The sequence below is a fragment of the Nicrophorus vespilloides genome, unplaced genomic scaffold (assembly GCF_001412225.1).
Source record: "Nicrophorus vespilloides isolate i.1.1-1 unplaced genomic scaffold, Nicve_v1.0, whole genome shotgun sequence".
Lineage (NCBI taxonomy): Eukaryota > Metazoa > Arthropoda > Insecta > Coleoptera > Silphidae > Nicrophorus > Nicrophorus vespilloides.
In genome coordinates, this window is record NW_017096093.1 from 1 (window position 1) to 130125 (window position 130125).

The window sequence follows — 130125 nt, forward strand, 5'->3', positions numbered from 1 at the left end:
TTTAGCTCGGGGGTGAGATAAACACGTCCGCTCTGCTCCACTGCATAGGGTGAACGGTCTCCCGCGTGACAGGCGGGGATACTGACCACTATACTACCGAGGACTTATAATACCTTTATAAACTATATTTTGAATTTTCGGAAATACTATTAAATAGTGATAATAAAAGTTTATCCTTCCCGGCGGTCAATCAAACCCCGTTCTTCTGCGTGACCAGTTTGCTAGGACTATTTATTTAATTTAGTGCAATAGTTGTAATATCAGGACTATATAGTAATGTGGTGCGCCCCACTCCAGCCCATAGCCGGTATTCCGGGAAGGTCCGATAAGGGTACTACCTGGTTAGGGTATTTAAGCTGCAATATATCTGTACCCGGCCTCCAATGCCGAAAGAGCTAAGGCTTACAGGGGCATGCACCTTTAAATGCATGCATGCACATTGTAATATATCTCAATCCAAATAAATAAACTGAAATACTACTACCCGGCCTCTTCTCTTATTTCCTGTCTTCACTTCCGCTTCGCCTGTGTAGTAATAACATGTAAGGTTCCCTGTATTATCTCGTGAGTATTCTCTGTGTTGGCTCTCGAGCCTCAGACTCATTACACTGTAAGAAACCTTTATATCCTATGCATCACACTATAATGTAACTAGCCATGATTTATTCTAATAAACATTATACTACAAGCATCTCCAAAGTACTAAAGTAACTTACCGATGCATGGTTACTGGATATGTATATTTTTATAATTAAATAAACAAATAAGTGGTACTAAAGTAACTAAAAGTTCATTCCGGTGGTCTTACAAATAACAAGAAAGGACTTACAATATAACTGTGTACTATACATAAATAACTAAAATATTTTCTCCCTGACGGGTTGTCGAAGCCCAAAAACTCATAGTAGTACTTTCCACTATATTATTAATATACTATAGTACTGAAGATATTACTAAAATGTATGCGACGTGACAAGCGGAAGATAATACTGAAAATATATTCGTTACAATTTGTATTTTTGACTTAGTCATTTTTTATAGTTCTGATGTATTCATTTGAAGTACAGTATAAAATATAATTATCAATAAACTAATGTTTAATAAAATAATAACTAAAAAAAAAACTATAAATATATTTTTGCACTTTGTTTAAGAGTAAAATTTATTTTCAAATTTTTCAAACATCGCATAAAGTGTGTGATTTTCTATGTATATACAACCATAGTATACATACATGGAACGAAAGTCTATACTTTGGAGCTATCAAAAGAACTCTCATTCTTCAGCAAAGCTTCTATTCCGTTTTACGAGTTTCAATAGGAAGGACAGCGAAATGCTACGAGATGTCAGAAGCATCTGTTTGCATTGTCACATTTATGACTGAGGGGCATTAAGAGATATGTGCAAATGCCGCGCGTTTATAAGGGCGGATGGACGAGATGTATGAGCTTGGGGGTGAGGAAATCCCCTGGCTTAAAGCATCCTATGAACTTCAAGACACAGATGCAACTGATTCTGATTAAAATAAGGAACATAAAAAGTGAGGGACGACTGTTTAGACTGGGATGTTCATTTAATATTCGACAGTCTCCTATAAATAGAAAACAATTGAATATAATATGTACATATAAACAACTATGTTTGTACTAATAATAGTCTACTATTAGTAGATTTTCATTGCTATAAACTTATATAGTAATAATTTCTTATATAACACGTGTTTCCTACTTAATTGTTACTATATAAATTTTTAGTAAAGAAACTTAATATTACTACAAAAGTTATATTATTAAGATTAGTATTAGCAAAATAAAAAATATTGAAGATCAATAAAAAAAATCCTCATGGTAACAACAAAATCAACAACCAACAAATACTTGAAAACTGATTGAATAGATTCGTGGTCTGCGTTGGTGGTTGTTATCCCACTCTATTTTCGCTTCCTTTTTGGGAGGGTGAACGGTATCAGGGAAACTGCTGATAATCTGAGCACGTGGCAGTGCAACCCCCAGAGAGGCACTCGCATTGTGCTATGGAAAATCAACGGCTTTTCATATTTTCCTGTTTCCGAATTTCGAAAAGACAATAAAAAGCAGGAGCCAACAGCGATAACACTAGATTAGTTTTTGTTTTATTTTTGTTTTCTCATCACTTGATTCTGCTATCGTTTGAGTAGTGTGTATGTAAAATATTTGCAAGCACTCCACATTCCATTATCTGTTAATAGGATCGATCCGGAATTTATCGAGTCATCCAGATCCTCATAGATGGGATAATTCTCGTACGCCTCTTCGTTTCTTCTTTTCGATGCGTTTCCTACGACGGTATAATTGAATGTCGCTGAACTTGAAACAAAGACATTACTTGCGGTCCTTTGGACACCCCTGCTTGGGCCACGTGACCCCTCGGATTACCGGGATAATCTCTTAAACTCGAAACTCACATACTGCGCAAAACCCTCCTCTCGCAAACGTCAATCCATCTAAGCCACCCAATTAATATAAAATAAAATCCGCATCTGGTAATAGTATATTCACTGGAGAATATAATAGACAACAGCTTTATTATGGTAACAAATCAATCACACTCCCGTTTGCTTCAATTTCAAATATATTTTATCATTTTTATCTGTATTGATGAAAAAGTTTTGTATATAAAAATATTCTAATAATATTTATAATTTTCGACCAAAATATTTGACAATAAGGCAGTACAGAAATATAGATAAATATCACTTATTTATAACCGATGTGCCGCTTAGAAATACATCAGTTTTCTTAACAACAACAGAATGATTTACAAATTAAACAAAAAAATAATATAATATTAAACGATATCAAGAAGATAGGCAAGAAATAGTCCATTAAAAACTATTAAAGATAATTAATATTATAAATAATTACATATTTGGTATACACCAAAATAATTACTTTATACTAAAATAATTAAGAACATGTCAATGTTATATATGCAAGAACATTAATAATAGCTTTATGAGAAAAATATCAGTATTATACTTGTTTGTCATTAGCTATTTTACAAGCATAGCTTAGTGCGTGATTTGGTTCTGCTAATATTTTAGACTAATTGATGAACTAAATACATACAAAAATATACCGCATAAAATAAAACACGGCTGTATACAAATAATTTAGTAGAAGAAATAATAATAAAAAAATATTAATATTGAAAGCAACTTATAAATCAATAAAATATAAATATATACCGTTAAAATATCAATATTCAATGAAACTTTGAACTTGTTTTTAGCATGGAAGTTTTTGTTTGTTAGATTCTAAGTACGAGTTTGAAGGGAATTGTGTTTTTCGAAGAGGATGTAAGGGATGAAAAGCGTGTGACGTGAGTTTGATGTAAGACTGGCAGAGGCGATGTAATAGCTGAGAGCGGTATGGCGATTAGAGGGGAAGGATTTTGAGTGGCAGGAATCGCGCGCCACTGCTGCACTAATCTGTGTCTGAATGCGGCAGGAATCAGGTCCATCGGATCGGAAAATAACACACACACACATCTATACACGCATAGGGAACACAAAAAGGGAATGTATTGAAAGGGGAGTATGGATTCGTTTCAATGGATGTGTAGGCTTACTACGAATTTTGAAAGAAAGCAAATATTCAGCACAATGAAGGATAGAAAATTAACAACATTGCAGTAAAAACAATAATGCTTTGGTAAAATATAATTTAAAGTATTTGTATTAAAATTATAAAAAAAACTATTTTAATAATAATAATAATGTTTATTGCATCAGTCGTACAAAAAAACATATACAGAAATAAAAAGAACAAAATAAATATATAAATTAAAACTGTTGGGTAAAGACAAGAAAACATTCCGTTCGCACTTAGAAAAATGGACTCAATTTTTGAATTTCAATAAATCGTCTCTAAATTTGAGGTGCGTCTTATAGTCCAAAAATAGGTATATATTAATAAATTTTACTCGTATAGTGAAATATTCGAATAAATGTAAAATACGATAATGCGGTCCATGCCAGAATAAAAAGTATAACTTCGTCTCGATTTTTAACGATTTTGATTTTCATATATATGGTTATTACTTTTGTTTGGCTTTTTAGTTAGAGACATGCAAATGTTATTCAATTTTGGATAAAAATTACAAATATCATGTCTGAACACAAGTTTGGGAATATGTGCTATTTATATAATAATGGTTGCTCACAATATATTTGTGTTTTTCATTTATAGCAAACACAAATTATATTTGCAAAGTATAGTCTGCTATAAACAAAGATGACAAAAAAAAATCAAAGATGGTTAATATATTTAAAAATACACATAATATCATATTGTCACTCATGCGAAACGTCGCTCGTTAAGCGCGTCATTTTAGTTATGCGAGGTTTCACAGTATATATACAACTATGGTTACAGTATAATTACATATTTATATATTATTAATACAGTAATAAGTAATGTACTTTAAAATAATATGAAATAACAAAAACTTCGCAATAAATTAAAGTATTTAGAATGAACATATATTGGAATTATGCTTTATATAAGAAGATCTTTATAAATCTCTTTCATACTTTAAATATTGTCAATATATTTTTTAGCTATAAACTTGAATTTAATAACGATCAAAGGCAATTTATATTTTCCTCTTTGTCTGGTTTTATGGCACGCAGACCCGAAGTTTAGGTCGTGCGTTAGAGTGGTGTAATTAAGGGGCACTCGAAGGGCGCCCTCACGATCCAAGCCAATGGACGGATTAAACTCATCCCTCGCCCTCTGGAATTTGTTGCGCCGCAGTAAATGCTTTCAAACAGATTTTTCGTTCTTTTTTTTTTAATACCCTATTTTCCGACAGGGGGATAAAAGTGGATAAAACTTTGGCCGAAAAAAAGAGCAAAAAAAAACAGAATTACTAACACTTTTTCCACAATATGTTGCTTTTAAACAATACATTTTTATTTGTTGGTTTTATTATCACAAATAGTCAACCATATTAATTGTTTTCAACGCTTATAATAACATATAAGATTATTATTAATTTATATACAGAAATACTGCGGGAAACAGCTTCCCAACAATTTTCTTCATTATTATTAGTTTACAATGGTTCTTTAGATAATTGATGTTTAGTCAAACTATAACTTTTATACAGTTATTTAAATGAAATAAATTATAAGACAATATTTATAGATATTTCATTGTTATTTTAAATATATTATATATTATTACAATAATTTTCATTATCAAATTTATATTTAGAATATTAAAATATGATAAAATAAGTGTATTCTATACATTTCAGAATATAAATTAAACAAAAATCCTGCTAGAATAGGACTGATACTAGGTTACGACGATAACATCTTGATTTTGTTCACTTTCTTATTATTTTGATACCGGATAATTTAGAATGATGATTATCTAAAAATATTTTGCCAGAATGCCGTGACCAGGATTCGAACCTGGGTTACTACGGCCACAACGTAGGGTCCTAACCACTAGACGATCACGGCTTGTTCGGTAGCATTTGCCATCGATTTATCCTAACTTTCTCTATTGACAGGTGTTTAATTATTAACCAAAATCGAGCTGTATATTATAATTATGTTTAACCGCAACCGATAATAAAGCAAATCTAATTAATGAAAACGTTTGCAATTCCAGGTCATCCTCACTTTTTCAATCAACTCTCGTGCGGCCTGGACATCATTTCGATGGCCGGGGAATGGCTGACAGCCACCGCCAATACAAATATGTTCACCTACGAAATCGCACCGGTGTTCATCCTGATGGAAAATGTGGTTATGACCCACATGAGGGAAATCATCGGCAGCAATTGGAAAAATGGCGATTCCATTCTCGCTCCAGGTAAATTTAATTTAATTTCAATTGAAATCGATTTGCAAATACAAATCTGATTTAGATTGTAATTAATAATGAATGTACGGTTCTTTTCGTTTTCCAGGCGGTTCCATCTCGAACCTGTACGCCTTCCTCGCGGCTCGCCACAAGATGTTCCCCAACTACAAGGAGAAGGGAATTGCAACCATTCAAGGGCAGCTGGTCATGTACACCTCAGACCAGAGTCATTACTCCGTGAAATCCTGCTCTTCCGTCTGCGGCTTGGGCACAGATAACTGTTTGATGGTTCCATCAGACATCCACGGCCGAATGATACCTGCCGAACTGGAACGTCTCATCTTGGACAGGAAGGGCAAGGGCCACATCCCGTTCTTCGTTGCGTGCACTTCCGGCACTACGGTGCTCGGCTCCTTTGATCCAATCAACGAGATTGCCGATATCTGCCAGAAATATGGAATGTGGCTTCACGTTGACGTAAGTTTATCGCGACAAACGCTTACAAAAAAAATACAATTTCCTGATTCCATTTTTTTTCTCCCTCTTCCGCGCAGGCTGCATGGGGTGGCGGCCTTCTCCTCTCCAAGAAGTACAGGCATCCTCGTCTCACTGGAATCGAAAGGTAACTGAACATTTCATACCATCACTAAATAATTTGGACGTTTTCGAACCGTTCGTATTTTCCCCCCATGGCATCAGCGACATGTAATCGCTTTTAAAGAGCAAAAGCTTGTCAGAAGTCGTGCTCTAATCCCTGATTACATGGGAATCGAACAGATGTTCTCGCGCACCCGGGCAAATATCCACCAGGATTAAACGTTCCTTTAATTGAACCAAATTGCAACGAAAAATCCCAGATATTTGCACGAACGAATGAAAAATGGTTGTTGCAGTATTCGCTTCATAACTGACGTAGCAATTAATCTAAATCCCATGAGCCGGCGGCGGTGGTTGTGTAACTCCATTTTAGGCGGCTGCCGTTCAGAATAGGTGGTTTAATGAATAGGCTAATGCAACCGCTCCGACACGTCCTCCGTTAATTAATGGGATCTTGCATTAATCAAATCCGCCGTTGGCTTTTGTAATCGCGTTTTAGGCCATTGCGTAAATGGGGGCGGTATTTTGAAACGGCGTTGGATGCCTGCATTAACGTGATATACGGTCTTTTTTTGATCCGACTTTCAATTAAAATTTAAGCTTATTTTTACTCAATTCAATTTGAGTAATTCAACTTCAACAGCTACCAAAAATAAATTCAAAAATAATTTTTGCCCTAACGATTTTTTTTGCCTAACAAATGCATCCAGAAAAGTAATTCGTTATCAATCAATTTGTTCTATAAAAACAATAACTTTTAATGTGTCTTTATCTATATTTTTCTTTTTAACATCTTTGAATTTAAATGAAATTATTATTAAATCTATATAAAAACGTTCTTCTTCACAAATTAAATTAAATCTAAAAAGCTAGTAACGTTATAAACGTTACATGATTTATTGTTTTGCAAGTTGATTTTTCAAGTTATTTGATACTTTAATTTTTATCCTTGTATATATATTTTTGTATACATAATTTAAATGTAAACTAACTAATGTTAAAACTAAATTAATATTATTATTTTCAAATGCATAAATTATATTATGCGTTGAACAAAAATGCTGAAAGGATTAAACATTTTTTTAATAAAATAATTAAAGTTTAATTAATTCTTACAACCTTATGTAAGTATTAGTAATGATTGAAGATATTCGAATGATAACTTTAAAACATTTAATCTAACATATACCTACAGATAAATTATATGATTTGATGATTCTTCAAAAATATAGTAATCGGTTCATTGACTGATAAAAAAAAGTAAATCACATCAGATATTGATTTACGATATTTTTAGTAACAATTTATCGCCGTCAAGTAACACCTGTTGTTACAAATTTATAAACTTTCATTGATCTACATTATAATGATAAAACTCATTATAAACAACACATACAATAATATAATACGTACAATAAAACGAATATATCATATTTTTCTATGGGTAAATATTCATGTCACAAATTAGTTTGAAATTCATTTTGTGAAGATAATTTATTAAAAACAAATAATTTTCATCTTTTATCTTTATTCAACATTTAGGTAATATACTTAAAGTAATACTTTGATAACATAAATATTTATACGGAACTTTCATTATATTTGTGTGTGTGTTATTGTTTGTATTATATGTATTTATTTTCTTATTAGTCAATTTATTTATCTTGTATTCATCTAATATCAAATTATATAAAATGTATGTATTTAAAAAGCATGCATATTATATGATGAAAAAGGAGAAAAAATTGTTACATTTTCTTAAAATGAATCTGATGCAAAACTTTTAAAAATTAATTTCTTTAATTTGCAACATAATAATAACTTATTTCAGTAAACAGTATTTTTAAGAGACTTTAATTAATTCTTTAGTTAGAAACAATATATTTAGAATAATTATATAATTGCAAATAAAGAAGTTACTAATTAAATTTGGTGTGTAATAAACGGTTACAGATGTTCTGTATCTAAACGGAAATCCGGTTAAAATGCGGTAGCCTCGTCGGATTCGCGGGCCACAGCGTCCGGAAATTAATCCTCGCGATAAATGGGATGCCTCTTATCGGCCGCACACTCTCACCACCATTTAATTTGCATAATCCAATGTTTTTCCTCGAGGCGTCAACCCCTCAAATAAAATCAATATGGTCCATCATCATCCCCCCGCTGTGTACATAAAAAGGACGGAGATAAGCACAGCCCGATTTGCATCTCGGCCTGCATTTAGTGCCTTTCGAAAACACTCAACACTTCGGTGCTGAAGGCGAGAGAAAGCCACTTCGTCACTCTAAATCTATCCTCTATGAAGTGAGGATGGAGAGAAAAAAAAGCGAGAAATAATCCCTCTATACGTGGGGAAGGCTGGGATTCGAGTAGCCTGTCAATTGCTTTTAATATCAATCAAATCTTTATGTACTCCCTTTACCTTCCAGGGCCGATTCCGTCACTTGGAATCCGCACAAGCTGATGGGAACCTTGCTGCAATGCTCCACCATTCACTTCAAAGAGAACGTAAGTTAAAAACATTTACATTACATTTATTATTTAACGTTAATTTTTATATTTACAATCAATTTTAGATTAATTATTACCTATTGTATTTGTTAGAATATTAACCTTTCTCTCACCTTGTAATTATGTATATTGAGTTTATAGTCTACTTTGTCTATTCACACATCTTGTATACGAATACAAACTTTTTGACTCGACAAATAAAAGTATTAAAAGTTACTACCGACTTCAAGAGTTACTTCATGTATTTAATATCTTATGGTGTCTATAAACTAGTTGAAGAGTATTTGTCAAGTAACAGTAAAGTATTTGAATACGACTACTTCTAAAAATACAAATTCCATAAGACTTAAAAATATTTATTTTAATTTACATTTTAAAATTTCTTTAATTAGTTAACAATTTTGTCTATAAATTCTAAAAGTATCTTTTTTATTAAATTGTTATTTTTATCATTGATTTTTTAATACACATATTTTTTTGAAGTACATATACATATATACTTGATGATCTTGAAAACTTGAATTAATTTTCCAATGATTTCATTTTTCAAATAAGTAAATTTTCTAGAATATATGATAACATTTCTTGAATATGCATAAATTATTTGCAAAAAAAAAAAAATTCTACATATTTGTTGTTTTCAAACTTGATTTTTTGGTCCTCGCTTAGTGCGAATATTCTGTTACGTCAATAATCCGGACAGTTTGAAACCGAACTAATTGAAGACTTTAAAATCATATGAGAAATAACTGCACAAAAAGAGAGAGTACATGTTTATGTACAAAAATAACAAAAAATAATTTAGAACTTATTTTAATTTTCTCAATTAAAGTTTAGTTTGTCTTGAAATTTTCAAGCTGAGGGTATTACTGCATATTACTGTATATTTATATAATCAAATCCTTGTGGCTATTACTAATTTAATTTGTGGTATCAATATAATTTAAGTAAATTAATTTCGTGGATTAAACAAACAGAATTAACCAAAGTGTTCGCATTTGCATCATAAAGTTTAATTTCGAGCACGATCGGCGCATTTGAACTACCACTATTTATTACTTTGGAATAGCAATATAGAATTAATTGAAAATGGAAACAACGAAAGCTGACGCGTTACGCAATAGTTAGCAATTTCTGCTGAAGCGAGGGCGCATTATTTAATCCTGCCTCCTGCTAACATCCCGTCCGGAATAACAGTGGAACATATTGGAATGCTGTAAGGGTGGAGGAGGAAAGGTGGGGGACGACGTGGAAGCAGCTGTGGAATTTTCAATTTAGAATTCCAGGCCAACCCCTCCAGCAATAACCCTAGTGCTCGTAAAGAAGAGAATGAAAAAAATACGAGTAATAACAAACGAGGAAAATACGCAGTGTGCATTGAACACGACGTTCATCATTTGTCTTTCGGGCTATTCAAAATATGCAAATAATTAGATTGGATAGAATGTTTGTATTTTTTTTATTTGCAATTCCAGGGTCTTCTCATGAGCTGCAACCAAATGGCAGCCGATTATCTCTTCATGCAAGATAAACTTTATGACGTGGAATTTGATACCGGAGACAAGGTCATCCAGTGCGGCAGACACAACGATATCTTCAAGTTGTGGCTTCAATGGAGAGCTAAGGTACATTTATTTTAAAATGCATTACGAATTATAAATATACGCTTTTCAAATTAATATAACTTGAATTATTTTTTTAACGTTGAATTAAGTTTGTAAATTTCGTAATCTTCTCGTAAACAAAATTGTTATGTTATAATCTCCTTTCAATTCAAAGTAAATATAGCGATTTTTGGTAAACAAATCCATGTTTTTCATAATCGGGATTATAAGATGAAACGGACGGATTACGTTAATCAATGGTGTACATCGATTAAAGAATATCTATATCAATTTTTTTTACGTGAATCTGATGCAAACTAATTCTATTCTGCCAATTATATAAGTAGAATCAAAGTAAATTAACTCTTTTTTGTTAATTATATACGTACTGTTCAATGTTATAAAATAAATTATGTGTATATTTATTCAATTTCTTCGTCTACTTTAACAATATTAACTAACTTTGTTCAATTTGAATGAAATTAACAAAAAATTTAAAAAATCAGTTTCAAGCTAAGGTCAATTTTTTTATAAAAAAAAATAAGATTTTAACTAACATTACGAATATTTCACATTACATTAAGAAGTAGTTTAATAAAACAAATAATTTATATAGAAAATAACTTGTTCTATTGTTGTAAAATATAAAAAAATAAGTGTTATAAATAAGACCTGATTGAATGAACTTTTATCATGACATAGACAATTGTTATTTAAAAAAAGTATAATTGTAAACATAATAGAATGATTGAAATTTAATAGTCTTCTTTAAATATACTCTAAGAATGTGTATGCAATTACGATAATTATATTTTCAAGAGGGTAAAAAGTAATTCCCCAGGTGAGGCTCGAACTCACAACCCCGGCATGGCTCACGACTACTGTCTTATAAGTACCGTGCGCTAACCAATTGCGCCACTGGGGATATATATATTAAACACAAAACTGTGCTATACTAAATCCACGATAAAATAAAAGCAAAAAATTATCAATTGTTGAAATAATTAAGCGATAAGCGTCGATAACACTACCATATTTGCCAAAGCGAATATTTGGCACTCACTTGAGTTAGGTAAACCTCATTAATCAATATTTGTGTATGCATATTGACGTGCGTTTGGTTGCATGCATAACAATACACAATATTAATTTAATACTGTTGCTATGGTAAATTAAACACATATTAAGTAAAAATATTATAGAATATGAATCTTGTAGAAAGAGATTTTTGTCGTAATTATTTTACATAGAACAAACAATTGATAACTACAATATTTTTGGAAAGAAAAATGTAATTATAAAACAAGACAAAAGTCGTCATTATTGTATTAGCAATTTTGGATATTGTAGAAGTTATTTGAGAAATCTTAGTAAAATACCAGACTAGAATGAACAAGCTAAAACTAAGAACAATAACAGTAACATTAGAACCAGTTCAAAACAACTTGTTTTTAAAGTTTGTCGATTTTAGTCAACTAATTCCTGAATTATTGAGGCTCATATCCATTATGGATAAGCCGCCCCTAACTATAAATCTACATGTCTTATGCTAAGAATAGTTTTCAAAGATTAAATTCTTACCAATTATGAATCAAACTTAAAAATATCGTGATTAACTAAGTAATCAATAGGTTTTTAATTCAATAGTATGGAAAATAACATGATATAAATTATTAATGAATGTAATAATTAATATTAATTTAACTGAATAAATACATTGTTAATTAATTTATATGATTTGTATTTATCTCATGGAAAAATATTAGGAAATAGATAAACTTGAATAAAGTTATTGATTTTCTCGATTATTTTATCGTTAAGTTTAGAAGAAAACGGTATTAATTGTTAATGTCTTGTGTTTAGGGAGATGAAGGATTTGAGAAGCACATGGACAAGTTAATGGAACTTTCCGAGTACATGGTGAAACGCATCAAGGAACAACCGGAAAAGTTCTACTTGATCCTGGAGCCGGAGATGGTCAACGTCAGCTTCTGGTACATTCCCAGCCGTTTGCGCAACGTAGCCCATTCCGCCGCACGAGAGGCAGAACTTGGAAAGGTGATAAATTACAACAAAATATTCTACTATTCAGCATAGAAACGACTTTGGATTAGCATAAATACAAGCCGATCACGCCACATACCAGTTTACAGTTAACGATATTTCTATACTCATTATTTTCTACTCTTAGATCTGCCCGATTTTGAAAGGAAGAATGATGCAGTCCGGCACATTGATGGTCGGTTATCAACCGGACGACAGAAGACCGAACTTCTTCAGGAACATCATCTCATCTGCTGCAGTCACCGAGAAGGACGTCGACTTCTTGCTTTCCGAGCTCGACAAACTTGGAAACGATTTGTAAACAATTCCCTAACAGAAGATAAAACAAACAAAAAAGACAACCTTTACTAACTTTAAATAATATATATATATATGTGTGTAATAATCGTATTTCCTCAATTCAATCACAAAATTCCATTAAAAAAAAATGTACACATTTCGTCGTAGAAAATAATCTAAACGTACAACAACGACAGCAACATCTTTAGACGAGAGAGGAAAAAAGGCAAGAAACCAGTTTCGAGGAATGTCACTGGATTTGCATATATTCAACCAATATTATCAAGTGGAAAAACATATCATATGGAAATCTGCATAAGGTTTTCATTTAAATTCGCGTACTTCCACAGTGGCGATTCGAGAATGAGAGAATAGAAAATTTTGTGATTGGAATTCATCTTCTTCTTATAATATATATCCAAAAAAAACAAAAAATAATAAAGGGAAATGGGATTCCCCTGACAATTAAATAAATATATATATTATATTTAACTCGTTCTGTATCTGTACTGTTGTTATATCACCGAAATGAAATTATGAGGAGAGTTGTTATCGCTGTCAAATATATTATAAATGTATAAAAAAAATATATGTGGATATGATACGTTATATAAATGTTAGTTAAATGGGGGCCCCTGTGGTAATGGGCCCGTCTGTACGTAGCGTAAATTTCTAATAATGTAAATGTACTCGAAGTCATAAACTAAAATGTGTAGCTGACGCAATAATGTTGTATATTAGATGAAATTATCTAATTATTATCTTCTTATAACTTCTGAACGGAAACAGAAGCGGGCCAAATTGCTGCGATTTTCATTTTCGAAATTTCGCCTGCTTTTCATTTCTTTAACGAAATACTTATGCTTGTTTATCGTGGATAATAATAAAAAACAATTTGATATTACGTTGACAACTGTAAATTTAGTTATTGTTTTTTGTTTGCAAAGTTTATTCATTTAGGGGAAATTATTTAAGGACTGCCCGACGATGTATTGAATATTTAAGGGATGTGTTATAATGAATCATGTATAGTTATGATTGTTTAATGTTTTATGTTAGTATTTAAAAAAATGCATATATGTACAAAAATTGAAACAACAAAATTCACAAAGTCTTCCAAAAAAAACCTATATATACATATATAAATAAATAAATATATAATCACTTTAAATTAAATTGAATAAAATTTTGTCACATGCGATAAACTTTTACTCAATTTATTTGATGTATTTCATTGTAACTTCAGTGTATAAAATATATATATATAATTATACAGGATGAAAAGAAATAGTGTTTAGGTCAAATTTAGTTAATGTTAGACGCTTACACTCATTGTCTGCAATTAATGTACTGGTCGAATATACCAATAAAATGCATATACCAAAAATCTCTTTGCATTTCTATCGTTGCGTAATGAATACTATTTATTTATTTAAAACTGTTTACTCATATAACCTGTATGATAATGAATGCGCATAATTAATTTTGTACCATGAGATAAAGCTTGCTTAGAGGCCTTGAATTCAGTTTTTTCGTGGCCAGGCTGAGAAGATGAAGTGCTTCGTGGATTATCCGGCATCCTGCCATTTCCCCATCGAAAACCTCCCTTATGGAGTGTTCTCGACTGTCCAAGACGTAAGCATTTCATTCAATCAACTCATAACATTTATTTATATAGATTTATCTCTTATAAACAATATACAAAATGGTATCTCATATGCAGGATATCATAAATTAATAGTAATTAAATAAATACCAATAAATATCCAAAATAATGCATAATGGCAAAAGTAATAATATTTAAATTTGATTTTGTTAAAAAAAAACAATGCTAATTGAATAATTTCGAAGTATACCAATTAAACATATGTTTAACATAGGCAACCAACGTTTCATTTAAATGCTTACTTTGTAAGTTATTTAATAGTCCAAAAGGATGTTTAAAGCTTAAAAATATTGTATTAACAGTTGGAATTGGAATTAACAGTAATGAGTGATTACATACATAACAGGAGGTTTATATTTACCAGTTATAGTAATTCAACTTTTATAATTACATATTTAATTAATTTATAAAGTATTCATTCAATGAAAAAATCTAAACTTATTTCACTTAATTATTTCACTCTGGCTCTAGCCGTCGCAAAAAAACACCCTAAAAAAGTGATCTACACATCTGTGCACCACATATCCAACATACAAATTAAACAGAAACTCCATGGTTCATCAGGAATAAACAAACACACGAAAATCTACATATAGATATGGTCGAGGATACAATAGCAACATTTAGTAATAGATACCAAGATAGACTGGAGTCACATACTTATGTTCTGGCTATTGGCCTACTCGACAATAGTGAAACAGGCTGAAGCGTTGCAAACCACTAAATTTAGTATATATATTTAAGTAATTATTAATGTTCAAATCATAATGCTAACTATCCACCAGGAAATACCTACCTAATGTCAACGGCGATCTTAAATTTACTCAATGTTCACATTGATGAACAGATTGTGAATAAAATTATACGACATAAAAAAATCTTAATTATTTATTTAAAGATATTCATGTTGATCCAAACTTCTTTGACACAATTATTTGATTAATATTTTATGTAATGTGAAATATAATTATTTATAAAGTAATCTAAATGTTATCATTATGTTTCTATAAGTATTATACCTACAAATCAATTTTTACTTCAGTAATACGACGTTCTTGAATACACAACGCATATTGTGAAAAGACCCAAAATGAAAGTTTAACAAATTTTACGAAATGCGCAATTGTATAAATAAAACCAAAGTTTTTACGTAATTGTTTTACCAGTCAATTTTGTATATCTTTAAACTCATTAAGGATTTTTTAATACTTCAAATATATAAAAAATATTTATATAAAAATATTTTAGAAAGTTCTAAAAATATATATTTCAGTTCGTTATTATTTGAATATGTATTTTCCACATATTACTGCTCATCAATAAATTGTTCATTGACCTACTTAGAAAATTTGAATATTTCTATATCAGGTATACAAAAAAACCTTCAGTTAAACGATTTATTTAAGTATACAGTAAGCAATTCAGTAGATGATTTCGTAACATTACTGAAAATATTCCACAATTGATATTCTTTAATATAATGAATTATTTTACAGCCGATTCATCGTATTGGTGTAGCCATTGGTGATCTCGTTTTGGATTTAAAAGAGATCAGTCATCTATTTGATGGACCTCACCTGAAAACCGTTCAACATGTCTTTAAAGAGGTAATAAATTTTACAATTTAAGTAATTTGATCGTATACAAAACAACTTATCAATTCCAGACAACTCTGAACAGTTTTATGGGTTTAAACTGCGCAGCATGGAAAGAAGCTAGAGATAAATTGCAAAGCTTACTGAGCGCCGACAATCCAACACTCGCAAACAATGCAGCCCTTAGGACAAAGTAATGCTAACTAGATTTAGTTATTTTCAATTATAATTTAATTGTTTTTTAGGGCGTTCGTGCCTCAATCTCAAGCTACCATGCATTTACCAGCAAGAATCGGCGATTACACAGATTTCTACTCATCCATTCATCACGCAATGAACGTCGGAATTATGTTCAGGAGCAAAGAAAATGCCCTCATGCCAAATTGGTAATATTAAAAAAAACTATATATTAATTAAAAAACAGAATTAACTAATTAAATTTATTTATGAACAGGAAATATTTACCGGTTGGTTACCATGGTAGAGCCTCGTCCGTTGTTGTTTCTGGAACTCCAATTAAAAGACCAAATGGACAAACGTTACCAGTCGAAGGTTAGTTATAAACTTGAGAATTTTGTAGTTTTAATAACTACCATAGTTTTATAATTATTAATTATTGCATTATAAACTATTGTTAAAAATGTTACTAATTAATAAATAAATAATGAATCTCCATGACAAGTATTTATACTAGTTACTTGGCAAGTATCGCGTTTAATTATTATCATTATTTTAATAGGTCAAGCTCCAGTTTATGGTTCTTGCAAACTGATGGACTTCGAATTGGAGATGGCTTTCTTTGTTGGTGGACCTCCTACGCAACTGGGTGAACCTGTCGATATAAAAAAGGCTCAAGAGAGGATTTTCGGATTCGTCGTAATGAACGATTGGAGTGGTAAATGGCATTTTTTCTTATTTTCTCGTGGTTGTATTAATTTCTTTGTAGCTAGGGATATTCAAAAGTGGGAATACGTTCCACTGGGACCATTCACTGCTAAGAATCTGGGAACAACCATTTCTCCATGGGTTGTAACCACTTTTGCTTTGGAACCGTTCAAGGTGAATAACTTCCAGCAAGAGCCAAAACCCTTCGAATACTTGGTACACGACGATCCATTCAACTTCGACATAAAATTGCAAGTCGACATCGCACGTAAGAAAAAGAATGAATAATTGAATTCCAATGTATCTAACGTCTATTTTTAGCGAAAAACGCCAATACTTCGACGACCGTTTGCAGATCGAATTACAGATACTTGTATTGGACGGCAAAGCAGCAATTGGCTCATCACACTGTCACCGGATGCAACGTGAATCCTGGAGATCTCTTGGCCAGCGGCACCATCAGCGGAGACGTGATTAATTTCAAAGATAATTGAGAACAAAATATTTATGCAATTATTTCAGACTTCTGATTCGTTCGGGTCAATGTTGGAATTGTCGTGGAAGGGAAGCAAAACCGTCGATTTGATGAACGGAGAGCAGAGGAAATTCTTGCAGGATGGAGACACCGTCGTTATGAAAGGATTCTGCGAAGGGAACGGATTTACCGTTGGATTCGGAGATTGTGTCGGTACAATCTTACCAGCAAATAAGATGTAAACTCATTATGATTCTGTTAGACTGTTTGAAAAAAAATATACGTTAATTAAAAAAAAATAATCAACTGGGAAAATCTTTGTATTATTGGGCTGAAAAAAAATGGGACAAGCGAATGCAATTGGGTCGAAAGTAAATGCGTGCGTGAGAAATATTACGTAATTGGAGTAAAGAGATGCATGCATTATTGTAACGGAATAAATATTGATCCTCTGGTCAGAATATATGTAAATGATACGACCCAGTCGATGTCCCTATTGTCGAGGAATCATAAGGTTCAAGTTCGAAGATATTCTGGGTTCCTCGTTGGGCAGTATATGAGTATTAATAGCAAATACCGTCCATTCGAGTTTTGACCATACTTGCAGCTAGATCAGTGTACATAAAAATAAATAAATGAATAGTACCTGGGGTTTACGTTTGATGAGCGTCGCTTTCAGTGATAATTTATGAATGCGGGAATCGATTTATTTTTATTCCGTACAAGTTTTTTCAAGGATAATAACAAACCCATCGATTCGCGCATTTGTCGTGCGCTCCTCGAAACAGTCGTTTACTTTCACCGAAAGCAACGACATTATGGCATTAAGCGGTAGTTTGGCACACGCAAACTCTCATGAGAGAAGCGATCTCGTTGCCTATTGGAGTGTACCACTGTGCGATGGCGTTCATACTGTCGAATTTGAGCACGGATCAACAAGTGGTAAGAGAGTTCTTCGAGTGGATGGAAAAGTAAAGTGGATAAACTTAAATAAAAAACAATCCGAAGATTGAAATTTCATTTTTTCAGGAGATTCTCAGACGCGAATGGATGTTTAAATTGGTCGGTGACGAGAAATTCACCATCGGAAGCCATAAAACCAAATGCGAGCTTCGAGTCGATCCTCTTCCTCATTTCACTTTTAGTTACAGCCTTGTTGTGGACGGAAAACCATTAGAGAAGTTTTTGGAAAAGCAAAACAAATCATTGAGGACCTGGGCAGTCTTATCGAACGGCAAGAGATATAGAGTAGTTTTTGGTAATAGATATTTTGTATCCAAAAGCAAAACGTTGTTACAAATCCAATTGCAGAGAAGCAGACTTTAAATATTTGGGTGAACGGTAACATCATCGATGCTGAAAATGTTTTCGTGCAAAACGGAACTGAAATGCGCTTCAAGTTGGGAGAAGTCGACGCTTTGCTACGTTCTTCAGCAATCGAAAAGCAAGGAATATTACATCATCTCTATTTACAAGGAAACAGAGTAGAAGAGGATGGAGAATTACCGCATTGGAAGAGATAATATAAATTATATATAATTTCTATTACCAGTACTTCTAAATATATTGTTATTAAATAAAAATGAATCAGTAAAGAAAAAAAAATATTCCGGTACCGGGAATCGAACCCGAGCCTCCTGGGTGAGAGCCAGGTATCCTAGCCACTAGACCATACCGGATTATATTAGTTGTTATTGGATGTCCATATTTGCCTAATAATTTATTATTACAAATTCTATAATAAATTAAATATCGTTAATTTTAATTCATTATCAACATTTCCTAGCAAAGTTAAAATGATTAAAATAGACAAACATACCAGATACTTGAATAAACATACAAATAACTACGTTAACCTAACCTTTAAAGAAGAAGTAAACAACATTTGTTTCTTGAACTAAACATGATTTACAATTGCATATTAATTGTATTAACTTTAATACCTCAATTTCATGCTTCTCTTGAAGGTGTTTGTGATAAAGATGTGAAAGGCTGTGAACTTAAAACAAGGTTTGCATACCAATTTCTGTTGACTTTGTTGATAAACAATTGTTTTCAGATATATATTATATGACGTTAATCCTCCTGAAGGATTCAATTTACGTCGTGATGTTTACCTTAGGTATGGAATATTCGTTCATAAACTTGTACAAAACAATGACATCAATGTAAAACTTGTACTCCCACCATGGTCGAGGATGTTTCATTGGAAGAGATCAGAAGAGCCAGAGCATTTACCTTGGGGCTTGTTCTTTGATATTGACAGCATGCAGAAGTTTGCCCCAGTCATTGAATTGTACACATTCTTCAATGGTGGAATTTAGTTGAAATAAAGTGGTTGAACTTACCTTGAAGATGTTCTGTTTTAGAATTAAAACCCACTTATGGAGATGTTATTATTGATGAGGTTTACATCTTGCAGCATTATCAAGATATGTTCACAAGTGGGAATTTTGAAGATAAAATGTCCATTGAAGATTGCAATGAGCAAATTAGCACCAACTTCTTCCATTATGACAATATTACTTCACACAATATCAAGTGTTTATCATTCCATGGATTTACATCACAATTGAGTTCTCTTGTTCACAAATCTGAAGCTCAGTGAGTTAAATTAAAGTACCTGGTCATTGTTTAATGAAAGTTTATAATTTAAACGTATTTTCAGGACCATTCTCTTCGATCACGCTGAAGTACCTTTACATGATAGATTCGGTGATAGAACTTATTGGGAATGCAGACGAAGCATGCGATTCAATAAAGAACTGATCTTCATAGCTAACGAATTTAGGAGACAATTCCTTAACTCGATGGATGAAAAAGACGGAACTATATTACCTGATGATTGGCGGAATGAAAAATTGAGGAGAAATGCATTGGGAGGTCCTTATTTGAGTGTGCATTTGAGAAGACGTGATTTTGTTTGGGGAAGACCGAAGCATGTTCCAAATATAAAAAATGCGGCGAATCAAATTCAAGAGAAATTACATCATTTACAATTGGATAATGTTTTCATAGCCACTGACGCTTCAAATAAAGGTTCAAGTATGCATTTAAAATAGTATCTGTACTGAACCACCTTTCATTTTCAGAATATGAAGAATTGAAAGAACATCTTTCTAACTTCAACGTCTTCAAATATAATCCAAACAAAGAAGTTAAAAAGAAATATAAGGATGGAGGTGTTGCTATAATTGAGCAAATAATTTGTTCATATGCAAGATACTTTATGGGAACGTACGAAAGCACGTTTTCCTTTAGAATCCAGGAGGAACGTGAAATTTTGGGTTTTCCCGAATCGACAACGTTCAATCGGCTTTGCGGAAATGAAGAGCCCAATTGCGAGAAGACCTCGATGTGGAGAATCGAGTATTAACTCAAAATAACTGAACACGTATTAACAGTACCATAAAATTCTTATTTATTAAATATATCATGTAATAAAATATATGTAGGAAAATAAATATGTATTAGTTTGGTGGTTTGCTGCCAATTAAATCTTGTTCCCTCTTTAAGTCCATTTGCTTTTGCTGTGTCTCCAAATATTCAGCCTTTTCTTTATGATGTTGCAACCTTAGGGCCCTCTTCTTCAGCTTTATACTCTTATCATGCAAACCCCTCATTTCCTTTTTAATATTCGATAATTTCATGTGGCAAGTGCTGATTGTATCAAACATCTTTTGCAGATCAACAGAATTCTGTGTCCAAGAGACTTTTAAATTTTCATCATGAATCTGCTCAACCAACACAGTCTGTTTCTCTCTAGAAAATATTATTACTAAAAAATTCTTTAAAACTACTAAAATTCACTTACAGCAACTCAGATAGTAATATTTTTGTTATATCCAATTGTGGTTTATATCTGTTTACTATACCATTTGATAAATTTGCAATAGTCTCAGGTGTGTAAATATTTGTACCATTTTCAACTGTTGAAGCACTAGAAGAAATATATTGTAAAAAATAATTTCAATAATTGGAAAATAATAATTACGTTTCAGAAGACTGTTGCACTGCTTCTGTATCCATTTCAAAAAATTCAAATAAAAACAAATTAACACATCAAACTCATAGTACAAATATGAATATACCATGCAATATAGAAGTATATTTGTACCATTCATAAAACTAATGACGTTTAATGAAAAAATAAATAAACAATGGAACTATCATGTGACAGTAGTTCTAATATTAAACAAACATTTATCAATTTTATTGAAAATATTTTGTTGATAATACAATAATACCTAATGAAGATATTTTAAAATTAATTTTGTTATTTTAATCAATACTCGATAGTTTTTATAGACAGTAAATTGAATTAACCTAACAATAATAGTTCTAATCCTTCAGTTTGTTTTGATTCCACAAGAAAATTGTTTGTCATTTTCCCGATTATCATCTTGAGAATATGGATAAAAATTTACGACAGCAGGTTCTAACTTTGATTGAGGAGAAGGAAGCTTTGGAGAATGAGATTCGTGAACTGAATCAGATTTTGGTGAAGGTAAATCTTAACTATTAATGTTATATTTCCACCTATTTATATTATATGTTTTGCAGAATAATGTTGGAATGGATGATCCCTTAGTTGATGCTGAGGGTTTTCCTCTAAGTCATGTGGATATTAATCAGGTTCGGCATGCCAGACATCTAATAATCCGTAAATATCTAATCAGAATATAATACATTGGAGTAATGTTATTATTTATATTTATTATAGACAAGCAGAATGATCATAAGGCTCTGATGAATCAAATTGAGCAAGGAATCAGTGAATACTATGCAGAGCCACATGAGAATATGCCAGAAGAAGAAAAAATTGAGGCACAATTCACAGAACCATTTGCTCGTATCACAATTGTGAATCCTGGATCTCCAGCTTACTGTGCTGTAAGATTTGTTTGCATATAACAGATAAATTATTCGATTGTTTACATTAATTGTGTTGTAGGGTATAGTTGATGGAGATTTGTTAGTACAATTTGGATCTGTGAACTCGACCAATTTCCGCAATGTAAGGGATATTGGCACTGTGGTGCAGCATTCCGAAGGACATGCAATTCGAGTTTCAATCCTGAGAAACAATCGCCTGATGTGCGTACAATTGACTCCGAAAAAATGGTCGGGCATTGGTCTTCTTGGTTGCACTGTAAATCCATGCTAAACCTATTTGAATAATATTTATATTTGTTGCATTTTTTTTTAAATCTAAATAAAAAATATATGTCTATTATTGATTGCAGTATGTTGATTTCATTATGAATTTTGTAAACAAAAATGGTTTGACGTATTTGCAGTCATTTGCATTTCAAAATTCAAAATATGAAAAAGATCTTACAAAAAACATCCTTATTATTTTTGGCAATTACTGTAAATTACTTGTTACATTTCCTTTCATATTTGATCTTCTGTGGCGACAAAAACAGGGAGTGCCTCTTATATTGAGAGTCAATGATAAATTGGTTTTGGGACGGCAACGATTGGATGATTATGGAGGAGTTACTGGTGAGCGCGGATGTGGAGCACATCGTCGATCTGGTCATGGATAAACTGTATTTCGCCGTTACCTATTCCGATAAAACAGAGCTGATCAAGAACACGAGGGATATTTTCTATTTCAACGTCGACGAGGAGCTCATTTACATGAACTATTATTTGGATTTCGGGCCTTTAAATATCTCCTGTTTGTACAAATTCTGCATGAAACTTAACTCTTACATGCAATGCAGCCAAATTAATAAGATTGTCCATTACACCTCGAGCGATCCTAATAAGCGTGTGAATGCTGCTTATTTAATCGGTGCTTATTGTATTATATACTTGAACATGGATCCACGTTTTGTTTATAGAAAACTTTTGGATTCTGGTGGTTCTTTCAGGTAAAGTAAATCACCTTTACATTAACATAATTGAAACTAATAAAATTTATTTCCAAAGGCAATTCGTTGACGCTTCTCAAGGCATTTCACGTTACACTTTAAAACTAATCGAATGTTTGAACGGTGTACAGAAGGCTAAGTTCTTCAACTTCTTCGATTTTAACGACTTCAATGTTGCCGAATACGATTTATACGATAAAATCCAAAACGGTGACTTCAATTGGTTACTGCCCAGAAAATTTCTTGCTTTGATCGGACCAATAGACAAGGAGATTTCTCCAAATGGACACGCCCCTAGTTTTTATATTAAATATTTCTTGAAGAATGACGTCCGCACCGTCGTTAGGCTTAACAACAAACTTTACGATCCTTATGTGTAAGAAATCAATTGTAAAGTGAAACATAAAAATTATTTATAAATTCGCAGATTTTCAAAAGCAGGAATTGATCATTACGATTTGTTCTTCCCGGATGGAACCACGCCCCCAAAGCAAATACTCATGCGCTTTTTGCAAATTGCTGAAAAAACTTCAGGAGCCATAGCGGTCCATTGTAAGGTACAACTCGTAAACTATATTTAATTTATTGACTTTTGTAATTGCATCACATTTCAGGCAGGATTAGGAAGGACCGGCTCATTAATTGGTGCTTACATAATCAAGCATTATCATTTGTCGGCGAAGGAGGCAATTGCTTGGATGAGGATATGCAGGCCCGGATCTGTGATTGGTCAGCAGCAGGGTTGGCTTGAGAAAATCGAACCTTGGTTATGGAAACAAGGTATATTATACAGGTAGGATTTATTCATTTATGATGGTGACAAAATGTATATAATACGTTCACAGATTGGAACATTATGGTGAAGGTGATAAGTTGCCGCACCACAAGTATGGAATTTACAGTAAAATGTGGCAAATAGAACGGAAGAAAATGATTCTAATGGCTCATAAACGAACTCTGATGGAGGAATCAAAGAATCCGCAGAAGAATTTCACTCAGTACGAGATTTACAGGGTGAAACAGCGTGAGAAGGAGCTCCAGAATCTTTTTAAGAAGATCAAAGAGAACGAGCAAAAACCACCTGCTACCATTAACGAAGCTTGCTATGCGAAGAAATTCACTACCCGTTTATCGACTGAAAAGACCCAAGGGGATCGATTGAATGAAATTAAAATGAGGAAATATTTTAATAATATATCGCATAACGATTCGAATGCCTGCACGGTTTCAGGAGAAAACAATAACGCTCGATACAAAGCCAATCTGAGGATCCAAGGACTGGATGAGTTCCAGGATGAATACGATCCTTCTAAATACAGTCGCGTCTCTGCAAAAGCGAAGGAAAAGTACTACGATATCGACTAACTACTGTAGAGATAAATAAAATATTCTACTTTTAATGAACCAATTGTGATAAGTACTCTAATTATTTTAGAAAGTTTGTTCTCATTAAAAAATTGTAGAATGCGGTTATTAAACTTGAACTTTATTAACATTTTATTTGCATTTCGTTGGTTTGTCTTTAAATTTTTAGGAACAGGATAATGAAATACAATTTAATTTAGGGGAATTCCCTTGTCATTTAATGTTCCCTTATAAATGCTAGCTAGTTATACTCAAATAAAGCAAATTTGAAGTGAAAGTGCTTGTAATTTTGTTACATAATGTAGCACGACTCCTATGTGATAAGTGTAATATTTATATTTATTATCAGAAAGATAAAAATGCATTTCTGATACAAGACCTGAGAGGAGTGACGGCTGGTGACGGCAACAAATTGATGACAGCAATTAATATTATTAAGTTGGCAGTTGTGTGTTAAATAAAAACAGTGTTTGACATCTTAAAATGGTAAGTACGAATTTTAATGTTTTTAACGCGTACAACGTCATTAGTCGAGTATATACTCATGGAAAATGAGTTCGTATCAAGTTGGATTGGGCTGGAATAAGCATTATTCGAAAATATTTAACGGGGGAATGGTAAAAATACGCCCAGAATTCGCTTTAACCTCAACCCAAACTGACATTTGTTGATTAATAAAAGATAATATAATGTTAAATATTTACAGCCCACTACTCCACAACAACTATCACCTGTCGAGGAGCAGGAGAAGCTCCTTGACGAAGCACTGGCAACTGTTAAGAATGAAGCATTTAAAATGAAGAGGTGCCTCGATAAAAACAAGTTGATGGATGCCCTGAAATCTGCCAGCGTAATGTTAGGGGAGTTAAGGACTTCTCTTTTATCTCCAAAAAGTTATTATGAACTATGTGAGTAGCAAATTTATTTTAATCTGTATACTTTTGTTACAAATCTCAATTTTCAGATATGTCAATAACAGATGAATTAAGACACATGGAATTGTTTTTGATTGATGAATTTCAAAAAGGCAGGAAAGTGTCTGATTTATATGAACTCGTACAGTATGCTGGAAATATTGTACCTAGACTGTATCTTCTCATCACAGTTGGCCTGGTGTACATAAAATCAAATCAAATGTTTAGAAGAGATTTACTAAAAGATTTAGTAGAGATGTGCAGAGGTATGCTTATCATTAAATATTTCAGTTGTTTTTGTATTTGAAATATTCTATATTGATCAGGTGTGCAACATCCTCTTCGTGGTCTCTTCTTACGTAATTACTTGCTGCAATGTACTCGCAATGTTTTGCCCGATGTACCCGATTCCGATTCGGATAATCCCGAGGGTACCGTGAAGGATTCCATTGATTTCGTTCTGATGAATTTCGCGGAGATGAATAAGCTGTGGGTACGCATGCAACACCAAGGACACTCCAGGGAAAGACAGCACAGAGAGAGGGAAAGAGAGGAATTGAGAATTTTGGTTGGTACAAATTTGGTACGGCTCAGCCAGCTGGAATCTGTAACACTAGAGAAGTACCAAAAGTCAGTTTTACCGGGAATACTTGAACAGGTAAGACATTGTTATAAAGATTAGTCATTGGTAAAATCAATTTCAGTTATTTGATAACATCATTTTTCAAATTCGCGATTTATAATATTAAATTTTCTTTGATTTTTCTTATAAAATGTGCATCATAGCTATAATTATATTTAATTTATAAATAGTTATGCAATTAAGCAATTTAATTCAAATTCACCTTGTAATATTGTTTTATGGAAATTATTGATACAGTCACTGAAAACTTTGCTGTTTGTGTTTTGTTTGTTCGTTTTAATTAGATACGCGTTAATTGATATCCAACATGACATTTGATACCAAAAATAGCATGGTTGCATATTTTTAAGTAAATATGTTCAGGGAACTAAAGCAATTATTGCAATACCCGTACTTCATTATAGCGCAATTTAATTTTATTTGTAATTACACTGATTTTATATTGTTTGTGATTATTTTGATTAGATATTTCGATACTAAATAGTTAAAAATATACTGATCGTTATTAATAAATAGTAATAGATTTAATTGAAATACCAATTTTATCACTATAACAATTGTGTTTTTCAATGATGATAGAAATTGTACATGACTTAAATTTTAGTAAGTTTCTTTATTATCACGTATTGTATTTCTTAAAAATAATTGATGATTTTACAGCTTTGATGTTTAAAATGTTATTTTCCAGGTGGTTAGTTGTAGAGATGCCATAGCACAGGAATATTTGATGGAATGCATCATTCAAGTATTCCCGGACGAGTTTCACATTCAGACGTTGAATCCCTTCTTGAAATCATGCGCAGAATTAGAGTCCGGTGTGAATGTAAAGAACATAGTAATTAGTTTGATGGAGCGCCTGGCAACTTACAGCCAGAGGACTGATGGTATGTCCATGGCGAACGATTCAGGAAGTCCGATGGGTGTCCCGATGGATGTTCAGCTTTTTGAGGTATTTTCCGAGCAAGTAGCTTCGATAATTGCAACCAGACAATATTTACCTTCCGAAGACATGGTGGCCCTTCAAGTGGCTCTAGTGAATTTAGCTTTGAAATGTTATCCAGATCGCGTCGACTACATCGATAAGGTGATGCTAGGTAGTGTAGAAGTGTTCCAGCGACTAGGGTTGGAGCGCATCGAGTATAACGAGTTAGTTGCGAAAGAGCTTTCCAAATTATTGAAAATCCCTGTGGATCATTATAGCAATATTTTAACTGTGTTACAATTGAAACATTACGCTGCGTTGATGCAACATTTAGATTACTACGGCCGTAAATCGTTGAGTATGTATATCTTAACGAATGCGCTCGACAGTGAGACTGTAATTCCCAGTCAAGAGGAGGTTGAGCAAGCGCTCAGTTTGGTCTCGACGTTGGTCACAGATCAGAGTGACCAACCTGCGGGAGAAGTCGACATGGAAGAGTTAGCCGAAGAACAAAGTCTCTTAGCTCGCCTCATCCACCAATTTAAAAGTGAATCCGCTGATCAGCAATATCTCATCCTAAATTCTGCCAGAAAGATCTTAGGATCCGGTGGACAGCAGCGCATAAAACATACATTACCACCGTTAGTATTCCAGGCGTATCAATTAGCATTCAAGTATAGGGATTTGAAAGCTGAGGACGATATATGGGAGAAGAAATGCCAGAAGATTTTCCAATTTTGCCATTCGACAATCACGGCGTTAGTGAAGGCAGAATTGGCTGAATTGCCGTTGCGGCTTTTCCTTCAAGGAGCTCTTGCGATCGATCAAATCGCTTTCGATAACCATGAGACTGTCGCCTACGAGTTCCTATCTCAAGCCTTCAGTCTGTATGAAGACGAAATCTCGGATTCGAAGGCTCAGCTAGCCGCGATTACTTTAATAGTCGGAACTTTGGAGAAGATCAGTTGCTTCTCGGAAGAGAATGCCGAACCTTTGATTACGCAGTGCGCTTTAGCAGCAAGTAAACTGCTGAAGAAACCTGACCAGTGTCGAGGTGTTGCCACCTGTTCTCATCTACTCTGGAGCGGGAAAACGTTGGCGAGCAACAAACAAGAGATGCACGACGGGAAGAGAGTGGTGGAATGCCTCAAAAAGGGTGTTAGAATAGCCAATCAATGCATGGACATTAGTGTTCAAGTACAGTTGTTCGTTGAGCTGTTGAACCATTACGTTTACTTCTACGAGAATGGCAACGATCAGGTCACTGTGCAAATGCTCAATCAGCTGATAGGAAAGATACGCGAGGAGAGTCCGAACCTTGAGAGCTCGGAGGAAACCGAGCAAATAACCAAACATTTCAACAATACTCTGGATCATCTTCGGGCGCGCATCGAAAATCCCGAAACCGATGGCGTGTCGTACGAGGGAATAGAAATCTGAAGAACCAAAAAATAACTAAAATTACAAATTTACAAACAGCAAATTAAGAAGAAACATACCGGATTTCTTTTATTATTTCCTAATGACATATTCTGTGTTGGTGTATTTTTAAAATTTATTTATTGGAATACGCTATAAAAGCTATATTCACTCACGATCGGTTCTCGCTTTCAAGTATATGCAAGACACAAAGTATAAATATATAATATGTATATAATGAAGTTATTTAATGATGAAATTAATAATAATGGAAAGGGATGTTTTTTTGCAAAAGACTGTATACTGAGACGGAACACTTGCGTTATATACTTTGTAGGTACAATAAACTGCTTTCCGATTTATATATTGGAGAAGTGAATTAGATTAGAAAACTGTTTGGTTTTATTTTCTTTTTATGTTCTTTTTTGTAACTACCAAAAAAAAACTTTCAATTATTTCGAATAACACGTTACAACTGCAATCGTCCCAGTGCACTCCTCAAAGCAATAGAATATTAGTTTCATAATCAAAGGAACAATCATATGGAAAAGCTGCTAAGTGTTCAAACAATATTCATTTCTCTCCACTGTTAATTAATTATGTTTTATTATGTAAGTAGATGAAAGAGTAAATATTTTTTTTAATGTAATCTTTGTATAATTTAGATGTAGACAATTATCCAAGTGTAAACAAAATTATACAATTAATTAATACTATACTATTGTTTTTAAGGATTTTAGCCTATTGTTGTTAAATTTATATTATATGTATATTGTGAACACGATTATATAAAATATTATAATTATATCTATATCAGTGCACTAAATCATTTGTCTTTTACCTAAATGTCATGTGCTATAACATGATTATTTAAACTTATTCATGTTGAATGCAATGTATTTGATGGTTTCTATGAAATTAATGTTATTAATTAAGCTGTAAACTGACTTGACTTCATTGAACAAATATGACATTAAAAATATAAAGCATTAGAGTGGTAAAATTCAGTTGATTAAATAAATGCAATAAATACAGGTTCTGCTCATACATTTGTAGCATGGGTTCTAATTTTATCAAAGTTTATTTGTTTTAATTAAATTAGGAGGTTTTAGAAAGGTGCAATTGAAGTTAAGTATCCATTAACTTCATATAAGATTTAGTTAACTAAATCATTTGCATCTAGATCAGTTTATATAAAACAAAAATAAGTTTAAAATTCTTATTTAAGTAATTCTAAGACTTAATCTACTTGAAGTGATACTTAAAGTTTTATAAGTATATTTTTATATTCTTTAGTAAATAACATAATTTGTTAAAAGTCATCCTCATATATGGGTGTTATTAATAAATTACTTACTCATAATTAGAATCTGCGCCACTTTAAAAGTTAAAACAATTGTGTAGGGATGTAACCAATGACTGATTCATTTTATTTATGATATAGACAAGGCTGATATAAATATTTTATATTTTGCTTCACATTTTCATACGAGATAAAACGCCAAACTGACGGATCTGCTATAAATAACTGAAATTATCATAAAAACATAATTTTACTTGAGTATGAAAATACTAGGTTTTGATATTAATAATAATACCCGTTAGATAAACTACAAATAATATATTTGTGATAATAATTTACATTTGTTCTATTTAAAATCACATTTCTTTGTCTGTTTTTTCGGATTTCGCGGTGACCATAAGCTCGTAGAGTTGATGGAGTTGCTCATCCCTAAATAGTTCCAATTCGCATTCATTGAGTGGTTTTCCGAGTTTCTTCGTGCCAGTTTTTGGACCTTTAAGTCCCAATTGTTCCGCTATCGTAATTGCGTAATTCTGTAAGTCAATCAGTAGCAGTCAAAAGTTCTTTCTTCTTCGCATCATTTACTCACGGTCCATTCCGACATAAATACGGCTGCTTCCTCATTTGTGCATTTTTTGTGCCTCTTAAACTCGTCCCTTGTATAACTGTTACCTAAAATCTGCAACTCCTCTGGAAGTCCTTTGTGCAGTTTGAATATAGTTTTGTACAGGAATCGAACCTTCTGTATATGCGTTTGACTAGTCATTACTAAAACAATGTATATAATTCAAGATGTTAAAATCAATTTTTATGTGTATTCAACTTTCCAAGTATAAAATACAATATAAATTATTAGTATCTGTAGAGAAAAATAATATAAAGTAAAACTATTGAAATTAATATAATTTTCAATTTAAAGAAAGGTAATAAGTAATTTAATGTAATGTAACTTTCTAAATTTTAAAAAAATATCTTATATATATACAACCAATGGTACAATCATTATTATAAACAAATTTTGAAAAGAATTAAAATATAGTTTTGAGAATATAAAAAAAATGTTATAATATAATTGCGGTAAAAATAATATCCAATTAATTAATAATTGTACTACAAAAGGATTAATATAACCTAAAAATTTTACTTCATTAATTGAAAAAATGAGATTTTTATATTAACTCGTTGCTTTTGAACATACAAAAATGAATAAAAACTAATTTGAGATGTATGGTATACTTCTGTTACTTAAATAATTTAATTTTATTAAATTAAAATGAATATTACATAATTTTAACATAATAATTTGAATATAAAATTAAAACTATATTTAAAATTAACTGTAATTATCAGATCATGACTTACTGTATTTAATATATTATTTGTACTAATTAAAAATAGTTTCTTCAATGAAAATCACATGTACACTGAGATTATATACAAGCTCCAAACATCTGTAGTTTAGTAACCTGTCAAACGTCCACTTCTTAGTAGAATTAGTAAACACAAACTGCACAAACATCTTACCTTTATTGTTATGAGATTTCATCCATTAAGTAACAATCAAGATGAGTGAAAAATCTTTTCGTTGCACCAAGAAAGGATGTCAAATGAGCTTCACTAATGAGGATAATTTTACTATCCATCAGAGGCAACACACAGTGTTCCTTAATTTAGGCCTAATTACACAAAATGAAACATCAGGTAATAAATCTATAAATTGCTTGCATTTCAGAAACTTATGATATGATTTCAGACCAAACTCCAACTCCCACCAGATTTATAAGAAACTGTGAAGAGGTGGGCCTATTCCAAGATCTGCAGAATGTGAACCCATTTGAAGAGACATTCAAAAAGGCTGTGGAACTATCAAAGAATGGCATTCAGCATAAGCCTGCAGAAAAATCAGAAGACACCACTTTACACACACCTCACATATTACCTCATATCCCAAAAGCACCTTCTCCTAGTTCAGTGAGTGACATGAGCGATGACACTGAATTCACAATGCCTGATAATGTGCTGAAAATTAAAATCTCAGAATATGAACCATCAGAGCAAAAGCAAACCTGTGACATTGTTCTACCAGCAAAAACGACGCAAAAAAATAACACTTTAAAGATTAAAAGCAATCATAATAAGATGAGAACTGAGTCAAAGATAAATATTTATGATACAAATATTCCTCAGAATGTGAGGAGAAGGGAAATGAATAGGATGGCTCAAGTACGGAGCAGGCTCAGGAAGAAACAGTTGAATGAAGTGTTTGAGAATGAGGTGAGGGAGCTGAAAAATAAGAATGCAAATCTGGAATTGGAAAATGCTAATCTGAAAATTGAAGTAGGCATTTTGAGGAGGCAACTTACACAGCAGACAAGTCAACACTTGAAAGGGAAAAAGGAGTCAAGCAAAATGGTGAACATTGTTCCTGCCATTAAATTAATACCAATTTCATCGGTTGTTGTGGCAACTAACGTTAATTTGCAACAGGTGAATGGCATAAAGATTGAGACTGCTGAAGATTGAAATAAAAAGTTTTTTTTATTATTGTTGGATAGGTATTTTCGTTAACGAAAATATCCAGAAGTTAATATATATTTTTTTTAAATGTTAAATTTGTGATACAAATATATTAGATATAAGATAAATGTTATACTATTTATAAGAAGAAAAAACAATTTATTTTTTTTATATTGTTACTCATAAATATATGGATGTCTAGAAATGTTTTTGGTATTGAATGCTCTTAGGAAACTTAATTTTGGAAACCTCGCTTAACGAGTTTAACCCTTCGAACATTTCCGGATTTTTACTCGTATACTGAAACATATTAAAAAAATACATAATGTGTTCTGTTCTGATTCCTCCACTCTATAATAGAGTGGAGGTGTGCACTTAGCTCATACCTCACAGTGTATGTAGTCAACTAAAAGAGTATATAAACAAGCAAAAAATTAAAAATATAACAATATAAAGATGAATAGACTATTAAAGACATTTACACAGAATCACCCTGCTAATGTATAAATATACAGTAAATTTATAAAAAATAACAAAAAATAATTCAACATTTATACAAACTCTTTACGAGCAGGGACCTATCAACTCTTATCACAGTGTGGGAAGGCTTCGGATCGGTAAATAAAAAGTGTTAGAACAGATTAATAATGGGTAACAAAGCATAAAAAGACAACAGAATAAACACATATATAATAAATATTCAAACAACACATCCAGAGTTTTTGACAAAATTTAAAATCAGTCTATATATCTTGATATCCTTCATCCTTAACAGGACTTCTATTGATGTTGGAAGGTAAACTTTTTGAGTGATTAGTCCACTTATGAGCACTTTTGTAGCAGCACTGTTGTTTTCACATTCAAAAAAATGTGATTAGTGGTGAATATCATCCCACAGTCACAGTGCGGTGAATCCACCAAATTCATCCTAAAAAGATGAGCTGCAGATCTGTTATGGCCCGTTCGTAATCTGCACAGAGCTGAAATTTCAGATTTCTTTATGAACTTTAACTCTTGAAACTATGGTATCATTCCCACTCTCGGATTGCCCTCGAAATAATATTTTCCTTTGTTCTCTGATCTGATTTCATATAGGTACTGCCATTTTTCCCTTTCTTCCTTGTTAATTATTTCACTGATATCCGAGAACGGAACAAGTAGGTCAGTGATATTGGCCATATGACCCTCACTCGCCAACGCATCCGCCCTTTCGTTCACAGGGATCCCAGCATGTTCCGGTATCCAGCACAGCGAGACCTCTGACCCAATACTTTCCAAGAAACTCAACCTGTCCTTGATTTGGAGAACAATATAATTTATTTTGGCTGAATATTGCGAGGAATGAATAGCGTCTAACGCACTTTTAGAGTCAGAAAAAATCACACTCTTACTCCATTCGTTTCTCTCAATTAGTTTTAGTGCCCTGCAAATTGCATATAACTCAGCTGTGAATATCGAGGAAACCTCTGGAATCCTTCCGCTCTCAGATAGGCCTTCGCCATCAATATAAATCCCATAGGCAGAAGATTTGGGGTCATGTATCACTGAACCATCTGTGTAGATATGTACATGACCAGACCACACCACATTTATGAAAAACAGGAAGCTTTGTATAAGCTGCTGCACTGGAACTTCCACATTGCACTTGTTCATAAAATCTACCCTATTCCACTTTTTGGACCGAATATTTACAGGTAGGCCAAAAAAGTCTTTGATCGTATGCTTATATATGCGGTACTCCCATTGGCTCATCATGTTAAAAATTTAAATTAAAAGGGGCATTCCCTTGCTCGGCCAGAAGGGTTTAGCTCCAAACAAAAAAGATGCCCGACGTATCGCATTTATCACAGGTGTATTCTGGATGGACATTAATTTACACATATATTTCTTAGTACTGCTCTCCCGTCTGATACTCTGGGGAACAACACCAGCTTCAACGTGTAGAGAGTCAATTGGACAGGTACGGAGGATGCCAAGTGCTATTCTCAGAGCTTTATTTTGTATTCAACATAACGTTTGGAAATCACTGATTTAAACCTTTTATTTTCAAGAACTTTTCTACATGTGAGCGTGAGAGCCACGGGGATCAATGGCATTTTGCTTAGTAGCCCTTTTTAATTTGAAACTTAAAAAAAGGCAAAAGGAACTCCTTAAAGCCGCATTTCTGGTATTGTAACGTTAGCCAATGCAAAACAAATAATCCATAATCTTAACAGCTTTAACTGTTCCAGTAAGGCTTTGCAAATTCGGCAAATATTCGCTATGTAAAACCATTTACAAAAAATTCCTACTAATATTTATGTTTTTTATCTTTCTCCTTGAAATCTATGTATTTATGTATTAATATAATAATATATGCTACATCCACAGTTGCATTAATGCAGTTTTTAACTAAATGTTTTAGTTGATTTAGGTTGATATAGAGTCTTATTAAATTGACCAATTTCTTTGAACAAAGATTGAGTAGTTGCGAAACTTTATGCTAATATAGACTTTATGTCTATAATATAGACACGTTTTATTTATTTTTAGATATTATGGTATACAAATTAATTTATTTAAAAAAAATGGCGCCTCCCCTGGTGAGCCATTCAGCTTGGAAACCGCTGGTTTAAAATAACCATAGATATGAAAAGCAAAATCATTAATAATCGAAACCAAGTTATAATTTTCTTCCGTCATAGAACGCATTATCGTATTTTACATTAGTTTATATGGGGAAAACTGTTTCACTTTACGCGTAAAAATCTTGAAATTTTTGAACGAATTATCCGAACTATCAACAAATGATGTCTGTTGGTGGCAGTTTTAAATTTGACAGATAACAGGGAACAGTAACAAATGATAGTAAACAGCGAATTTCATTTTCCGTTTTTTATTTATTGTGATTTCCTAAGTTCCTACAAAAGTTAAGTGAAACATCGGCCACGTGTATAAAAATTTGCAGCATTTGTATGGTATGAAGAATATGAATCATTCTAACATTGATATAATATTTAGGTAACTGGCATAACTGCAAGAGATGTTTTTCTTTTTCTTCCGCCTGCTTCTTTCCTCCAGGAAGAGCCTCTTCCATTTAGCTGCTTCTGTCGACGCATTATGTCAATCGCAATTTTACACTGTTGAATCTGTTGCATATGTGACCAAAAAACAGTTAGTAGCTATCAATGGAATATCTGAGGCAAAGGCTGAGAAGATCATCACAGCAGCAACAAAATTGATTCCCATGGGCTTCACCACTGCAACAGATGTTATAAAAAAACGCTCTGAAATGATACAACTGACAACTGGCTCAAATGAATTAGATATACTTTTAGGTGGAGTCATTGAAACTGGTTCAACCACAGAAGTTTTTGGAGAATTTCGAACAGGAAAGACACAATTGTGTCATACAATAGCTGTTACATGCCAGGTATACTAAAAAAAAAATATTGACAAATTCTGTTACTGTATCTCTTTTTTTTAGTTGCCTATCACTTTTAATGGTGGTGAAGGTAAATGCATTTATGTAGACACTGAAGGCACTTTCAGACCAGAAAGCAGTGGTAGCAGTAGCACAAAGATACTAATTGTGAGAACAAGCGTTTTTGATAATGTAGCACATGCAAGACCTTACAACACTGAACACTGAACAAGCATGTGCTATAATGTTTGAATTTAGGTAAATATTATTTTTAATTTGTTTGTGTTATAGAACAGATTATTCAGGAAGAGCGGAATTATCTGCTAGGCAAATGCATTTGGCCAAGTTTTTGAGGATGTTGCTTAGATTAGTTGATGAGGCAAGTTCATTTTATTTGTAGAATAAATAATTGTGTAACATGTTTTTTTTCTTGTAGTATGGCGTTGCTGTGTTAATAACAAATCAAATGGTTGCTCAAGTTGATGGAGCAGCAATGTTCAATGCAGACCCAAAGAAACCAATTGGTGGTAATATATTGGCATACGCGAGCACAACTAGATTATATATGAGGAATTTTGAATACCAAAATACATGCCTGGATACTGTGCCTGGAGTCAATACATTCAAATTTGTTTTATTGAAGTTATTATTTGTAAATTTATATAAATAAAATAGATTTAATGTATTTTTGAAACTGATGTTTCTTATCTGATGTTTTCTATTTAAGTAAAAGAGTTTAAATATTAATGATTTATGATATATTAGATCATTACAGATTTTGATATATTGAATTTAACTCATTTAATAAATCAAAGAACGAATAATTTGTTTTTATCTCTATCGAATGATGACTCATGTGTTAGGCGTAATACATAATATCAGTCTCAGTCACTAGATGGTAGCGTTTAGAACGCTACTGGAAATCTACACCGCCACGCCCTGGAGCCCAGCCAAAAAGAAATAAAAACTACTAACAACATAAAGTTCGCCCTGAGATAGACCAATGTTTTGACTTGGGGCGTCGAGGAAAAATTCTGATGAATTATATGCGCCGTAAACCGAAGAAGTTTAGAAGATAAAGAAGGATTCATGACAAAATTAAATGACGAAATAGGGGAATCCCCTGCATTTATCTACTTTCCTGTTATCTATATAAAGCAAATATATACGACGGTTTTAGAGTTGTTCCAGAATATCGTTCAGACAATATTTGTCGACAGAATGACAATGGAGTTAAGGAAATTTGTTCCATTAAATTGGAATTATGAGAGTAAAACCATTGTTCCAAGCTATGCAAGTGAATATAATACATTACGTGAAGAATTTAGAAATTTCCATGTTCAAAAAATATATCGTGTGCAAAATGTTCATAGATATAATATGTTTCTTGTTAGACAGCAACACTTGCTAGCTTTAACACCAGAAAATAAATGCTATGTGGTAAGTGATCAACTTTAAATATGTAATGCAATTATATTAAAATATGTAATTTTATAGGTTCGGAGATACGTTGGACTTACCGCGGGCCAGTTAGAGTCTGCTTTACAGCATAATCTGGATAAAAGGATCAATGGTGCATCCACTGCGTATCCTTCATTTAAAAAAGATCTTACTTATTTAACACACGACAAAGTAATCCTCGCTGTTAACGTGGTGACTACTAATGTAGATGTTGAAGATTTTATTCCAACACGGGATTCCGATTTCTACATAGAATATATTATCGAAATGCAATGAATCTAAAATTTATAAAATCATAATAATGTATTAATATTTTTTTTAATAAATAAAATTATAGTTATTTTGTGACCATATTAATCCCATGTCCCAAGTCCAGACATCCCATGTCCATAAGATTCATTATTACATCAGTAAAATTGATTGTTTACATAAACAAAACATGGAACATTATCTTCATAATTTATCTCTTAATAGAAATAAAAAAAAAACAGAATCTTGATATTTGCATTGTTTTCGTTGAAATTAATCATGTTAGCAGATGTATGAATATAGTTTTATATAATTAGATATCAAAAGCAATACAGAAATACGAATATTTGTGGCAGGGATTCCCCTAACTTTATGTACAGCAGTATATTAATGTGAAACGCAACGTAAGTAATATATATTTATGTGTGGAAAAGAATTTGATACGGCGACAGGTTCGAATTTTACAAACAATAATACAGTCAGTCCTCGACTTAAGAGATTTTAGTTTAGTTTCCAAAAGGCGGAAACCACGTGATAGTATGGTGGCCTATATTGAAAAATAGCCAGATCAGTCATACATGGTACCGTACAAACCAGAACAGCGATAAAAAACAACACGACAAAAAAGAATAAATGACAAAACAGAACATCGTAAAAATATATTAAAGTTATATAGATAACACATCTAGGGCTAAATAAGCTCAAGCTCACATATACGTCACCCATTTGTAACAAATACCTGTATCTGCACTTACAAATAATAAAACATTTAAAAAAAAACACATCTAGGTCTACCATCATTCATGATAATTAGATTATGCTGGTCTTTGGTCTGGTCTTCAGTTCTCTACCATTTCTATTTGAATTATTGTGTCCAGACGGTGGTGTCAGAATAGCCGACCAATGCGACTCCAGCATTAAAGTATCCGGGAGGATGTAGCCCGATACTACGGTTATACCTCCGAATTCACTTATCATAAATTGAATACTGGGCGGAAGTGTTTCGGAGATCTACTTTTTCGTTGTTCTAATATTCCAACTAAGGATTTTGAGATTCTTATAAAAAAACATTTTGAGTTACTCAGAACAGGCTGGGCATCTTATCCCTATTTTTTTTGCATATATTGAACATAACTCATGTACTCATGGCACTGAATCTCGCTTAACGAGCTCCTCGCATAACGAGAATTTCGCTTTACGAATGAAATGAATTGTAAGAAAAATGACTCGCTTAACGAGCGAAGTTTCGCACAACCAGTGACGATAAGTCCCGAATTGCTCGCCTGCTACATATGTGTATTTTTGAATATGTTTCACTATACTAGTAAAAATCCGGAAATTTTGGAACGAATTAAACTCGTTAAGCGAGGTTCCACCAGGTTCCACTTTAAGGTTGTGAAAACCTGTGATTATGAAACAGGGTAAATGTTTTGGGTAGATGTCGGTCCCGGACACTGTTTGCTCGAGACGAACTGGCATAACTTAATTTATGCTTCCTAAGTTTGTACTTTTATATTAACAACAATTTAACCCTGACTTAACCTGCATCTAGTTTGGATATTAGCATGGGTCCTAAGAAAAAACCAAAAAATAACCATAATAGCAAGTTATACTTTTTTTCCGCTTTCCATTATCATATTTTACATTAGGGGAAAACATATTTTGGAACGGATTATGCTCGTTAAGCGAGGTTCCTCTGTATATAATTTTCAAGTATGTAAAGTAGTCTATCTTCACCATCAACAGATGTCTGTTGGCAGCAGTTTTGAATTTGACAGATAACATGAATAACGGGACAGTAACAAATGGTAGTAAACAGCGAATTTCATTTTTTATTTTTTGTTTATTGTGATTTCCCAAGTTCTTATAAAAGATGAGTGAAATAGTATCAGGTGCTTCAACATCATCAATAATCTCTGAAGATCAAGAAGATGAAGGACAATGTGGACCCATGCCAATTTCTAAATTAGAGGCAGGTTAACTTTTATGTTTTGTCTTAACACTTTACAGGCGCATTTATGCGTTATTTATGAAACAAACTTTAATGGCTGGTTAAAAAATTACATTATTTTCTTAAAAAAAACAGCTGCCACATTTATAAAAATTCGCAGCATTTGCTACATATAGTATGAAGAATATGAATCATTCTAACATTGATATAATATTTAGGTAACTGGCATAACTGCAGGAGATGTTAAAAAACTGAATGATGCTGGATTTTACACTGTCGAATCTGTTGCATATGTGACAAAAAAACAGTTGGTAGCTATCAATGGAATATCTGAGGCAAAGGCTGAGAAGATCATCGCAGCAGCAACAAAATTGATTCCCATGGGCTTCACCACTGCAACAGATGTTTTAAAAAAACGCTCTGAAATGATACAATTGACAACTGGCTCAAATGAATTAGATAGACTTTTAGGTGGAGGCATTGAAACTGGTTCAATCACAGAAGTCTTTGGAGAATTTCGAACAGGAAAGACACAATTGTGTCATACATTAGCTGTTACATGCCAGGTATACTAAAAAAAAAATATTGACAAATTCTGTTACTGTATCTCTTTTTTTTAGTTGCCTATCACTTTTAATGGTGGTGAAGGTAAATGCATTTATGTAGACACTGAAGGCACTTTCAGACCAGAAAGACTGGTAGCAGTAGCACAAAGATACAAATTGTCAGAACAAGAAGTTTTGGATAATGTAGCACATGCAAGAGCTTACAACACTGAACATCAAACACAACTGTTAATACAAGCATGTGCTATAATGTCTGAATCTAGGTAAATATTTTTAATTTGTGGTGAGTAATTTTATTAATGTTTTTTTGTTTTAGATATGCCCTATTAATTGTTGACAGTGCCACAGCTCTTTATAGAACAGATTATTCAGGAAGAGCAGAATTATCTGCTAGACAAATGCATTTGGCCAGGTTTTTGAGGATGTTGCTAAGATTAGCTGATGAGGTAAATTCATTTAATTTTGGAATTAATAGTTGTGTAACATATTTTTTCTTGTAGTATGGCGTTGCTGTGTTAATAACAAATCAAATGGTTGCTCAAGTTGATGGAGCAGCAATGTTCAATGCTGACCCAAAGAAACCAATTGGTGGTAATATATTGGCACACGCGAGCACAACTCGATTATATTTGAGGAAAGGACGAGGTGAAACGAGGGTGTGCAAAATATACGATTCTCCTTGTCTTCCAGAAAGTGAGGCGATCTTTGCCATTAATGCTGATGGCATTGGTGATGCTAAAGAATAGTTTAAAACTTAAGATATTGTAATAATTATTGTAATATAAGTCATAATAAAATATTCAGTTAATAATATTTGTATATATTGTATTGTATATACCAAAAGTAATATATGCTACAATATTTTGAAGCAAATTTACATATGTCAATTCATTTCTTCACTATTGACTCAAATTGAGTACTTCATATCCAAACTTGCTTTGGGTTATTTTTCATTTTTTTTTATTGAACTGATGTTTCTTATCTGATGTCATCTTTTCATGCGTAAGCAAAAGAGTTTAAATATTACTGATATATTAGATCATTACAGATTTTGATTGTTATATTGAATATAACTTATTCAATAAATCAAAGAACGAATTATTTGTTTTTTATCTCTATTAAATGATAACTCATGTGTTAGACGTAGTACATAATATCAGACTCAGTCACTAGATGGTAGCGTTTAGAACAGGGGTTCTCAAACTGTGCGCCGCGACGCCCTGGTGCGCCGCGAAAATGAAAAAAACTACTATTAACATAAAGTCCGCCCTGAGATAGACTAATGTATTGACTTGGAGGGGCGCGGAAAAGTTCTGATGAATTAAATGCGCCGTAAACCGAAAAAAATTAGAAGATAAGTAAAATGACGAAATAGGGGAATCTATACGACGGTTCTGTTCAAATCGAATGCGAAAGAGCTAAGGCTTATAGTTAGATATCAACACTTGATAGCTTTAACACTAGAAAGAAAATACTATGTGGTAAGTGATCAACTTTAAATATTTTAAATATGTAGTTTTATAGGTTCGGAGATACGTACCAATTACTGCAGGCGAATTAGAGTGTAATCAATGGTGCATTTACTGCGTATCCTGCATTTAAAAAAAGATCTTAATTATTTAACACCCTACAAAATAATCCTCGCTGTTAACGTGGTGACTAGTAACAAAGTTGTAGAAGATTTTATTCCAACACGAGATTCCGATTTCTACATAGAACATATCATTTAAAATTTAAAAAATCATAATAATGTATTAATATATTTTTAATAAATAAAATCATTGTTACTTTATGATAAGTGATTATTAATAGTAAAAGTGTTTTTTTTTTACAAAGTCCAGACATAAGATTCATTATTACATCAGTAAAATTGATTCTTTACATAAAAAAATATATGAAACATTATTGTTTTCATAATTTATAGAAATACAATAACAGAATCTTCATATTGGCACATGTATGAATATAGTTTTATAGAATTAGATATTACAAGCAATAGAGAAATACGAATATTTGTGGTAGGGTTTCCCCTAACTGTATGTACAGCAGTATATTTAATGTGCAATGTAAGTAAAATACTAGAGCGAAGAAGCAGGAGGAAGAAAAAAAAGTAATATACATATATGTGTGGAATAGAATTTGATACGGCGACAGGTTCGAATTTGACAAACAATAATACTGTCAATCCTCAACTTACGCGATTTTAGTTTAGTTTCCAGGCGGAAACTACATGTAGTGTGATGGCCTATATTGAAAAAAAAAGCCAGATCGTTCATACATGGTGACCAAAGAAATCAGAACAGCGATCAAAAAGAACATGACAAAAAAATTAAATTATATAGATAACACATTTAAAAACATAAATTTATAATTAATGTTATATTTAATCTTTGTTATTTGTTTATTTCTATTTTGCTTGAACTTTAATATTTTTTTCCGACGATCATTGACTAAACAATCATCTTTTTATGTCGTGTTTTGTTTTATCGCTGTTTTAGTTTATCATGACACTGTCCAATACGAAAAACATTTGCCGGGATTTAAGGTCTCTAGAGATAGGCTAAAACTTTTACTTGGTACAAATGCTACTGGAGATTGCAAAATCAAACCATTTCTAATATACCACAGCGAAATTTTGTGTTTTCCTCGACTTACGTGATTTTTAGAATTACGCGAAAACTATTGATGGTTTTTTGCTTTTTTGCCCGCTTCGTAAAAGTAACTGTTGATTTAGAAAGCAGTCAGAACTCGACATTTGAAGACTTCTTCACACAACTACCGACTTGAGTTTCCTAGTCACATAATATTCACAGACGGTTCTCTGCTGGAATCTCCTCGCTCTATGGCTTTCTGCTGGACTATCCCGAGCCTCTTTATTATTATAGCCTGTCCTGTTGTATTCTTTTCAGATCAAAATCCCGACAACCATGATGCCGACAGTGTTAAAATCCCGATTAAAAATCATGACAGTATCAAAATATAGACAATATCAAAATCCCGACAGTAACAAAATTAAATTAGAAATTAATTACATTTTTTTAATAAAAAAGTGAAAATAAATGTTGATTTGATTTTGACAGATATATTGGTTCGTGTTGCAAATACTTGTGAATGTGAATTGCAGGCAATTGCATCACGCTAATAATGATAACGATCTTTTCATTATTCCCAAAGCTTGGAAACAATTAATCGTTGAAGTGGTGATTAACTTTATAATGAACAAAACCAATTACATTATTTCAATATTTACAATAATAAGCAAATCATATTTAAAATGTTAAACAAAAATGGCTAAATGTGACTTTTCACTAATAGTATTAATTATATTTTGTCAGTATTAAAGCATTTCATATCTTAAACTGGTTGACATAATAAAAAATAAATTAAATAATATAGTGTCATGCAAATCATTTTTAGTTTTTGTATCATGTATATGTTTTTTAGTGGCGAATTTTGCATGTAAACTATATAATTTATAATGTATTTATTTTCTTCTTTTTTGTTGTGTTTTGTGTGCGTTTTAAAGGGCAACAATGATCATTTTATACGATTACCAGAACGTGAACTGGTACGAAAGATCGCGTGTGTCCTTGCTACTAAATATATTGTTGCGAATTTCAATATCATGTCAACTAAATAGTGTGTAGAAATGTTAGTGCAGTAAAACCCGTCGCAATAGGAGTTTCGTTCGGATTGCATTTTGTCTTCAGCGTACACGGTTCAACCCAGGTGCAAATGGTCTGTGCACGGGCAGGTGGGGGTGCTCCGGTTGCCATACATGTGCTTCAATTGATACAAATATAGTGGCACTCGTTGGGAACGCGTGATTGTGAATTGCATTGCGCCAAACATGATTGGAATCTTTCTATTATTCGCATTGCCTGGAAACAATTAATCGTTTTTATTTTACTAGAGGGTGCTTAGCTTGCATTTGTTACTCAGGTTGAAGTACAACATGACATTTCGTCAAGGAGCTGAAGAGTATTACCAGAAGTTCATAGAGCTGCAAGAGAAGCTTCGAAGCAGGTAACTCGATATATTCTTGAAACTTAATTGGAATGTATTTAAAAATGTAATATTTCAGCGAAGAGGAACGTCTGAAATTAGAGATGAAGTTCAACGAAATGGTTCAAGTTACTAGGGACGAGTAAGTTATTACTATTAATTGCTTATAATGAATTATATTAGTATTTGCGTTTAGGGAGCAAATGTATTATAGGCGATTGCGTTCTCAATACAAACATTTCTTGGAAGAGAACAGTAGACGACAGGAGAGGAATGACAGGATTCTACGTTTGATGGAGCGCATCGAAAGTCGTGCTGCGATTTTGGAAGCCAAGACACGCAGGATTCAATTACTTAGGACGCAGTATCGAGCGATCCTAGAAAGGATTTCTAAAGGCGTCGAAGGCGGCAAACCGAAAGTTCAAACTAAAGATGATTACAAGGAGGATATTTTGAAGAAATATTTGGAAATGCAGAAGCAAATCCAATCTTCTCAAATTGCTGATCAAATTATGCAGTCTATACAATCCAGAAAATCAACGAAAGACTTCATACCAGAAACAAGTAACAATCGGGATAAATTAGGGTTTCAGAAATTAAATAAACTACAAAATTATAATACTACAAAAGCAATGAATAATAATCGATTCGATGATTTATTAGACGTATGTTCCGACCTCAAAAATCTTCCTATGGAAAATGATAACACTACAGTTTTGAGTAAACATATTGAAAATCTCGAGAAGCAAAATGAGTTGCCTAAAATTCCACCTACACTCGAAGCGGAAAACTTAAAGGAAAAATCAAATGACATACAAATAGAAAATCCAATTTGTGATTTATCAAAAACCGATGAAAAAGTTGAAAAAGAATATTATCAAAATGATTCAAATTCTGTTTTCAATCAGAGCGATAAGTTAAATATTGGTATTTCTGAAATAATTAATCTCAATGTTGAAAATAATGAAACTGAACTCGAAGAAAATAAAAAGTTGCAGGAGAATATTGAAGTAGTTGAAGCAATTGAACAAGATGTGCAAACATTGAATGAAGATAAGACAGTAACTAAAGTTGTTTATGAAATTTCCAAAAATGAGCTTCCACCTACTCAAATAATTAGCGAAGAAAAGCATTTGGAAGATTTTAAAGATTCTACAAATAAAAACGAAGAACAAATGAATGGATCTGATGTTATGCAGGGAATTGAAGAAAATGTACAAGAAAACATTGCTTCCGGAATTAATGATGATGTTATTGAAGAGTTGGTTGGATATATTGATAAGATTGAAACACAAGAATTGAGGAATGAAGAAAATATTATGAAAGCACAAATAATCTTAGATAGTGTGATTATAGATAACAAGAATGAATTGGACACTGAAGAGAATCAAAGAGAAATTAATGATATTATTGGTGATGGTGAAGGTACAATAGTACAAAAAATTGCAAATCATAATAGTGCAAAAATTGATTTGGTTGAGGCTAAAGAAGAGATTGAAGCAATTGTAGATGGAAATGTTGTATCTGAAGATTTAAATATTGAAGCTAAAGAAGAGATTGAAGCAATTGAAGATCAAAATGAAATGGTTGTATCTAAAGATGTTAAAGAAGTCTTAATGGAAGAAGTTGCTAAAGATCAAGTAGTGCCGATTGAGCAAACTGATTTACTTCAGTCTGATGAAAACGGTCAAGCTTATGATGCATCTGGAGAGCAATATCAGAATAATGTCAATCAAATAGAATATGGAGAAATTGAAGATCAAGATGGAAAGGTTATTTCTGAAGATACGAAAGAATTGTTAAATGAGGCTGCAGATCATATGCACTCTGATTTAGTCCAGCCTGATGTTTTGTATGACGAAAACGGTCAAGCTTATGATGAATCTGGAAACCAATATCAGTACGATAACAATTTTGGTAATTATGATCCTAGTCAGGTACAATACGACGAGAACGGCCAACCCATGGTTTACGATGAGAGTGCTTATTACGATGAGAATGGTCAACCCATTTATTATGACGAAAATGGTCAACGCGTCCAGTACGATGAGACGATGCAATATGATGAGAACGGTCAGCCGGTGCAACAAGAATATGGATATGAGAATGGAGGTGATCAGGAGGAATTCGCGGAAGGTCCAGAGTCAAGTGACATTCAGAATGTGAGCGATGTTGCGAAGGGCGCAGATTTAGACGAGAAGAAGAGGGTCAATGTGATCGATCTGCTAGAAACGGATTCGGAGAGCAGCAAGCAAGAGACGAAAGCTTCGAACGGCAGTGATTTCGACTTCAGTAACGCGTAGACGCTTTTACACCTGTATCCTTCTTAATGTTAATGAAATAAATGCGATTTACCAATAATTACGATTAGATGTTTTAATTGAAACCACACCATTCGTTGCGCAATGCATGGGTAGTAAATCAATGGTAAAGTTTCAGCAGCAGCTGGAATATTCGTGCGAGAAAAGCGAGTGCCAAAATCAATATTTTCCACAGTTTGATGCCGCGCCTCAAACACACTCACTCCCATAAAGCACTTGGGCACTACGTGCGAGCGAGTGCAGTCTGGAGAAGGAGTAGTGAATTGGAAACGAATGGTTCGCATTCGTATCCATCATTCGCATATGCAGTTCGTTTTCGGGTTTGGACTTCTGGAGGTGGTGAACGGCTACTGCGAAACCGGAAATTCAACCTCGCATCGTTCCATTCCACGCACGGTGTTTGTGGCGAACACGTCTATGGTGTTTGGAACATCCGTAGAAGTAGCTGCTGGACTTTGGTAGGACATTTCGTCGGAGGTGCTACAAGGAAAACAGCGATGGCCGATAAATACTTCAACGGAATCGGGAAGCAGAAGTATCCGATGAGCTTCTACTCGGACGACGGTGACGCCGACAAGGATCTGAGCGAATCTCATGCAGGTAGGTCAAGAACAATTGTACATTCTTCACAAGTTATTAGCATTTTGTTATTACTGCTAAGTGAAAGAAGCGTGCTTTAATCGCTTCCTCTTTTGAGGCCACTTCAGATTGCGGAACATAAACACAGCTAAATATAACAGCCGGTTCAGAGTAAACAAGATTTTCTGGAGAAGGCTTTTGGAGAATTCATACAAACATAACAATATTTTTGTTGATATTTTAAATGTTTTTTTATACAGTAAACGATATGAGCTCTAAATTATATACAAGGAAGGTCTTGTCTTTGTATGATGTACGGCAATTTAAAGAAGGTTTTGGATCGTTTAATCTTGTTAGTCAATTCAATATAATTACTTTCAAGTGAACGGAACTTTTAGTTTGTTGCCTCTCCTACAGCGAACATCGTAAATGTAACACGCATTATCGTGTTTTCCTTTATCATTATGCCTTCAATCCAATAATAATTACCAATTAACATCTTATGTTTTCGAAACTTAAACATATTACGAAACTTTATAATTTATATTGGCAATAAATAAAATCACGAGCGGTCATATCTCTTACCCGATTATTGATTATTAAAAAAAAGCATTTAAAGAACCCATTTGTTTTTTATTAAACCACAACTATTTAAATAAATACAGTAAAGGGAAAATAATTGTATAATTTTCATATTCTTGAAATATTTCTAAAAATTATCTACTAATAAAACATAAATATTTTGAAGATGATTCATGGTTTTTTGTTGTTGTAAAAAATAATCCATTCTAAATAGATTCTAAATAGACAATTACCAAATAATAAATAATTTAGTAATAAATATCCATGAATTTTATCTTATATTATAATAAACAATAGTAATTATATGTAATTTATAATAATATTTTACAAATAATTATTATTAGTAAAATTACATAGGTTGATTATATTTTGTTTAATTAATTGCAATTATGTGATTGAAATAATAATAAACATAATTTATTATATACATACATATAAAGGGCTAGTGACCATTGATTGTTGTTTTTCAGTATTTTATTTCTTTAAGGTTTTGTGTATGTTGCAAATCCAGTCGTTTCAAATTTTCCACCCCAGTGATATTTTCAGTATTTGGTACTTTTATTTAGTTAATTATAAGCTGACACGTATATTATATATTCAATGCAGCTTTTCTAGTGAATCGCGTTTTGTCTGTCAATCTAGGTTAATCTTCTATTTAAAATCACCGACGTTAGGCATTTTTCGTTTTAAATAGTGACTGAAGGATAAAAATAGCATATTATATCGTAATATACGTTTATTTTGTCCAGTATTTCTTGGAGATACTAGTGCAGAAATTATTGAATATTCGTGAAAACTTTGCAATATATTTTCCATATTTTGTAATTGTATTTGTTTTATCTTGTACAAAATATGACAGAAGATATACTTTGTTTGTTCGTATTTTAGTAAACATTTTTTTATTAATATATATTTATAGAATTTAGCAATAAATAATTCTTCTTTTTAATTAAGTTTAAATTTAAGTTAATTTTAAATTTTCAGATATATTTATTTATATGCAAGATTTTTACAATAATTATATTATGCAATTGCTTGAATTATTCGTATGCTAGAAGAATTAATTTATTCTGTTGAAAAATATTTTTCATTATTAAAACAGAGCTCACGAGAAATTTTAGGGGCTACGATAATTTTTCGTGCCCACAAAATAAATATTGAAATTCGAATTCCAGAATATATATTTTGTTGTTAAAATAAGTAAACGAAGCGAAATGAAGCCCCTTTTAATAAACTAGTGTTTATGGCCCATGACAACCCTAATAATGCCATGATAACAGTAATAACACTGTGAATAACATAGCTTATAGCTATGTCATCAGTTAAATTTATTGAATATAATTTACACAAAACATACATTAATTGTTTTTATATAGCAAAGTAAATAATTCTTTATTTAATTATTTAAATAATATATATTGTTACACATTATCAAATAAAAGTAATTAAAAAATATTTATATAATCTTAATAATAAAATAAAAAGCTTGAACTATTAAAAACGTTTGTTGATAGGTCTTTTCTGTTTTATAATATTTAATTACGTAATCATATCATTTTACGTAATCATATTTTTTTTTATAATTTAAGAAAAGTTTTTGTTCTGAAAAATCTTCTAAAATAGTATCAATATCCAACTGGCTTACTTCTTGACTCTCAATCGACATAATTGCTAAACTGTTTAATCTATCTTGAGTTATTGTCGATCTTAAATAGTTTTTTTTATAAGTTTTAATCTAGAAAATGACCTTTCTCCAGAAGCAACGCTCTCTGGAATTATTAAATACATTCGAAGGGCAATAAATAAGTTTGAAAATGTTGTAGCTCTGTCCTTTTCAGATAAAAATTCAAACATTTTAAATGGTCGTTGAAAATATTTTGATGAAGGAATAGATTTTAGAGCTTCCATTTCTTCGATTAACCATGTAAATCTGCTTCCTTTACAATATCAATAGATGTATCATTAATTTTAGAATCTGTCAGAGCAATTTCTAAATGCAGCAATGTTTTTTAGTTCTTCTTTTTTCATATTTATAAACCTTGTGCTGTTGATATTTTAAAATATATACATTTTGATGTTCCGCGGGGCCATACAAGCGCGGGGCCTCCCTTTAAAATAAAATTTATCGATGTCCACCTACAGGTTAAGGATGTTATGATTATCTAAATCTAACTGAAATAAACAAACCCAACCTAATTGAAATGACCAAACCTAACCCATTTGAAATAAATTGACCTAATATAACTAAAATAAGTTGATCTCACCTATGTGAAATAACTAAACCTAATCAAACTTAAATAACATAACTGAAATTTCCAAACCCGGAAAATCGAATAGTCTAACTCAGCGTTTCCCAAACTTTTTCAGTGTGCGCCCTTAATATATCAGAATTTTTCCGCATCGCTCCAACTCAAAACACTGGTCTATTGAACTTTATGTTAATAGTAGGGTTTCTTCAATATACGTGTCTTAGAGTTTGGGAATCCCTGATCTAACCTAACCTTTACCATGAAAGCTAGTATATTTTTTATTGTTTTATTTCCGTCTCTTTTTTTTTCGATATAATGAATTTTTACATTTAAGGTTAATTATTTTACCTAATTATAACTTAATCTAATTATTTAATTTCTAAATATACAAAATGAAGAAATCAAGGTTTTGGTTTGTAATTTATAAATGCTTTAAAATTAAATTAAATATAAATGTAGATTTTATGGAAACTTCTATAATATTGTAATTGATATAATACAAACATTGTAAAGTTTAGTAGTATTAAAAACTTTTTAAAATAGCAGCTTTATTTCTTTAGATTCTTGAACTTTAGTTCTTATTCTAGTTTAATTTAAATATTGACAGTATTGTAAATGTATATGTGGATTTTATTAGTGCCAAATTGGCATTCATGGTACTTCAAAATGATTTATGAAATTTGCAATATTTAATAATTGTATTGCAATTAGTAGTCATGGACTTGCAAATCGAGTGGAAATACCCATACAACATAAATTCTGAGTTTGTCTTCTTTGAATTGAGCGGAATTCTCAAAAGATCAGACCAATAAATAGTAAAAAAAAACTTATGTGAAATAACTAAGCCTAACCAAACTACAATAACATAAATTAAATATCTAAACCCAATATATAAAAACTGAAATAGTCTAATCTAACCTTTACCATGAAAGCTAGTATATTTTTTATCGTTACGGTCCTAATTTCGTCTCCTTTTTTTTATTGACATAATGTTTTTTTACATTTGACAAGGTTAATTATTTTACCTAATTATAACCTAACCTAATTATTTAATTACTAACTATACAAAATAAAAAAATCAAGGTTTTGGTTTTACTCTCGGTTTGTATTTTAGATACTTTAAAAGTAAATGAAACATAAATGTAGATTTTATGAAAAATTGTAATAACATTGTAATTCATATAATATAGATATTATAATGTTTTGTCGTGTCCCAAGGATGGAATTCTGGACACAGTGGAATATTGTCTGGTGTTGTCGTTGTGGAGTCTCATTTGTAGGAATTAAATAGTTCAATTGGTTTTAAACAAGTTTATTATAATAATTGGTACTCTTGGGGTCCTTTCCAAGACAATCTAGATACTTTAAAAGATTGACTAAAACTAATTCTAAATACTTATTCTACTTACAAAGTTAATTCTGGATATCTGTAGTTCGTTAATACACTATATTAACAATAACAATTATAATAATAATGGTTGGACACAACAGTTTAGTAGTATTAAAAACTTTTTAAAATAGCAGCTTTTATTCTTTAGTTTCTTATTTTAGTTTCTATTCTACTTTAATTTCAATAATATAACAGTATTTTATAGTTTATTGAGAATTGCACAATATTGGCATTCATATAATGGATATATGGTACTTCAAAATCATCTATGAATTTCGTAATATTTAATAATGGCATTGCAATTAATAGATGAGTCACGGACTTGCAAATCGAGTGGAAATAACCGTACAACATAAATTCCGAGTTTGCCTTCGTCGGATTGAGCGGAATTCTCAAAGGATCAGACAAATAAATAGTAAAAGTGCGATCAATACATGCAGTGTATAGCTGACAGGAGTCGTTGACTTTTATCGATGACAGTGAATTGGATTATCGTTGCGTCTCATTTCAAAACAGTGATCAAATTCGTCGTGTGCATTTCGAGCGCGATTATTAGTATTTTCTTGTAGTTTTGTTTTGTTTCGGAATACGATATACGTAGGTTCGAACCCGCGACGCAAGAGTTCCGACCGTCCTTGACGGATCCGTGTAACAGGCAATCGGTTATACAACGAATGTGTATTGTACATCGGACGAAACAAACGGCGCATAATCATGTGATAAAAAACATAATGTAAACAGAATCGCGAAACCAAATTCCTCCTTGAGTAGTATAGAATAAGCATTACTTTGTATCTGGATGCACGAGATTACACACCTGGTTATTGGTATATTCACCTAGTGTCGAGCGTATAATGAGCCAACGCGGCGTGCAGCCGGGGAAATCACCCAAACACATCCCGTACAATGATGAAGAAGACGAAGGTACTTTATATAACCATTTATAGTAATTGCTTTTTGCCATGATAAACGACCCCCTATTAACTCTGAAAGCATTATTTAATGGACAATTAGTCCATTAAATCTGGTCACATAAACGTACATCCATAATATATACATAGCGTTTGAACACATTGAAATAATTCAGCATTAATATTATTTCTTTTTTACTTTTATATAGAACTTTGCACTCTCAGTCTATAAATATTTCATTCTAAATAATAATTGTAAAAAATACTAACATTTACATCAATTTAAGTTTTAATTCATTATTAAATATATTAAATAATTAATTTCAAAACAATATTGTTATATTAGTAAGTATAATATATTATTGAATAAAACCAAGATTTACTACATAACAAATAATAACAATGTTCATTGTTTAAATTAATTAATATAAGTATTTTTTATATTAATAATTATTATATTTTGCATTGGAAAATTGACCTTCACTTAATTTATTGCTTATTAAATGGAAGCAAATCTGAGAATAATATTTTTGTTTTTACATAAGTATTCCAATTATTGAGACATGAAATTATTTTTAAATAATATTTTAATTTAAACATTGTTCTTGTGCCTTAGTTCTTCTATGAATATTTTATAAATATAGATGTATATTCGATGATATAATTCGAATTAATAATACATTTTATATATTTATAATCTACAATATTATATAATATCATTAATGTTTTTATTTATCAATATTATCTTGCTATTTTATAACTTTTCATAACATATAACATGCTTTTTCATAATTAATCTATTCGTGGTTAATAAATGATTTACTTAAGTTTAACTCAAGCGATTTCATTTTTAATGGTTTATATTAATATTTCACACCAAAAAAACATTTTTTTACAATTATATATATATATATTAAAAAAACTATTACTTTCCTTATAACAACAACAGTGAATTTCTTAATCACCAATTGTGTAGTTATTATATTGTTAAAACTTATTTTCGTCTATCGTTGTTTTTTTTTATTATAAATAAATACAACTTATTTTTGGTTTTGATAGAAACTGCATATATATTTTGAAGAAGGAAATAGTACAAATCGTGTATTTTACATATTAAAGAAATTAAGTTTTTTTTTCTGTTTATCACAATAATTTGATGACATATATTTTTTGTTGCGTAATTGTGCTTGGTTTTGACTATGGAAAGTGCATAGAGATTATCGTAACACATATTTCAAGGACTCTACTGATAGTAATAACTGCTGACACTGTAGATTATCCATTTCATGTTTTTATTTAATGTATCTAGTTGATATTCAAAGAATTTCTTGTAAACGAACCTTCCAACACTGTAATGTATACCTTCTTTTCTAAAAAATGTAAATATTTATAAAAAATTACCTTTCCCAAAGAAACAAAGTGAAGTTTTATAAACTATTGATAACTTTTATTCATATATTGATTATAAGAAAAGAAAACCAATGTATAATGGCAATAATATATATACTATTTGTTACTACGAAACCGATTATAAGCACTATGCAAGGTATTTCTGTATACAGTCAACCCTTCTATAAGGCGGTACACTTACAGCGCGGTTTCCGTTCAACAGCAACCCATAAGTTCCTTCCGTGCAGCCTATGAATGACTCTAGTAACTAGATATTTTAAAAGATTTTAATATAAGTTTTATTTTCGACGCAAAAATGTACTACACACGCCAACTTTTCCAAACCATTTTTGACAGATTAGAAAACAGTGAAAATACAACCCTTACTCAAGTGTGGATGGAATTTTCTATTTTAGATTGTATTAGAACCGTGACCTCGGCTTGCGCGGAAATTAAACCATCAACGTTTAATTCGTGTTGAAAACCTCTTTTACCTCAAATGCTTCAAGCAATACAAGATGATTCTACAATTTCACTCCCAGTTACAGAAATAGTAAACATTGCTTCTCGTTTAAGCGATGAAGAATTTGCAGTAAACCATCAAGATGTAAGAGAACTAGTACTCGGGGAAGAAACTTTAGATAAGGAAGAACTGATGGAATTAATTGATGCATCCACCTCAAATGCATTGGTAAACAAAAATAAGGAAAACGAATGGGTGCCAAATCTCGATTTACAAGATGTGAAAAAGGGCTAAATTTGGCTAAAGAATTAGAACTTCATTTCATTCAAACTGATTGTTCAACGGTGCGCAGCGATGCGAGAGGTTGTGGTGGAGTTAGAAAAAAAAGCTACAACCGAAAACTAATGTGAAGATGAACTAAGTGATGAAGACATTTTGCCAATTAAAAGAAGACGAGTTAGGCGACTCATATCTGACAGTGAGGATGAGTGTTGAAAGATTACATAATTTTACAAAAGTCTTCATTGTTTTTGTTGAAAAACTTTTGTATTTATTGGTCTCCATATAACGCGGTACGAATGATGTGTACTAATTCCGAGTTTCTTATAGCGCGGTTTCCATACAACGCGGTAGACGGTTTCCATAGAACACGCTACGAATTAGCCTGGTTTGTTCGGTTAAATCCTAGTTTCTTATAGCGCGATTTCCATATAACGCGGTACGCACTCACCGCGTTATAGGAGGGTTGACTTAAAATATGAAAATAAACAGGAATGATTATTAGTTTAAATATAGAATCCAGATGTAAAGTAATTTTTCGTGTAGAGATAAAACAATAATCTTATCAGCACTTATGATTTGTTTAACGAATTTTGTTTGCTGATAACAGCATAAACGCTGTTGTGTTTTTACTCCGTGAAGAAAAATTCAAGTATTTCAAATTATTTATAGTTATATATATATTTATAGTTAATTCTCAAAATATTAACAATAATATTTATCGTTAATTATTGAACGAAATGATCAATACGTTATAACCGGTCATATAATATACATTTTCGATATTGTTTATTCTCTTTACTATACAGTAAAAGCTCCTGATTCAAATTTGGTGACAAATAAAGTTTATAAAGTTTGTAGGTTTCTTATATATTGTAACACGATAGCGCTCGTGTACATAAAAAACACCAGATATACCAATCTTCAGCCGGCTAGGGCGTGAGTCTGTGACGTGGGAAGGTTCAGGGCGCCACTTCTTCTCCGACGGTGGGCCTTAGCTCCTCTAGAGCACCTACACCGTCCTCTTGGAGATTACAAATATATTTGAATATCTTCTCAAACTGGAGACCTCAACCGTCTTCTTTCGCGGTTCGCTGCGGTCTCCTCGAATTTTGGAAACATAGTTGCAACGTGGAGCGCACTTGCAGCGTTGTCGATTTTACCACGTTACAATATATTCAGTTGTAATGAAGATAATTTGAAATTATTATAAAATTTAATCTAAAATTTGGGAAATGATCAATGTCTTCAGTCTTTTGCCTAAAGATGCATAGAAAAATATTAAATGCATTTAATTTTAAACCTTAAATTAATGATAATTTAAGGTATTATTAAAACAGTTTAATAGCTGAGAATAGTGTATTGATCTAAAAGAAGACTATGTTGAGATATAAAGATATTTATTTCCATTTTTTTGTGTGTGTTTCCTTTGTAAGGTCGGGTACTTCTGGGAATACTCTCGTACTATTGCGTGATTACCAGTTGATTGAAATTTGTACAGTAACGGAAAAAGCGCAACTATAAAGATTACCGCGAAATTTAAATTTAATAAAGTAAAAAGGTCAATTTGACCGGCTAGTACTAGTTATTTTTTTTTCATAATTTGTTATTTAGGATATCTTGTCGAATGTGATACTTACTAAAAACAATATAAATTGATGCTTTTCCGGGTACTTCTTTATTGTAAATTGTATAAATTGTTTCATAAAGTACTTGTTCGTCGTATTAGGTACACTTTTTGTCTGTCATTTATTTTTCTAAGGTTAGTAAAAAAATATTTACGTTTATTTTAAGAAAATATTGTTATCTTTGAGAATTTATACAGCAAAGTTCGAAGATGATCTTAATTGTTAATCCATAATTAATATTATGTCGTATTTATATCTTACTAGAATGTTAAACTGCTTTTCAGCGTATTTTCAAGTGTAACATTGTAATAATCGATGATTCGTGAATAAATGTTTTACTTTTCCTTAATGAATTGAATTTTCTTTGTAATGCATTTGCCAAGTATCGTTTGTAAACGACGCAGAATGGCTTTTGTTGTCGTGAATATGCACAAAAGAAAACCGACAATTCTCACGTTCGTTCTTCGCCAATTCGAGCAGCAATAAAACCGATTTTCATGTTCTCGTTAATTTGCAAATCGCGAAAACTTTTCGCAGTTACTCCACGATTCCAACTAGTAGACTCCGACGTTTCGTGCAGTTCGTGCGATAAATATACGTGTATAAATTAAATTTCAAAATAAAAAAAATATCGAAGGATACACACAGGAAATTTACGAATCAAAATGTACGAAGGATACGAATCAGCAGTTTGTCGCAGCAACTAAATAAAACTACAGTATATTGAAACTCGGGCAATGAGTTTCATTTTGGGATCGATGTAGTGCGGCATATAAATATAGCGGCGCAATGGAATTGGAAAACCTATTTTTGGCTAATCCTTTCTCCGTATGTGTGATGTATATATATTCTGGCTGACATACAAATATTATAGTTGAGATGTTTGGCAGAGAGAACAGTGGAACAACGAATATTGTATAAACCAGTCGCATCCGCATCCTCTGTAAAATTATTCTTTACAATTTTTGAAAAATAAAAACCAAGAGAAACATGGACTTTGATTGATAAACACTCTGTGCAAAAGTTATTTTGTTAATCCAATTAGAACAGACTATTGTGATTCAGGATGTCGGCCAGAGGGTTGGTTCTGTGTCGCCAGGACACTGATAATGATACCATCGATATTCACTCGCCTACTCCCAGTTACAAACGAATGAATTCCTTCCTCGATGGATATGGTAATACGAATAGCAAATATACTTACTGATATGTTGTTTCATTGCATTCTCTCCAAGGAATCATATTTTTGTATTTTAAGTAATTGCTTTGTTTGTCTCGAATCGATATTATTATTTGTACGATAAATGGTATTAATTTATTTCTAGATACACAACTCTATTGATTTATTTAATTGTTTTGATATTAGAAGTCAAATTGCCACGAGTACATTCAATTTACTTTCAGTAGTAATTACAATTCTGGACGCTTCTTGTTAAAACCAACGTTTTGCTGTTGCATTTGATACTGTATTCGGTCCATAAACAACACATTTTTTTGGGCAGCCTGCTCCGCTTTTTTCCTTGGTCGTAGTGGTACTGAAGAATGTATCGAATTTTCTCTTTTTTACCTCCATTTTGGAACGCTCTAACACACAACTGGATTCACTAAAAACAAAACTATCAAAAAACAAAAAGTTTAAGCGTTATATCGTCTTTAAGTCGCAGTATAGAATGACAAGTTGCAACGTATACATCGTGAGATATGTCTCACTAAAGCCATCTACAGAAAAAGGCTCAGAACTTTTTACTCCATCCAATATATCGTATATTTTGGATTATAAGACGTATCGAAGTATAAGACCCACTATGAGAGAATTATTAGAAACAAATTCTAACATAAATAAAATGGTCTGAAAAATACGGTTAATTAAGATACTTAAATATAAATTAACAATTGGTAAATTTTGAGTTGTTTGTACTTTAATAGATACAAAAAATATTGATTTATTCTAAATTTAGGAATTACAAATAGTAAAGTCCAATGATTTAAGCTTAAAATAAAATTATTGTAAAATGATATATGTGTGTGTTTGAGGAAACTAATGCATGAATGTGTGTTACATATGCTAACATTTTGCAATTAACATGTATAATATAATAGTTTATGCAAACTTTTTGATGTATACAAGAAACATACCAAAATCTGACAAAATTCCAAGAAACTAGCAGTTTATATCTCTTTATTTATAGATTTTTAGAATAATTCTCGAAATAGAATCTATTTCCATGTTAGTCTCATGTGGCAGATGATCACTAAATTGTCGTTCTGTAAACAAACAAATTAATTAAATAAATTAAGACCAATATAGATAGTAGAAAATAAATAGTTTAATGTTATAAAATTATATTTCTTGAAAATAATATAAAATTTCTGTGGAACATAGGTTGAGGAACACTGATCTAAAGAATAAAAAAACCAAAAATATATATTTTATAAATATGGATGTTATTATTGAATTTAATTATTTGTTAGATTGTAAGTTTTTTTTTGCTTTTTCACACCAAAATTATTTATATCACAAATCCTAGGATTTAAAACTCTCAATAATCGAAAGTCCAATGTAATTTCATATCTGATATTTAACTATGTGATTATGTCTTCAAACTGTATTTAAATCAAAATATTAATGATTGTTATTGCTTTCAACATTGCAATCTTTCATTATTATTTGAATGTAAGTTGCTTCAAATAAATATTAGTATCATTATGTTAGTAATTTGATTTTCATTGAATGCTAATATTCAAATCCAAGAATAAACATATTCTAGTATATTTAATTAATGGATTTTCATCCAATTAAAATAAATGATATATCATAGTCCAAGGGTCGGCAAACTGCGGCTCGCGGTTCACATGGCTACTTACATTGAGATTTTTACTGAAATTTAAATGAAAATAAAACTACAATTTTGAACATTTTTAATGCTAAAATATATTTGTTGTTCTCAAATAATTTTTAAATTGTTGTGATGTTTGGCTCTTCATTCTCAAAAGTTGCCAATTCCAGTCATAGTCAAAGCTTGTAATTTCAGCATTATTAATTTTAGAAAATTACAGTAAATAAACTAAGAAATTTTTATATGGTAAAACTTTATTTATTGAAAGTAATTTACCGTTTTATTCTTTTTTTCAACATTTTGTTGAAAATTATATTATATGTTTTGTATAAATTTTAATTATTCAATTTAACTTTGTATTGTGAAAACTGTTTCATTTTTTTTTCAAGTCATGGTTTTCCAGGTATAACTATAAATATAAATGTTTCGAGTAGAAATTGAATTAGTGAGAATTTAAACGGAACAACAAAGCGACTTACAGTTGGCAAATACCAGTCGCATTCCATTACCAGTTTTATTTATAGAGCTTTTAATTGCGAACAATTTATTGCGGCCATACAACAATATATTATTTGTTTTCAGAATTACTTTCTTAAATAAGTTTATAGATTCACATATCGAATAGTATCATGATTTACAAAATGTATTAAGTTTTGTTTTTACTTTAAATATGTTTGGGAAAAACAACAATTTATAATTCGTTTTTTAGAATTCTTACTATACTTTTCAATTTAAAATGAATTCCATTTTTTGTTCTTTAAACAAGTTTTGTGAAATGCCATAATATATGATTCGTGTTTATAATTATATTTTGAATATCATCATGAGTTCAGCAATAACTCGCATAGTCCGGGTAATCGGTTCTGCCGGCGTACTGTTTGAATCCGGACTAAATTAAAACAGTAGGACCATGAATTTAATTATTTAAAATATTATGTTGTTAAATTTTTCATTTTAATAAGTTTAAGTAATTCAAAAAATACATACTTCGTTTTTAGAATAATTTTATTTTTGAAACTTATAATTAAAGTATCAAAAATTTAAAATATGTTCAATTTTTGCTTCAATTTAAGAAATGCAAATAGAAACTATGAACTTTGCCTGAAATTACGATTTTGAACTTTGTTTCGTCAGAGTTCAAACATAATCAATCAGTGTTGAGATAATTACTTTCGTATGGCGTAAATGTCTTGAGAGATAACAAAAAAAATAAATATAAGTATGTTTGGAAGTATTGTTTTTGTTTATTTTTTCATAGCATATTGGGTTAGCTGCGATCTGCGGATTTCGGTTGTTCGTATTTCATACAGCCTTGTCATATTGGTCGTATGTATTACATGAATTGTTCGAAGTGCGTGCAACATATGGTTGGTTACAAATGTTTCAGTACGAAACACTACTTCCCAGAAAGTGTCCATTTATATCGACTATTTGTAGCTTCAAGTATGTGTGTCTCTGAATTTAGTGGAAGCGTTCTGCAGAACCACGGAAATGGACATTACCACCAGCAACGGCTGGATGGATCAGAACTGGACGAAGGACGATACCAGTTCAAATTTTGCCTCCTCGCGTAGACAATCCGAATGTAAGAGATTTCATCTAAACTTAAGAACCAAATAATGTTCATACACATACGAATTATTTTTTTAGCTACAATAATTCAATGATTATTTTAAAACATTACATTATACCATCAAAATATATATAATTATTTAAAATATATTGAGTAAATTAAAAACATGAAATTATTCTTTATTTAACCTACTACAAATGCTCTAACAAATTATTTTTTTTTTAAATTATTAATAATTTCAAATTAAGTATAAAAAAATGTACTACATTGTTCAGTGAAAATTATAAAAAAATAATAATTAAAATTTTTATATTTTTTTTTTAAATTACTTTGAAAAATATTTCAATGAGATTAACTCAGTTTATGATTATTCAGTGATGTTATTTGTTGAGCTTATTCTGTTATCGTCAATATAAATAATTATCAAACTTCCGATAATTATAATAAATATTTATGGATGAAATATTTCCTCAATTGTTATTAATAATACTCAATAAAATAAATCAATGTTTATCATCAAGCAGATGGACTTTGGTCGAAACCTTTTTGTACATAGTTCAATGAATATTATTAACTCTTCCAATAATATGAAATTATCAAATTTCATACGATTTATTTAATTTAATCTATAAATAAGAGATTGAAAGTATTTCGAGTTGATTTCTTTATTGTAAATGTTTCACTAAAAATTTTATATATAGTTTATTTTATAGTTTGATTATTTAATATAATCTTTTGTATTGTCTAAATTATTGTAATTACACATTTATATCAATAAAATTGTTATGAAAAATCTATGCTTGATATATTTTACATAAGAAAAATCTATTTTCTTTTTATTTTTATATATTCACATTCATTACAATTATTCGAATAATTATAATGAAAGGTAAATTTAAGTGAATAATAATAATAATAACAAAAAGTCTTAATTTTATTTTTAATAATACTGTAGACTAATTAGACTCTAATGTGAAAATATAACAGAGAAAGTTTATTGGAAAGAATTCTGAATTATTGCTCAAATCATATTTAGCTTCTGGTCGAAGCCGGACTATGCGAGGTATTTTTGTATAAATAATGTTGGATTTTTTTTTTCAATAATAATTAATATTAACTAACAAATCATCTTTATTTCTTATTCTGTCTATATTATTACACCTGTTACATTTATTTTAAACATATTGGCATTGACCTTTGCGAAATAGTCGTTCTAAAAAAAATGTTACTTGTTTATTTTAGATGCGGGAAAGCTATTTTTGCATGGTCAGAGGAAAAGCCAAGATGCGTGAATCAACATCAACTAAAAAAAATATAGCAATTTGGCAACTGCATTGATACCACTTCCTTGAAATTCAATACGAGGAAAATTTGATACTTTGCATGCATTTAAACGCTTCATTTACGAACGGTGAAAGTAATTAGTGTTATGCGCATATGAAACATAATGCAAATTGCAACAGCAAATACTAATAACATACAAACAAACAGAAAAATATAGCATCGCGCACTTTTCTAGCCTTTAAAAATAGACGTTGTTTTCGCTGCACTGTTTATGTCTGAATAACTCTGCGTTTCGGTTCCTCATTTATTTATAATTTGTTTATTTCATTTAATTTTGTTTTTGAAATAAACGACGTCTAAATAAAGGTTTTTTGTTGTTGGGAACGTTGTTGATCAAAACTTTGGTTTGTTTTCATTTTTTTTTAAATACTTAGAGAATAGTTTATTCAGTTTGCAGGAATTATGATGTTTACAGGATAATTAGGTTTTTAATAATGTCTTTTATCAATTTGTTTTTATATTATCCGTTTATTATTACACATTATAATACAGTTTTCGTCAAATGGGGGCATTTGCCAAATTAAAGGTGAAATAGCTTCTTCGGATGAAAGCAGATTGTTCAACAAAGTTGACAAACCGTGGTAAAAATATGGTTAAATAATAGAGTATGTTTGTGCTTCTTCTGATCTGCTGGAAGAAAATCATAGTTATGATGACGAAGAGACTCAAATCAACTATTCCGATAATTGGAAAAACATTTGCTTCTACATAATCCATTCATTGAAAAAGCTACGTAGTTTTAATGCGAATTGACATCTTGGCCAATGTTTATATTAAATATACTTTTTTTACGATTTTCTCTACACGGATTACGAACCAATATACCATGTAAAAACAGGTTTGAGTGTATTGTACAATACATTTGTTGAGTCTACTTTTTTGATTAAATAATTAAATAAAATATAATTTAATTATCAAAAGGATTGTTCTTATTATTATTTGGGTAGTATTCTTTAACTCTTTGAGGAGCCAGAAATTTCTAGACCCAACAAATTTCTAGACAACTGAATCAGACAGCTACGTCAACTGAATCAACATCAGAAGATATGGCCTATCAAGATTCATCCTTTGATATACCAACCAAATTAAAGGATAATTCCTCTTTCCTGGACATTTGCTAGAATATTATAATAATGCCCCATATGACATGTTCAAAAGGTGGGATAAAGTGTGTCTCACCGCCCCTCAAAGAGTTAAAACGTAAATATAGTTTTTTTTTTTAATATATTTTTGATGCTGCGTTTTCATTGTTTGTTTGGTTTAAATAATTATAGAAAATATAATTTAATTTTCAAGATCTATTGTATTTACAGGATTATTGTTAAGAGTTTATTCTTATTTTAATTACTTATTATGATGTCTAAATAAAGATTTTTGAGAATGTTTTTGTTGTTTATCAAATCTGTGTAGTGTCTTCATTTTTTGGTTAAATAATTATATAAATTGATTTGTAGGAATTATTATACAAAATAATTAATACTTTCTATCTATTTTTATGTGTGTATTATACAATTATATTAAATGTCTTATATTTTTTTAGGTAGCGATAGTCCATCGTATACAGCTTCAAGATATCCGAAGAAGGAGATTGGAAATGATTTGTCGAATGAGATATCTGCACCTTACGAGGTACCACAATTTCCCATCGAGCAGATTGAGAAGAAACTTGCAATTCAAAGGCAAATCAATGTCAAGTGAGTATACAAAACACATATTCATTATAAATCTGCTTACTTTTGATACAATTTTGGTTCAATTTATTGCATGATTGTTCTGAAAAAAAATTGAGAAATAAAATGATCACGAATTTTGAAAGGATTCATTTTCAATATTTTGATAAATTAGGTTTTGAGATAATTGATCCAATTACTTTATAATGTGGTATTTGTGCACAATATTCACAATTGACCAGTTTTTAATGTCCTTAATTAGTCCGGTTTCAAACAGTTCGTGATATTAGTGGAAGCGATTAATCGGACTATGCGAGGTATTGGTGTATTTATATCTACAATTTATAAAGTAATATTAATATTTTTTCTTTTTAAACAAATATTGATTATCATGTAAGAAAACACAAAATATGGTGATATGGTGGTAATTTAAATTTTAAATTACCGAAACCAAAAAAATGTTACTCTTATACATTGTTTTTTGGTTATTAAATGCAATTATTAAATAATTTATAAGCAAATAATTGAAGATAAATTACTAATTGTTTGAATGTATTAATGCTATTATATGTGTAATGTATGTTTGAGTATAATTTTCGACACGCTGCAAATGGTTTGAATAATGGAATTGTAAGAAAATTAGATGTAATAATACAGAAATGCATGTATTCATCACATCCGAATGAAATTATAATGTTCTCTGTGCGAGATAATCGTTATTCGTCGAATTCGAATTTAATTCGGACATAATGAAGTATTGTAACGCGATTTCTATATAATTAGGTTAATTGCTCTCCTTTGTAGCGTTACGTGCACAACTTCTTAACGGGACGCTCTCAAATGAATTTTAAATAGAGAATTGTAAGTATCGGTCGCAATTAACCTTTACCCTTCATGTTTGAATGGAACAAGTATTTAATGATTCTCCGAAGTCTCAGAGTGAATGAGACAAAAGTAAAGTGGTGACCACTTCAGAATTAATGAAGAAAATCCAGATATGGTAGGCATTTTAAAAAGTGATGTACATTGCAAATTGACAGAAAATTTGGGGATGAGGCGTTTGGTCACAATCGCGATGACCAAAATCAATGAGTTAAAGTTCGAATTGCATCCTCACGCATCCGATTCGTCAGATTTAGCACCTTCGGCTTAATGTCTCTTTTCGAACTTAAAAATGGCTCCGTGGTAAAAGATTTCCCAACTATGAAGAGGTGGTTTCTTTTTGGCTATTTTGTAGAGCTTTACTGTTCTCACTATAAACATGGTATGGAACCTATTGAACATCGCTGGGAAAAGTGTTTCGAGGTAAAAGAAGACTATGTCGAGATATAAAGATATTTTTTCATTTTTTGTTTTTTTTGTAGGTCGCGGGTACTTCTGTATATAAAATTGCCCTCGTATATACAATTTCATATTTTCTGTTGATTGGTTAAATTTGGCAGAAATCTGTTGGATGAGTAAACATTATAAGTATTTCTTTTGTTGTTGTTTTTGTTGTTCGGAAAGTAATTATATGAAATTAACGATCATTTCGACACTTAGATGTTGACATTCATAATGTTCTATAAATAATTATCTATATATAAAATAAAGAAAACTAAAAGTTATTATTCAGTGCAACATCGCATAACGAGTATAATTCATTCCCAAATCCTTTCGTAATGCTAAACACTCGTTAAGCGAAATAATCTTATTATCTTTTTGCTGTTGTTTTATAACAGTCTTCTTTCGGATTTTTCTTCGTGATCATTTTTGCAAGGGTTGTTAAAAATATCACATATAATATGTCTGAACATAAGTATAAACTTGAAAAATGATATAGCAGGCGCACAATCGCTGGATAAGCGATTGGAGTTTGTTACAATTTGTTTTTCTCGTTATGCGAATTGCTATTTAAGCGAGGTTCCACTGTATATGTAGATTCTGTTTTTATTTATTTAGTCTAGACTCTAGATCTCTAGACTCTAAATTGCATTGTAGTATTTTAATGATGTTGCAACTTCTAAGGCGCAGATTCATTGATGCGTTGTATGTAATATAGCATAAATGCATAAAAGTGTTTTTGCAGCAATAAATACATTAAATGCTACTTCTTTCCAGTTTGACCTAGTAAGCATTTTTCATTATTGATAAAGAGTACATAAACTAATGATTATTAATTATACAGTAATTTTAATAGTTAATATATGTTATTTTATTACATTGTCAAGATAAATAAAGAGTACAACTATTAATTAATTAGTTAATTTAATATTCCTTCGTACTGTTTCAAACCGGACTAATCGAGGAATTTAAAACTACATAAATATGAACTGTGCAAAAACAGACTTGACGTTTCTACAGTAATAAAATAATAAGGCGTCTAATAGCCGAATGGTTAAGTCGAATCCTGGTCAAACCAGGACCTTTGTGAGCCCTCTCGGTGTTTGCAGCAATAGAGCCATTATTCATCCGAGATGGACAGTCAAATTAGTCAAAGATTATCCATTTAATGTCAACCGCGATCTTAAATTTACTCAAAGTTCACAAAAAAAATTGATTTATTGAATGAATAAATGAACAAACTAATCTAAATTGAAAATAAACAAACTCTAATTATAACAAAATCAAATAAAAATTCTATAATCTTACTGCAAATGTAACTCGACATCGGACTTTTGTGTATTTTTTCAGAATTTATTTTTTATTTTGCTTATTTAAAATTTAGTTTACTTGAAATTTTCAAATCGGACTATACTGAATTCGTATTCATCGTAACCGAACAATGTGAGGTATTGCTGTACGCTGATATTGGATTAAGTAACTAAATCAATTTACATATTATAATTTTTGTAGTAATGGGATAGGTGACTATTACTGCAGATATATTTCTAGAAGAATTTTTATATAAGAAATATTTTAATGGATTCAACTGAAAAAAAAAGAGCGAAAAGTGTTGACTTATTATACTAATATTACGAAATAAACTATCTTCGTTCACTTACGTTTGATAATATGAGCAAAATTATCAATTCCTTTGAATGGATATTTCTACATTAGTTCAATTATCCGTACGAACCTACTATGATATCATATATATTTACTTTTAAGAATAAATGTAGGAAATGTTACAACAAATAATTAATGGAACGAGTACTATACCTTCCTAATTAAGTTATATCATGCTTATACACTAATTAGAGATGTCTTCAAACTCAATTACTTATCATTAGCGTGCTTCTTTTTACTTTTTTTGTGAACGTCATAATTGATGTCTAAATGGTTATAGCGATGCGATGGCGACTTGTGCATGCGTTTCTCCCTCCTATCTTTACGAGCTAATCAAGCGAGGGTGGTTCCGCGCATCATCAACATCATCATAATCATCGTCGTCACCGTCATCGCGTTGCGTGGATAGAGTGGGGAGAACGTTAGTGATGGTTGGTTTGGCTCAGTAAACTAGAAACAAATACCACACTTTTCCACACCCCTCTGCTGCCTGCAACCCCCTACCATATCCCCCGCACACCGTAAAATGTACACAGAAAACACCGCAAACAGTTCATGTGTCCGGCTTCGTGACACACTTTCAATTACACCCTACAACAATAATAGTCGACGCATTTGAATTTAGGACTTTGAATATCGAAACACACTTTCGTTTTGATCTGATGAGAGCATGTTCGGTTTGGCGGACGAATGGCTAACTCAGCCGTATTATTTTGGGTAATTATGAACATTCAGTTTAATACGAATCTAGAATTACAGTTTAGTAAGAGACTCTCAGTTTAGTGATTCTTCTTATAACATTATTAATTAATTTGATAGCATTAAAAATATGGATTATTTTGAAATAAATAAATTATTTGAAAGTGATTAGCTGTGTATTTGCTTAATCGATATGGATTATCTAATAATATTATGAATGTATTGTTCATTTTAACTGCATTGTCATGTTGGATGTCTGTAATACAGCTTTATTGTATAAGGTTTCTCGATATCCGTTACGTAATATTCTGTAATTTCTTAATTGAAACAAAATACAATATGGTTTATGTCAATATCTACCAATATTTCCAATACCTGGCGCATCCGCATTTATAAAGAAATAATTTATTGTCATAAAAAGTTTTGTGAATATTTTATTATTATTCATATTCACTTTAAAATAAGTTTCTATAATTATAAATAACTACATGTAAATGTCAATTGTGGTATAATTTTAATTGAAGGCAATGAAGAATTATTCGAATATTGCAGATTTCTGTAAAATTTGCTTAAAAGTATTATTTAAAAATGTAATATTAACACAGATCTATAAATTTGATATACTATAAAATTACATTTAATGTATGGTACAATTACATAATTATTTGATCATTTACAAGCAGATAATGAAACTAATTGAATCCATTTAATTTTCATTAATTGCTTCAATTAATCAGGTTGATGCTTTTAACATACGTTTAATATTGCGACGTGCATCGTAGGAGACGATATAAGGATGATTAAAACTATAAAATAAAACGTGCTCATAATATCTTTTGTGTCTATTTCAGGGCTTTGGAGGAGAGGAAGAGCCATTATGAGCCATCTTTAGGACAAGCGGACGATGCTGCTTGCATCATAGACGAGCACGATTTGGTGCCGCACTTTCAAAGGGTCTCAATTTCCGGAGAAGATACAAGCGGTGTAAGTTAAATAGATACATTTTTATTTGCATCTCCTCTTAGCTTTTAATAGTGAGCATTTTGAATTATTAATTAGAACAGGGCTTATTATTATTATTATTTATTTTTTTCATTGTGATTGTGTAAAAAATTTTTTCGATTATTTTAATACTTCGCAATCCCAGCTTCGATCAATATTATTTTTATGCAGTATTAATGACCTCAATTAATTCCGGTTTATTATTAAATTTAATCAAAATATTCGACTATGCAAGTATTAATTCATTTTTATTAAAATATATATTATTACCAGATTGATGAAAAATCTGTTGATTTACTCACCAGTATTAACCAGTATTGATATTAATAATTAAAAATAATAAATCGGAAAACACATATAAAGTGTGATTAGTTATTATGATAATATAATTAGAGAAATAAATAATTATTATGTGTTTTTTCTATAACTGAAATGGAATAATACTATCATATTTAATTAAAATCTGTTTATTTACTCAAAAGTTGTTAATTGGATAATATGATATGGATTATGAATTTAATGTTTAATGCACTAATTATATAATTATTTAGAATAACTGTGTCAATATGTTATAAAAATATAAGACTACGACAAAGAATGAACAATCTCATGTTTACATAATTGGCATAATAATTAACTATTTTGTTTACTAGATTTAATACAAATCTTCCACTAATTTGGCATAGTCTATGAACTAAATGTTTAATAGACTTCTTATTAAAGAAAAAAAGTATTGACAATTGAGGCAATATAAGTAAAAACATATATGCAAGTGAAATTTAATGTTATACGTACATTTTGTTCTTATCCAATCTTGATGAAATTATTGAAGTTTTATTTTTGAATTTTCAAATAATAAGTCATCTATATAATAAGACATGATTTAAACTAACTAATATATAGTTATATGTGATAAGCTTTGATTACTATTAATGTAAATAACTGCTGAATGTTATATACAGCATTATCTCACATAGTTTGTCTTCGATCAGTCCGAATTCACTATAGTCCGGTTTGAACATTTAAAAAAATCTAATTTAATAAAGCAAAATAAAAATAAATTCTAGAAAATAAATTTATTTAGACATAAATGATTTCTTGTTGTTTGGTTTATGTATTTAGTTAATTGATTAGTCCGGTTTCAAATAGTCCGGGATATTATTGGAAATGATTTACCGGACTATACGAATTATGTATACTCAATAAATTAAAGTTATTTATTAAATAACAACGAAATCAAGATTAAACTATAGTTAGAAAACAGTTATTTGATTTATTCTTTGTTATTAACTAAAAACTATGTTTTATACAAATTACATTAGATTTTCTATTTCAATTACTATTACTATTTCATTTTTTCTAATATAATTTATTATTCATCAAAGTTTATGTTAGATTTATTATAAATATTCCATTTGATATGTATATCTTCTGCAGAATGTAATATTGCAGGTGCCGTTGGAAGATTTAGAATGTGCCTCGAGGTTACTTGTCGAAGCATTGAAAATCAGACAAAGGTACATGAAGTTATCACATCAGGCGTTCGCTGCAACAACTGCAAGATTTATGAACCCCGATGGCGATAACAACCAGCATCACGACGATAAACAGACAATCGAAGGTAAGCTGTTCCAGAATTCCTGTAAATTTACCCAATTAACAACGTAGTTAGTGCATGGGAGGGTTACTTCGTTCCAAAATTGTTATGAATTTACCTTTTAATTTGTATAAATATTTATTGGAGAATTTTACTGAAAGTTATTCAATTCTATTCAAGTTAATTGGTTAAAAGCCTAAAGAGAAGTAACAAGTTTGGGAAGTTTAAAAAAGTAGTTTTTTTGTACAGGACGGTGGTAGTTGCCTGTACGAAATTATATAACTATTATTTAGATTATATTTAGTAAGATTTTCAGCTTTTCTTTCCCTTTTTTTGTGCATGTTATGTAAAAATTGTAATTGTCAGATGCGAGGACTGGAGAGGCTAGAAAAAACATTAACGACTACGCCATGAAGCAGTCACATAGTGATGCGGTGCTGACGCGTATCTTAAGAGATTGCACTTCGGAAGGTAACATCCTTATTAATCAAATAAACTAATGAACCAAAAACGTTACACAAGAACGAACAGGACAGGAACAAATCAAACCTACATCTCGAAGTGTGGCTCAGCCTGATTATATAATACTACCACTACCATCATTACTACATCTGTTTCTTTGATAAAAACATAATTGTTTAATTATTTATATATTTTAAAATTATATTAGATATATAGACTTAGATGAATATAAAAAGCTTTATTAATTTACGTAATAATTGTCTTTCTGGATGTCTCATCTGTCTAATAGATTTGTTTGTTAGCTAATACTATATCAATTATCATTGATGTTAATAATTATAAATTAAAATAATTATACATGATTTCTTCAAATATAAATGATGTAACTGTAATATTCTCAGAAAATATTGCATATGATTTTACTATATAATAATAACTTCAAAAAATACATTAAGGATATGTTTAAAATTATTAATGATTTTAGTGTTTATAATATCAAATTGTTGAAAATAGATGATGTTAATAATAAAATGACACATAATTTGACTGTCAATAAAAATGTTGATAGTTCTAGATATTAGATTCAGCTAGATTCTAGAATACGTGCATTTATTTATAGCAGTGATTCCCAAAGTGGGCGCTACCGCCCCCTGGTAGACGCTGCAGCGATCCAGGGGGCGCTGAGTAATATTTTTTATGGGAACCACTGATTTATAGAAATAAATTATATTTTATAATATTTTTATTATGAGTATAAATGCCTTGCCGTAATAAAAATATTAAGCAAATGATATGGAAATGAAGCGGCGAAGTAATTCAAGGACACATTGATCGTACTCACAAATTACATTAACTTCCTGACTTCATAATAATCCACTACACGTTGCATTTAAATGATTTAATGTGGTTTTGTGAATAATAATTGCATTTTGTATAAATTAACAATTGCAAAGACAAAGTAACAACTGACTGAAGTACTTGAAAATGAAAGTTTTTATTTTTTTAAGATACCGTTTACATTAACTTTGACTTACAACGTTTTAATCATTGTATTGTTATAAAGTTTATATCTTTTTTTAATCGAAATTTTGAATTTGATATTAGAGCACGGAATTCATCCACCATCTGGAAGTGCCAATCCATGGGAGGCTCCGAATATACCGGACACTGAACACGTATTTGAATCTCATGAAGGAGTTTTCCACATCTACGAGAATGCCGAAGCCTTGGAACTGAATAATCCTTGCGATTTTGCATACCCAGATTTGGACACCTTCGTCACAGACATGAATAACATGTGTAACATGATTGCTGATGGTCCATTGTAATTATAGAATATCATCAATTTTAAGTTGAGTTTAATTTGATTGTGTTGTAGGAAATCATTTTGCTATCGTCGTTTGAGTTATTTATCCTCGAAATTTCAACTTCACGTCTTGTTGAACGAGCTCAGAGAGTTGGCCTCGCAGAAGGCGGTGCCGCACAGGGATTTCTACAACATCCGTAAGGTTGACACGCACATCCACGCCGCTTCATGCATGAACCAGAAGCATTTGTTGCGTTTCATCAAGAAAACTTTGAAGAATCACGCCGATGAAATTGTCACCAATAACAATTCCAACCCGATGTCTTTAAAGGAGGTGTTTCAGGTGCGTTACCACTTTGCAAGTACTTTGATTCCTTTCCAAAATCCTCCCTTTTCTTCCTTGTAGAAACATATCATCAAAAATGGTGAAATTTTGAACTGTTCCGATTTGCTTGCGGTAAGCTCCTCGTTTACCCCGAAAATCCTCAAAGTGCTGCACGATTTTTTTAAGAATATCCTGAACGTTAATCATTTGCAGTCGATGAATCTTACCACCTACGATCTGACAGTGGATATGCTTGACGTTCACGCGGATCGCAACACTTTCCATCGTTTCGACAAGTTCAACGCCAAGTACAATCCGATCGGGGAGAGTAGACTGCGAGAGGTCTTCCTCAAGACAGACAACTATTTGGGAGGAAAGTACTTTGCCAGGATCATCAAGGAAGTTGCAAGTGATTTGGAGGAATCGAAGTACCAGAACGCCGAGCTGAGGCTCAGCATTTACGGAAAGAGCCGCAATGAATGGGATAAACTTGCCAAGTGGGCCATAGAATCCGATGTATATTCCGATAACGTCCGTTGGCTCATCCAAATTCCCAGATTATAGTAAGCAATTAATTATGCTTTTATTCCATATATTAATTTAACTTTTTCTTTAACAGCGACATATTCAAATTGAATAAGATGATGTCCAATTTCCAAGAGATTCTATCGAATATATTTTTGCCTTTGCTGGAGGTAACGGCTCGACCATCTTCTCATCCGGAATTACACAAGTTTTTGAAGTACATCATCGGATTCGATTCCGTTGATGATGAAAGTAAACCCGAGAATCCTTTATTTGAGAAGGACATTGCTTCTCCTGAGAAATGGAGCGATGAAGAAAATCCACCTTACGCTTATTACCAGTACTACATGTACGCAAATATCGCGGTGTTGAACCATTTCAGAGCTGAAAGGGGCTTGAACACTTTCGTTCTGAGACCTCATTGTGGCGAAGCTGGACCCATTCAACATTTGGTTTGTGGTTACATGCTTTCAGAGAACATCTCGCATGGTTTGCTCTTAAGAAAAGTACCCGTTCTTCAGTATCTCTACTATTTAGCTCAGATTGGAATCGCTATGAGTCCACTATCCAACAACAGCCTATTCTTGAACTACCACCGTAATCCTTTACCCGAATACCTGGCACGTGGTCTTTGTGTTTCATTATCCACCGATGATCCTCTTCAATTCCACTTTACCAAAGAACCCTTGATGGAAGAGTACAGTATTGCCGCTCAAGTTTGGAAATTATCCAGCTGTGACATGTGCGAATTGGCAAGAAACAGCGTCTTGATGTCTGGCTTCCCTCACAAGATGAAGCAGTATTGGTTAGGTCCAAACTACACCAAAGAAGGAGTCGCCGGTAACGATATCTCGAGAACAAACGTGCCTGATATTAGGGTGGCCTTCCGCTACGAGACTCTTCTTGACGAACTCAACAATATATTCAAAAACCACCGCTAAATCAAAAATAACCTTATATATTCTTTTTTTTATACAATCATATATAAAGTGAACCAAACCTATTATTTTTTTCCCCTCGATCATTTTCTTTCTGTTGTTATTCTTTCATTTCAGTTCCAAGGTTGTGCGTTTGAATTATTAATAATGTTAAGGCAAATACACGGGTTGTGTATGCAAATATTTATATTAATGTGACTTGGGCGCATTTCAGCATACGACGTTCTAAATGAATGACCAATATAATTGTAGATAATAAATTTGAAAAAAATGAAAGTTTATTATATAAATGCATTCTAGTTGAATTCAAATATAAAGGAAAAAAACGTGAATCAAGTGATAATAATGAATTGTATAGCATTCGATGTTCTGAATATTTCTGTATAACAATAATTATTAATAGAAGATTAATCACATATATTTTAGATGATTACACGAAATAACAAAATCAATTCTGATATGAAAATATTACTATTATATACTATATTATATTACAATCATTCAAATAATACTTGATAGAGCTTAGGATGAATGAGTGAGATGACTTTTAACCTTGTATTTTTATTGTCTATATGAAACGAATATTTAATAAAATGTTTTAGAAAATTAAGAAATTAAATTATTTTTAGCCCTTTATCCATTTAATTATTTACGAAATATTTGCAATATAGTAACTTTTGAAGTTTAATATCGCCATTTATTAAAATATAAAAACTTAACACTTATAATTTGCATAGTCAGAAAAATAACCAAATTTTAAGTGTGATAATATTACTTTTTTTTACAAAATATATTTTGGTATTGTTTTAACCAACCAACGTCAACAACGTAGGTTAACAAAAAATATTAGGGAGGCCGGAAAGTAATTTCGTTCCTGCTCATGCAATATTTGTTTATTATTTATCAGACCATTGTGTACATCAAAGCCAAAGACATTTTAACATTAAAAACTTTTTTCTTTTTTGCAATTTTGGGTGAAATGGCAAGCCAGAAGATTACATATCCGGCATTGTATGCTTCTCGAGTTTCGCAAGAATAGTATCGCAACAGTTGCTACCGAAAATAATTGCAATGTTTATCCAAGTGCATTAGACGTCCAGAAATGTTAAAGGTGGTTCAAATCCGAAACTTGATCTCTTCGACTCGTAACGATAAGGAAGACCAACAACTTTAGACATGACATGTTAAGGGCGGAAGTGGAAGCAAATCCTTGTCCGACAATCGATGAACTGTCAAACACTCGTAACAAACTTTGGTCAACCATCCAAGAAAATTTGCAGCAGATTGGTAAAGTATGCAAAGCAGTTGTTTGGATCTCACATAATCTGTCCGAATAAATAATACAAAATGCAAAAAGCAGTAGGTTCAAATCCCAAAAAGCGCTTTTGTGTGTTTGGTGGACTATTCACGGAATTGTTCATTTTTAAATGCTTAAACTGTGTATGGATAACTTTACTGTGAAGTCGAGAAAATCAAACTTTAATTGAAAAGTGTCCAAGGATTGTCAGTAGAAATGGCGTCATTCTGTAATGCAAGATCTCACTGCGTAAGATAAACCTTGGACAAAAAAATAATTAATTGGGATGGGAGGTACTGCCTCACCCACTGTATTCGCTCCACATTGCACCATCGGATTTCCATTTATCCCGATCAATACAACACTTTATATGTGACAAAAAATGGGATGATGTCTAAAATGCCATTCATTTGATATTTTGTTCAATAACTAATTGATTTCTATCGATCCACCATTGAAAATGTGCACACTATATGGAAAAATGGTTGCTTATAAGGGTGGTTACATCATTGATTAAAAATAAAAATTAATTAAAAATTTATTTGTTTGAATTTAATGTAAAAAAGGCAATAATTTCCGATCTCCCTAATAGTTCTATAATTACTAACTATTCCTATAATATTCTTTATATTAAATACCTTTAAGGCAAAAAAAAAACCAATAAATAAATTTACATTTGTCATTGCACAATATGTATATATGACTAAATGAAAGAATATTAAACAATTTTGATACGCAATACTGATTAACATAATGATTCCTGTGTGAAGTAAATTTCAATGCCAAAAAATAAATATTCGATATTACCTTGATTATTGTGCGTAAAGTATAAAAACATTTTACGCAATACTAATTAGCATAATTAATCTTGTCTGCACCAAAAGTAGTTCATCACAATCGATTTCAATGCCAAAAACTGACTATTCGATTTTAACTAAATAATCGATATTACCTTGATTATTATGCGTAAAAGATAAAATTTAATAGACATAAAACAAATAAAGATTTATTTATTTTAATAAAATATAAGAAAGGGAAAATACATAATTTAAACGTTTTTTTTATAAGGTTACGGCAGTGTCCTTGCACCCAGACAGAACGTACTTCTTGGAAATATGTTTAATAACTGGATGTTTCTTAAGATATATTTCTCACTTATTCTGACGGTTTCTACAAAATATGCGTTTACAAACAAGTATATGATAATTTAAATTTAAGAATTATTCTAACATTCTTAAATAGTATAAGTTGTGCAAAAAAAATACATATACAGAAATAAAAAGACCAAAATAAATATATATAATTTCAAAAAAATAAACTGATAAAAAGGGCTATTGACCACAGGTCTTTCTGCCCGAGTTATTATTTTATAATTGAATTGTTAGAAAACTCTATACTATATTTATTCGATTCTTTAATGTTTTACATTCAAATTACAATCATTTATTTTTTGTGTTAAAGATTTTTGCATTCTATTTTTGTAATATAATATGTTTATTTACAATTTATAACTAAATTTGATCGCAAATAATATAAAATGGAAAAAAATCCACGTGGATGTTAACATTATATACGTTTACGCAAATTTGTTGTGCTGTTATTAAGCAGGCTAATAGCCAGAACATTAGTATGTGATTCTAGTCGATCTTTGTATCTGATTGTAGTATTTCCTGGAAGGCCTTCTGTCGAGATGCATGTCCAAATATTAGTCTTTCGTTGATTTGGGTAACTTATATAAATTTTCTTTCAGATATTTAGATGTTACTGCTTGATATCTCTTTCAATGATAATATTTCTGTACCATCAGCAAATGTATTATTGCTAATTTAAGGAATGTCTGCCGTGTATCGAAGGTAAGCAAATATCCTAAAAGACTTCCCAGATTCTATTGTTTGTAAATCGGTGTATTCATTTTCAATGTAACAATGTTTATGTAACATTCTATTATTTAGATATAATTTTTTTGTTTCATAATATATGGCAAGTTGTCTTTAACTTATTATAGTAGACCTGGATGCCACAGTTTGTCAAATATTTGCAATATTGTTGCAAAATGCAGCAGTGCTGAATCTATTTATTTATAGGTCTTGGTCGATGGTGTTTACTAATAAATTTACTTGTTCTAATGGTATGTTTGCAACAAAAACTAATCAGTTTATTTGATGCTATTATAGGTTGAAATCGGTTAGCAAGAAGATTTCAAATACTTTTGATAACATTGTACTTAAATATGAATTAATTGTTTTCTGTTTTATATGGTAATCCTCTAATGCTTTTTTTTGTAAAGAATATCTGTTTTATTTATGTGTTTTTAATCACTGCATATTTACGTTACAAACTATATTTCATCGGTTTCTCATTTAAAACCCCGTTTTTGGAATAAATCATAAGAAACGCTTAAAAAACAACTTAATTTGACAATTTAATAGATTTAGTTATACATGAGTAATAAAATGAATAAAATTGTTAATATTCAATTATTGACTATTTGGAGCAAAAAGATATGTTTTTTCATTATGAAACTTGACTTACCAAAATATATTATTACTAATGTGCATAAAGGATTTCGTCGGAACAAATGTCATAAGAAACGCTCATAAATCAAGTCAATTGCATAATTCAAAGGTCTTAGTTTAACATTATTAATAGATGCATGATTATATATGAGAAAATATGTTTTTAAATTTATAATTTATGTACTTACCTTTTTGTTCTTTTAAATAATATTTATATATAATCAATACTTCTTATAAAAGTGTCAATCAAACATTGCAAATCGGAAAAATTTGAAGCATATTATCTGCAAGCAACAATAATCTGTATGGAGGACTAGTTTGGGCCCATATTAATTTCAGCTATATATTGTCCTCCCAAACACACCATTAAAGAGGAACATTTCAATAATATTTACGATACACTTGGATCTCGTTTTATCGTGGCGACTATAGTGCAAAACATCAGCATTCTGACTCTACGCTAGCTACAACCCGAGGAAGAGAGTTGTTGAGATTCATGGTTTCTAAATATCTTAATTACTTATCAAAAAGTGAACCCACGTACTGGCCTACAGACATAGGAAAAAATCCAGACGTTCTTGACTTCTGTGTAATGAAAGGGATATCTAAAAACTATACCAAAATCGAGCAATGCCTGGATCTCTCGTCAGAGAGTATAACAAAGTATACAGTGTAAAGTACAAAGTATAAACTGTATAACAAAGATACCGTCTGGGAATCATATAAAGCTTTAGTAACTGACAAGGTATTGCTGAACAGACCACTAAAAACAAAAGATGATCTCAACGAAGCTGTGGAACACCTAACGCAGACAATAAAAACATCTGCTCATCACTCCACACCGGAATACACAAAACAGGAAATGTATAACATTTGTCCATTTTATATTAAACGTTTGATTTAAGAAAAACGCAGACTTAGAAGAGTATGGCAAAATAATAGACTCCCAGAAAATAAAAAAATCTTAAACAGAGCTGCATCTCAACTTAAAAGGCTGCTTAAAAGCATGAAAAATGAAGCAGTAAAATAGTACTTGCTAAACCTGACGTCCACCGAAGCAACATATTATTCCTTCTGGAAAGCTACAAGAAATCTGAAAGAACCGCAGAAAAAGAATCCCGCCCATACGAAAAGACGACGGAAATTGTGCAAGAACATCACGTGATAAAGCAGAAATGTTCGCAGATCATTTTAGAACAATCTTTAAACCACTTCCAGCGCAACTCGCAACTTTTAAAATAATAAAATCATACCTCGATAATAGAATGTTTGAGGTAAGAATAGAATTATATCCAATAGAATCAGGGGTGCCACAGGGAAGTGTTTTAGGACCACTGCTTTACCTTCTATACACGAAAGATATTCCTAAAACTAACAATACTACGATTGCTGATGACACAGCAATTTTGGCATCAGATGAGAATCCAGCAGTAGCATTCGAATATCTACAGGAAAAATTAGATAAGCTACAAGAATGGATTAAAAAATGGAGAACAGCAGTTAATGAAATGAAATCCGTGCATATCATATACTAAAGAAAGACAATGGACAAGATCTGCCCAAAGCAACAAAAGTCAAGTATCTAGACAGAAGATGTATCACCTGGAAAGATCACATTCAGGCTAAGAGTGAGCAATTAGAAATAAAGTTTAGAAAACTCTACTGGCTTCTAGGGAAAAGGTCGGAATTATTAGTGGAAAATAAATTACTTATATAGAAAGTAATACTGAACGTATGGAATCCAATTGTGGAATGCGGCTAGTAAATCGAACATACAAATTATACAAAGGTTCTAATTAAAATGCCTAAGAAATATTGGTTCGTCAGGAATAAAAAAATACACAAAGGTGTTCATATAGATATGGTGAAGGATACAATAGCAACATTTAGTAGTATATACCAAGATAGACTGGAGTCACATAGTAATGTTCTGGCTATTGGCTTACTCGACAACAGTGAAACTACAAACAGGCTGAAGCCTGAACCACTAGATTTAGATTTAAGTAATTATTAAAAAACATCATAATGGTAGCTATCCACCGGAAAAGATTATCCATTCAATTTCATATTCATGAACAGATTGTGAATAAAATTATACGACATAAAAATAAAATATAATCAATATTTTAACGACTCTGAAAACATTCATTATCAAAATTTGTTTTCAAGAATCTCATTTTCCCCGATAATAAGAAAATATCTAGATGTCACTTTTTGCCTAAAAAATTTAAAATCATAACTTTATATACATTTTTAATTATGTATACACTATTTTGATCTATTCACATATCTTTATCTTTCACGAAACATAAACATTTCATCCTTCCAGAATTTATAAGGTTTTTCATCAAAAAAACATAAAACTATTTAACGTTCCTGAAGTTAATGGAATATTGGAGAAACAATTTTGAAAGGACGGTCGTGGATTGTATTACTAGCAGACCTGAAATCTCCACCTCTAAACTTAGTGAATTACTTTCACCCAATTCTTAGCTTTTAACTAAAGTAACTTTTCTTTAAGTAGGATATTTTTCCTTTTCAGTAATAGACACAAATCATTTGATCCGGACCAAAAGACAATTTTTTTGATATAATTAGTCATCATCAATGACACATAGCGAAGATAGGCACGAACTTTCCAGTCAACGTAGTTAACAGTTTACACATAATATTTTATTATATTATAAACATACATATTTTCTTTATATATACTTACTCGTAAAATACGTATCAATAATTTATTTGCTACTTTTTACAAACCTTTTTCTTTATAAGTAGTAAATTATGCGAGAAAACCCATGCATAATTCAAGAAGTTTTTGTCTTGATTGTATGAAATAGATTTCATATTCAAAATTTATTATCTTCAATATTGTTTTTTTGGGATAATTAATGAAAGATTTCTTTGAAATATCCGAAGAATTGTATACGTACCTGTGGTGACCACAATTTATGCGTCTGTATGTTAGAGTAAATAATTTATTGGATTCTCTTTGCAAATACATTTTTTAATACGTTATAAATTGGTATCAATATAAATATAATAAGAAACTTCAATTGATTAATTCAATAAAAGATTATACAAGTTTATATGATTATATAATGAAATAGTTGTATTACGAAAAAATAAATTGCATTTTCCTTGAAAATATATTATCTTAGATTATGAATGAATGAATAATAAATCTATATTCTATATATTCTCTATTTTATTGGAATATCTATATATACGTTTTTTACGTAAATTCACAACTATAATGATAATGATTCAAAGTTTTACATTTGTCGGTTTTATTCAAATCTCTTCCAGAAAGTATTTTTCTAATAACGTTAATTTTGACTGCTTTGACATTATTAGAATACAGTTGCAACATATACTATAGAAATTTTATAAAGTGATACTCTTACCTGGAGTTTTAAATTATGTACTATAACGAGTTTAACTAGATAATAAGATCATATTTAAAATGTTTCATATTATATATATTTTTTAGGATATAAAACAATCCATATTTTATTTACAAAAAATATGTTAATACGAATTTTTAAATTATTGAGATATGTTCTTGGAATATTATATATGGTTGATAAATAATATTGTGAATTCTCTTTGCAAATTCTTATTCTTATTATAGCAAATACAATAAAAAACTAAACATAATTTCATTTAAAAAAAAACTTGATTATACAATTTTTTTTTATTATCTTATTTCAAAAACATAAAATTGTTTTTTTTAATATTTGATTTAGACCTAACTTTATGAAGAAATATACACTTACCTGCTGTGTTCATAATTAACACTTTCGGACCTACCTGCGGCATTTTCCAGCATAAAACACTTGGCGTTTTGTCTAGTTGGCGATAAAGAAAATATGTTTGTTTTTATTTATATGATGATGCAGTTTTATGGAATATTAAAAAAAAGTTTTAAAGAAACTTAAAGAAAATAAACTTGCAAGTGCTCGATTCAGATGTAGAATACGAAAATCAAAATTTACATAAAAATAATGAAATTGACGAAGACATTGAGGAAAAGTCAGATGAAGATCAGCAAGAAAATTAAGATTATGAACGACTGTGTTGATGATAAAGTTCCTGTGAATGACATCAGATATGATAATCTTGGTTATTGGTCAATACTGGTAGGCTATGAACAACAGTGAACGTGTGAAGGGCGTTCGCAGACTTTTTGTCTATCCAAATTTAAAAATTGTTTAAAAAAAATCAATTTTCAATATAATTATTTTTATCTGTTAAGCCTGATGGTGGCTTTTATCTTAAGAAACACACTTATATCTTTACAGTCGCATAAATCAAGAGACGTTTTACATAATTATTCATTAAAATAAATTATTTTTCCTATTTATAATTTATTATGTAACATGTTGTTTCTAACATATTTTCTTTCTTAGTACTTTCTTTCCTGTTATTTTCATAATTTACACGTCTGTACGTTATTATAATATTTCTTTCATAAGTAGTAAATAATAAATAATAATTGTTGTAAATTAATAAAATGTTGAATTTACGAACTAGTTGAACTTGATTATAAAAAAGAATTAAATCGTTTTTACATTTAGAATATATTACCTTACATAATGTTTGTTTTACGATATTTTATTCAAGTGACCTTTAGTATATGTTTTTTGGAATAAATAAATTCGTGACAATAATGATTATCAATCACACCTTTTACTTACTTTAAATTTAAAAAGAGTTCTCAAGTTCATAATTTTATATAACACGTTGGTTTTAAGAAATTTTCTTCAAGTAACTAATGTGTCTTTTCATTACAATCAATATTTTATTAAATTTTCTTTACAAACACGTAGTTTGTAAATAATAATTTATAATTATTGTGAACGTAATAAGTTTAATTTGATTATTCATGATATTTGAAAATATCAAAACAAATTAAATTTTAATTGAGCAAAATATATTCTAAAAAAATAGTACTCATAATTAGTCTAGTTGAAACCGGGACAGTGATGGAATTTATTACCTGGACTATTACCGAGGTATATCTATATTTAAAATGTATTATCATTTTGTTTTTTAGCATATTTTATTCGAATTGGAATTTGTTTACAAATATTGTAAATTTTGCAATAATAATGACTTGGATAGGAAAAACCTATGGTTAGTAACCATTTGTAACGGTTTTTGTTTTTGTGCAATAAATATTAATATATATTGTTTGAATATATAACAATAATAACTCGCATAATTCGATCAGTCCGGATTCAGTATAGTCCGGTTTGAAAATTTCAAAATATACTAAATTTTAATCGCACCATGCGTAGTATTGCTGGAATTTATTATCTTTAAAAATGCATTCAAATATTTTGTTTATGCATTTTTCTTTAAATAATTATCCTATTTATAATTTATTATGTAACATGTTGTTTCTTAAGTACTTTCCATGGAATGTGATTTTCCTATTGTTTTCATAATTTATGTCTTTACGTAAAAATCAATATAATGGAATCATTTTGCGTTAATGACAATTATTTTTTTATGTATGATTATCGAACATATTTTTAAAATATTTTTGGATATTTGCTCAAAATTTCTTTCGCATTTTCAAATAAATATGCGCATAATGTATACGTCTTTGCATTACAATCAATAGTTTATTGGTTTGTTTTTGAAACAAACATGTATATTTTTTTGGAATAAGTAAATCGCAAAAATAATTATAATGATGCGAACTTGACGTCATCCTTCAGCTCGCGGAGGATTGACGTGAACTTGAAAAGGAATGTGCAAATGCGTGCGTACTTACACTTCTGTACTTCGCAAAGCGTTAAGACAGTTTGCGAATCCTACAAGGACAAGCAGACATCAGGATTCCCATTCAGCAAACGATTTTCCCTCCTTGTCGCATTTAAATACGCTCAAGAAAAATCGTTGGCTTCAGAGTGATCGCCGCATTAAGTGCATGCCCACTTATCCGACGCGAGTCTAGTTATCATCATCACTATCATACTCTTCTTCATAATAATCGTTATTAAGAAGAGAGAACAAATTATATATGATGATTGCGAATGCGAAGATTGTTCTTCTGGTGTCATTTTTCCATGTGATATGTGGCAGCTATGACATTTCCGAGAGGATTTTGTTTCCCAACTTGCCGAACGCAGCTCCCCGATCCGAGAATAAAGTTTGCAGGGAGGAAAGTCAAACTTATATTGCCAATTTGAATAATATGACTTTATGGGCACATCAAAGTAAGTCAAAATAATATAATATCATCTAAAAATGGATAAATGAAAAACATTAAATAAATAAATAAATAAATAGCTGAAAATTACAGAACAGTCAACAGTCCAAAACATTTTCAATCACAACAATAATAAAATAAATAAAACAAAAAAGATTAACTGCTACTAAGATCTATTTGTCCTGTATGAAATATATGTAGAGTAAATATATTATTCAATTTATTAAATGCATACGTTTTTTTACAATCTCAATAATGACAATGAAAAAATCTAAAAAAATACGGGGAATATTTCCGATTTAATTTAAAAAAATTTATAATTATTTTTGTATTCAAAAGTTAAAGAAGATATTTTTTAACAACAAATAAAATTAAGAAATTTCTTGATGTAAATAATAAATTTATTTCAACATGTTTCATCACATTAAATAAATAGGTTTATAATTTATATTTAGAATCTAAATATGAAAAATATTTCTTAGTATAATTTATAAACATATTGAATAAATTAATTAATTAGATATTTAGACAATTTTAAGAATTCAAAGTTACAAAAGTCACATTTTTATAATAGTTTTATTTAAATAATGAGTATAAAATCCTTTTGTACTTTTACTGTTTGTGTTACAAATATATAATTTCTATCCGCTTGAATTCATTTTATTGTATAAAGTTTCCAGTAAATCCTATAATATAATATAAGTCTATATTAATTCTAAAGAAAACATATGTATTTCATTTCCTTTACGCAATTTCCTTTATATGTTGAATGGACATCATCTATCCAAAATCATGCATAAAACAAAAAAAAATGTAAATAAACTTTTTAATTAATAAAAAGTTCGTATATTTAATAATAATAATTGAAAAAACAAGAATTAACAAATATTATTAATTTTTTTTTAATTCAATAGCTTACAATAGCGTAAAAAAATATTCATCAAATGCATATATAAATAAATCAATATGTTCTATAGTGCGGGTAAAACTACATTTAAATAGAACATAAATTATAAACTATTATTTATGTATAAGAAGTAATTATTTTTTTTCTGAATTTATTTATTTTGCTCAATTAAAATTTAGTTTATTTTAAAAATGTCAAACCGGACTATACTTAATCCGCATTGATTAAAATTGCAATATGCAAGGTAGTGTATTATATTTACATTACATAATTATTTGTTATTAAGCTTTACAAAAGTCATGCAAAATTACTTATGAAAATGTTTATCTCGCAAAACATGTATATATATAATTAACGCTACTGAGACAATCATAGATAACTAAGAATTAAATATGTATTTGTCATGAATTACACAACATTATTAATGCTGAATGTAGATGTAATCATCAATGGCAATAATAATTGGCATAAAAAATAATAGTTTTAAGTGCAATTATAGGAGAAACAACAGTGTTGATTTAAACAATATTCGTGACTTTTCGTGAGAAAAAGTAATTATTTTCATTTAAAATTCAATTAATTTAATGAAATTGAATTAAGTTTAATAATAAATATTTACTTGTTTACTTATTTTGTCTTTTGTTACAAAACTATTATGTATAGTAAAATATTCATATATAAAGTGGAAATTCGCTTAACGAGCTTTCAACCAGATTCTTTCTTTTGTTTTAATTTAACTCTTCAAAAAATGATTATAAATATTTATTTAAATATATAAATATTTATTTGAATGTCTTTCCGTCAAATATAAATAAATATACGCGTAAAGAATAATTCATTGAATGTTCATTTAAGAAATTTACATGTTTTATGAAAATATTTATAAGATTTAAGCAAAGCAGAAATTATGAAAAAAAATATTTTTTTTTATAAAATATGTTTTAAGCAAAGGTAAACTTGTAAATGAAATAAAAATAATCAATTTATCTTAATTAATATACTATTTAAAATAGGAAATTAATACAAGTATCAACCTTTCGAGGAATTCTCGATACAGGATTTATAGGTTTTACTGGAAATGGAGAGATTGCTTTGTTGAATGTATATGGAAATTGCAGAAGAATCATTCATTAAATATGCCACGACTTTACGGATACAAATTAAAGAAGAAACAATGATAGTTTGTCGATCCTTTCCGTTAAGTATTTATCACGCTTTATGTTTTCCTGAAACTTATGTTGCTAGGTGTAAATAAAGAAAATAGTTCACACATTATACAAATATATTCAATGTTTTGCACGTGCGAAATGATTCATTTTATTTTACTTATCAGAATATAATTAATAAATTGAATATAATTTACATTGTTGAAATAAATTAACATCATAGAAGACAAAGAAAAAGTTTATATAAATTGTTAAAAGAAAATAATTTCTGAACTTGTATAAGATATGTTAATACAGTCATTATTCAGATAACGAAGCTATGATATATCAAAATACGCAATTTCAAGCACCACTTAACATAAAATTATTCCTATTCTCTAAAATCATCAGATAGAATATAGTCAGAAGTTGTATTAGAAAAAGAAAATTATTTCCAAGAAATTGTAATTGAAGTTATAAATTTGTTGAGTGCAGAAGATGATGGTTTTCAGTGGAAGATATAGCGATGAAGATAAAGAAAATTAATAAGTTCTTTTTAACAACCAAAGATTTAGATGATGCTTAAATTACAATGAAATGTTTTATATTTTTTAATGAAGTTTTATTATTAAAAATCAGTGTTAAATGTAATAACTTCATATAGGTAAATCTTAGATTGAAGAGAAAAGTAAACACAATCGAATGTTTAATTACTCTATGTAAATTTCATTTTTTTTTATAAAAGAACGTCCCATCCTGACAAAAATATTTTACCTCTGAAAACGAAGTTTCGCTTAACAAAGTAATTTGTGGAATGCATGTTATTCGTTAATTGAGTATTGTATGTATTATTATTCTATATTTAAATATCATTTACATTAAAGACATTTTATCCCGATTTTCGTAAAATTAAAAAAAAAGGTTTTTAAACAACACAGAATCAAAAAGACAAATGCGTTTTTTTGTGATGTTTTTGATAGAAATTGATGTATCGATCACAGTTAACAACGATTTGTATATATATATTCCAGTATTTTCGTTTTTATTGTATTATATAGTTTATGGGGTGCCCTTGATTAGAAATAAGAACAATCGTAGAGTCATAAACATCAGTTACAAAACTTCAGTTTTATGACAAGTGGTAGAGTGTTGGTTCTCGGAGAGCCACATTAAGAAAGTTGTGGGCACTAAAAACCAGTTAGTCTTACATTTTTTTATTTGAGACCCCTATAGATCTGCTACCCCCCTCATTTCCCCCCATCATCTCAGATATAATGGAAGTATAATTTAATAAAAGTCAAAGAAAATGTTTATATTTTTTACTAAATAATAATAAAAAAAACTTAATTCTAAATACATGCAAATAATATATTTGGAAATCCGATTGTCTAATGAATACCTCGGATGGACAAATACAACTTTATCAACAATTTTTGATGAGTAATTTTTTTTTTCAATCTTTATTTATTAATCTGCCAAATTCTGGAAATCATGGCCATAGCATAAAAAGAAAATAAAAAAGGAAAACAAAATAAAAATAGACAGAGAGCGGAATGATTTTCCATAGGAAACCTTCCAAATAAAAGAAATATGAGGGCTGATGTTGTCGTGATTTTTGATCGTTAAATTGTGCAAAATTATTATATCTTAACGGCTTACATTTAAACACGAATAGTTCGTTAATAGTTGTTTTTGATATCGTGTTGTGTGGGTTATTCCAGATGAATGTCTTGATTTCATTATTATTACTATCAGAACTTTAAGGCTGAAATTATCAGCTCTAAATTTAGAGAATTACGTTCCTAAAATTTCATTTAGATCAAGCAAATTCTCCGTAAGCAGAATATATGTTACTTATTACTTTAGTGGCATTTTTGGCTTTACAGTAATAGAAAAGTATCAAGGTCTAAAATGCACGTTGTCTGAAGATGGAGTACTATATGTGTCAGTTTCATTTGATCCAAACCAATCTTATTTTTTAAGATAGTTGAAATCTCACTTTTTAGAATATATTGTTAATTGTTTTTACCAATGGTACTTAGCGAAAATCGGCACGAACATTCCGGACAACCAATAAAATTATTTCTCTTGAGGAAGACATCTGTCGTTGTGGCGAAGAAAGATGCGTACTAATAATTTATAAATTCAGTTTAATAATGAAAGTTGGTAATTGGACCAATTTTTCAACATAAAGTTCAGATTATCAATTGAGCTTATTATTTATTGCAAATATTATGAGATACGTTAAGTATTATAAAAAAAAACTATTATTATAAACTATTATGAATAAAAACTTAATTTCTCATCTCAATTAACGTTTCATTGACAAAAAATACGATAGTTGTTTTCAATATTGAATAAATTATCAATGTTAAGAACTAAATTATCAGTAAGAAATGGGTTAATTGAAATTTATTTTTATTATCTTTTACTAAAAAAATTATATTTTACTATTACAAGACTTTCAGTCCCAGAAGATCCGACCTAACAAAGAAAACAAAAAAAAATGGAAAAAATATTTATATCTCAACTTAGTCTTCTTTTAGCTCAATACATTTTTACCAGTGATGTTCAATAGCTCTGATACCCTGTTTATAGTGAGAATCGTCGAGGTCTACAAAATAGCCAGCAACCTCACTTCATTGTTTGCATTTTTTTTTATCAACAAGCCATTCTTTTTAAGTTTGGAAAAAGAAGATGGGGTAAAATCTGGCGAATATTGTGCGTGAGGAAGCAATTCAAACTTTAACTCATTGATTTTGGCCATCGCGATAACGGATGTAAGAACGTCAATATGCGATGTACAACACTTTTTGATATACCTACCGTACCTGCTAGCTTGCGCACTTTCAGTCTACGGTCATTCAATACTATTTTGTGGAATTTTTTCACCTTTTCTGGCGTAGTCACCTCATTTGTTCGTCCACTACGATGTTTGTCTTTGCAGCTTGTAAGATCTCATTTAAAATCTGCCATCAAATATTTTTTGTTGTAAAGGAAGGAGCAGACCTCCTTTTAAATGAAACTATTGTATCACATAATAATGACCAATTTTTTCAATGTTTTCAAATCCACTGACAGCGTTCACTATAGATGGCTGTCAAACGAATCCTTAACAACGTACCGCCTTCAAAGTTAAGTTTTATAAGCTTGGTTCTTTTGATCATAGTAATTTTTATTCAAATAAAAACCGTCATTTATACGTCTTATTATTGTGTAAGCAGATTTTAAGATCTTTTTATATTAAATTCGACTTCTTTTAGATTATCATGTTATTATTCTATGATTGCATAATTAGTAAATGATTACAACTAGTTATCAATTAGTTATACTTGCTACATTAACATTGAATCAAATACAAAAATAGCACTTGTTCTGCAATGTTTCAAAGAACAATAAGCATCGCGCTTACATTGTTCGCAGAAATAAGCACAATATATTACAGACTTGAAGGAATAAAGAAGATGATTTCATTCATATAAAATTTAAATTTGGATAATTGAAAGGAAGTCGGTAATTACGTAATTGGTCGATAAATCGATCGGAAAATGTAAAGATCATGTGAAGTATATAGATAAAAGAAAAAAGTAAAATATCGAATAAAAATAAACAAACTGTAATAATAATATGGAAAAAGAGAATGAGAGAATGATTAGAATTATGTTCGTATTAAGAAGCATTCCAATATATAATTATCCCAGTCATACCTCCATGCACTTGTATATGTGAGCGTGAATGTGTGAGTGTCTGAATTTATAAACACGTTCATTACAAATACTGAGTTCCTTTTTTTGTGTTCGTTTTGCATTGCATTAATCGACGACGAAAGGAAAATCTCGATGCATAATCACTTCAATAATGATTTGCACAATTTCAAATTGAAAATAATAATAAAAAAATAGTCTGTTAATTGTATTAAATCGTGTATTCGATTTTCTTCCGTGAGCTTTAACTTACAACATTTACACGCACATAATAATGATCGTGCAAAATAATATTAATCACATGTGCATACAATTAATATGTAATATATACATTATTTAATAGTTCCGTTTTTGTATGATTTACTTCAAGATTTTTTAATTTAAATGACCTTCAAAATTTTCAATAATATTATCAAAATTCTTGAATGGATACATACAATTTTAATTACTGGACGTCCTTATTGCCCTCAAAAATAAATTTAAATTAAATGTTGTCTAATTAGGTAATGGTCAGTTTATTTGAGTAATTCTTCAGTCTATCTTTATATCTCTCACCAAACATGTATATGCTAATTTTCATTACAAACATAGTTTCCTTTTCACGGGTCTATATCGAAATACCGATCACTAAAATCCCGACAACCAAATTCCTTACAATTCCCTACATCGTGAAAATCCCGACAGGGTTGAAATCCCGACAATATCAAAATTCCGAATTTTTTTATTACTGTCGCGATTATGGTTGTCGGGATTTTTGATCAGAACCGATATTGAATATAATTTCAAAACAATAAAATGTTTATTCTAAAATGATCAATTTATTCCTTTTATACAGTCATATATCTTTTTGTGCAGTTTATTTTGTATGTTTCTAACAGTCCAGAATATTGACGGAATCGATTACACGGTATTGCTGTAGTTAAAATTTAGATAAAATCCATAGTACTTTATTTGGTTCTCTGAATATTATTTTATAAGTAATACTTTACTCCAAAAAGGTTGACGACCCAAATGTTACAACTTAAATTTGCTTTTTGTAATAATAAATATACTGTTAACTACTAATTAGTAATAATTATGCTATTAAGATCAATATAGAAGATTCGTATTTAGATAGTATTAAACTGTTGTTAAAAATCTCATATTTTTGGTTGTTTATTGGTAGTTTTTTATAATTAAACTAACTAATAATAATAATAATTTAATGGCCAGACACCAATACAAAAAAAAGTACTTTCTATAAATAAATAAATGATAATAATAAAAAACTAAACTAAACTAAATAATAATACAACTCTCAAAATAAATAAATTCTAACAAGGCTGGCCAAAGGGCTATCGACCGAGGTGTTTCCGCCCAATGAAACTAAATATTTATATGTATAAACGAAATATTTTATAAAATTTCAAAAAAGTAATTTTATGTATCTTAACGTTATTTTCTGATTCTTTCAACTATAAATATACTTTATCCAATAGGATTAATCATTTTTAATTGAACATTCTATCAATTTCTGTCTTCTGTAGAATACTTTATTATTTATATTATTTATACTTTTTTACTAGTTACAAAATTAATCGTATAATTTGTTTATTGGAAAGACATTGTAAAATATACCATAATAGATCCAAGACCTTCGTTTGCTAATAATGGTAATGTTAGGTGGAATAACAGTATAAGAAAATTACTGCAGGACAATGGTATCTTATGTAAACTAATTAATATAAATAGCTTACTTATGTGCAAGACAAGTAGTAAACGTAATCATTATACAATAAGAAGATACTTCAAACGTAAAGTTAATATTACCACATTTAACCAAATTTACCATAGTCGAAAATTTTTTTAAATTTTTCTAACAATTTTATAACTTTAATAGTTGAAGAAAATTTCATTAAATCTATTTAGATTAGGAAACTTGACACGTGTGACTTAAATGTCTTAAGCATATCGAGATTCTTAACGAGTCCAAGAGTCCTAGAGAGTCGTATGAATTGAAAAAGATTCAATTTTTTAAACAAATCATCACTAGTAATGAAAAATAGATCATTTACAATAACATCAGTCAAAAACGATCATCATCCAAGCGTTATGAATCAATATAAACAACATCAAAAGTTGAATTGCATAAAAAAATGCTATCAATTTGGTAGGATTACAATATTTTGAGCTAAATCAAAGGAATCAAACGATCAAGTCACATCTATGCAAATCCTCACATATCTTTGGAACTTGTGGAAAGTTATTGGAGCTTTGTTGGGAAGTGATATCGCATCCCGTATATAGCCCCGACCTTGTACAAACGAATTACCAACTATTTCAAAATTTGAAAAACTCTTTTTCGTGAAAGTTTTATAACTAATCATGATGACCTGAAATCGCACTTTGTTCAGTGTTTTCAGTAAGATGACAACAAAAGATCATCGAACAAAGTGAAAAATATATAATTGATTAAAGTTATTATTTTGTATATAAAAAAGCGTTTTATTTCACTGTAGAAACGCAACAGTACTTTCTTGCTGTCCCAACATTTTATTTGCCAATTCTGATGCTTTATTTTTATAAATTTCTGAGAAATTAATACTTTAATATATTTTTAATAAAATCAAAATGTCTATCAAAATACGTATGAAAGAAAGAACAAAATCTAAATTAGAGATTCTGTAGATTTTGATAAGTACTTTAGGAATATTTATATGGAAGTAGTTAAACATTGCTGAGAAATGAACATTTGAATTTGTTTATATTAAAATTTGAAGAAAATATATTTGATATTATATTTATGAGTTAAAATATGAAGAATTTGTGTATTAAGTATTAACTTAATTGCAACTTAGATCAATTAGAATTTAATTATAAATATACAATGCATTTTTAATACACATATTTATATGAGTTACATTTTTGATAAAAATGAGTGACAGAATGTTCGTGTTTCCATGCTCGAAAGGAATAAACAAACAACACCTGTACGTAATGTTTATGCAATTAATGTGGGTGCAATTAGTGTGTAATCAAATGCAAACACCTTTCGAACGGATCGACAATGGAAGAACGCAATGTGAATAAAATTACGTATTTCCTTATGTTCAATTTAAACTAAAGCAATTAATAGCAATATTATTCCATCATAAAAACGGATTGTCTTCGAAGAAACGCATCTAAAAGTATTTAAAATTATAATAATGTTTTAAATAATTATTCTATATTTTTGTGTGTGCAAAATGAAGTAAATGTTACAGTTAAACTACTTTTATAATAATTAATTCCCATGTCCTTCGCAATGATAATTAATCAGCATATGTAAATTTTTAATAACGGATGAATATGGAGTAGTAAGGTTAATGCAATTTCTTTGCTTCTGTTTCAGTTTGGGATGCGACTTCAAAATCAACATCGGGTGTGCTGAAAGGAAGTGTATTCCATTTCGGAAGTTGGGATGAGTGTTTGTCTACAGAAGGACCGTTTCGAACGCAGTATTGCTTTGCAACTATGGTAGCTTCTATTCCAGATGAACAAACGCCAAAAGATTATCTTTCGCTCAATTTTAATCCGATGAGCAACGTTCTCAAAAAGATTTATGTATGATTCATGAATGAGTCTTCATTGCAATATACTCATTAGATTTTGTATTCGTTTAGAAAACGGGAGATGTTTCGAAACAGACAAGGAATGCAGTTAATATTGGATGGTGTGTACCAGCTTCGTGTACACATATGGATCTGGAACAGTCGTTGAATCAATATTTGGAGAAGGTCGATCATCCGTTTCACGATCACAATGTGACATACTCGGCAAACGTCAATCAAAATACATGTCAAAGAAAGAACGAGATCGAAATTATAGATTCTGTAGATATTGGATTTTGGTAAGAATTTAATTTATAATTATTTTATGAGAAAAATAATCATATACAGGTAGTTTTTTACCTGTCCTTTCATGAATTATACATTCTAATATATATTCATATTGTATAGTCCGGGTAATTGGTTCCGTCAATATTCCGAACTGTTTTCAACCAGTCAATCGAGGAACAAAAAACATACAAAAAAAACGATACAAATAAACCGTACAATATAAGACTTGACTGTATAAAGAGAAATTAAAACGATCATAAATTTATAAAAAAATCATTATTTATCAAAATTCTATATTTAAATTTCTAAATGGTAAAATAGCACTAAGTAAATATCTTACTAAAATTATTATAATAAATCAATTATTATAAATTAATTTTTGTAACATTTCTATTTTTGGATTTTTCACCATTTTTATTCCGTTGAAGTTATGTCAATGTTGATTTAAAAATCGTGCATTGTTGACTTTCCTATTTTATCTTGGAACATTTGAAGGTTCATTTATATTTTATTGTGATGAAAACTTAATGTAAAATCATTGAAATTAATGAAAAACCCAGAGAATATTAGAAACAACACATCACTAACCCAATATTATATTCCCTATATAATTTAAAACTAATAATAACTAAATAAATATAAAAACAAAAAAATAAATTATGTAACTTATTGTTTAGCTTAATTTAATGAAAATCAATAAATTTAAATTCATAATATTCAGAAGATCTTGTTTCGAGATGTTCAGCTAACTGAAATCATAATAATAAGTTAAATTATTAAAAAATGAACAGATATTGTTTATATAACATTTGAAATTCATATATTGTACATCGTGTCATAAACGATAAGTTATGTCTTTGAGATTAAGTCAATGTTGACTTACAAATTTTGCAGAATGCACTTTCCTGTTTTATCTTGTAACGCATAAAGCTTCAATTACATTTTTTTGTGATTAAGAACTTGATTCCAAAATCAAAATTTTATAATATTATGTACGAAGTGTCATAAAAGAAACGTTTAAATTTTGCGCCATTTTTATTTCTTTGTTGATTTAATAATTGTACAGTGTGTAGTTTTCTATTTTATCATTCATTTTATATTGTGACTAAAAACTTAATCTCAAAGTTGTTAAAATTATTGAACAAAGAACATTAATTTTTGATTTGAAATCAAAATGCTAAATTACAATATTTGTTAGAAACATCAGTAAATTTTGAAAATTTAATTACATTATTACAAACATAATGAAAAAAATATTATTATATTGTCTTATTTATGAGTTGTTTTGCAACAAATCATTAACGTTTCTTTTTATGACAATTCGTGCACCTGTTAATAATATTTTGTTTGCAGTATTTTAACAGCAGTCTTAATTTTAATGGTTCTCATTGGGACTATCTACGATGTAAAAACGTTGAAGGAATTTGATGAAAAGGAAAAACATAAAACTGGTAATAATTTCATTATGATGAATTTGTAGGATTTGTAAAATGTAATTATTTTTTTAGGACTATTGCATAATATTGTCTTATCGTTTTCGGCTAGGAAAAGTTTCATCGAATTGCCCAGAGCCGACGAGAATAATTCTTCCCTTAAGGTCCTTTATGGAATCAGGACATTTGCTATCATGATGATCATCATGGATCATCGTTTCGGTACTTACATTTCAGGACCAATGGAAAATTTTGATTATATTGAGAAAGTTAGTATAAAAGGTTGTAAATTACTTTGTATTATTTTATAATTTGTATTTTTATTTCAGGAATATCGTTCGGTTTCTGCTTGGTTTATTTTCCATGGAGATCTTTTCGTTGATACATTTTTCATTTTAAGTGGAATTTTGGTAGCTTACGGTTTGTTGAATCAATTCAACAAGAAGTACGTCCATCCAGCTTTCATTATTCTCATCAGATACGTAAGGTAATGTACATTTCCATTTATATTCACAACATTTTTAACATTATTAAGAAAATCGTCCAAAATATATGTATATCCATAATTATTCAAAATATTACCAAATTAGACAAAAACAAAATTACAATTAAAATCCACAATAATTTTAAATTATGCGAGCACTTATTCCATTGCTCAGGATCTGAAGATTAGCCAGAAAATCGTTTGGAACCATTTGCATAACGCTGGTCTCAAGAAGAAGATCGATGTAAGGGACAAAATGATCAGAACTTTTTACTTCACCCAATATTTTTAAATTATCAAAAAACTTCACCGAAATTTACTTTAAAATTTACAATATTTTAAAATAAATACGAAACTCGACCAAAATTGATTTAAAATATTTCTTTACCAAAATTTACTAATTTATAAATTTATGAAATTCAACCAATAAGATTAAATAATAAATATATTTCTATTTATTTCAAGACTGGAAATCAGAATGACAAATATCTGAAAATATAGAAAGAGAGTTATATAAAATAGTAAATAATTCTGAGAATGACACATTTGTTTATGCACATGATTAATTTGCAATACGCAACTGGGGTACTTTGATCACCTTGAACTAGGTGAGAGGCAAAAAAATCCACAAGCGTGAAGTGATAATATTAATAACAATTGCTAACGAATAATTATTATTCTTCGCATACAAAAGTAATCGCATGCAAATACGATCCACAATGGATTCAATTAATTGATTAATTACAAGAATAATAACGAAATGTATTAAACTCATTATTAAATGTACATAACAGTTTTATATTTTATATGTATATTACAGAATAATAGTTTACTAGAAATAGAGGAACCTCGATTAACGTTGTTCGTTCCTAAGGGCTGTTCAAAAACCGAAATTATGTTCAAGAATTAATTTAATATAAATATCCATTACAATCCTTTATTGAAAGACAAATGATTTCAAAATTAATTCATGCATCAAATCGTATACAAAAAGAATTAAACTACATAAAATAATTTTTGTTTTATATACAAAGAAATAATAGAGATATTATTTCTTTATTCACTAATATTTTTTTTATTTGGAGCAAAAATGAAAAGCTACAAATTTCTAATAGTAAATTAACTTGTTTTTGAAAACGAAGAAGTTTTTTGATGGGATATTTTTTTGAAAACCAAATTGTTCGAGAACCAAAGTAATTTTTTTTTAAAGGAAAATTATATTTGATTAATCGACGCAATTTTCATGTCACCCTTTTATTAATACTAAAACAGAAAAATATTTTTTTTAAATAGTTTATGAAATAATTAAATACAAAGTAAATTCGAGTTCACTAAATATCTTTAAGTTAATGACTACTTTTCCTTTTAGTTTCATTATTTTATTTTATTTTATTTGAAAAAATATAATTTATTATATATACAGAATAAAATTTATCAATTATTATTTCTAATTAGTAAGACAATAAAAATAATTTCAATTACAAAAATATAACTATAATTCCTTGCAAGCAAAATTAATCGTATTCAAATGAGAATTATAGAACGCATTTGCATCTCATTAATTTTGTTTGCGAAGAATTATAATTATAGATTTTTTTTTGCAATTATTATTAATATTATCATTCCATAATTATAACAAAAAAACGCGATGCACAAACAAAATATGAATAAACAGATCGAATCATCGTAAATGTACAAATAGAATTTACATCGTGTAATTAAATTTGCACATATTTCCATATAAAAATACTTCGGAGAGATTCGATTGACGCGTATTTTTTGTTGTTTAGATTTATGATGATGATGATGTTTGTACTACTTCGAGCTTTTGATTGTAAATGGCATTACGTACACGCATTTAAATTCAATTCTTTTCGCTCTTAATTGATTATTATTTTACGTCAGATTTAAATTTGTATTTACGTAAATATAATACATTTGCCGTCATCTACTTCGTGAATGCAGATGACGATTGATCACTCCTAGAATATCGATTATGTAATATAGTTTTTATAATGAATTTATCATTTGTCACTTTTCGTGATGTTTTCATTATTTCTATTAAAAACTGTAGTTTTATTTATGCAATATTCTAACGATTTTTTTAATGCAATATTATTACATTTCTTAAATTTTAATCTTTTTAATTAATCTCATTATAAGAACAATATTTATAGAAACAATAAAAATAACAAAATTTAACATTTCCACAATAACAATAATAATAAAACAAAAAGTTAACTATTGACGTATTGACCATAAGTGAATGTTTATCATAATAATGATAAACATTCACCTGTAAAGTTTATCCATTTAATGTGACCCGCGATTAAATGTACTTATTGTTCACATTGAATATATTATAAATAAAATATATTTACATAATTAAAAACAAATATGAGATAAAAGACTTTACATAATACATTTTTGCTAATTTGAACTGTCGACATAACTTTTTCTGTCCTGGAAAATTAATGGTTTAAAGCATGGGTTCCCAAACTTTTTCGGTTTACCCAAGTCAAAAATCATTGGTGTGTCTCAGTGCGAACTATATGTTGGGAATACCTGTTTCAATAAGTTTCCACGAGTTACCAAAAATGTATGAGAATTTGCATTGTTTTGGTGGAACACGATTTACCAATTCTGGACATTTTTCTTTAATTGTTTCCATTAGTTTTGGAGAGTCACCATATGAATTAACAGTTTGATTCCTTGGATGCAGCTTAAAATATACAACACCTTTGTTATGCCAACTTTCAGCATGAGGTTCGTCACGCTTGGATTATGATTTCGATTGATGCTATTGTAGACTATCAATCTTTCATTACTTGTGCTGATTTCATTGCGTTTGAAATGAATGTTGGAAATATTGATTCGTTGTGTTAAGTGTTTTTTTTTTAAATTCATGTCAATATCGAGATTCTTGAAGACTGTACAAGATATGCATTTGTTAAACTATTAACAGCTAAAAGTAAAATATGTAAAAATGTTCTCGCACTCCTGTTAAAATTGACCCTAAACAAATAGTTGCAAAACATAATTACGCGCAATTGGCTTCTAAAGGAAAATGATAAAAGGAAAATATCATAACATTGACAGAAATCCTTCAAAACAAACATAATTCTATTTATTAGTGAACATTTAATACTGACAGAAACAATAAGAACTGATCTGATATGTACCAGGGATCAACCTGTTTGGAGTAAAAAGTATTTTTTAAGATATTGTTAGCTGAAAAAGGATACAAGCAAAATTCTTGAAAATGTTATTTAAAGTAATTATTTTCTTTGTATATTTTAAACAATGTACCAAATAATCAATTATTTAAATTAAGAAACATATTTAACACTAAAGGTACCAACTTTGCATGTATATCAAAACTGGTTAAAAACTGGTTATATTTATCAGTCACTTTCCAAAAATATTATGAACTGGTGCTTTTGAAACCTTCATCCGAAACTGAAGAGTTAGCAGCAGTTTCAATGTCTTTTACATCACTCGGAACTCAATAAAAAAAGATTTTTTTACGCTTATCCAAAAACATATATTGTATTAAGTTTACACTTAGTTTATTGTATTAGGAACACTGTTCGTCTATTTTATTTATTTTTCTCATAACTTTGATTCTGACTGCCTTGAATAAAAGTTGTAAAATCCTGCACATGAGCCTATTCGTCTATTGCAGCTATTTTTTTTAGTTCTAAAAGAATAAATATTTATCAATTTTCAATCGATCAAATTCACTGGTAGATAATCTGGGTTGCAGATTATTCTTCTACATTTATTATTTTATATATTAAAAAAAAGTTGATTTCGAACAGAGTTTTAGCTTTCTGTCAAGTTTTTGCATTTTAATTCAAAATAAAATTGATTAAGTGTAGATTATATATAATACGATGTAAATAAATATTTTTTTAAATTTCACATTTTACTTACAACTTATTAACAATAATATTATGTTAATTATTTGGCGGTTAACATATAAAAAATATATAAAAATAATAATTTAAGACTCAATACAAAGAGAAAGCTGCAAATAAAATATCACCATTAATAATAAAATTGATGAAGTTAAGCAAGTGTAGCAATAAGTAAAGCGAAAGTGATATTGAGTAGAGGCAATTTTAATTAAAAATACCACAACCATGTAAAATGTTGCATACATTAGAAATGTGCGTTTACGTAGTCATGTATGAATGCAGAAACAGAGATAAAACAGCAAGAAAAACTGCGTGGAGTAACCTTGTCAATGAAAATGAAAGTTCACGGTAAAGCGGTAATAAATCGTCTAAAAGAACGCATCGACAAAAAACGAACGTACACACAATTTAAAACCTGTTCAAAATATCTGTAATTTCATTTGTGAAGAATACACATTCTTTTTATTCTTGTAAATAAATTTAATTAATTTTATTTCAACAATCTTGCAGATAGAATATAATATAGTTGTAAAATAATTGTCTTACATAGATACAATTTCTATTTATGTAATTTATAGTTAACTTGACATTTTATAATACTTTATTTGGAATACTTAAGGTTTTTTTTTTTAATAGTAACAACAATGTTATGTTTTTATTTATGTATGTCACCATCAAGTATATCTTCTATCTACGGAAAATAAAATGTTTCAATTAAGGAAACCGCATCTGATATGGTAATAAACTAGGATTATTTATAGTCAAAGAAAAACCTTCTACGCATTGTATAATATGTAAACTATCTGAACGTGAATGTGAGAAATAATTAATATCTAATTAATTGAATAGGCTTTAATTAGTGTAATATGCTGTATCATTCGTTATTTTTATTTCATATTCAACTTGTTTTTATAATATTGCTCATAAAAATAGTTCTCACTTTACGAAATCAACATCGTTGCATTATTGCAAATATTAATTTAATATAATTTCATTGCTTTTATACTTTCTGAAAGGACTTTTCATTTTACAAATTCTTGTTTTTTATATTGATTGAATTAGTTCGATAAAGAATCTTATACGATTTAATTATTGAGAAAAAGAAAAATATTATCATTATTTATTTATTTTATATGCGTTTTTAGAAAAGTCTTCATTTTACGAAATATGAATTGAAATATTTTGTATACGCTATAATACGATTTTATTAATTACTAAATTGAATTATTTAATTGCATCATTTAACAAAAGTTAACATTACTATAAATATTAAGATTTTAATTTGCGAAATATTTATTTAATTATTTCTAGAATGTATGATTCTGTATTACATTCAAATATTTGAAACACTAATGTAAATTAAAATATTTATTTATTTTAGATTAACTCCTCTATATGCGTTTGTGGTTTTCTTCTGGTCCTCGATGTTTGCCCACATCGGATCAGGTCCATTCTGGCGATTCGTGGTTCCTGCTGAGGTTGCCGATTGCAGAAAAAACTGGTGGGCAAACTTGCTTTATATCAGCAATTATGTGGACGATGATCATATGGTATACACGTACAAAAAGTAAATTACAAGAAGTCGATTAATGGTTCATTTGTTTTTGTTAGTGTATGACACATTCGTGGTATTTACCGTGCGATTTTCACTACTTCATCATCGCAATATTCGTGATTATGCTGATCAATAAAAACAAGAAGCTTGGTTTTGGTCTTCTCAGCGGTCTCCTCCTTCTTTCCATTGTCATACCATTCCTTCTGACGGTCATCCACTTACGTCCAGCCTTGCTTCATTTCTATCCCGTTTTTCTGGTCGCACCAAAAGTAGACACGGACTTTCAACTGACGTACACCAAATCTCATGCAAGAGCATCAAGTTACTTTACCGGAATGTTCTTGGGATATTTTTACTACAAGTACAAGGATACAGACTTTAAACTCAGCAAAGTAAGTAATCAAAATGTGGACCTCTCGACAGTTATTTAACTGATTATGTTGCAGTTCAAATCGCATGCCATCACTTTAGTGTCCATCTTTCTGTTATTCCTTGGAATGAGCAGCGGTGCAGTCTTCTACAACCCATACCACGAATACAACGTCATCGAAGCCGCAGCCTACGCGTCTTTGCACAGATGCGCTTGGAGTTTAGGATCCGTCGGTTTGATATTGGCTGCATCTAATGGTCATGCAACGGCAATCTACAATTTCCTATCCTGGTCCCCTTTCATTCCTCTGAGTAAACTAGTTTACGGAGCTTACCTCACCCACATGCTGTTCCAATTACGAGGGGTTGCGATAGCCACAAGTCCAAGACACTTCACATACTTTGACACGGTATAACACATATACTTTACTCATTCACAACAACTATATATTACCATTTCTTGCTTAGATTTCTATGGGTTTAGGCGACATCGTTTTGGCTTTCGCTACAGGATTCCTGCTATTCATAATGATTGAAAATCCATTTAGGAAAATCATTAGGATCATTCTATTTCCTCAAAGGGTCGTCACCAAAGAACAAGACGTTACCAGCATTAACGCCGATGTCAGCAGAAGAGATACAACGACAACTACAAGTTTATAAATACTTGGTAGCATTCGGACAGAACGTTTCAAATTAATCAAATAAGCTTACAATGTAAATACAATGGGATATAAGTTTTTTAGATAATATAATTGTAAATTTCCCAAATTGGGCAAAGAAAATGTGATATATTTTTTTACTTTGAAATTAATTTTTTGTACATAATAAAAATTCTGCACTTAATAATACATTTTTATACATTCTATCACATATTTCAACAATACTATTTACGTTAAATAATGTCCAAATGAGCAGTTTCCAAAGTTGACATAATTAGAAATGCAGTAATATAGATTTTTATATTGAAATGTTTTATTTGTCATATATATATTATACTAAAATAAGACAATAGTTATAACCTATGACATCTAATTTGCATTATATTAAAAATTGTAGACTATTAAATATTATACTTGATAATAAAGTAGAGACGCTTTCTTAACGAAGGTAAAGTATTACAATTTGGGTCAATAAATGTTTAAAGTAAAATAAACAATATGTTTCCATGTAGTTTGACTGCTTTTTGTTTAAATTATTCTTCATTTAAGATTATTGTATTCAGTTTCTTCTTAGAACATAGATTTATAGGTGATGAAATACGCACAGATTATATTTATCATGCAACTTTAGTGCATTAATTACATTAAGTTTCTAGAATAGAAAAATAAATAAAATAAAACTGAAGTTCTATCAATTTATTAAATTATAACGATCATAATTATTTGTGTTTTTTTCATTTACTAAACTAGAGATAAAAAATAGAATAAAAAATACTTGCTATTGTCTTCCTACTAATTATTTACTTATTGAATCCATAAGTTAGCAACTCTACTAGCATTGTTGTGTCGTAACTATTTTATAGGACAGGTCGCTTCTTGTAATATGACGAAGGTGTAATATGTTGCCTATAACTAAAGTATATAAATAATATTTACAATTTGACTTAACCTATAAACATGTGTGGAATAATTTGTTTGATTCAAAGAGAGCATAATCAAGACTTTAATAAAATAGTAAGTAACTCTTAATTATACCTAATTTAGTCTTTAAACGTAAAATGTTTCAGTTTGAAGGCTGTGAATATTTAATTAAAAACAGAGGTCCAGATTCATACCAAACATTAGAGTATATTTGTAGTAAAACAAGTTGTAACTTAAAATTAGGTGCTAGTGTGCTATGGCTTCAAGGAAAATCTCTGACGAAACAACCACTAGAAAATGAGAGCAGTATTTTTGTTTATAATGGAGATGTATTTGGAAGTGAGACAATACAAGATAATTTAAGAGAATCCAATGGAGATACAGAACTATTTCAAAAGGCACTTGATGGAAATGACGGTAATATTAAAAAGTTTTTAAAGGGAATCCGAGGACCTTTCGCGTTTATTTATTTGAATAAACAAAAAAGTAAACTGTACTTTGCTAGAGACATCTATGGTCGCAGAAGTCTCTTATTGGGTTGCAGCGATGGAGGTGACATCTTATTGAGCAGTTGCGTAACTAAAAATTCGTGCAATTTCATAGAGTTGCCTGCTATAGGAATATTCAGTTACGATTTGCAATCCAATCAATTGGAGTTAGTTCCATGGGATATAAGAAATAATAACTTTAGTATGAAAATACAAGAAGTTAAGCGCTGTTTGGGAGAAATTGATTTGATCGTTAAAGATGAGAATGTTAAAACTTTGCAGCTTGATTTTACAGAGCCTAATTTAGGGATTTTAAAGAATTTAAGTAAGGAAGAAATATTCGAAACACTTTTAAAAGATGAGATTTGGGGTGGAAACGTTAAAAAATTAAGCGATTTGCTGCATTTCTCTGTATTGAGGAGGATTAAAAATCAACCAAAATATTGTAAAAAGTGTTTTTTGAATTTGGGAAGCTGTAAGGATTGCCGAGTGGGTGTATTATTTTCGGGTGGTTTGGATTGCACGATTCTCGCTTTAATTGTGGACGAGTATTTGGATGAATCGAGTCCCATTGATTTGCTGAACGTCGCATTCGAGAATCCGGGTGGATTCGATACGCCGGACAGGTTGACCGGTCGGGAAAGCTGGATGGAGTTGAAGGAATTGAGGCCGGAAAGAGTTTGGAACTTTGTGGAAATCAATGTCGATTTGGAGGAGTTGAACGAGGCTCGGGATTCGCACGTTAAGCATCTGATATATCCACTGAATACCGTGTTGGATGATAGTTTAGGATGCGCTCTATGGTTTGCTAGCAAAGGGATGGGCGATGGTTATATTTCCACCTCTAGGGTATGGTTGAATACTAGTTTTGCGGGTCGTGTTTTGAATTAATAATAGGTTTTGATAGTTGGAATGGGAGCGGATGAGCTCTTCGGTGGATACACCAGGCATCGGGCGGCGCTGAATAAGGGTGGATGGCAAAGGCTTACGGAAGTCCTGCAGGAAGACTGGCAGAATATTTCGCATAGGAATCTGGCTAGGGATGATAGGGTTGTTTCCGATCACGGACGGCAATTGCGGACACCGTATTTGGATGAGGATCTCGTTGAATTCGTGCTAGGCTTACCGGCATGGCAAAAGTGAGTTAGACATTATTTTTTAATATTCCATTACTTTAATATATTATATCTAATTAGGACGTATCCATCTGATTGTCTTCCGCAAGGAATCGGCGAGAAGATTCTGTTGAGGAGTTTGGCGTATCGCATGGGGCTTAGAAGAGCCACCAATTATAAGAAAAGAGCCTTGCAATTTGGGTCTAGAATTGCGAATAAGAAAGAAAATGCTCACGAAATATCACCGAGATTATGAATAATAGAGTTTTAATTATTATTATTATTATTAAATGATTATTACTAAAAGCTTATTTATTCGATATATAATAATTATAATAATTTGTTTAAATACATATTACACACAACAACACTGCATATTAATTTCACGATTAACTATTATAATTCTCACTAATTAGTCATAATTAATATTTCACAAATTATAAATATTAAAATTATCAGACAGAGACAGATGAATATTTATTGTCACGCAATAGACATTTAATGTTTTTTAGGCTTAAACTAATGCTTGGATTTAATAAGCACACAATATGGAACAATCATTAAAATCTTACTAACGAGCAATTCATTGTTGGAACAAACGAATTAATTTAGAGAAGATATGTATTCATATTACATCATTGTGTTATTAAATCATTTATAATTGGCAATGAAAACATTATAGATTATTCACAATCTTCCAGTAATTTAAACAAAAAATTAAGCTTTCATCAATTCCAAGAGTAACTGCAGCAATAATTTGCTTAAAATATAGTATCAGGATCATGATTACACTATACTTCGGCTGATTTGAATTGCAACAATTAATTGTGATATCTAAACGCTGTGTTTCTTTTTGTTATTGTATAATAAAATCATTATTTATAAATGATTAATGTTCGACTTCATATGAATTCCCTAAAACATACGTAGAATTAGTTATAAGCATCCTATACTTTTCATTACCCTAAACTAAATACGGTCATACCGCATAGCACGGATTGCCAAACATTTCCTGCTACAGAACGCTTCGAACATCCTGAAATTTTCACAAACATCTTGTTCGTTCTGTATTGTATATAACGTGTATTTTTACAAGTAAACTATAAAATAAAATGGAAAACATTTGAAAATGAACACTTATGAGTAGCATTTAACAAATTAGTAACTATAAACGGTCAAGTTCCTGACGTGTTAACAATATTCCCTGCAAACGCAACAGTTTGTCCTTGCTCTTGTGAGGAAGCTTACAATCGTTGCCTCGTTTATGAAACATGGTCAATTTCATATAATGAAAACACTGTCTAGTTATTCCGCGGTTATCAATATTGGATAGGGACTTTTTGTGTTGTAATGATTGAATGGCGTTAAAGAAACCCAAATCGAGGATATTTAAATCGGAATTGTTTGGTGGTTATCAAATATTTTTTAAGTTCAAGCCATTTTCAGTAGCTGCAATGTGGTTTTTAGCATTATTTTGCTGCATTTAGATTGGAATGGTTCTTTGGAAGGCCATTTTTTTTTTATCGAGGGAATTAATTTCTGTAATTGTTTGAATATAGACATTTTGGGTAGTTTTTGCAATATCGACTGTAATAAATTACCTTAAACAAATTGTCAGCAGTTAAAAAACGAAACTAAGAATTTTAAAATTTTACCTGTTAACTACAAAAACTATTTTGACAAATGTGAATCTTTAGTCTAAAGTCATTTTTTTAATAACTACTAATACATTTAATTTCATTACTTCAATAATTTAACTAAATATTTTACTGAAAACTTATATTCTTCTACGTTCAATAAAATTGAAATTGATAAAATGGACATTTCATGGACATTTTTGAAACATATTGATAGAATTACTTCATTTCTAATTTCTTTAATGCTATTTTCTTCTTCTAGTACAACTTCTGGAAATATTTTGTCCAATGATTGCAGGTTGTTGATCTGAAATTGGAAGATATTTATTGTTAAGTAGGACTAGACATTTCGGATTTTGTTATACTAAAGCTTCTTTATCAGAGGTCAATGGATTTGAGACTCCGTGCATAAATATGGAGTGGTGTCTCCAGTAAATAAAACAGTAATTATTTTTTATTTACTAATAATAATAATGTAATGTATAGACAAAAAATCTTATTAACTATTTTACACAAATTTCAACTTTACTGTAATCAGTTTTTAATTATTTTTTTGCATTTCTATCATTTTAAACCATATTTTTTTCAGAATTTATATTGATACATCGAATATTGTTTCCACATCAGTGCATCGAGCATTGTGATTTGGCGCTGTTTGCGGAAATAATATACCGAAATAATTTATGTGTAATAGATGATTGCATTTGGACAAATGTTTGCGCATGGTGTACCAGAGGGGGATGAGGAGGGATGTTTATCGGTTGGAAGGGGCGGCGTCCGTTCCGGTATTAACATTCGAAACGGCGGCAATAATAAATCAGGGAATGGAATTATCCGAGAATTAAATATCGAAAAATTGTTTTTCTGCGGAGTACGTACGCCTCGGGATTTAATTTCGACCATGTTTGTCTCGTAAAAACCAATAACTGCGGTGTGGATGTCTCTCTATCTCCTCTCTCTCCATACACACATACATATATATCCATACATCCACACACATAAATACACACATGTATAAAACACACACATATTGACACTCATACAAGGATATATATACAGTCTCTGGGGCAGCAGATTGGCTGGGAAAAGGACACAGTCGCACACACACATCCATTCTGCAGCCGGAGGCGGCTCAGAACTAACAACACCATTCACACTCACACGCACACGTACTGAATCTATTTTACTTTGGCTAGGATTTTTCTTCCACTTGTACCATACCCTTTTTCATACCTAATTCTGTTTTATTATGATTAATATTTGCGAGGAAATGGGTTGAAGAGACGAGAGTTCTCTCATTCCGCATCCAGTTTATTATTACCTTTGGCCTTTTTAATACCCTCCCCCACTTCCACCTCTTTACCATTTATCCACTTCTGAAAGGAAATATGTCGAGATTAAATTGTATTTGGCCGAAATGCGATGAGTGTGTAACGGCCTATATTATTTTGATGAAACGAACGCAACAACGCACATGCAATAAACGGAACTCAAAAGTTGGTGAAACTTATTTGTACTTTTTGCAGTTGTAAATATACGCAAATCGATTTTTTTCATGTGTATTGATGATGATGTGGGAATTAAGTTCTTTTTTTCGTGCAAATTTTTGTTGTAGCCGAAATAACGAGAATATCATATTTTTGCGTCGATTTCATAATGTTTGAATACAGTGGTACCTCGTATATCAACGTTCTGTATGGACGAGGAAAATTTTGTTTAGTATACGACTTGCAACAAAGCACAAATATGCTATAATAACATGCAACAAATGTTATTACAGCATGACCAAATAATGTTACTTTTCCGAAAAATCTTGAGGAGAAGACAGCAGTAAAGTTCAATAGGCGTTTTTTAGTGAACGTCAAAACTGATGTTCTTCAATCAGTTCCAAATAGGAAGCAGGAATGACAAAATTTAAGTTGGTTAAATTTATATTTAGTTCATCTAATTTTATATTTATATTTTTTTATACAAATATACGATTAATTCGTTTCATTTTCCCTTTATTTCTTGAATAAATCGGTTTGGTATAAGTCTGAGGATAAGTCTGATCAAGAACACATAAACTAATGTATAGAATTGTTGTCATTTTGTTCATAATTGAGGTTTCAAGATGAAAGAATGGCGACAAAATGTCAAAACCTCATTCAATCGATACCAAGAAAAGTAAGATCTTTGTTTGAGCCCTAAGTAGGTCATTTATGACAGTTAACGTAATCCTAATGTGTTTACTAAATACTGGTGCAATATTGTATTGACTGCGGTACAAAGAAGTTGTTTTTGTGCATGTTCGTTCTTGCTCTGTTGGTGTAATAGCAGACGATGCTGATACCTCTACTCTCGCTTATATAGAGGGGGGCAATGACGACAATTCTGATTCAGAAATTATTATATTAATGTATTACAAATAGTTATAAATCTAATAAAAAAAAAACATTATTTAACATGAAAAAGTATTTTCAGTGTGCAAGTAGTTAAAGGTTAAGGTAATATTACTACCTATCTGGATGTACGAAATATAATTGTAGGGAGCCTAAGAAGCACAAGTGGTGCTCGTTGATACATTACGAACAGGAGTTCACGAAGATCTTTAAATGGAAATAGTGGAGGAATCTATTGTGAAAAACAGTAGCCGATACCAAAATAGACTAGAAAGCCATAAAATGTTTTTTTTTATGATTAAGTAAGTGCTTTTATAAAATATTTTTTTTTTAAATAATTTGGGCTGGAAAGGGTTAAAAACCCAAAAAACTGAAGCAATTGAAGTTACTGGATCTACGATTGAGCTTCAACAACAAATTAACAATTACGGAAAAATTACCCACAACCGAAGTCCAATAATTTTTGTCAACTGTTAAATTGTTAATAAAATTGAACGCTAAATTAAACAAAAATCCATAACAATTTGAAAGATTCAATTTTCCAATATACAAATTGGTTGATTGATAAATTATAATACATTGATAAATTCTGTTTAGTGGAGTATGCGATGTGAATATTTGGGAGATCTGTTGTCGTTAGATGATCGTGATGAAGAGGGTGCCGTTGGCAGGAAAAGGGATCGAGGTATTGTGTGTGTACGGGGATGATGCAAATTTTAATAAAGTGAGCAACGGCAGCCTTTTGGCACCTGACACGCGTTTTGTGTGATTGTAATTGTTTCGAATTGCCGTCGATGGTGTCGTCATGGACGTACCCATCAGAACAATGGGCCCGCAACTTCCAACAATGGCGGGAACGAGACAGAGCATGAGCGAGAGTTCAAAATTGCTGCGCGAATTACACACATACACACACAAAATCACTATATATACATATATGTGAGTGTATATATACATACACACACGCGCAGGTAGCATGTATGTGTATAATACGGCACAATAATAACATCAAAGTCTCGTCTGCCGATTCAATGTAGTAATACAATTATTATTAATTTCTACGTGAATTATTAAATCAGATTCAATAGATTTCGTTCATTGTGTCACTTTGTCGTCGCGCCAGATGTAATTACATTCCTGCGAAGGGAGTTTGTCCTTTCGCAGTTTTCAATGCAGATCCGTTCGACAATATTATATTTTTCGGATGGATGGGTGAAGCAAAATGCAAAATGAACGAAGGTGACGAGTTTCGTCCTTGTTCTCGCTCGTTTATTTTCACATAACGTCTGCTAATTATCGAAATAATTAAATTTCTTAGAGAAAGTGGAAAATACAAATGAAATATCTATCGAATATAATGGAAATATGCTTTGGCAAGGCTATAGATTCACAGTTTAGTCTTTAATTACAGAACATTCTTCAGATAATTGGGTATGTAATAAAATTCGTAGATAATTATGAAAGCATTTTTAATTGTAATTTCATAATGTTTTAAAGTTCAAATTATAGCAAAGAAAATCTGTTTTTTAAACATAAAAGTTAATAAATAATTGAGTAGTATATTCTCTTCATACTTAAAAAATAGACCAATTTAAATTACATTATTTTCTATCAAAAGAAAAATCATGTATATCATCAATCATTATATGATCAATGATTATAAATATGATTATTTAAAATTGGTACTTAAAATATTACAATATTTCTAATAAGTAAATTTTACAAAAAAAAGTTGAAATAACTTGAAATTCAAACCGTATCTTTGAATGGATTATTTTCTGTCCTCACATAATAGTTTCTTCTTTATATCCAATACATTTTTAGGAATTTAATAAATATAGGTTGAATTAATTTATTTTTGATAACTGTTAATACCTTCAGAATTCTTCTTAGTATAAGTTACCAGGGCAGACGCGACGTCGCTTCTGTGCATTCTCTGGAAACTGGCCTCGTGCTTTAGAAATATAGTAAATTCTATAAATTTTCTTGATGTAATTAAAGACTTTTCAATTAAAATGACAAATGAATATCATTTAATAATAATATCCTATATAATATAATGTAATAATATGTTTATAATAAATAATTTATTTATAAATGTTATTAGTTATAATTTTTATAATTTAATAGACATAATTTATGATGTAATTCAGCTTCTATTAATCTTTTATGTTAGAAGTTATCATAAAATATAGCCGATTGATCTGATTCCATTTTAATAAAATACTGTATGGATTATTTTGTATAGGTTTTGTAATATTTGTTACTTTAATTACCATGCATTTCTTTCTATTATGCTAGGAGTGGCCAAACAGTCGCATGCGCCTTTCAAGAGTTTTGTTGTGTCTGAACTAAGAAATAAAATATTATATATAAATATAAAATGTATAATTTTGATTCAGATTATTTTTATATAATTTTATATCAAAAACATATTATTTTCAGGTAAGTAACTATGGCTCTTGCTGATTTAATTGCTTAGATTAAATTTGTCCTAGATATTGGAGTTAAATGATGATTTTGGAGTACGATTCGTTATCATTTTCAATTTTAATTTATGGTAATTTATAGAAAAATACCGATAATTCAGTTCACATAATTCGTGCACCAACTTCCGTAGCTCAAAAAGGGACACATGCAGCCTGCGAGTCACAGTATGTAACACTTAGACCTAGTATAAAAAAAAAGGTTAGATTACGAAAAATTGTTAAAATCAATGTTTTAATTCAATACAAAAATATTAACATATTATCTGACAGAAATTGTTGTACGTTTCATTGAATATTTGTACGTTAGTCCGGTCAGAAATAATCATTTACTTATTATATTAAATAATGTACGATAATAAAATGCTGACTGTATATCTGTTTAATATTTACACTTGATTATCTTATTAGGTTGGGCTGTAATTGTATTTGTAAGCTGAAATTAGTGAAGTCAGAAATGAAATTGAATAACTCTGAAGTTGTAAATAGAAATATGAATGCGGAGCGTAGTTTGTTTGAATGGGAGAGAAGAAAATTACAAAAAAGGTTGGAAAAGACAAAAGGAGGTAAAATTTAATCAGGGATTGTGAACTACGTGCTCAGGGACGGCGGCACCGACTCGTACCTCCTCCTACTCATACCGCCACCTCCACCGATGTATATATATCTACATCTATCTATATAGATATATATGTATATAGATCTCCGCTGCTCTTTCCACCCTGCACCCTCTCTATGGCTTGACTCTCGCGCTAATGCACATTTAATTTGACAAAAATTGACTAATTCCTATTCATTTCGGCCGGAACGGATGTAGAGAGCGGAGCTCTCGCTATGCATTGGGAATTCTTGCTCTATATTAGTTGGTGTGTGTATGTGTGTGTAGCTCCATCCTTTTCCCTCGCACTCGTCGGCCAATAAAGCAATCCTCCCGCACACCATCCCCTCTGGTCCCACCTCAACCCATCATCGCCCCCGCTGCCGAGTCAATAAAACCCCTAAAAGGCAGACTCACATCCACCTACATCCACCCACACACACATATATAAATATACACGCACACTCACACAGACCTGCTCAAAAACTTAATTTAATCTCGCTATTTCAATTACACCGAAAACCTCCTAATGAAAATCGCTTAATTATTCTCATCGAAATAACGAACGGCAAAGCAAAGCGAATAAATTGAGTAGCGTCAAAAGAGAGAGAGAGATATATATTAACATTTTAAAGTATTTAATAGAAAAATCTGGATTACTTTTTTAGTTATATATGCAACAAGTTGAAAAAATAAAATGGTTGAAAAGCATGCTATTTGAATATTATATTATGAAATATAAATTTCATATTTTTATAAAATTAAGTTTTTGAAGGAATAATATAATATTTTATTCTAATTTAAACACGTTTAAAACATTAAAATTGCATATATGTATAACGTTCATTCAAAGAATATTATTAGCAGGTTCAATATTCAAAAAACAAAAAATAGAAATAATGAGTCTATTATATATTATACATGCCTAATTTCTTTTATTTTATTATGTCTGTTGCCAAAATTACACATGATATGTCTGAACAAAAGTTTGGAAAATTATGTACGAGGGCAGTCCTAGAAGTGCCCAACATTATGTATAAGTGACTACTATGATCGAAAGTATCAAGCTTATGAAAATTACTTTTGAAGTTTGAAGACACTACGTTGTTTAATATTTCTTTGTCAGCCATCAATAGTGAACGTTGTCAGTGAATTTGCAACATGGAAAGAATTGGTTATCATTATGTGATACAATACTTTCATCTGAAAGGTCTCAGTCCAACCAGTATCAAAGCCAAGCAAGATTCTACTCTGGGGGAGTCTGCTCCTTCTTTTACAACAAAAACATATTGGGTGGTAGCGTTGAAACGATGTTGTATGAGCTGCCAAGACGAACATCGCAGTGGTCGAACAAATATGGTGACCACGTCAGAAATGGTGAAAATCCACAAAATAGTATTGGATGACTGACTGAAAGTGAGCGAGCTAGTAGACATGGTAGGCATTTCATAAAGTGATGTACATCGCATATTGACTGAAAATTTGGAGATGAGGAAGCTGTGGAATATGCTGTGGAACTGGTTAATTTAAGAAATATAATATGTAATTAGCGACATTAATCATAAAGCTAATAAAATAGAATGTTCTTCCTTCGGATTGTGGTCATATTGAAAAGGAAGGAGAAAATAGAAAAGAAAGAGACTTTGATTTTTATTGAAAGGTTGGTGAACTGTGAACAATGAAATTGAGAGTAATAAAAAATGGATTTCTAATCTGCGGAGGATGAGGAGTAGGATTGGGTTGAGGTGAGGGGTGGTTTCAGTGTTTAAAAGTGGAGTGCAATTTAGGGAGAGAGAGCCAGCTGTGTGTGGCGAAGGAGGCGATGATGATGGTGTGGTAAAGCTTCAATTGAATTTCAGGCAATTGCGGGGACTAATTTGAAAAAAAGCTCCCTTTGTGTGCAATACGGCGCAATTTTCTTTCTTTCGCTGCTGCGGCGGCAGCGGCAGCGACGGAGGCGGTAAAGTAGGATTACGGGACGTAGCATGCCGTGGACGGAGAGACTTCAGCGGCAAATGAGGAGGCGGCTGCGGCAGACTTTGGGGGCGGTCGAGAAAGAGGGAATGTGTAGTGGATGTTCGGTAATCGGTTCGTTCGGAATTGCCGAGAAGGGAAATGGCTCGGAATGGGCTGTTGGGCCTGTACAGTTTCTATATAGGAAGGAAGCAGCGCGCGAGTCTCCTCTCTCGCATCGACTGCCGACTTCTTTTGTGGCCGCAATTAAGACACTCACACAACGCATAATTCACTCGTTATTTGCCATACAGCGTTTTGGAAGATTAAAAAAGTCTGAAAGCGCGCTCGTTACATATATTTCATTGCTTCAAGTGGTCCCCAACAAATCTGTCACCAGTCGGTGGTGGTGGTGACGGCAACAAAGAGAAATGAATAGGGAAAAAGACTGAAGAAAGGAAGACGACGGAACCTTGATTGTGGAATAATTACGCGCTTCAACCGACCGTAACGAATCCTCCCATTTGGATATATATCAAAATAACTGAAGTTACTATTAGTGGCTCAAAACCTCAATCTTCTCTTTAACCTAAATATCTATCGTTATTTATATATAATGTACCCAATTTAGTTAATTATTTATTATTCTATATTTTTAGTAGCTGAAAATGTTAAGTCAACACATCTTAGTATAATTTACTTTAATGTAATATGTCACATCTTACTGTATCAAATTACTGTATCAAAAAAACATGAAATGTTGAGCTGTACTAGCTATATTAAGTAAAATTATATTAAGATAAATTGCATTAGTTGAAATTAGGTTGAACTACACGTGGATTGTTATTATTCAAAACTAATATTTTCTTACTTAATAAAAAAATAATGTTCTTATATTTTGTTATGTAGTCGCTCTTGACAAAATAGCCGAATGGTTAAGTCGCACGATCGAACCGGCGCCGATTCGAATCCTGGTCCTTCAGCCATGTCGGTGGACAATGACAGTGTTAAGGATAACAGCTGATTCAGTTAAAGGAAATAGTGGAATAGCAGAGCATCAATATACTACTGAAGATAACATATACAAGACGACAGCCAACCAACAAATTAAAAAAATCAAATCATCATAACCTTTGTTACCATCCACCGGGAAAGATTATCTATTTAATGTCAACCGCGATCTTAAATTTATTCAAGGTTCACATTGATTAACAGATTGTGAATAAAATTATACGACATAAAAAAAATATTGTCAAAAAAACATCTTTACCTAATCTAATCTAACCTTACATAAATATCTATTTTTTTTTTCAAAGATTTATTTAAAGCAATCTGTCTAATTTATGACCTCAACATTGAGTTGAAAAATTGCTCCAGTAACTAACTTTCGCATAAATTTACTTCACTCAACTCAGTTATACGTGAGTTATTTTAATATTCAGCAAATACTTTAGTAGATACTGCGGCTTGAAGCTTTTAAGTCTCCGACTTGAATTTCTGTCCAATAACCAGTACAATTTGCTGACTTACAAAGCCAGTTGCTTTCTGTTGGCATTTATGTGTTTTTTCCATGTAAGTTGATGATCTAGAATCTAGATTCTAGATGCATTCTGAGCTGCTTAGCTACGTTGCCTTATGGTAGCTAGTCATAGTTTAAGGTAACAGATAGGTATGTTTGATGTTACGTGAAGGAATTTTGTATCATTTATACTCCACTTTTTGAGCAATTCTTGGAGCTTTTCTTGAAGTTTAAACTAACCTTACATAAATATTTATAAACTTATATCTTATATTAACTCGAAAGTAATCTACAACATACTCACTACAAAAAACCTACCAACAAAATAACCTATCTAATACGTTGGGAGTATTCAAGTATTCGATAATTCACACTATCCTATCTTAATTTAACCTGACTTATTCTATTATAAAATAATCCAGTAATCCCCACCTTAAAACATTAATGAAATTAATTGCTCTGTAGCAATCTTATTACAATATAATTATTAAACTCTTTAAATTGTATTAAAAAAATCAATGATACAAAGTTATTGTAATGCTTGTATTGAGAATATGTAAAAAAATGTAAAATTTTAATAAAAATGTTGTCATTAAAATATAGGGCGACTAATAACCGAATGGTTAAGTCGCCCTACCCACGGTTTTGTGGGCGCCTGTTTGAATCCTGGTCAAGCCAGTCCCTTTGTGAGCACTCTCGGGGCTCCTTCACAGTCAAAGGAAATAGTGGAATCCCAGAATATTAAAATACTACTGAAGTTAACGTACAAGACGACAGCCAACCAACAAATTAAAATCAAATCATCATAATGTCCATAATGTCCATATCCACCGGAAAAGATTACCTACCTAATTTCAACCGCGATCTTAAATTTTCTCTATGTTCACATTGATTAACAGATTGTGAATAACATTATACGACATAAACAAATAATGAAACTTTATTAAAATATGTATATGTATTTGTATGTTTTCCAATGAAGTTACGAAAGCTTGCTGAAACGAATGAGGCGTAAATATCGTGCGAGTTAATATTGGGGGCAAAAAAATGCAATTAATATTTGGGCGGCGTGGCATGTGTGCGAGTGTGTCTAAGGTTTATAGAGAGCGAGCGGAGGGTGAAAGAGATATTACGTAATATGGTGTGTAATATTTGATGCGAGAAGAGGTGTTGAATGAATCCGTAATGAAGGTGATTTCGGGGGTGGTCCGAGCAAGATTTAAATTTAATATCAGTGAAGCTGTGTATTTATGTCGGCTGAGCGAGAGGGGCGGAAGGGGTTGGAAGAGTAGTAGGGGTGGTAGGTGGGGAGCAGGGACCTAAAACCACCACCCCTCAACCATCCGGGTCCCGGGTCATGTAGTGTAAAGCCTGTGTTCGATTGAATAGGAAAATTGCTGACTAGCATAAAGTGGCTGCTGCCGAGGTGTCGACCCTCTAAGCAAACACAATACGTAAGCCGACGAATTAAAGTTGCCATTCGACGGTAGATGGAGAACGAGAGAGACAGAGAAATAGATGAGCGAATGAATGAAGATAGAGCAAGACAGAGAGAACCTCCCTTTCGTCGCTGTATCCGAGCGACATTTCATAAAAAAGGATTAATTCCGAACCGAAATCTTTAAAGCAAATCCGTCTCATTTATATTACTCTCTCATTTCGATCTCGCCTAAATCTCCTTCAACACCTCGTACTCTTTATATTCCCATTTTCACTGTTATCTTCATACATTCATAAAACTATGCATCTAATATGTAAATATTCATCAAATACTAAACTCAGTTAAAATTTTTAATATTATGATTTATACAATGATCAAAATAATATTTATTATAACATTTATTGCAAAAAATAAAAAGTATTCATAAAGAATAATTAAGTGTTACAGAGACTTAGAATATTTTCATGGATAAACAAAATTTCTGAATGCTGATATAAATATATTTAATATAAGTCCCTTATGCGCGCACAATTTACACACGTTCAAGTTCAATTTCTGGTTACAACCATATAATTATTTTTTTACTCTTTACTTATTCAAAAGCAAAAAAAATAGTTTTATTTCATCATTTTATAATTTCATGAATAGTTAATTTTAGTCATAAATAGTCATAAATTATTGTTGAATTCTTGTTGGATTTGGACATGAAAACGATTAGTTTTTCCTAAGTTTAATTAATAAATTAATTTGAGTCTTTAATATTTCGTTAATATTATAAAGCCTCTTTTTTATTATTAAATTACTTGGTGTATTTATTTTCTTGATCAATAAAATAATGAATAGATTAAATTACTATCATCGCCAAAATATTTAACAAATACAGGTGCTAAGTAATACTGATTTTATGCTAGGATATTATTTGTGTCTTGATGACTGATTTAAATTGCCTATTTTTTTGAAGTCTTTTGATTTTATATTTTTACCTACGTTTCATTCAATATAAAAAAAACATTGATCTTTGTTTCATACTTTACTAATTTTCATTTTATTGTTGACTACACTCCAGACAAACATATAAAATTATATGCAGTGTGAATAATAGCTGGCATGTCACTAATCGAGTTCCTATCTAGGGAGAAAAGTCAGAGACAGAGAGAAGTAAAAATGGCAGGAATAATGGGATAGCTCAGAGAAAGAACCTGGACAAGCGTCTAATCCAAGAGATAAGACCCATTTCTGGATATCCAGAAAACACAGTGAAACAACTTTCGATCTGAACCAAGTACTTTATGGGCATGGCTGTTTCTGTAAGTACCTGCACTTTATCGCGAATAAGGATGATAAAAAGTGCTTATATTGCGAAGATGATGACAACACAGATTCTTTATATGCTGCAGATGGGTAAAGATGAAGCCGAGGTGAATGAAAATTTAGGAGAACTGCTAGAACCAGGTGAAATTGTGAAGAGCCAAGACCACTAAGGAAGACAATTGTATTGAAAGCCAGACAACCATGTTAGTGAACGAAGTAATATGCTAGGTAGCAAAGACAATCAGCGGATAGCAGAGAAAGGTTTTGCGGGATAGGTTTTAGTGTGTAGAAATCCTACAGTACGACGACTCCACCCGTAATCCCTATACAAGGTTTTCTTTCCTCTACACAAAAGATAAATAAAATAATAAATTATTATAATAATAACAATATTTATTAAATTATTCTTATATAAACATATAACACGTATTTTGATAGGAACAAATAATTAATTAATTGTTACAAGAGACTGAAACTCTTACATAAGATATGGTGCAAGGTATTGCTCTATTTTTAAAAGATTTCATGTTGAAAAATCTAAATGATTTAATATCAAGTATAATATATATATATACTTTTACTGGTAAATGTACATATTTTCTATCGTATATCGGTAAAATTTAAAAATAATAAACATAAATATATTATATATTTAGGTTAAAATGTAATTGAAATAATTTATACAATTATTTTATTATTATTTTATTTAAATACTATTTTATAATAGTATGATTTTGATGGATTATATATTACTTATTACAACAAGGAGTGCTATAATGGCATCTTTAGCTACTTTGCAGCTACATGTTTTTGTCTCGTATTTTGTTTTGCAGTTGTAATTTCTTTGACACATTTACCAACATCATTAGGTATATTTACCATCATTTTGGAAATAGTGGGTAAACGTAAGTTGAACTCACATTTACCAACCAGGCTGGCAAATGTGTACATTTACATAACTACCTAAATGCTTGAATTTTTTTGTGTATACCATGAACTCGTTTTGTGTTTACAACTAATCCTAAGTTAACATACCTGAAATTAATAAAACGATGTAACTTATTGATATTGCCAAAATCGAATTATACCAATCGAAAACGTTTAGCTGTGTGCAAACACATGTCACATCGCACGATAATCAAATGTCAATTTATTTATTTTTTTTTAAATGCGTTCGTTAATTAAATTCCCAATCAAGTTCTTTTCTACGATGCCAAATGGGATTTTAACATAATTTCCTTTGAAAATTAAAATAATGACTGCGCACTATGGTAGTTTGGGAGAATTCAATTAATCCATCGAAATGGAATTTGGGACGAGGGTGTATGTATGTGTGTGTATGAGTGAGTGTATGTGTGTGTGTGTTTTGTGATTATAATAACGGTGATCCGAATGAATATGAAATAATTGTTTGGGGTAAGGGTAGGGTAGAAGTTGCGGGGTGCCGTCATCGGCATCTGGGGCACTAATAACCCGCTCATTAGCTATTATCATGTCGAGCCCGATGACACTCAGTGCAAGAAGCAACAACGTCAGAAGCCGCCGCCTCCGCTTCTACCGTCGCCGCCCTCTGCGGAATCCTTTATATCATCCTTAACCGAGAACCCACACAATCGAGGGGAAATCACGAGGAAAACGGAGCGATGACATAAAAAGAAGAGGAATAACGAAAATTCAAGGGAGGGAAGGGAAAAATAAACGAGGATACAATAATAAAGGAGGAAAGCGGTGCACGAATTGATTAAGCCGCTGTTCCTGAAAGCGATATACATCAAACATTATTTAAAGCAATCTCTATTTTAATTAGTTTCATTAAGATAACTAATTACATTCTGAATATTATATACATTGCATTGTAATTACTATTAAACGCGAATAAGATTATTTTAATTGAAATAGAAAAATAATGTTTTATACATTTGAATAAGCTCAAAGACCTTAGTCTCAGTCATAATTGAGGAAATAAATAGCTTTAAATAAATTAAATTTATAAATTATAAATATTTTAAAATAAATGTAAAATAGTTTCCAATAAAATTTTCTATTATTATGTTTTAATTTATCATTTAGCCCAAATCATATTCATCGCTGGAAAATCCACTTCCTATAAACCAATCAGCCTCCTGCCGGTCCTGTCTGAAGCTGTTGCTGCAGAGACTGAAACCCTGGCTGTTGAATAGTTGTCTCATTCCGGAACACCAGTTCGGATTTCGTGAACGACATGGCACTGTGGTGGATGTGAATGGTAAAAGTCTTGAAGAGAAGAGGTACTGCTCTGTCGCTTTCCTCGACATCTCACAGGCGTTCGATCGAGTATTGCATGGAGGATTGATAATTAAATTAAAAAGTGTCTACCACATGAATAGTACGTCATTTTCGAATTGTATTTGACTGGGAAGCACCTTCAGGTTAAATAGAAGGATGAAGTGACTTCGCTGCGCCCAATCCTCTCTGGCATTTCGCATGGAAATGTTTCTTAGCCCTTACTGTATCTAATCTTCACGGCAGATCTACCAAGTCCTCGACACGCCACTATAGCCACATTTGCTGATGACACTGTTATTTTAGCATAACATCAAAGCTAAACTATGGCCTCACAGATACTCCAAAGAAGTCTAAATAACATCGAATACTGGTTCAGAAAGTGCAGAATCAAGGCTAATGAAACCAAGTCTGTGTATGTTACACCCGTTACACTGAATGGCTGTGCCCTACCACAGGCAGATGATGCTAAGCATCTTGGTATACATCTGGATCGACGACTCACTTGGAAAAAACATATCACGAGAAAAAGAAAATATCTGGGACTGACAGTAAAATGACTACATTGGCTGATGGGCTGGTACTCATCGATCTCAGCAAAAAAGTTTTGATATAAAACAATAATAAAACCGATATGAATTTATAGATTACAACTGTGGGGATCTGCTTGTAATACAAGTATTGACGTCATACAGCGGTTTTAGTCAAAATCGCTCAGAGCAATAGCCAATGCACCTTGGTTCTCGACTAACGAGTACATACACCAATACACTGGAGTCAGATTTGCGAAGAATGAGATAGCGGAACTTTCTCAGTAAATACTAACATCGGCTGGAGCACAATTTAAACCACAGGACCTCCCTAATCGCTTTTGAGTTAGTGTTAGTGATGTCTAAATTTAAAATATGACTTCTTTGCATGAGTTTTTCAATTATAAGAATTCTGTGAAGTTTAGTCGCTGGATCAATTTGTAATATATACTTTTATGTTATCTGTTTTTTCTTTCTATTGCTTTGTAGATAGATTGCTTTATAAAATAACAATAAAAAAATAATTTCATAAACGTAAATAATTTTGGAAATTATTTGTCTTTCAATGAAATTTGTAGAATAAAATAATATCAGTTAGAAGTAGTGCATTTATTAGGGTATAAAGCTCCTATAGCAAGGGTGACCAACATTTCAGTACATAAGATCTACCTTTTATTTTAAAACTATGTCGAAATCGACTTCTTGTGACAGGCGTAGTCTAAATGGGAGAGGCTTATCTGGAAGCCACATCAATCGCAGGAGTGCAAGTAAAAGATAATAGTATTGTATTTTAGAAAGTGCGCAATTTAAATATGTGGCTTTTTTGATTTCCCAAAGTGCTGTTTTCTGTTTTAATTTGATTTTTTGCATTAAATAATTTAGAAATTTCATTATCTTTCAGCAGCATTTGGTATAATATTTTTTGAACAAAAATATAGCAATTTTGGATTATTATATTTTACATATAATCGTGTCTCCACTCTCCTTACTTGGTTAGTGCACTGCACAGTTTCACCAGTCTCCGCTTAAGTGCTCTTAGAAATAGAGGACATACAGGTTACATATAATACAGGTAATTATGTTTCAATTATAAATTAACTTTACAAGATCTAATAAAAGCTAGTAGAGTTGTATATACATGTCGTTGATGCGTTGCCATTAATACTGCTGTAGATGTTGGGAATGGTATTTTAATTTTAGCTAATTTGTTCATGAATTTAGTTACTACTGCTCTATGGTGTATCTGACAGCCGAAGAGTGTATTGTTCATAATTCCAATCTCACCATACTCACATATATCCGATTCCGACCCATCCTGTGGAGTTGGGCGAGGGCCATGCACTGTCCTGATCTCAGTCTGGTGAGGATAGCGATATCTTTTTTCTTAGTGATGCTTATTTTTATGAACCATGGCCTTGAGGAGATGGTTTTAAAGCTGTTATAATATGTCTTGCCTTTCTCCGTTCCTAAATTACTTTACTTTTGGGTATAAGTCGGTATAGTGGATTCCAATGTTTATTACATCCAGCTGATGTGCACTATTGGCTAGTTTGTCCGCCATCTCGTTACCTGTAATAACCTTGAGTGAAGGGATCCAGCACATTTTAATCTGAGTACCTCTTTCTGATGCTGTTATGCACGCGGTTCTTATCTTCATAACCCACATATTAGTTTGATGGAGTTTTTGCAGGTTTTTATTGAGTTCAATGAGCTGTATGAGTATGTGAATATCACCGTTTCGTTCCAGGATCGTTCCATAGTCCAGCAACATGCTCTATATATTTAATAAAGCTCCGTATTAAGATACAATTATAAAAGATATAATAAAAACGTGGTGCACTGCGCGTACCACCGCCACACTAGGCATGTTCGAAAGGTACATTATGTGTACCACCGTCCTTCAAAGAGTTCAATTATTTCCATACATTAGAGCAGCAATTACCAAATTGTGAAGCACGGATTAGTGTAAAAGAGATGCGAATAATTTAACAGTAATGTAATTTTTGTACCAGGGAGATTAGATTTGTTTAAATGAGTGCGTAGTAAATCATTGATTTAAGACTACATTTTTCTAGTTTTTTTTAAATTGTTGTTATACATATTGAGATTATTGAAAAATGTATTTATTATTTGCGTCTATTCAAAACTGTTATTTCAATGACTATAATAAAAAAGTATAGAGTAGTAAAAAGTATAGATTATAGAACAATATTATAAAGATTGTTGACACTTACAGAGCTATTAATAAAGAGCTATTATCTGAATTTTCGTCACTTTCACAATTATAATATGTCATCAGTATCATCTATATTTTTAAAATTTGTGATAATAGATAATTTATATTTGTGTTGTTTTCTTGCAATCTATATTTTTCAACAAAAATACAATTACTTTTTCAAGGAAAATACATTTTGCTATATTCAGAAAAATCGAGATATACTGTTTATATTATAGTGCAAGCAAATCATTTGATCGACAGAAGCTAAAATAAATTATTTTAAAATAAGAGGATTATTCCCGAAAGCTCTTCCACGAAGGAACTAAACGAGACGCAGTAACTCGGTGATTGTGTCGTGGAAAAGAGCCCAATAAATTGGATAAAGAGAAAGGATGATAAATAAAACTCCCCTTCGGCCATTAAGAAAAATCAGCGGGGGCTGTAAGCACAATATAACTGGTATATTCTAAATCTAAACACAGGATTATCCCAAAGTTCACCGTTTCCAGATTTAAAGAAACCCTGGGATGGACGTGTACCCGTGTATTTATTATTTAGCTACCTGCTACGAAAAATCGTTTCTACCTATTCCTTTAATTAAATAATTTATTTCTCGTTTTGGATTTCGATAATCTGCGACTGAGAAACATAATTTATTTTAAGCTGCTTAAAATTTACACCCTGATAATTAAAACAACGAAATATACATCGGATAATAAATATAAATACTATTCGTAAATTTTATTGTACATTCATACATTTCTGGAAATATGAAATTCTTAGATTTATTAAAATATTGAATTTTAATATTAACTTACTCAAACAAAACCAAACAAGAGTTCTATCTGTAAAATAACACTCATCTATCTCTCGTTTTACACGGTTACTCGTTTACATTGATTATTTTTAACATTTATTTATTAATTTCTATTTTACGGTATAAAATCGAAACTATATAAATGAAGTACCGTGTAAAATGACTGATAGGCTATTCTCAACATTTACTTTTTAATTTCATTTTTTAATCCGTGTAAAACGAATCCACGTAAATCAAGTGCCGTGTTAAATGAATGATAGGTATTGAACAAATATGGAATCACATCGACTACCAAAGAGCGAAAGTTTAGTAACAATTAATAAATCTAAATCTACATCATTATTAAGTACTGCGTTTTTATATACAAATGTATATAAAATGTATGAAAATAAGTAGTAGCAAAATGTGTTTTAAGCATATACAAATTAAATTATTATTTTTTTGAATTTATTCTTGAATTGAAATTGTGTTAATTAATATAAAAGGTAAACGCAAGATGCCTAAGTTATTATATAATTATGTAAAACAAATAGATGACGCTATAAGTTATGTAACTATGGTTGCCGAATCTGATTAAGTAACACAGAGGTTCCCAACTTGTTTGTTCTCGAGATCGATTTTTTTTATTTAAATAAAAATATGTCTTAGTTTACTAGCGATAATTTCAAAATCATTACTTTTTTTGATATGTTACAAAAATAAAACTAATGATTCTGAAATTATCTTTTAGACTTTGATTATGGAATAATTTTGGATTATTTTAGATCGTTGTTCAGTACTGCTGTTCAGTTAAAATGGCAATATATTAAAAAAACGGTTACAATTGTATTCAAGTTTATGTAGACTAATAATAATAATAATATGTATTGTAACAAATCATAATACATACTCAAAAAAAAATACATAACAATAAAATGAAAATAACAAATTGATTTGCACAAAGGGCTATTAACCATATATAGACTATTATTGTGAATTACTTAAGTAACAATCATGAACTTAAGTCATTTATTGCACTATTCTCCTATAGGTGGCGCATACGTTGCTAAAATGCAAAGGAACTACATTCAGAAATATTATTAGGCAAATAAATTGATTTATTATGACAATTTTAAAATCGCTTTAGATAATCTGTAAACAAATTTAAATTATTTTACGTTTCTCCTCCACCTAACAAATATTTTTATCGCAAAATCATCGACATTATGTGAAAACAACTAAGATTTACACTATTAGGAAATAACGTCGATAACAAAATTATTATATAATATTTTAAACAATAGAAGATTGATATTATAAATAGGACAAATGTAACATACTAAACCTCAAATTACATACAGTGAAACCTCGCTTAATTCTATGTGTTCTATTTTGCAGTCATTTTTCTTACAATTTGTTTTGCTCGTTAAGCGAAATGCTCGTTATTAGAGGTCTCGTTAAGCGCGGTTCCACTGTATACTATTTACCAATTATATATATATTTTGTGTGACGCTAATTTTTATTTATTTATACGTTTTTATAGACTCTAACATGGACCAAATGACAATCAACCTAAATAATTCTGCCCAATAATCTTTATTATTCCCTTTTTCATGATATGTTATAAAGATATTCAATGTAATAAAAAAGAACAGTGTGTGTGGTTAACATCAAATAAAAGTCTTATTTGAGTTTGTATCCTTGTTTGATCTGTATATTTCTGTTTGGTGTGATGGGAATGTATAGGATGCGAATGATGATGACGATTATTATTATTATTCGGGCGCTCTGGGTTAGCTTAAGCAAACGCAATAATAGAAACCCCTTCGATAATTAATTCTTCATTAAGCCGCCGCCGAAGGCCCCGGGAGAAAACAAACACCTAAAGCTAAACTAAGAACCAACAAGAGTTTATTACATTGATTTGTCGCTCCGAAATCACCGCCGCTGCCGACGCCACCGCCACTGCCTCCGCGCGCAGTGCAAATAACGCCAGATAAAAGGGAGGAAAAGTCTTAAATATTTATCCGCCTAGAGACGAAAGTAAGTTTCGGTTCTGATTCGCAACAACATTTTCATTTCATCTACAACAAGAATACGAATATATGCTTTAAATAATTCAATATCTTTAAAATGTAATTTTGGTAGATCTTTTGTTACTTTTCAAGCATAATCTATTTAATTTACTATTTTTACGCGAGATTTTTTTCATGCGTAAATTACAACTGTATTTATGTGTTGTTTTTTATACGCAAACTGAAAATATAAATATATAAAGTGATCCATTATTTCCATGAACGTGTTGCAAAAACGCATTGCTGCAAAACAGCATCAATCTACTGCAGATACTGTTTGTAAAGCTCTTGAATTAGCCAAATAAATGGAAAGTGTAATTATAGATATTGATCCAAACATTCAAGAAGCCTTCAAATTACGATAAAATTGAACGATATGTTGCAGCGAATATTAGCAAATTTGTGAAAACTTAGAGAAAGGAAGTAATGACAAAAATCATCCGATACAAATTTACATTAATAATGAAAATGAAGTCAAACTCCTATATATTTCAAGCGATGAAGATGATGAGTTTGTGGCAATTAAAAAGAAATGATATAATTATTTTGAGCTATATGAAGCAGATATGTATTTCCAAAATTTATACTAGCTTTCATTTCCATTTTTTTGTTGTACTTACAGACTTTATTTACGCGATTTTCATTCGCATAGAAAAAACCACGTGGAACGAAAAATCGCTTAAATTCAAAGACGCCTATATAAGAATACCTCGCATAGCGCACTGTTTGAAACCGGACTAATCGAGGATTTTAAAATAATATAAATATAAACAGAACAAAAGGAGACTGTATTGAAAAATAAAGCTATAATCTAAGTATAAAAAGGTGTAGTATTCTTTTAGAATTTAATTCACTAAACTAAAGTGTTTGTGAGAAAGTTCAAATCTTTTTCTAACTTTATGGTGTTAGGAATTTTAATCTGTACTACGACTGCTACAAATAAGTCATTGAAGGCGCTTCATGGATATTTTCAAATTTCCTTGTATTAGGGACAACGAAGAACTGGCCGTCATAATGAGCATTCGCCAATGGTTAAAGTGTTAGAATAACTTTTATTATCTTGATATAACTTTATTGACGTTAAATTTTTTAAGTAAATATTAACAATACAAAAAAAAAACATTTTAATCTTCATCTGATTTACATCAATTTTCCAAACGTTAACGTAAATATAAGTTGAAGTAGAAGAAAAAAATAACATGAAATACATTAAAAATGAAGTTATCCAGATGGCTCATGTTTCAAAAATAAGTATGTTAAAAAAATATATTGAATGCAGAAGATGGTTTTTCAGAAGAAGATTTAGAAAACCATGATAAAATGAATGTTAATAACCAAACATTTAAAAATATGCTAAAATGGCATTGAAAACGTTTTCTTTTTTTTAATGAAAATAATCCTGATTTTGGACAAGTGAATCAGTCAAATGGAATAATTCTCTATAGACAATTGGAAGTAAAAAAGGCAAAGGCTCAAACAATCAAATTTCGACTTTGTATTAAAAAAAAATATGTCGTATAATTTTATTCACAATCTGTTCATCAAAGTGAACATTGAGTAAATTTAAGATCGCGGTTGACATTAAATGGATAATCTTTCCCGGTGGATAGTTATGATGATTTGATTTTTTTTTTGTCTTGTAGGTTAACTTCAGTAGTATATTGATGCTTTGCGATTCCACTATTTCCTTTGACTGTGAATCTGCTGCAATCCTTAACACTGTCATTGTCCATCGACTTGGCTGAAGGTCCATATGCCGAACCTCATTCATTTCACTGTCCATCTGTGATGAACGATGGCCATATTGCGTCAAGCCACAAAGAGCCTGGCTTGACCAGGATTCGAACCGGTGCTCACAAAATCGTGGGTAGGGCGATTTAACCATTCGGCTATTAGTCGCCTTTATTTAAATTAACTATTGATTTAATAAAACTTTTTTGGCTATAGTATTTTTAATTCTGAAAAACGAAGTACGAACGCATTTTTTATTTGAGGTATGACTACTTACAAAATGAATTTTTAATCTATGAAAACTATTAGTTGCAATGCTAACCAAGAGATGTTGCTAGTGGTTCCAGGTACAAGAAAAGAATATGTTAAATGTGAAATATGTAAGGCATTTGAAGACTATTTAGAAAATATCCATATTAGTATATATTTTGAACACAGACTCACATATATTTACACGTACGAAATTCGTTAATGGAAATTTATGAACAAATATATTCTTGTTAGTAAACAATACATATTAAAAAATAATATATACATAATTGTTAATAGTTAAATAATTTCTTTGCAGTAGATTATTATAACGATTTAAAAAATTAAGCTTTTATCTAAACTTTGACAAACGTTAATTTACTACGATATTTTCAAAAACTAATTTAGTTATTGTATTACTGTCAAAATAGACTTTAACATCGGTGGTTAATTTCTGTTATATAATATGTTTTTAACTACGTTTGAGTAAATGTACTTTCAATGTATAATTGTTATAGGTGTTAATTATGTGTTAATAGTTATCTAAAGAGGAATTTAATGAGTAAATATTGTTTGTCCTAAACTAATGTTCATCTTTCACAATAATGTAAATAGTATTTGTGATTGAAGTTGATTGTATTTTTCGAGAAAATACAAACAACCTCAAAGTTTTGCTATGTCTTTTGTCAAAATCTATGTGAAATTAAAATTTCAAATATATACGAGCCTATACAAATTGAATAGTAAAATATTAATTACTAAAAAAGTATGTTGTTTTTTGTTAATATCTACAATTACAGTTGTAAACAAGTTGCAAAAATTGTTTTAATTTTTTGTATGTATTTTAGAAATATCAAACTTGTGCCTAATAATAAATTGGCTTGAATTACTTACGGCACTTCAAGCAAGAAGCTATTTTTACTAGCAGTAGCTCGATTTTTATATCAGAGCAATTTAAAAAACCGCATCAGTCACACCAGTAATAAATTTTCGTCGAAGTAATGTCAAAATAAGTATAAATGGACAAAAAGTCATTAGTCCATCGGTTTTCAGCTATTTACAACCCACCTATAAATAAGATAATCCGAAAGGACATATATATTGAGGTAGCTTAGAACCTACCAAAAACCCTCAAGAACCACACACTTTTATATTCTTACCATAAAACTCAAATAATTTCATCCGATTTATATAGAAATGATTGTAAAATTAATTTTAAATTTAGTATTAACGTTTTCTCTTTTCTTAAAACTGAAATAATTTCAGGTGAATTTACTATTTATATTATTATTAGAAAACTGAATATAAAAGGAAAATTAATTAAACATAATTGACATTGAGGTTTGTAATGAAACAATAATCATCAATAATCATTCATGGTTAAAAATAATAATATTTTATATTTAAACTTACCGCAAATCAATTTTATTTTGTATATTTGTCAGTTTTCGATTTTACTAAGACGATTATAAAATGAACAATATTTCAAAACAATTTCTTTTATAGTTAGAATGATGTAACAAAACCATTTTATTTGCTGTTAATAAAAATCAATGCAACATATAACAATTCAGATATTATCAATTATTTTGAAAACTAAATATTAATTTCTATGATATTATTTCAAGCCTTCTAAATCCAATTTTAAGATTCAAAAATACATATCACTATTATCCTTTTCTTGGGGAAACCTTTATCTGTTGTATTGTGAGTACTTAAAACCCCAAATTGCTGCAAATCTCTTTAAAAGTGTAAGTTAAGAACACGAAGAGAAACACCAGGAAAAAATGAAATGTGTTCGGCCAAGTGCGATGAAGCTGCTCTTTGTTTAAGAAAACATTGTACAGGTATACACTAAATCGGATTACTATATAGTAATATACAGTTGAAGGAAAAAATGTAAACTCGAAGATCATTAAATCAGGTAGCGACAAGTACATTTTAGATTTTGGATTAAACGAAAATGGTACTAAGCTTCTTGTATTTAAAAAATATATATTTTTTAGTAAATACAAATGTATTGTAGTTCAAGCTAAATAATTTATTTTTTATTAAATATTAATTAGGTTATCCGCTAAGTAAATAATATCTGAATATATCAGAATTGTTTAGAACAATTGGTTTTTGTAGATAATCTGAAAGGTTTGGATTAAGTTATTAAGATGAAAGAAAATAAAGTTCATTTTAAATTTTGATACTCATGTATTACTGGAATGCAAAAAAATACTACCAATAACTATATTTTGTTTATAAAGAAATTTCTTTAGCTAAAAGCCTTGTGCTAATAATGATGATAAAATCAAGACATTGCAATAGTTTGGAATCTGTGGATATTTTTGTTTTTTTACAATTTGTCTACTGATAATAAAATTCGACAATATACAAAGATTGGTTGTGTTATTATATAATTATTTGTATTTAAATCTTCTTAAATTGATTATATTTTTTAGTATAATGGGTACTTGAAGTTTTTTTTTTAATTGTAGAACAATACTTGGCATAGTGCGATTTATTTTCAAAAGAAAGTAAATTTTAACTGAGTAAAATAAAAATAAATATATAAATGACCACTTTAATTCTTCTGTAGAGGAAAATGTGCTGTTACTACTTATGAGTCAAAAAGGCCCGATTATTAAAAAAATTAAAAAAATAGAACAAATTATTGATTTTAGAATAAACACATATTAATTCATATAGTTTAATTAATTTAATAGAATTAAAATTGTTTTTTGTTGGAAGAATTTGTTCTGTTTCAACAGATATTTTAACCTAATGATATTTTCAATTCTACTCTTGATATCAGCGATATTTAATATACAATAAAATAAACGCACATTTTCATCCTTTTTTTTGGTATTTTAATTCACAGTATTAGTCAGGTGTATAAGAATTATTGATTTGTGTTTTGGTACATGGGAAACCAAAGTTATTCCACTTTGAGATCAAAATATTGATGATATTTCAATAACGCATTTGCTTACACTTTGACCCAAAATACACTCAGAAAAATGCTCTAGAAAATACTAGAATAGCTAAAAGGTCAAACAACACAATTAAATTACAATAGAATTCGAATGAAAACATATATCAGGTGGGTCACTATGGCCCATTAGTAGTACTTACGAATTAAATTAATATGGTTTTAAAGTC

General features: G+C 30.5%; 17 protein-coding genes and 3 non-coding genes across 31 annotated transcripts; 15 read left to right on the plus strand and 5 right to left on the minus strand.

Moving 5' to 3' along the window:
• Positions 1 to 5440: 5440 nt before the first annotated feature.
• Trnah-gug lies at positions 5441 to 5512 on the minus strand. Its single transcript has one exon. It is a non-coding gene; the product is annotated as a tRNA-His (tRNA).
• A 151-nt stretch (positions 5513 to 5663) lies between these two features.
• LOC108569524 (glutamate decarboxylase) lies at positions 5664 to 13935 on the plus strand (the record flags this gene model as incomplete). Its single annotated transcript, XM_017931112.1, is given in 7 exon segments — positions 5664 to 5867; positions 5965 to 6335; positions 6413 to 6480; positions 8885 to 8963; positions 10442 to 10591; positions 12434 to 12628; positions 12762 to 13935. Coding segments are annotated over 7 exon segments (1241 nt in total), but the record flags the coding sequence as incomplete, so codon positions are not given.
• Trnai-uau lies at positions 11404 to 11495 on the minus strand. Its single transcript is given in 2 exon segments — positions 11404 to 11439; positions 11458 to 11495. It is a non-coding gene; the product is annotated as a tRNA-Ile (tRNA).
• A 498-nt stretch (positions 13936 to 14433) lies between the features above and the next one.
• On the plus strand, positions 14434 to 17849 carry LOC108569528 (fumarylacetoacetase). Its single transcript, XM_017931116.1, has 9 exons — positions 14434 to 14548; positions 16076 to 16186; positions 16246 to 16367; positions 16420 to 16560; positions 16629 to 16726; positions 16914 to 17069; positions 17121 to 17327; positions 17381 to 17529; positions 17582 to 17849. Exons 1-9 carry the CDS (start codon positions 14465 to 14467, stop codon positions 17774 to 17776), a joined length of 1263 nt encoding a protein of 420 aa, XP_017786605.1. The 5' UTR covers positions 14434 to 14464; the 3' UTR covers positions 17777 to 17849.
• A 77-nt stretch (positions 17850 to 17926) lies between these two features.
• Positions 17927 to 19079, plus strand: LOC108569529 (fas apoptotic inhibitory molecule 1). The gene is made up of 3 exons (XM_017931117.1): positions 17927 to 18505; positions 18564 to 18792; positions 18846 to 19079. The coding sequence occupies exons 1-3, from the start codon at positions 18227 to 18229 to the stop codon at positions 19055 to 19057; spliced, it is 720 nt and encodes a 239-aa protein (XP_017786606.1). The 5' UTR covers positions 17927 to 18226; the 3' UTR covers positions 19058 to 19079.
• Positions 19080 to 19141: 62 nt separating this feature from the next.
• On the minus strand, positions 19142 to 19213 carry Trnae-cuc. The gene has a single exon. It is a non-coding gene; the product is annotated as a tRNA-Glu (tRNA).
• Positions 19214 to 19397: 184 nt separating this feature from the next.
• Positions 19398 to 20985, plus strand: LOC108569501 (GDP-fucose protein O-fucosyltransferase 2). The gene is made up of 5 exons (XM_017931071.1): positions 19398 to 19544; positions 19594 to 19847; positions 19904 to 20138; positions 20203 to 20573; positions 20627 to 20985. Exons 1-5 carry the CDS (start codon positions 19438 to 19440, stop codon positions 20908 to 20910), a joined length of 1251 nt encoding a protein of 416 aa, XP_017786560.1. The 5' UTR covers positions 19398 to 19437; the 3' UTR covers positions 20911 to 20985.
• Positions 20948 to 21672, minus strand: LOC108569502 (biogenesis of lysosome-related organelles complex 1 subunit 6). Its single transcript, XM_017931073.1, has 3 exons — positions 21529 to 21672; positions 21349 to 21474; positions 20948 to 21296 (listed from the first exon to the last, which is right to left on the minus strand). Exons 1-3 carry the CDS (start codon positions 21561 to 21563, stop codon positions 21005 to 21007), a joined length of 453 nt encoding a protein of 150 aa, XP_017786562.1. The 5' UTR covers positions 21564 to 21672; the 3' UTR covers positions 20948 to 21004.
• Positions 21673 to 21894: 222 nt separating this feature from the next.
• LOC108569510 (26S proteasome non-ATPase regulatory subunit 9) lies at positions 21895 to 22732 on the plus strand. Its single transcript, XM_017931082.1, has 4 exons — positions 21895 to 22041; positions 22098 to 22197; positions 22258 to 22427; positions 22489 to 22732. Exons 1-4 carry the CDS (start codon positions 21946 to 21948, stop codon positions 22699 to 22701), a joined length of 579 nt encoding a protein of 192 aa, XP_017786571.1. The 5' UTR covers positions 21895 to 21945; the 3' UTR covers positions 22702 to 22732.
• Positions 22733 to 22988: 256 nt separating this feature from the next.
• On the plus strand, positions 22989 to 24815 carry LOC108569493 (dual specificity protein phosphatase CDC14B-like). The gene is made up of 5 exons (XM_017931063.1): positions 22989 to 23416; positions 23475 to 23792; positions 23844 to 23973; positions 24031 to 24209; positions 24262 to 24815. Exons 1-5 carry the CDS (start codon positions 22989 to 22991, stop codon positions 24779 to 24781), a joined length of 1575 nt encoding a protein of 524 aa, XP_017786552.1. The 3' UTR covers positions 24782 to 24815.
• Positions 24816 to 24993: 178 nt separating this feature from the next.
• Positions 24994 to 29409, plus strand: LOC108569522 (vacuolar protein sorting-associated protein 35). 2 transcript variants are annotated; one of them, XM_017931111.1, is made up of 5 exons: positions 24994 to 25267; positions 25488 to 25689; positions 25746 to 25961; positions 26022 to 26353; positions 27027 to 29408. In XM_017931111.1, the coding sequence occupies exons 1-5, from the start codon at positions 25265 to 25267 to the stop codon at positions 28698 to 28700; spliced, it is 2427 nt and encodes an 808-aa protein (XP_017786600.1). In that variant the 5' UTR covers positions 24994 to 25264; the 3' UTR covers positions 28701 to 29408. The 2 variants fall into 2 exon arrangements, with proteins under 2 accessions (XP_017786600.1, XP_017786599.1); XM_017931110.1 differs by lacking the exon at positions 24994 to 25267 and adding an exon at positions 25281 to 25398 and having other exon boundaries at positions 27027 to 29409.
• An 876-nt stretch (positions 29410 to 30285) lies between these two features.
• Positions 30286 to 31589, minus strand: LOC108569505 (succinate dehydrogenase assembly factor 3, mitochondrial). Of its 2 annotated transcripts, none has more exons than XM_017931076.1 (3): positions 31507 to 31589; positions 30572 to 30750; positions 30286 to 30515 (listed from the first exon to the last, which is right to left on the minus strand). In XM_017931076.1, the coding sequence occupies exons 1-3, from the start codon at positions 31526 to 31528 to the stop codon at positions 30339 to 30341; spliced, it is 378 nt and encodes a 125-aa protein (XP_017786565.1). In that variant the 5' UTR covers positions 31529 to 31589; the 3' UTR covers positions 30286 to 30338. The 2 variants fall into 2 exon arrangements, with proteins under 2 accessions (XP_017786565.1, XP_017786566.1); XM_017931077.1 differs by lacking the exon at positions 31507 to 31589 and adding an exon at positions 31345 to 31448.
• LOC108569504 lies at positions 31455 to 32596 on the plus strand. Its single transcript, XM_017931075.1, has 2 exons — positions 31455 to 31683; positions 31736 to 32596. The coding sequence occupies exons 1-2, from the start codon at positions 31548 to 31550 to the stop codon at positions 32503 to 32505; spliced, it is 906 nt and encodes a 301-aa protein (XP_017786564.1). The 5' UTR covers positions 31455 to 31547; the 3' UTR covers positions 32506 to 32596.
• A 2647-nt stretch (positions 32597 to 35243) lies between these two features.
• Positions 35244 to 36472, plus strand: LOC108569511 (DNA repair protein RAD51 homolog 1-like). 4 transcript variants are annotated; one of them, XM_017931086.1, is made up of 4 exons: positions 35244 to 35911; positions 35966 to 36070; positions 36194 to 36281; positions 36339 to 36472. In XM_017931086.1, exons 1-3 carry the CDS (start codon positions 35522 to 35524, stop codon positions 36227 to 36229), a joined length of 531 nt encoding a protein of 176 aa, XP_017786575.1. In that variant the 5' UTR covers positions 35244 to 35521; the 3' UTR covers positions 36230 to 36281; positions 36339 to 36472. The 4 variants fall into 4 exon arrangements, with proteins under 4 accessions (XP_017786575.1, XP_017786574.1, XP_017786573.1 ...); XM_017931085.1 differs by lacking the exon at positions 36339 to 36472 and having other exon boundaries at positions 36199 to 36274; XM_017931084.1 differs by lacking the exon at positions 36339 to 36472 and having other exon boundaries at positions 35966 to 36138; positions 36194 to 36245.
• A 592-nt stretch (positions 36473 to 37064) lies between these two features.
• Positions 37065 to 38356, plus strand: LOC108569512. The gene is made up of 3 exons (XM_017931087.1): positions 37065 to 37342; positions 37400 to 37630; positions 38191 to 38356. The coding sequence occupies exons 1-3, from the start codon at positions 37124 to 37126 to the stop codon at positions 38218 to 38220; spliced, it is 480 nt and encodes a 159-aa protein (XP_017786576.1). The 5' UTR covers positions 37065 to 37123; the 3' UTR covers positions 38221 to 38356.
• Positions 38357 to 39375: 1019 nt separating this feature from the next.
• Positions 39376 to 40910, plus strand: LOC108569503 (DNA repair protein RAD51 homolog A). Its single transcript, XM_017931074.1, has 5 exons — positions 39376 to 39584; positions 39782 to 40129; positions 40184 to 40392; positions 40446 to 40575; positions 40630 to 40910. The coding sequence occupies exons 1-5, from the start codon at positions 39486 to 39488 to the stop codon at positions 40873 to 40875; spliced, it is 1032 nt and encodes a 343-aa protein (XP_017786563.1). The 5' UTR covers positions 39376 to 39485; the 3' UTR covers positions 40876 to 40910.
• Positions 40911 to 41435: 525 nt separating this feature from the next.
• Positions 41436 to 46643, plus strand: LOC108569515 (protein MLP2-like). Its single transcript, XM_017931097.1, has 5 exons — positions 41436 to 41610; positions 44072 to 44155; positions 44214 to 44276; positions 44331 to 46561; positions 46631 to 46643. Exons 1-4 carry the CDS (start codon positions 41606 to 41608, stop codon positions 46435 to 46437), a joined length of 2259 nt encoding a protein of 752 aa, XP_017786586.1. The 5' UTR covers positions 41436 to 41605; the 3' UTR covers positions 46438 to 46561; positions 46631 to 46643.
• On the plus strand, positions 46620 to 73797 carry LOC108569514 (AMP deaminase 2). 7 transcript variants are annotated; one of them, XM_017931094.1, is made up of 10 exons: positions 60085 to 60129; positions 60200 to 60347; positions 63220 to 63373; positions 67888 to 68020; positions 69476 to 69659; positions 70002 to 70106; positions 71202 to 71421; positions 71476 to 71746; positions 71942 to 72291; positions 72348 to 73797. In XM_017931094.1, exons 1-10 carry the CDS (start codon positions 60091 to 60093, stop codon positions 73192 to 73194), a joined length of 2451 nt encoding a protein of 816 aa, XP_017786583.1. In that variant the 5' UTR covers positions 60085 to 60090; the 3' UTR covers positions 73195 to 73797. The 7 variants fall into 7 exon arrangements, with proteins under 7 accessions (XP_017786579.1, XP_017786580.1, XP_017786581.1 ...); XM_017931090.1 differs by lacking the exons at positions 60085 to 60129; positions 60200 to 60347 and adding an exon at positions 46620 to 47055; XM_017931091.1 differs by lacking the exons at positions 60085 to 60129; positions 60200 to 60347 and adding an exon at positions 46620 to 47055 and having other exon boundaries at positions 69491 to 69659.
• A 9109-nt stretch (positions 73798 to 82906) lies between these two features.
• Positions 82907 to 101426, plus strand: LOC108569526 (nose resistant to fluoxetine protein 6-like). Its single transcript, XM_017931115.1, has 10 exons — positions 82907 to 83234; positions 92354 to 92565; positions 92625 to 92851; positions 94194 to 94291; positions 94349 to 94542; positions 94603 to 94760; positions 100059 to 100227; positions 100289 to 100624; positions 100679 to 101011; positions 101070 to 101426. Exons 1-10 carry the CDS (start codon positions 83039 to 83041, stop codon positions 101262 to 101264), a joined length of 2118 nt encoding a protein of 705 aa, XP_017786604.1. The 5' UTR covers positions 82907 to 83038; the 3' UTR covers positions 101265 to 101426.
• A 775-nt stretch (positions 101427 to 102201) lies between these two features.
• Positions 102202 to 104064, plus strand: LOC108569509 (asparagine synthetase domain-containing protein CG17486). Its single transcript, XM_017931081.1, has 4 exons — positions 102202 to 102277; positions 102331 to 103521; positions 103570 to 103811; positions 103869 to 104064. The coding sequence occupies exons 1-4, from the start codon at positions 102221 to 102223 to the stop codon at positions 104041 to 104043; spliced, it is 1665 nt and encodes a 554-aa protein (XP_017786570.1). The 5' UTR covers positions 102202 to 102220; the 3' UTR covers positions 104044 to 104064.
• Positions 104065 to 130125: the final 26061 nt, after the last annotated feature.

What these genes read in the sequence shown, in the direction of transcription:
- LOC108569493 (XM_017931063.1), top strand. Translation starts at nt 22,989, where the DNA reads ATGATAAATTGGTTTTGGGACGGCAACGATTGGATGATTATGGAGGAG. An exon ending in AAACTTTACGATCCTTATGT is followed by an intron (nt 23,793 to 23,843) that starts GTAAGAAATCAA and finishes ATAAATTCGCAG; the next exon opens with ATTTTCAAAAGCAGGAATTG. An exon ending in AAACAAGGTATATTATACAG is followed by an intron (nt 24,210 to 24,261) that starts GTAGGATTTATT and finishes ATACGTTCACAG; the next exon opens with ATTGGAACATTATGGTGAAG.
- LOC108569528 (XM_017931116.1), top strand. Translation starts at nt 14,465, where the DNA reads ATGAAGTGCTTCGTGGATTATCCGGCATCCTGCCATTTCCCCATCGAA. An exon ending in TGTTCTCGACTGTCCAAGAC is followed by an intron (nt 14,549 to 16,075) that starts GTAAGCATTTCA and finishes ATTATTTTACAG; the next exon opens with CCGATTCATCGTATTGGTGT. An exon ending in ACAAACGTTACCAGTCGAAG is followed by an intron (nt 16,727 to 16,913) that starts GTTAGTTATAAA and finishes TTATTTTAATAG; the next exon opens with GTCAAGCTCCAGTTTATGGT.
- LOC108569512 (XM_017931087.1), top strand. Translation starts at nt 37,124, where the DNA reads ATGACAATGGAGTTAAGGAAATTTGTTCCATTAAATTGGAATTATGAG. An exon ending in CAGAAAATAAATGCTATGTG is followed by an intron (nt 37,343 to 37,399) that starts GTAAGTGATCAA and finishes GTAATTTTATAG; the next exon opens with GTTCGGAGATACGTTGGACT. An exon ending in ACATAGAATATATTATCGAA is followed by an intron (nt 37,631 to 38,190) that starts ATGCAATGAATC and finishes GATCAGTCATAC; the next exon opens with ATGGTACCGTACAAACCAGA.
- LOC108569522 (XM_017931110.1), top strand. Translation starts at nt 25,333, where the DNA reads ATGAGTTCGTATCAAGTTGGATTGGGCTGGAATAAGCATTATTCGAAA. An exon ending in TTTAGTAGAGATGTGCAGAG is followed by an intron (nt 25,962 to 26,021) that starts GTATGCTTATCA and finishes TATATTGATCAG; the next exon opens with GTGTGCAACATCCTCTTCGT. An exon ending in TACCGGGAATACTTGAACAG is followed by an intron (nt 26,354 to 27,026) that starts GTAAGACATTGT and finishes GTTATTTTCCAG; the next exon opens with GTGGTTAGTTGTAGAGATGC.
- LOC108569529 (XM_017931117.1), top strand. Translation starts at nt 18,227, where the DNA reads ATGCGGGAATCGATTTATTTTTATTCCGTACAAGTTTTTTCAAGGATA. An exon ending in TTCTTCGAGTGGATGGAAAA is followed by an intron (nt 18,506 to 18,563) that starts GTAAAGTGGATA and finishes TCATTTTTTCAG; the next exon opens with GAGATTCTCAGACGCGAATG. An exon ending in GAGATATAGAGTAGTTTTTG is followed by an intron (nt 18,793 to 18,845) that starts GTAATAGATATT and finishes ATCCAATTGCAG; the next exon opens with AGAAGCAGACTTTAAATATT.
- LOC108569502 (XM_017931073.1), bottom strand. Translation starts at nt 21,563, where the DNA reads ATGGATACAGAAGCAGTGCAACAGTCTTCTGAAAC. An exon ending in GTGCAACAGTCTTCTGAAAC is followed by an intron (nt 21,475 to 21,528) that starts GTAATTATTATT and finishes TATTTCTTCTAG; the next exon opens with TGCTTCAACAGTTGAAAATG. An exon ending in ATATTACTATCTGAGTTGCT is followed by an intron (nt 21,297 to 21,348) that starts GTAAGTGAATTT and finishes AATATTTTCTAG; the next exon opens with AGAGAAACAGACTGTGTTGG.
- LOC108569515 (XM_017931097.1), top strand. An exon ending in CAAGAGAAGCTTCGAAGCAG is followed by an intron (nt 44,156 to 44,213) that starts GTAACTCGATAT and finishes GTAATATTTCAG; the next exon opens with CGAAGAGGAACGTCTGAAAT. An exon ending in GTTCAAGTTACTAGGGACGA is followed by an intron (nt 44,277 to 44,330) that starts GTAAGTTATTAC and finishes ATTTGCGTTTAG; the next exon opens with GGAGCAAATGTATTATAGGC.
- LOC108569514 (XM_017931090.1), top strand. Translation starts at nt 46,635, where the DNA reads ATGCCGCGCCTCAAACACACTCACTCCCATAAAGCACTTGGGCACTAC. An exon ending in TCTGAGCGAATCTCATGCAG is followed by an intron (nt 47,056 to 63,219) that starts GTAGGTCAAGAA and finishes ATATTTTTTTAG; the next exon opens with GTAGCGATAGTCCATCGTAT. An exon ending in CTTTAAAGGAGGTGTTTCAG is followed by an intron (nt 71,747 to 71,941) that starts GTGCGTTACCAC and finishes AATCATTTGCAG; the next exon opens with TCGATGAATCTTACCACCTA.
- LOC108569526 (XM_017931115.1), top strand. Translation starts at nt 83,039, where the DNA reads ATGATGATTGCGAATGCGAAGATTGTTCTTCTGGTGTCATTTTTCCAT. An exon ending in ACGTTCTCAAAAAGATTTAT is followed by an intron (nt 92,566 to 92,624) that starts GTATGATTCATG and finishes GTATTCGTTTAG; the next exon opens with AAAACGGGAGATGTTTCGAA. An exon ending in ATGTGGACGATGATCATATG is followed by an intron (nt 100,228 to 100,288) that starts GTATACACGTAC and finishes TGTTTTTGTTAG; the next exon opens with TGTATGACACATTCGTGGTA.
- LOC108569509 (XM_017931081.1), top strand. Translation starts at nt 102,221, where the DNA reads ATGTGTGGAATAATTTGTTTGATTCAAAGAGAGCATAATCAAGACTTT. An exon ending in ATCAAGACTTTAATAAAATA is followed by an intron (nt 102,278 to 102,330) that starts GTAAGTAACTCT and finishes AAAATGTTTCAG; the next exon opens with TTTGAAGGCTGTGAATATTT. An exon ending in GGCTTACCGGCATGGCAAAA is followed by an intron (nt 103,812 to 103,868) that starts GTGAGTTAGACA and finishes ATATCTAATTAG; the next exon opens with GACGTATCCATCTGATTGTC.
- LOC108569505 (XM_017931076.1), bottom strand. Translation starts at nt 31,528, where the DNA reads ATGAAATCTCATAACAATAAAG. An exon ending in GAAATCTCATAACAATAAAG is followed by an intron (nt 30,751 to 31,506) that starts GTAAGATGTTTG and finishes ACATTGTTTTAG; the next exon opens with TAATGACTAGTCAAACGCAT. An exon ending in TATTTATGTCGGAATGGACC is followed by an intron (nt 30,516 to 30,571) that starts GTGAGTAAATGA and finishes ATTGACTTACAG; the next exon opens with AATTACGCAATTACGATAGC.
- LOC108569501 (XM_017931071.1), top strand. Translation starts at nt 19,438, where the DNA reads ATGATTTACAATTGCATATTAATTGTATTAACTTTAATACCTCAATTT. An exon ending in GGCTGTGAACTTAAAACAAG is followed by an intron (nt 19,545 to 19,593) that starts GTTTGCATACCA and finishes AATTGTTTTCAG; the next exon opens with ATATATATTATATGACGTTA. An exon ending in GTTCACAAATCTGAAGCTCA is followed by an intron (nt 20,139 to 20,202) that starts GTGAGTTAAATT and finishes ACGTATTTTCAG; the next exon opens with GACCATTCTCTTCGATCACG.
- LOC108569504 (XM_017931075.1), top strand. Translation starts at nt 31,548, where the DNA reads ATGAGTGAAAAATCTTTTCGTTGCACCAAGAAAGGATGTCAAATGAGC. An exon ending in TACACAAAATGAAACATCAG is followed by an intron (nt 31,684 to 31,735) that starts GTAATAAATCTA and finishes ATATGATTTCAG; the next exon opens with ACCAAACTCCAACTCCCACC.
- LOC108569511 (XM_017931083.1), top strand. Translation starts at nt 35,522, where the DNA reads ATGTTTTTCTTTTTCTTCCGCCTGCTTCTTTCCTCCAGGAAGAGCCTC. An exon ending in CAATAGCTGTTACATGCCAG is followed by an intron (nt 35,912 to 35,965) that starts GTATACTAAAAA and finishes TCTTTTTTTTAG; the next exon opens with TTGCCTATCACTTTTAATGG.
- LOC108569503 (XM_017931074.1), top strand. Translation starts at nt 39,486, where the DNA reads ATGAGTGAAATAGTATCAGGTGCTTCAACATCATCAATAATCTCTGAA. An exon ending in CATTAGCTGTTACATGCCAG is followed by an intron (nt 40,130 to 40,183) that starts GTATACTAAAAA and finishes TCTTTTTTTTAG; the next exon opens with TTGCCTATCACTTTTAATGG. An exon ending in TGCTAAGATTAGCTGATGAG is followed by an intron (nt 40,576 to 40,629) that starts GTAAATTCATTT and finishes TTTTTCTTGTAG; the next exon opens with TATGGCGTTGCTGTGTTAAT.
- LOC108569510 (XM_017931082.1), top strand. Translation starts at nt 21,946, where the DNA reads ATGGATAAAAATTTACGACAGCAGGTTCTAACTTTGATTGAGGAGAAG. An exon ending in TGAATCAGATTTTGGTGAAG is followed by an intron (nt 22,042 to 22,097) that starts GTAAATCTTAAC and finishes TATGTTTTGCAG; the next exon opens with AATAATGTTGGAATGGATGA. An exon ending in GATCTCCAGCTTACTGTGCT is followed by an intron (nt 22,428 to 22,488) that starts GTAAGATTTGTT and finishes ATTGTGTTGTAG; the next exon opens with GGTATAGTTGATGGAGATTT.